The sequence below is a fragment of the Gastrolobium bilobum genome, unplaced genomic scaffold (assembly GCF_033153095.1).
Source record: "Gastrolobium bilobum isolate Gb01-03AN ecotype WA unplaced genomic scaffold, APGP_CSIRO_Gbil_v1 utg35675, whole genome shotgun sequence".
NCBI lineage: Eukaryota > Viridiplantae > Streptophyta > Magnoliopsida > Fabales > Fabaceae > Gastrolobium > Gastrolobium bilobum.
In genome coordinates, this window is record NW_026895600.1 from 1 (window position 1) to 118,563 (window position 118,563).

The window sequence follows — 118,563 nt, forward strand, 5'->3', positions numbered from 1 at the left end:
TTAGTTTGTTGATGAATGTTGGCCTTCCTGATGGCGGGATTGAATGCTGGTCTCCCTGTTGGGCGGGATGAGAGCTTGGTCTCTATGTTGGGAGAGCTGAAATGCTGACCTCCTTGTTGGGCGTGATGGAAAGCTGGACTCCTGTTGGGCGTGATGAAAATACTGGTCTCCCTGTTGGCGAGATGAGAGCTTGGTCTCCATGTTGGGAGAACTGACCATGTGAGTGCATTGAACACTTGGCATGCAAGTGTTGGTTGGATAGCTCCATGGTTTGTTGACTGAGTATTGGCCTTCCTGTTGAGAGGGCAGAAGGAGCTAGGTCCATCCAATAGCATTTTCACCTAGTAATGTCGCTCGGCATCTTCTTGCACTTGTATTTAATATACATGCACCACGAATTTAAAACTTGGAATTCACGTGCTCCCAGTAAGTAAAGTACCTTTAGGCGATGCCTTTAATGGCTTGATATCACAGTATATAAAAGGGATTGTCTTTTCTCATGTTGCATAGGAGAAGAGCTATTTCCTACACACACATAGAGAGGAGAGAGAAGAGAGAATAAGGAAGAGAAAAAAAATTTAAAATGGGTCCCACGTTTACTTTGTGTCTTATGCATAAGATAACAATTAACATAAGATTATTATTTCCTTATATAAAATATTGGTTTAATTGTTAGCATTTGTGCTTTAATGCTTGGAGCATTACACGTAACATTTATATAATATGCTTGGTTGTTTTACGTATATATATATTTTGTATGGGAAAACATCATCTTCTGTTGCAGAAAAATATGTTACACTTCTTGCACACAGATCGAAACTTGTGACATTTAATTTTGTTTTTTGTTTTTTGAAAAAAAATGATGGAGCCCATATATTATGTATCTACATGAATGATTGGTTATCATCTGTGACGGAGGAAAACTAATGCCCATTTTGTATATATATATATATTTTGAAGTTTATTAGCTTGTATGCACGGTTTACAACACGCACATCTTGAAGCTTTTTAACAGGATTTCAAAACTTGGAATTAGCTTCTAGGCCAAAAGGTGGCGGACCCCACAACATTTAATGGAGAAAGAGAAAGCCTTATATTGATAAGGAAGGCTAAATGTTCTGCACAAGGCATTGAGAAAGCCTCGCCTTTCTGTCAACGGATTTAAAAGGTGGACCCCATGAGGAAGTGGTTGCAGCATTGAAATGTCTATCTAGTCTTGCCAGCTTTGAAATATATATATAAAGAAAAGTATCAATTAAATATATGAACTTATCTGTTGGGACCGGCTACGATTATTCCTCCTTTTGAAATGACGCTCGCCAAAGTTCAAAGGTGAGCTTGCACTGACCGAGCCCATCGACGGTGGGGCTTTTCCTTGGGCGGTGGGATATTGGGTGCTGATTGGTAATGGCGGTGAACAGGCGACCTGAGAGGTGGGCGCATACATGAGTATCCGACAGGTAGGGACCGAGTTATTTTTCTCGTAGTGGATCTTCTCTTGACGGTGACTGCTTCTGCTCGGTTTGAAGGCGTCGATTCTGATTTGCTTAGTTTAATGTTCATCTTCCACTTTGGTAGGGACGAAGGCTACTTACGGTGGGCGGTTGGTCTCTCTGACTGATGACCGGTTTAGATGTGGGACCGGAATAGTCCGCTGAATGGATTTACTCAGGCTCGGGCCGTTCGGGTTTGGGATCGGAAGATCGGGCGATTTCGCTATCTGATGATGCTAGCTCGGTGCTGCATGTGGTTCATTTAGTTTTGAACTTCTTGTCTGGCGTTCGGAGTTTCCAGACCTGGGCGATGGGTTTTTTCCTTCTTCAGGGCGGTCTATTTGGGTTTGTTTGTGACATGGGTGAGGCCAAGGGCGGCCGTATTCTGGGCGACCAGGTTCTAGGCGATAGATTTCTCATTCTGGTTGGTCATGGTTCTGATCCCGATCAGTTTGGTTGGGCGAGCTGCTTACTGGTCGGTGGGTCGATGAGGATAAGCAGGTTGATCGTCAGTCATGGCTATTTCTTTGATAAGGTTGCTGATAGGAAACCCACTGACTTGTGAAGGGTTTATGGATGAAGCTTGTCAGGATCGGTGACGGGTAAGGGATGACTAGTAAAGTATGACCGATTTGTGGATGCTTTCTTTTCCACCTTCATACTGTTGACAAAATCGGTGTCAAGCACGTGTACGAGATGAGTAAATGAATGAGATGTTCTTAATATTTCTAAGACCAGGATCTGGGTTTTTCATTTGGAAGTTTGAATAAACTGGGAGAAAAGAGGGTTTCGTGCTTTCTCAGAGCTTCCGGTAGAAGAATGGGAATCAAAATTTATGGTTTCCCAGCGCCAATGTACTCGTAGTGGTACATAGACGTCTCCCGTGATATAGGGGTGGTCCATAGTGGCAATGATAGAGACCAAGCACTAGTGGAGCTTCCCATGGTGCATAAAGGGGGGGGTGTGTGTGTGTGTGGAAGTGGCTAAGGTGGCTCTCCATAGTCACAGCTATAGTGGCTGGGGGGGGGGGGGTGTGTGTGTGGAAGTGGCTAAGGTGGCTCTCTATAGTCACAGCTATAGTGGCTGAGTGGAGAAGAAGAAGTCCTTCCCTCAATGTGAGAGGGGGTATATAGAGCACGAGCCCTAGTCAACCTAGCCAGCCTAGCCTTTTCAGGCTAGGCATGCTGAACCCCTGCCCTTGTGCAGGGGCTGGTGTGCATGGGGAAGAGGGGGAACCCTAAGTTGCCTTCTAGAAGAGGGCTTTTTAGACTGGGCCTAACGGTAGGGTCCATGTGAGTGGGCTATCCAGAACACGTAGGTTGCTAGGGCCAGGGGAAATGGATTCTTTGGTTGCTATCAATTTCGAATAGTTCCTTTTCTTTTTTCTTAATTATCATTACCAAGCCTGTCATAAACAAATCAACCTTTATTCTTTGCTCATTCTCGCTACTAACCCTCTCAACTTGGTTAAGGGCATCTCTTCTAATCTTGCCTCTTATTCGCGTGCCTTGCTAATTCTGTGAAAATACCGGATCAGATTTATGAGAATTGGATCCTCTTCCTCTCTCATTCTTTCTTTGAAGGGCCTTATGACCTTTTGGCTAACCCTGGTCATCATTAGTTCAACTTAAATGAGATACAAGAGAATTCATTCTCTTCGCTTTTTCTAACTAGATTTGGCACGATGCGGTTGGTGCTAGTTTAGCTCGTGTATTTCGTAAGTTTGTTTTGTTTTCTTGGGGATTTTGCTCCGTTTAGTATTAAAAAAATGTCAACTAGCTAGCAGCCAAGAAACAAATTAGCATTGCAAATTTTGCTGACAGAAAAATGTGAAGACACTAGCTCAAACTTAATGGAAAAGGTCAACAAAGTTTCTTAAGATACTAAAATACTATTTACAACACTCGTGACTTGAAACAGACGGGGAAAACAAAGATTTCGACACACGACAACCCGGTCCCAGCTTATGCAGTTGAAGCATTCCTGAAGAAATTATGGGACAGTTCATGATCTTTTTTTTTTTATTCGAAACTATGTAGTCTAGATTGTAAACACCTCAAATTAATATTTTTATTATATGGTTAAATTCCTATTATGACCTCCCACAATAGGATCGGTATTAATGGAGGCCTGGAGCGTGAGAGATTTGACACTCAAATCTTGAACTTGACAAAATAAAAGCCCTTCTTCCATAAAATTATGGTAGCCTTGAGTTTTATACCTACTTCATTAAAATATGCTTGGTCAAATCCAGTTACAATTTTTTTTTTTTCATCCATGATATTCTATGGTGTCCATGTGTCACATAACAACATCAAGCTCGAAGAATGATTTTGATTACATCAACTTATGCCTCGCGTGGTAAAACATCATCAAGATTCAAGTGCACTAAACAAATTGAACGGGAAAAAAAAGGTTGCTGGAATAACCAGTTACGGCAGTTACGGCAGAGTCTAACTTGTAGTATTGCCGAGTGTGATCCCATAGAAGATGCTCCCATCCTCGTAATTCACAGGCAGGTATTTATAGCCAGCAATGAATTGTAAACATCGAACTGTAACTTCCACGGTAACATCCTTTGACTCAATCAATTCAGGGATAACAAATTTTGACTATACTATACAGATTATATTATAAGGGTTTAATGTTTGTAAATTTAAGCTACATAAGTTATTTACATTCGATCTTACGTTGTTTTGAATTGAAAAATTTAAAAATTATAATAAAAAAGAGTATTATAATCTTAAAATAAATTATAATTAAAAAAATATCTTGATTTTCGTCTTAAAATGATGTCATTTTAAGCTCAATATAAATAAGTTATCTACATTGAACATACAAAAAGCTAACCCATATTATAATAATCCTTAATGTTTGTTACTTAATTTTGACACCTATTTCTAAACAGATAAGAAAAAGGGTCACAGATTATATCAATCTCGGCGATTAAAAATGTTTCTCTTTCTTGAAACAATCATCAACCGATGACAAGGGCAAGAGGTGCACTTTAAACTTGTTCTATGTATTCTTCCTTCACCAGGGAAGTGTCAAGATCACAACTATGGCTTCTTTTACTCAGCTTCTTTTTCTTCCTCTTCTTCTCCCTTTTCTGGCAACTTCATTTGTTAGAGTTTTTTCCTTTAAAGTTTCAGTTAAAACAACTAATTTGGCTCCTTTAAATTGCTCTGCAAAGATCAGAACATGTAATGCCTTACTCTACCACATAAACCAAAATAATCTCAATATTGAAGAAATAGCCTCTTATTATTCTGTTATTTCTTCTCATATCAAACCTATAATGTATGGTACCAAACAAGATTACCTTATAACAACAGTACCTTGTTCTTGCAAAAACACCAATGACCTTAGTGGATATTTTTATGATACAACCTATAAAGTGAGACCAAATGACACTTTTTTTAACATTTCAAACCTGATTTACAGTGGACAAGCCTGGCCAGTTAATAGTGTATTGTTTCCAAATGACAATTTAACTATACATATTCCATGTGGGTGTTCAGAAAGTGGTTCTCAAATAGTTGTCACTTATACAGTTCAGCAGAATGATACACCAACATCTATTGCTAATTTGCTAAATGCTACACTGGATGGCATCCTGAGCTTGAACAAAGTTCTAATTAAGAACGCTGCATACATAGATGTCGGTTGGGTGTTATTTGTTCCCATGGAATTGAAAGGGCTTGCACCTTCCAACAAAGAAGGTGAGTTCTCTTTCTTAACCTCTCCATGATTCCATTATGCATCACTTTTACTTATTTTCTTCAGTAAATTGTATGCAAATTTAGTGTCAGAAATGATCACTTAGCTATATGCTGCTGTTTGTAAGAAAATAGAAATTACTTCATGATGATTCATAACTCAAAAATGGCAATATGATTGCATTGATTCAGCAATTTTGAACTTTGATCAACAGCAGTTAAGGTATATTTATGTTAGCAACCTCTACAATCATTTAGAGGTTTAATACCATTAATCATTACATTAGGGAAACACCACTTTAGATCGGCTCTTCTATTTTAATACCACCAGCACTCCAAAGCTACCATAATTTTGCATTTTTTGTGCCCCTCAACCCCTCTTCTTTGTTGAACCTTCAAAATGGTTGCTGAATGTAAATAACTATTTCCACTTCATCTGATAATGCTTCTATTAAGATATATAAAACCATTAATATAGCCTCACCCAACAGCCTAAGCTTTTGGATTGAATTGGTTCTTTTCAGCTTCTCATGGTTTAAACTCGATCCTAGAAAGTGGTTTAAGTGGGTAAATGGACTTTTATGTTTCACCAAATGATGTTAGCTACTGACCAGGTGAAGTTTGGCAAGATAGTTTGCATTGAAATAAATTAAACTAGGGTTTTATAAGAGTTATATTGTAGGAAAAGTGATTGTGTTATGTTATAGAGATTCGTTTTGCGTGCCGAAGTTTTTTTTTTGCTGCGGGCCCCACAAAATGTTGTGTGTATAGGAAATTTTTTGTGATCATGTTAAATAATAGATGATAAACCCATTAAACTAATGCATTTGTGTTTAAAGTCACTTTTTGATGTCAATTTCTCTTTCTTTGGTTTTTCCCTTGTTGACAGAAAAGAAACATAAATGGACGACAACAATCATTGCCATCTTAGCGGGCGTGATATTACTCTCAATTATATTTATTACAGTGATCGTTCTCAATCTCAGGAGAAATAAAGCCTATCAATTCAGCAAAGAAGATCCACTTGTTGTCTCTAGAAGATCTATTGCCAGTAAACTTATTTCCTCAAAGAACCTTAACCTTCATAAGGAATATATGTTAGGTAATTTAAGATGCAATTTTGGTAACATAAGCAACTTATGATTTAAACAAAATTTTTAATGATAGTATCTATTAGAAGACTAAAGAGGTCGAGCCTAGAGCAGTGATAAAACTGCTCCTTTGTGACTGAAAGGTTACAGATTCAAATATGTGAAACGGCCTCTTTGCAAATATGCAAGGGTAAGACTGCATACAAAGAGAAAGATCATTGCTTATTCATGGTAAATATTTGTGCAGATGTTATGCCACTAGAATCAGAAGGACCTGTAATATATAACCTTGAGGAGATCGAAGAGGCTACAAATTACTTTGACGAAACTCAAAGAATTGGAAGTGGTGGATTTGGGAGTGTGTATTTTGGAATGTTAGGGAAGAAGGTATGAAAACCCCACCTAGATTCTTTAATGGTTCTCAATAATGCAAGAACACCCTTTTAATGTGCTAAGTAAAAACTTGGAGAATATTTAACACTACAGGAGGTTGCTGTGAAGAAGATGAGATCTAATAAATCTAAAGAGTTCTATGCAGAACTCAAGGTCTTGTGTAAGATCCATCATGTCAACATTGTAAGTAATAACTGACCAAGTGTTCTTTGACATAGTTTTAAAGATCTGATGCTTGAATATATCAGAGATATAATTCAATGTCACAGGTGGAGCTGTTGGGATATGCCAGCGGAGAAGATCACCTCTATTTGGTGTATGAGTATGTTCCAAATGGATCTCTCACTGATCATCTTCATAATCCATTACTGAAAGGTATAGTGGATCTAAGATCTCTTTGCCTGGCAAAAGTAAACGTAAGGGACTTGTTTGGAAGAAGTCATAGATTAGAAGAATTGATAAGGTGAATAAATAGTAACACCACAAAGGTCACAGATAATAGGGATGATTTTGAGATCTTTTCCCTTTATTATGGTGATTTCAGCATCATATAAAGATGATCTTTTACTCTTAATATATAAAAAATGAAAACTAGCACAAAAATTAGGAAGGATATTTATATTAAACAGAACTACCATCAAATCAATGTTCATACGATTCAAAAATGCTCAGTTAACTTATCACAGATATAAAACCAATCACGAAGCATCAACTAACAGCTTATTTTAGGAGACTCTTTATGATTAAATGGTCATTAAGAGAGTTGGTTCTCCACAAGTTCACTATATTCTTGTTTGTTCAGAGAAAAGTTTGATATATATCTAAAAATCTAAAGCATGGTACTGGAGCAGGCCACCAGCCTCTTTCTTGGAGTACTAGGGTTCAGATTGCACTGGATGCTGCAAAAGGTCTTGAATATATACATGATTATACAAAAGCACAATATGTGCACCGTGATATAAAGACTAGCAATATTCTTCTTGATGAGAAGCTCAGAGCAAAGGTACTTATGACTTCAGACCCTTTACACCTTTTGTTTATTCCAATTGATTCATCGGAAACTAACTAGTCTGGTTTGAGCACCGTCGAATCTATATACAGGTGGCTCTTCAGCAACCACAGAGCAGAATTCGAAACCTCTTCCTTTCTAGTTGTACCAATAGTTTTTGATTGAGATCTTTTACTCAGTACTAACTAAATGCCTCTGTTTTAATTCTTTCTCTAAGGAAAAATTGTGGAGAAGTAACCAATATTTTAACATTTGGGGCATTAACCGGAATCATCTGTGTTAGAGAAGTATATAAACTATTGATAAGCCTTCACTTAACAGCGTAACCTTTTAGGTAGAATTGGTTCTTTACGATCTGTTCACTTTTGTTGACATAAGATAATATTAACATGCAGGTACAATTTAACAAAGAAAGATGCTCTTCAATCATTATGCTCTTATTTTTATATATACTATTATCTCTTCTCATAAAAAATAGAGACAACCAAAGATTTCAGGATTAACTTGTTGAAAATGGTGTTATTGCATTTATTTGTTGAATTAAGCTTTCATAGTAGAATTACATCAATTCTGTGTACCTCATATTTCTCGGTACTCACCATTAACATGACAATTAATACTAAGGTGGGAGATTTTGGACTTGCAAAGCTGGTAGACCGAACCAATGATGAAAATTCTATAGCAACAAGGCTTGTTGGAACTCCAGGCTACCTTCCACCAGAGTAGGTTTTAAGCTTTTCAATCATAACTAGACTCTTGATCCATTCAATGGAGAAACATGTTTCTTGCAATCAATATTCTCCATAAACTCAAGGAAAGTAAATTTCCTTCCCATTTGATATTTCTTTTGATACATATAAATATTTTTTCCTTTAAGATCTGTGAAAGAGCTTCAGGTTACCCCAAAAACCGATGTTTTTGCATTTGGAGTGGTTCTGTCAGAGCTATTAACAGGGAAACGTGCACTATTTCGGGACAGCAAAGAAGCCACCAAAATGAAATCACTTATTACTGTCGTAAGTGTTGAGAAAATGTAAATAAATAAAGGGAAATACTACTCTCATTTTACATTAGATAGTTATCTCAATTTCTCTCACTTCGAAAATCGCACCCTCTCTTTTTTTCTTTTTCTTTTTTGCTTTTTAATGATGAGCCTCACTTGAATTCTCTCTATAACATGAGAGAACTACTCCCATTTAACACGAGACTAATATTCCCCATTTATTGCGGGGTGCTAATGGGACAATTTTGGATTCAAGTTTGAAAACATTTAATTGATGAGTTTAAAGTTTGTAAAGTTACTTTAAATAACTTTAGGGTTATATTGCTCTCATGTTGTATGAGATAATATAACTTCTTACACACCCATCAATTTCTGTGCTTCTCTCTTTTCTTTTTTTCTTTTTTAATAAATAATGGAACCCGCTACATGATTGTATCTACAATATGAGTTAATATATCTCCTATTACATGAGAGTAATATAACCCATAATTTTATCATCTAATGTTCACCAAAATACATAAAAAAAAAGTGTGTGGGGTTTATGTGAACTCAATTGAAGAGAAGAGAGAAAAAAGAAAATATAGACCCCACACATTTTTTTATGAGTATTTTGATAAACATTAAATAAAATTATCTAAATTAACTTTAGAAACTTTCAACCCTTAATATCCAAATTTCTTAGCTGAAAGCGTAGATTGAACTCTTATATACATGTGTTTCACTATTTTATAAGAGAGAAGAATGAGCTTTCTTTTCATCACATTCAGGTTAATAAAATATTCCAAAATGATGACCCGGAGACAGCTTTAGAAGATGCCATAGATAAGAATCTTGAAGCGAGCTATCCCATGGAAGATGTCTACAAGGTTATATTCCACCTAGATACATCTATGATAATATCTTAATGATTCATATATGCTCCCCTTTAATTTAATTTCTTTGTACAGAATTGTTATGTCCTAGAAGACTGTATTGCTATACCGAATGGTATGCGCTCAGAGATACCTTAGAGATAGGTACCGTAGTTGGTTTATAGCCAGTATCCTAATCACTGCGCACAAACAATAAGCTTATAGCCAAAACGTGTGTGTGTGCACAGTGTTGGCAGTAATAGTAGATAGGTCAACAAGTATGTACCTGAGGTCTTTACCCTCTTATTTATAAGAATTACCTCTAGGGTTGGTGTAGATCTCACAGTTGTAGTAGGATTCAGCTTCCTTTCTGTTGAGATAGGGATCCTATCTTAAGTAACTTTGTTATTTGATATTGTTAGGATAATTGAGTATTTATCCTTTAGTGGATTCTTAGGTAGGTAGTTAGGATATGATATATATCCATAACAGTTGCCCCCCAGCCCGGTGTTCCGAAGCTCGGAATGCCGGGGTGTTGCGCTGAACTCGGTCTTGTCGAGGTCTTCAGTTTCTGGGTCATGCTTCATAATGTTAGGTGGAATGTAAATCCGAGGTTCGAAACGTCGGTTGAGTCACAAGTCCGACGTGAAAAGTTTTCTCCTTTAGTTCTTTTCGTCGAGGTTTAGGTCGGTCACGTTTGGCCGTGGTGTCAATCTTTGTCATAACACCATGGATAAGATCAAATCAGATTTCAATCACACCAATGTGACCTTCTGCATTTCGCCTGCAGGGACAGTTATGACGTTCCACGTGTCCTATGCTCGTTTGAGATTCGTGCATCAGTGGTCGTGCGCCGTTATGAGCCTGTGCGGGTCATGATTATCGTGGGTGGTGTTTTTACCCTTTGTCCTTGGCCACTCAAACGTTTGAGGCCCTTTAATATTCGCGCCCAAGGCTGAAATTGCCTCTAAATTTTCCTTCTCGTGTCTATTTGCAACTCTTTATTTTCGTTCTTTTCATTTTCATTTGTAGGTTTTCCTTTCAAGTGAGCTTTCCAGTTCCTTCGGAACCATTCTTCGCGAAGGCCCTCCAAGGGTTGAGTCTAGCTTTCCTCATCCTCTTTCTCAATATTCAGGTATTTTCTCATCCTTTCATTTCTTTTCACACTTTGATTCTGTCATCGTTCGCATTTCTTTCATTTTGGGAGATTGGGATTTGCGGTTGTTTCTCACTAAGGTGAGGGAATAACTCGTACTCCTTCTGAGTTTTTATTTGAGTGCTTCGAGAGAGGGTTTCTCTCTTCTGTGATTTTGGGTCCAGATATGAGTATCTCTGGTTCACCTTCGGGCTCAGCTGCTGGCCGAGGTGATGGACATGGTGTTGATGAAGAGGAGGTGAAACAGTTGCCTCGGTCAGTCCAATTTTGGTTTTACGGTAAAGAGTATACTGAGGAAGAGAAACTCCAACAACTTCTCCGAGGTCCACGAGGAGGTCGCCGGAGCTCCCGAGGTGGACGCAGTAGGAGAGGGCAAGGTAGGAGAGGGAGAGGGGAGCGTCAGCGCCGGTTTAACTTTGGTAATGCCGCTGGCAGGGGTGGACCCTCTTTGATCTCAAACCCTGTTGCTTCTCTTGAGCCGAGTTCCCCTGATAACCCAGTTCCTTTGTCTTATATTTTGCCCTTTTCTCAAGTTCCTCCTGGTTCGAGATCCGTTTTAGATCGGATCCCTCCCCTTGGTCTCAGCGATAGCGCTTCTATCTCTTCTTCGTTTGAGTTGGGTTTTTCGAGGTCCCAGACCCCTTTTACCCCATTTTATGATTCGACTTCAAGTCAAGCGGCCTTTATCGACCTTGACGGAATTTTCGGTAGTTTCATCCCTTTTTCCTGGAGTCCAAATTCGTCGTTATACGACCTTGATGATCCGGGGTTGGATTTAGCTGATTTTTATACTGACCCTCATCCTTCGTGTTCCAGGTCCATGGTCATGGAAGAGTCCGACGTCCAAAACTGGGTTCTCCTCGAGATTCTCAATATGAGGTCCATCATGTCGCCTGCCGAGGTATCCCAACTTTCTATTGGGGACCCTTCAGAGGTTGATATTATTCCAGCCGGTGATAGCCCGGTGTGCGCAGATCCTAGTGTTGACGAGCTTCATTACTTCTTCTTTTACCGAGATATAATCACCAAGATTGGACTTCGATTTCCCCTCTCTGATTTTTCAGGTCTATGTTCTTCATAGGCTTCGAGTTGCACCGTCACAACTTCATCACAATTCTTGGCGTTTATCCGAGGTTTTGAGCAAGTGTGTGCATATCTCTACCTTCCCTGTACAGTTGATCTGCTTTTTTACTTGTTCACTGTATATACGGCTCGGTCTGGGGCCGAGGTTAAGGAGCAGAAAGGCTGGGATACCCTTCGAGGTGCTCCTAATCGGGGTATTTTTATTCCTTACTCCCCGTCTTTCAAAGGCTTTAAGGATGCCTATTTCAAAGTGGTAGCTCGTTCTGATTCCCTCCCCTGGTTTACCTCGGCATGGCTGGACGGGGGGATTTGGCGTGTCGGTTCGAGCTTTACTGGACGCAAAATCATTATCAAAGGCGTAGCTCTTTCTGACTCGGAAAGATTTGCAGCTTCCGTCCTGGTTGGATATGCCAAAGAATTCGGCATTATCGACCTTAGTCGAATTGTAGATAAATTCAGAGATGGTCTCCTTTGCAAGCTCGGTATGTAGTTTCCCTTACATTCTCTTCGTCTTTTTTATAATTTGCATTCTGATTTTTGACTCTATTTGCAGTTAGCATGACGAGCTCAACATACAAGAAGTTATTGTCGAAACCCAAGAAGTCTTCTTCGAAGGGAAAGGCTGTTGATGATGTCGTCACCGAAGCCGAGGTGTCGAAGAAAAGATGGCTTGACATCGTGTCTGGGGGTAGCTCTTTTGTCATGGACGATACTACGCCCGCCTCTGAGGTTTTCGCTTCTCATCTCACCCCTCCTGTGTCACCGTCCCTTCCACCTGCTTCTCAAGGGGACGTCGTTGCTTTGGAACCTGGTGAGTTATGGAGAGTCGGAGTTTCGGATCGACTCAGAGCTGCTTTGAAGCCCCTTCATCAACTCATGGGTGGTTGTCGATGCTAGCTCGGCTGGAGGAAGATGCTTTGAAAACAGCTTTCCTGATCCAGTCCTTTCAAGATCTCCATCGACGTCTCGACGTGTCTACTGCCTCCAATTCCTCTCTTACAAATAAGGTGGAGGAACTTTTGGGGAAGCATGAAAAGCTCCATAAATTAAATTCTGAGCTGGAGACGAAGGTTCACGATTTGACCTCCGAGATGGAGGAGATGAAGAGATCTTTGGAGTCAGCTAATGCTAAGGTGGATGACTTAAATGTTCAAAAAGAGGCCTACTCAAAGTCCCTGGCTGATCAGAATGCTCAATTCCAAAAACTGCAAGCCGACTATGAGGAAGCCCGGACCATCATCATAACTGCCGAGGTCGAGTCCTTTGATAACGCCATTGCTCAAGCTCGGGTGTTGAACCCTGGCATTATCACGGATTGGATGGACGTGGCATATGGCGTGAAGGATGACACCTTCGTTCCTGGAACTCCTGATCCCGAGACTCCTGAAGAGGGAGAGGCCGAGATTGATGGAGTCGTTCCTGCTACTAATAAAGAGTGAAGAGGGGGACTCATTATGATGTATTTTTGTTTTGGGGACTTTGATCCCCTTTTTAACTTTGTATGAACATCTTTGCTGCCATATGTCGGCTTTTTGACTTGCAATTTTATTTGTCATTTATATTTCTGAGATAATTGCTTTGATTTACTTCCCATTTGTCGTATCGCGGGGTTCAATTTCGATCTCGTTTTATCGTACTTCGACTTGTAATTGCCGAGTTACAAGATTGTTTTGATCAATTCAGAATAAGTTTTGTTCGTCAACAAAAAGTATTCCTTTTGAAATCGTTAAGCTCGAAGGCTTGTATTATTTGAATAGAAGTCGATATGCATTAAACATTGAGGTCAGAGCTCATATTATTTGCATTTATTTGAAATCTATTTACATGACTGAGCTTAGAAGCTGGTCTTATTTGCTTAGAAATAAATCTACCTACTGACTGAGCTTAGAAGCTCGTCTTATTTGCGAAGAAATAAAGTCTAACTACTAAGCTTAGAAGCTTGTCTTATTTGTGTAGGACTATTCATCATCTTTTATATTTTGAAATTTCCATGAAAACTAACATTGAGGGGTGGAAACTTACCGTAGAACTACCTATAACAAAAGAATGAATGATTCCTAAGCTCATATGGCTTGAAAAGCTCTTAAATCCCACAAAATCACTTGAATCCTGAAATCTTTGAGCTTGAATATCTCCCTCCATAGTGGTTCCCAACCGAAAATCACAAGAGGGTTTTATAGAGGATGAGGTTTTAAGTGTTTTTGGCTTTGGAATGGATGAATTTCGATGAGAAATGACTGAGTTAGGTTCTTGCAAATTTTCTCAAGCTTCCTTCCTTTCTCCAATGAGGGCTCGGTTGATGAGGGAGAGAGAGCTGATGAGTGGTGTGCCTAGGGAGAAAAATGTGACTTGAGTAAAATAATTAAGTGACTAACTCACTCCTTTACTTTGGTCCAGTTATTTTTCATGGTAACTCACTCTTTTACTTCACTTTCTCACTTAACTTATACTAGCCATGACTTAATAGAAAATGTGTAACTTAACTTAAAATTTAGAATTTAATAATCAATCATGAATTTGACATTAGCTAAACTCATGAGATAGTCTCTCGCTAACTCATTTATAAATTTTCGGTAATATTTAAGATACTGTATTTTATCTGAACAACAAGTTATTTTACATAATTAGATTTATTATCTAATTAATCTCATTTAATTATGCAAAGATTCCATAGTTGCTTATTACACAAGTTCAGGTTATTATAGAATATATGCTTAAAATTTTGGTATAACTACATCATATGACATTCTAACCTGAGAGAATCTACTTGCATATAGTAATTGAGAATATCATTGGAGAAAATCACCTTATAATTTTCCACATATTTGTTTCCGAGCATCAAGCGAGTCTCGAGCAATTGTAAAGTTATTCCTTTGTGACTTAAAGGTCACTGGTTTAAATTCGGGAAATATCCTATTTGTAAATATATAAGAATAAGGTTGCATACAAGGATTGCGCTCACTCTACCCTCTCTAGTCGGGGTTTAATGGGGAGTGGTTTTGTTTCTGAGCATCCATTACATGCATACAACAAGCCAAGTAGCAAACATAATTTTAATTTCCTTAAATTAATATTTATATCCATGAATATATTCTTGCCTTTATTTCTTCATTATTATTATGTGTATATATACGTTATGCTTCCCTCATTAATATTGCAGATGGCAGAAATAGCTGAGTGGTGCATGCAAGAAGATCCAACGGAAAGGCCTGAAATGAGGGATATTGTTAGGGAATTGTCACATATTGTTAGGTCCTCAGTAGAGTGGGAAGCATCACTAGGTGGAAACAGCCAGGTTTTTATTGGGTTGTATAATGGAAGATGAAAACTCTTATCTGTAATTGATACTTGAAATCGTTAAGTAAACCACTCCATGTACATTTATTAATCTCGTAACCATTTGATGAGTCCTAAGTTTTTCACTCAATGAATTTTGTTATGGACCTGAATAAAGGCCCACATTCTAGAAGGCCCAAGAAGGGCTAATAGTTCAGATGGAAATTAATGAAATATTCTTTAAATATATCAATCATAGTGCTATAGCAATGAATTAAGAACTGGGCCTCCAATATCCCTAAGAGGCCCAGAAGTCTACTATTTCTAGATAACCCATCTATAAATTAATGGTTAAGTCAACCATGTACATACATTCTAAACCCTCTCATCATATGATGTCACTGAGAAGAATGTTGGGGAAGGACTATTCTACATTATTATCTATAGTGAGATGCATTATAACGAGTATTTTAATATTTTCTTCTTCCCCTTGGAATGCATGTGGGAGTCCAATATATTAGTCTTAAACTAGAGGATTCTTCCCGCCTATTATACATTGTAGCTGTGAAGCAGGATATGTGTGGCCAGAGCAATTTTTAGGGAGTATGATAAATTGTGTACCTTCATACCAATAGTGCCGCCTTGTCCGATGGCGGATACGACTGAACCACGGAGCTGAGGGCCAGTAACAACGCTGCTAGTGTAAACCAAATGCCACCCATTGTCGTCGTGAAATAAGAGGAACATCAGAACATGGAGCGACATGGAGCGAGAATAAGTTTGGGGCACTTGCATGTGTCGATAAAAGCAAATGACAGATAAAGAGATTGAGAGTTGAAGGGATGCACATGGTGCCAAAAGGAACAAAACTTTCTAAATTATGAGTCTAGCGAGGTGACACACGAATCATCCCTCAATGGAACAGTTATCGTCATCAAGATAAATAGCGCAACGATCTTTATTGGGATAACTAGATGTTGGAATAGGCTTGTGGGACCCAGTAGGCATCAAAGAGTACCCATCGAACACACCATATTGAAGGCGCTGAAAACCCTAGATTTTTATGTGGGGTTGGATCGGGTTTGTCCATTATAAATAATATAGGCTAAATCGGATTGGCTCGAGATTTTTCGCATGTTTCAATTTTTAACCCGTATTTGGGCATTCTCGGTCAGATCATTTCGAGTTGAATTTAGAACGCCACATCAAGAAAGCTGCAACAACTAGACCTTTTTGGATTTCTTAAATTTTGATGGTTGTGGGGTATATAAGCTTAGCCATGGCCTTTCCCAGTTCCATTTACATTGATCGCCGACAAAGATTGATTTCAACTTACCAATTGATGCATCTATGTTTCACCTCAACCCAACCCTATTTCCTACAAAGGGCTATCAAATGGCAAATAAATCACAAACAGAGGAAATAAATATAGAGCTACTCTTTATTGTTTGACTATAAAAGGCATCGACGAAGGTTTACATAAGATGCTAATCAGATTTCATCAACTGAAATAGTCTCGAAGCGTGGAATATGTTCAACAAAATGCACACAAGCAACTGGCAAATAATCGACCGGCATGCTCTTGGGTCACATAAAGGAGCATGAAATCAGCTTAATGAATCTTTGTGAATCAACCACATTCGAAACTTTTGGCTAGCACCAAGGGTACACAAGATAGGCCTCAGGTAAAACGTCTTTTTATTTCAATTTACACCTAACGACATGTCTTCTGTTATTCTTTTTTAACAGGTCTAATGCAACACATGTATTGCATCACGCCTACTACAAACATGCTCGCAAGCACTATTCCACGACCAGATTAGTCATCAAGGTCCAAAGAGGCAAGAGGGATACTTGCAGTCATAATTTTGAAAAAGGTAGCACAACCCTTGAGAGAAATCACACAGTGGCTCAAAGCAATTTGACAGGAACATCCTCAACCTAAGGAAAACAACCCTGATATGCTCGAGCGCCAGAAAGGAAAGAGGGAAAATGTCTTTACCTACTGTTAGTTAAACAACCTAGCCACTGCATAAAGCGCCCAAAGCAACAAAAGAGCCATCACCCTCGCCAATGAAGCAAAATTTGCCTTAAAGCCGAGCTCCAAAGCAACCCGGTCAAAGCCTCAGGCTCCAAATCTAGAAACTCGGACATCGATCTGAGCCCTAAATTAGCCCAACCTCAGCTTCGGGTCCCAATTAAAGATGAAGACGGGTTTAGAGAGATTGTGATCCTAACGAAAGGATTACACCCCAATTCGAGATGATGATGAAGATGGATTTGGAGAGATCTTGATCCTAATGAAAAGATTGCACCCCAATCCAAGATGAAGATGAAGATGAAGGAGGATTTGGAGAGATCGTGATCCTGATAAAAGGATTGCGCCCCAATATGAGATAAAGACGAAGAAGTGTTTGAAGAGACTGCAATCCTAATAAAAGGATTTCACCCCAAACCGATTTGAATATGGATTTGGAGAGATTGCAATCCTAACAAAAAGTTTCACCCCAATCCAAGAGAAGCCAAGTCGGAACAAAAGTCACTGCAAAAAAAGTGGGGCTCAAATTAAAAAGTCACAGTAAACGAAGTCGGGCTTAGATAAAAAGTCATCGCTAAAGAAGTGGGACTCAAATTAAAAAGCCACAACGAATGAAGCTAGGCTCATATAGAAAAGCCACTGCGAAAGAAGCGGGGTTCAAATTAAAAAGCCACTACGAAAGATGCAGGATTCATATTAAAAAAGTCATTGCGAAAGAAGTGAGGCTTAACTAAGCTGGAAATAAAAAAAATAAGCTACTCGAAAGAAGCAAGGATCAAATAAAAAAGCCATTGCGAAAGAAACGAGGCTTAGATAAAAATACTCGTGGCAAACGCCATCGGGCTCAAAGCCAAGAGGCGAATACCATCTTTGCAAGCTTAAGATTATAACAAAACAAGTCAAGTCAAATATAAGAGCGACTACAAACAAAGAAAATCTCTTCCGTTAAGAAGCCAAGTCAAGATAAAAATTCACGACAAGAGACACTGGGCTTGGAATTAAAGAAGCAAATACCGCCTTGCCGAACTCAGGACTTAAAGCAAAGGAAGCCATCTCCAAATCAAAGTCATGGCAATAGAAGCTGACTTAATTCTAGAGAGTAAGAATTTGACTCCTCAAGCTTAAACAAAACATGCATTCACAAAAGGGAATTCAAACTTCCACAATAAAAAGAAAGGACCGGAAACAAATCTAACAATATCTACTACAAATTTAAAAGGGGCCCAAAGGCCCCAAAATTAGGAAAATTAATGTACGAAATAAGTTGGCATTCTGACACATAATTACTCGTCCATAATCCTAAACACAGAACAAATTTAGAACACGGATTAAGGGAAAAGGTTAGAAGGCTAGTACCTCAGTCAGCCCAAACAGAGCTACGCAAAAGCACAAACAAGGCGGTCTATAGAAGGACCAGCTACTCCAGATCGCCAAGAAGCATGAGACTAAATCCCAACCACGAACTCAGATATCGCCACACCAATAAGAAGTCATCCACCAAGTAAGAGCACACTGGCCCACCCAAGAACCCCGGCCAAGTGTCGGCACGACAAGAATGAGTCTTCAAAGAAAAAGGATTTGGGCACAACCGGAGCACAAAAACACTACAACCCGATAGCCCAGACTTTCAGACTGCTAGACTAGGGCAGAAGTGTAGGAACGCAACCATCAAAATAGAACGAGGAAAATCGACAACCTTCATAAGTTGAGATCTCGGCAAGGTGGTCAAAAAGCATCATCAGCCAGTCTAAGCTAGTATCTCAGGCTGAAAGGTTAAGGGAGGAGATGTCAGAATATAACCTGGCGAACCGACAAAGACAATTGACAACTGATACAAGCTCGAATCATGCAATACAAGGAAATGGTCATTTCGCTCAAGGAAAAAATCGAATCACAAGGTATGAACTCAAATATGGCCGAAGTACTAGACAAATGGATCGCCCCAACCACCTGGGCTAGATGGATCTTCACAAATTGTCCAATCAAGATAGCAGTCCACTTGAGGAAGCATGATCCCAGCATCACAGACACGGAACACACTACAACTAAAGTCATAAAAAGGACAAAATGTTTTAGCCCAACACGACCTCGACAACCTAATTCTAGGAAGTTGGCTAAGTCATAATTGTTAGAAAGCACAAAGGACAAAGAACAAAAGAAACAGTTAAATGTAAAAGAATATGTTGTGTATTGATCTGTTTCAGAGAGTTACAATATATAGAGACCCTAATGGGCTTAAGTGAAAGGCCCAAACCTAATCCAAACCTAATCCTAATAGAATCAGAATATTTATGGATAAGACGGAATCCAATCATATCTAATCATATCATATCTAATCATATCATATCTAATATTCTAACACTCCCCCTCAAGCTGGTGCGTATATATTATGAGCACCAAGCTTGTTACAAATGTATTCAACCCGAGGACCTCTAAGAGCTTTAGTGAAAACATCTGCTAGTTGATTAGACGAGTTGACAAAAGCTGTCTTGATTTCTCCTGACTGAATCTTTTCCCGAATGAAGTGACAATCAATCTCTATATGTTTGGTCCTCTCATGAAAAACGGGATTAAAGGATATATGTAGCGCAGCTTGATTATCACAGATGAGTGTCATGGGTTATTTCTGTTCACAAAGATGAAGCTCCTGAATCAACTGCTTTAACCAGATCAACTCACAGTCACAGGTAGTATTTGTCATTGCACGATACTCAGCTTCTGCACTAGATCGGGAAACAACAGGTTATTTCTTGCTTTTCCATGAGATTAAGTTTCCTCCGAAGAAGACACAATAACCAGAAGTAGAGCGTCTGTCCGAGGGTGATCCTGCCCAATCGGCATCTGAGTAACCACAAATTTCTGTATTTCCCTGATCCGAATACAACAAACCTTTTCCTGGTGCTCCTTTGATGTATCGGAGGAGCCTCACAGCAGCATCCCAATGTGAATCACAAGGGGAATCAAGGAACTGACTAGCCGTACTGACAGCGAAAGAAATATCTGGCCTAGTCACAGTAAGATAATTGAGCTTCCCAATCAGCCTTCGATAACGTCCAGGATCAGATAACGGCTCCCCTTGTCTAGGCAATAACTTAACATTAGGATCCATGGGTGTATCAACTGGTTTACACCCCAACATACCAGTCTCTTCTAGGATATCCAAGGCATACTTCCTTTGACAGATAGAAATGCTCTGCCTAGATTGCGCCACCTCAATTCCCAAGAAGTAACGCAGCTTCCCAAGGTCCTTTGTTTGAAAAGAACTGAATAAATGTTGTTTTAACTGACGGATTTCGTCTTGATCACTTCCGGTGATGATGATGTCATCAACATAGACTAACAAATAGATGCACTTGTTAGGAGATGTAATCCTATAGAATACAGAATGGTCAACTTTACTACGAATTAGGCCAAACGCCTGTACAGCAGAACTGAAGCGACTGAACCATGCTCGAGGAGACTGCTTGAGACCATATAAGGATTTTCGAAGATGACATACCTTCCCACACTCCCTCTGAGCAACAAAACCAGGTGGTTGCTCCATGTAAACTTCTTCTTGTAAATCACCATGAAGAAAGGCATTTTTGATGTCAAGTTGAAGGAGTGGCCAGTGACGAACAGCAGCAAGAGCAATAAATAGGTGGACGGACGCCATCTTAGCGACTGGAGAAAATGTATCGCTATAATCAAGACCAAAGATTTGAGTAAAACTCTTGGCAACTAGGCGTGCCTTGAGACGATCAACATGGCCATCAGGTCCAACTTTCACAGTAAACACCCAGCGACAACCAACTATAGACTTATTTGGAGGAGCAGAAACAAGTTCCCAAGTGCCATTGGTATGAAGTGCGGTCATCTCATCAAGTATCGCTTGGCGCCATCCTGGATGGCAAAGTGCTTCACCTGTGGTCTTAGGAATAGAAACAGAAGAAAGACTAGAAACAAAGGTGAAATGAGGAGGAGAAAGACAATCATAGCTCAAGAAGGTATAAAGAGGATAAGGGTTACGAGTAGTAAGTGTACCTTTTCTTTGAGCAATGGGAAGAGCCTCTGGTGAAGGATCCGGAGAGGAAGAATCAACTGCAGGGGGCAATGAGTCAGTAGGGGTCGAGTCGACTGGAGGTACTGTGTTACGACACTGATAAGTGAGAAGTGGACGGTTCTCAGGTACTGGAGCAATAGGTGATTGCTTATCTGGAGTAGAAGCACCTGCATCTGGCAAAGACAAGTCAAGAAAAGGAACAGGAAGAACATGATCAACCTGTGACAATGGAGATGAGATAGAATTAAAGGGTTGTTGATCAAGAAATGTGACATCAGCAGAAACTAAGTAACGCTTGAGATCAGGAGAGTAACAACGATAACCCTTTTGAAGACGAGAATAACCAAGAAAAATGCATTTAAAGGCTTTGGATGTTAACTTATCCTTACCAAGAGTGAGATCATGAACAAAACAGGTACAACCAAAAACATGTGGGGATAGAGGAAAGATAGGAACATCTGGAAATAATAAGTTATGAGGAATATCATTATTAAGCACAGATGAAGGCATGCGGTTGATGAGAAAGCAAGAAGCAAGGACTGCATCAGCCCAGAAGTGAAGAGGAACATGCATATGAATAAGAAGAGTCCTGGCAATCTCAATGAGATGTCTATTCTTACGTTCAGCTACTCTATTTTGTTGTGGAGTGTGAGGACAAGTGGTTTGGTGTAAAGTACCCTGTATGGCTAAGAAATGAGAAAAGTCAACAGAAACATATTCCTTAGCATTATCACTACGTAAAATACGAATAGAAGCACCAAATTGAGTATGAATTTCAGCAGAAAACTTTTGATAAATAGAAAACAACTCAGAACGATTTTTCATTAAATAAATCCAAGTACAACAGGAGAAATCATCAATAAAGGTAACAAAATACCGAAAACCTAAAACAGACACACTTCGACTAGGACCCCACACATCTGAATGAATAATTGAAAAAGGAGCATCAGCTCGCTTATTGACTCGATTAGCAAAGGAGGAGCGGATGTGCTTTCCTTGCTGACATGACTGACAATCTAAAGTTTGAAGACCGGATAAAAGAGGAACCATCTTCTGCAATTTCGCAAGACTAGGATGCCCGAGACGACTGTGGATGAGTTGTGGAGATTCTGTGAGAGAACAAGCAACTGAAGGACTCGACACATCAAGGTAGAACAGACCCCGTGACTCACGGCCCACTCCAATCATTTTCCCCGTACCCGGGTCCTGCACAGAAACATAATGGTTTGAGAATGTGACAATACAATTAAGAGAATTGATCAATTTACTAACTGATATTAAATTATAAGGGATGTGAGGAATGTAATAGACAGATGTCAAGGTCAATGAGGAGGTTGGACAGATTTGTCCAATCCCATGAACGGGGGGCTTAGTTCCATCAGCAAGAGTAAAAGAGGGTAAATTTCCAGAATATATAAGGGAAGAAAAGAGTTCCTTATTACCACAGAGGTGATCAGTAGCACCTGAGTCAAATATCCAAGGACCAAGTGATGCAGAATGAGAAACACAAGCAACAGGATTACCAGTTTCTGAAGCAGAGGCCTGAGATTGAGGAGAGGACTTCCTGAGAAGGGCTTGGAATGCTACATATTCTTCAGAGGAGAAAGAGACTGTACTATTTGAAGCAGTATTCGATTGAGCTATATTAGCAGCAAAAGAAGGTCGCATGTGAGGATACTTTGTGTAGCAGCGTTCCTCATAATGACCAAGTTGCTGACAGTAATGACAACGAGGTCGCTGACCACGTCCGACTGGACCTCCTGGGCCACGTCCTCCTAGGCCGCAGCCTTCTGGACCTCTACCACGACCACGTCCACCTCCAATATTCCCGCGAAAATCAGTACGGGAAACTAGAGCAGTAGAATCAACAGCAGAAGACGATGCAGGAGCAGATTTCTTATTCAAATTCAGAAGACGCTGATATGCCATGGACAGATCAGGCTCCCCACTAGTCAAGATAGTATCACGGACATTATCATATTCTTCGGGAAGGCCAGAAAGTGTGGCAACCATAAAGATACGTTCCACATGTTTTCGATATGCAGTAGCATCAGTAGGGTAAGGCAGCATATCCAAATATGCCTGCATCAAAGAGCGACTCTTGCCAATATATGTCTCCATCTGAATGTCGGATGATTTGCTCAATTCCATAAACTGAGAGATGATGAAATAGAGTTGCTGAACATCATTAGTGTAGAGGTTTTCTTGCTTCCTCCCATACTTCAGTGCAAGTTTGAAATGAATAAAAGATATCCAAGACGATCGGATCAATGGATTGCCAGAGGATACTCAGAAGCTGGTTGTCAATCTTTTCCCAATCAGACTTGTCCTCCTTAGGGACATCAGTAGACTTAGTCGTGAGATAGTTCCCATATCCTTGTCCAAAGAACTAAACTCGAACAGAGGTGGCCCAGTTCTTGTAATTAATAGATCCCTTCAATTTTGAAGAGGTAATGGACCCGATATTGGTAGAGATGATATTGGGAGAATTTCTCACAGGAGGAGATGGAGAATTGACCTCCGAATGAATTGGAGAGTTTGCAGCCATAGTATTAAATCACAAAGATATAAACCGAATAAAGAGAAACGAACCTGATCACCAATCAAGAAGAGGTGCGCACAAAAAGTCAGACCCACAAGGAACCAACCACAGATCCAGAAAGAGTAGGAGAAGACGAGCTTCTCTGTCCAAGACCGGCCGGAAAAAGCCGCCGGAATAGTGCTCACGTGCCGGCAGAAGGTGGCGCGTGAAGCCCACGTGCAGAGAAGACAGGAGGCGCGTGAGAGCGCGTGACAACTCCGATGGTGGCCGGACTTCTACAGAGCAGATCGCCGGGAGGAGAGGGTGCTATTCGCGTTCGTTCCAGACTGAAATCTCGCCGGAAAAGTACTGCGGTAGCCTGAACAGTGGCTGACAGAGGCTGACGGTGGCTTATTGTGACTCCGGTGACTGTTTGGGGATGTGGACACGTGCAAAAGATGCCTGGAGAGGACTTATGTAACAGCCCCAAACCCTGTAGCAGGATATTGTCCGCTCTGCCCCGCGCACAAGCACCGTCGAGCTCACGGTTTTACATTTCGCGTTACCCCCAAAAGGCCTCCTACAAGGAAAGGTATCCACACCCTTATATAAGGCATGCTTCGTTCTCCTCTCCAACCGATGTGGGACATTACATCCTCCCCCACTGGGAATACAGTGTCCCTGCTGTACACACCGGTCCAGGGCCAGGCTCTAATACCAAATGTAACAGCCCCAAACCCTATAGCAGGATATTGTCCGCTCTGCCCCGCGCACAAGCATCGTCGAGCTCACGGTTTTACGTTACGGGTTACCCCCAAAAGGCCTCCTACAAGGAAAGGTATCCACACCCTTATATAAGGCATGCTTCGTTCTCCTCTCCAACCGATGTGGGACATTACAACTTACAGTCCTTGATGGCTTGCTGGAAGGACGCACGACAAAGAAAAGATGACTCCTAAGCAGTGGGCTTAGGTTTTAAAGCGAAGAACAAGATTTCTAAGCGGAAGCGAGGGTTCCCAGAACGAAATAGCTCTGGTACCAAGTTAAATGTAAAAGAATATGTTGTGTATTGATCTGAGACAGAGAGTTACAATATATAGAGACCCTAATGGGCTTAAGTGAAAGGCCCAAACCTAATCCAAACCTAATCCTAATACAATCAGAATATTTACGGATAAGACGGAATCCAATCATATCTAATCATATCATATCTAATCATATCTAATCATATCATATCTAATATTCTAACAGAAACAAAACCCAAAAAAGTAAGAATTAGATCCCAGGCAAGGCAATCTAAAGAAAGATCAGCCGGTCCAAAGCTGGACCTCGGGCAAAAAGGTTAAGGGAGGAATACCAGAGCAATATATTTAGTACCCAGCTCATGAAACCCAACACCACAATTCAAAGGCTGAGGTAAAATTTGGATCATGAAGCATAAAAAGAAAGTCCCTTTGTGTGAACCAAGGAGTAGCCGAAGTACATAATTCGGAGCGCATTTCAACAAGATTACATGGACTCTAGCTAAAACATCGTAACTTGGAAATGACGGGATAAGACCCTAGCAAGGAGGTCAAGCCCCTCCACTTCTAATAGGGACCTCGATCAGAAAAGTTCAAAGGGGGGATAGCCGACATGAGAAGCCAGCAAAACAGAATTTATAAATCATAATAGGTACCTTTAATGTGGAAGTAGCATGGTTTCTTGATATTGCCTGTGCAAATTACATGATTCATATATTTGAATATAGGAAAAACTGCACACAGCCACCCTAAACTTTATGCCTTTTGTAAATAGGTACCTCTAACCTCATCCCAATTAGTCTATAAACTTTAACTATTGTTACAATAGGCCTTTTTGTTAGCTTAGAGTTAATTTACGGTTTACAAATCCTAATAGTTCATCCTTTTTAAATCCAAACTATTGATTCCTATTTTCATTTAGAAATCATATTATCTTAAATATAAAAAAGAGACTATCAGCAACTTCAAAAATTGTATAAAAAAAGAGAACAAACGAATAGCTGAACCAATCTGGACTGTGGTCATGAACAAATGGGAGAACAACTTCGCTGGTCATGAACAAATGGGAGAACAAACTGGAATGCAACTTGCGAGCAACTGCCGGTTGGCTAGGTCTGGTCTAGATCTGGATCTGGACGGATTGTGACTCAACTGGACCGACAATGGAGGAAGAAGCAAAGGTTCCAACTTCCAATAATAGGTATGGAATAGAGCTATCTGCTGTTAGGTTTGGATAATGGAGGTGGAGGATAAAAAAGTTCACGGGAAAATAAAATAGAAGGAGGAAAATTAAATTGGGGAAACTTGAATTTTAAGATGAGGGCATCTTTGTATTTTCACATCAGATTTCAAGGGTAGGCACGTGCCCCCTTCTCATACATGTGCATCCGCCTCCGCCTACAAAGCTTGTTTTGCTTGACTTCTCATCACATTTTGTGCTTCCATAAGATTGGTTTTAGATAAATAACTCATTATGATGGCATAAGAGAGTATCCAAGCCTCCTATCTGGACTAAGCCTCTCGTGTGGGAGTTAGATGGGATAGGTGACCATAAAGGGCTTGGGATGAAGACATTCATATAGAAAAGTGTAATACAATATTATAGTGCAACTCTGCCTGAGGGAGAAAAGAGGACCATTTTGAATGTTGGTCAAGGAAAGATGCACACATATATTGCTTTAAATATCTGTTAGTTGCCTCATATTTGTTAGAAATATTCAAGTGTGAATAATGGTAAAGTCCCACATCGATTAGAAATAAACAAAGCGAGGATAATATAAATGCAAAATATCCATAGACCTACGACCTTAAGATTTGGTGTCAGCCCACTTATTGTGGTTCGTCATTTGCCCTATTGATGGAATAATCCCTTGCAAAGGGTTTTGGGCTTCCCTATACAATATCAACTCTGGTATCAGAGCCAATGGTTTGGCAGAGGTCGAGTATATGGAGATACTCTTGAAGAGGCCTCCGTAGAAGGCTAAAATGATCCTAATATTTGAAGAGAAAAGACTTCCGCAGAAGTTGCACTTAGGGGGGAGCATGATGTTGGGCCTCACACTTAAGGGAAGAATGTTAGGAATATTCAAGTGTGAATAGTGGTAAAGTCTCACATAGGTTAGAAATAAACAAAGAGAGGACTATATAAGTGCAAAAGACTCATAGACCTACAACCATAAGATTTTGGGTTGAAATGTGGTGTTAGCCTACTTATTGTGATTTGTTATTTGGCTTATTGGTGGAATAATCCCTTGCAAAGAGTTTTGAACTCCCCCAACCATTATCAATTGAATTGTCTACTAGTTTGAGGATGGTAAAAGGAACTCATGCTCAGCTTGGCGTCACTCAACTAAAAAAGATTCATCTGAAATATTTGGTTGAGGAAGATGCTATCTCGATTTGAAATCAAATAGCCAATGGTGAAATTATCAAAAATCACATTTAATAATTTATTAGAATCACATTAATGTTTTGGAAGCTAAACTAAAGCTTATTTGGGGAAATATTATCGTTGCACCTCTAACAGGAACAAGTGCAAAGGCTAAAGTTATCATACTTTCATATCAAATATATATCTAACACAATTATTAAAAATTTCAAAATGTAAAACCATAGTTTAACTTAAAAATATTTCTGATACAATTATTAAATTTCCAAAAAGAAATAAATATAAAAATTATAATATCTAGGTCTAGCTTGAAATGATCGAGATATTATTCTCACTACTCATTGTTAGCCCCAGCTTTGGAACTTGCTTCACTAAGAGGCTCTACTCTCCCGAAAGATCATTACAACACATAAAAACAAACACTCAGCAAAAGCTGGTAGTCCCAATCCAAAAATGAACAAGGACAACCATAATTCTTGTAATCCATCATAATCAACTTAATCATTAAATAATATATTTCATTGCCATTATTAATTTTATTAAGTGGGAAGAAAACCATGATAGACACAAAAGTCCCTATTGTCAGTCTACCGACATGACTCGAGAGTCTTTGTTGCCAACGACATATAAACAAATTTGATTGACCATAATCAAAATATCAATCATTAGTGTGTACACCTCTTCACCAAAATTACTACTAGTACCCTAGGAAACCATTTTGCTAGGTATCACTTTGAGAAGAACGGATGAACTTCATTTACACATCATATAACATCGTAGGCATATATAGTCATAAGGTTGCGTTCGTCACTTTCAGGAGGTATCATCCCAAAAGTTGTCTTCCACTGTTATCTTATCATAAACAAATTAGGAAAATCCAATCTTGTCACAAGTCACATAATTGGAAAATTTCTCAAAGAATTTCATAATTTTTGCATAAATTATGTAGCATTTATCAAATTTTAGATTCATAATTAATCCACCAACCTAATGTCATCTAGAGATTAGGGTTATACCCAACAAAATTCACACATAACCAACCTACGATTCTCTAGGGATTAGGATTATACCCAACAAAAATTTTATAACTAACCTACGATTCTCTAGGAATTAGGATTACATCTAACAAAATTCGTATAAAACTAACCTATGATTTTCTAGGGATTAGGACTACCCACAACAAATCCATATATAACTCCTACAATTATCTAGAGATTAAGACTACATACAACAAATTCTTGTTATCTAAAGATTAGGATTATACCACACACATATATAATACACAACAAATTCACATATAACTACCTAGGATAATTACCTAAAGATTAAGAGACTAGAACTTTGAGTCTGAAGGTTCCCACGTTAGAATGATTCACGAGGGAAAACGTAGTTAGCAGTTGAAGGGGAAAATTGTAACATCCCGGGCGCTGACAAGGGCAGGGAGTGATAGCCGGTGCACAATGGGCATGGTGCGCAATGGCACAGACAAGGAGCGGCTCGCCGATGCGCAAGGGCACGGTGCACAAGGGCACAAACAAGGAGCGGATCCTGGAAGGCTTTCAGCGGCGGGGGTACATAAATGAATTGAATCAACACCCGAAAGAGAGGGATTCCAGAGACTGTGCTGGTATAGGACAATACAGTTGAGGATGGCTTATAAGAATTAATTGGTACTACCTATACTAACAAGATGCATCTACTTTTCGGTAGCCCATAACAGAAGAACTCCATAGTTAAGCGTACTTGACTTGCAGTAATCCTGGGATGGGTGACCTCCTGGGAAGTTTTTCCGAGAAGTGTGCGGTGAAGACAAAGCACGCTGAAAAGTCTCGTGTTAGTGTGTGAGGATAGTTATTGATGCTTGGAGCGGCCAGGTGTTAAAAGTGGTATCAAAGCAGACCTGTCTTCAAATACGGTGTGGTTTGAGGACGAACCAGGCGGAAGCTGGCGGGCATGTAACATCTTGGGCGCTGACGAGAGCATGGAGTGATCGTCGGTGTGCAAGGGTATGGTGCGCAACGACATAGACAAGGAGCGGTTCCCCAGTGCGCAAGGGCACAGACAAGGAGCAGATCCTGGTAAGCTTCCAGCTGCGGAGGTACATGAATGAATTGAATCAACACCCGAAAGAGAGAGATTCCAGAGACTGTGCTGGTATAGAACAATATAGTTGAGGATAACTTATAAGAATTAATTGGTACTACCTATACTAACAAGATGCATCTAATTTTCGGTAGCCCATGACAAAAGAACTCCATAGATAAGCGTACTTTACTTGCAGTAATTCTGGGATGGGTGACCTCCTGGGAAGTTTTACCGGAAAGAGAGCGAGTAAAGACAAAACACGCTGAAAAGTCTCGTGTTAGTGTGTGGGATAGTCATTGATGCTTGGAGCGGTTACACAAATTCCTTAAATGAAGTTGACAATCGTAATTGCGTGTGTTCCCACCATGACCACCAAATGGCGTGGAGGGTGCTTCATGTAATTAAAGAGCGAATCAAGGATGAAGTAAAAGTTAACTAGATTCTCTTATTATGGAAGAACATTCCATCTCTGTCTTTATGTTAGGATTCCGAGTAGCACCTACTTGCATCTGCTATGATGTAATTTCAAAAGCTCAGGGCTAGAAGCATTCTCCTCTTCATGCTGTCGTGAAACAATAACCAAAAAACCTAAACACATATTTATTCTAATCCAAAGTTTGAGACAACAATTCTCTAATGCTTGGGGTATCTGTTCGAACAATAAAGTGGGCACCAAATAAATAGTGACGCCATCTCTTCTAATTAAGCTTTGGTTATAAAATAAGTTTACGATCAAGTATATGTTGAAGAAGACTTCATTGGAGGTTCTAACTTCTTACTAAAGTAAGATATGGGTCTGCAATGTTGTAGAAGTACCAACATATTCCATAATTTGAGGCGTTGTTAGGTGTTGCTTGGATGGTTGCTTGTGACATGACTTCTTGAAGGGTTGATAAGGTTGTGTGAGCAGCATCATTCAATTGGAACTTGTTTACTTTCAGTAAATCTATCAAAGGAGCAACTATTGCAGTACGTATATTGGAGCAAAACCTCACTCAATATGTTAAAAGAAATGATAATGATCTTAAATAATTTTTCTGCATTTAAATATTACCTTAAACAAACCAAATAAAATTGAGTTGTATAAGTATTAAATTCTAAATATATGTTTCCATATAGTATTTAATAACATTTTTAATAATGAATTATATATTAGCTCAATTGTAAAATTAATGACATCTGATTGTGTTTAAAACTCTAAGAAAAAATATAACAAATTTAATTAAGACTGAATTATAAAATTATTTTATAAAAGAAATAATTATTATAACAAATTTTGTTGTACCTCTTAAATGTTCCTTGGACTATCCATTTCAATGACGACACGTCACTGGTCCAGGTTTATCTCAGTACCCTGGCTGGAACCTAAGGAATTTTCCTGCTGGATGCATTTTGCCTTTTTAAACTCATCAAAAATTTCAATTATCGATGTAAATTTTTTGCATTTTGCCTATCTGTTTTTCAAACACTTTGTTCATTATTTGTTATTAGGTAGCTCTGGCATTTTTAAGCCGAAACTACATCGACATTTTATCGCAACAGTTGGCTTTTTTATTACAAACGTTGTCTTTTCTTCATCTTCTTCAAACATAGGAATTTTGTTATGTCTAGAATACGTATCTATGAATGAAATGAGTTTGAAGCCGGAGTAATTATCAACTTGTTGGTCAATGCTGGAAAAGAGGGATGTAAAGAACCAATTTAACCCCAAAGTTTAAATTATTGGTGAGAGCTTTTATAATGGTTTATAATATTCTTTAACATGCCCTTCACACAAGAGCCTATTGGATTTGAAGGGTGGATGATGCATCAGACTCGGTCTATCTCTGTTAAGATAGTCCACAAGACAAAGTGGGGGTAATCAGAATCGAACTCAGGACATGAGACTCTGATATCATGTAAAGAATTAATTTAATCCAAAAACTTAAGCTATTAGGTGATAGACTCTTTAATGGTTTATATTATACTCTAACACGACTTCTCAAACAAGAGTTTATTGGACTTAAAGAGTGGATGATGCACAGACCCACCTATCTGTACTAAGAAATTCCAAAAGAGAAAGTGGAGGCTGAGGAGCGAATTTGTAACACCGAGGCTCTCATACTATGTAAAGAACCAATTCAACCCAAAAGCTTAAGCTTATTGGATGAGCCATTAAGAAACCCTCACCTACCAGCTTAAACTTTTAGATTGAATTGATTCTTTACATGATATCAGACTCTTAAGTGAATATAAAATCATGAGTTCGATTATCACCGCCCCTACTTGTGGAATTAAATAACCATAAGAAAAAAGAATTAGATCTATACAATATTCACGTTTGAAGTCCAAAGAATTTTTACATAAAAGATGTGTTAGAAAATAATATAAATTATTAAAAAAATCTTTTACCCAACGTCTTAAAATTTTAGGTTGAAGTATTTCTTTATATCTGCTGAACCGGTTGGCAAGTTGTTATACCAATGCAAAGCATTCTTCCTAAGGAACAATGAGAAGGTTCAACATAGCAACAAGTCGTCAGCCTCTACAAATGACATGACATGAAAATATTTATCCGGATTCTCTTGAGAAAACGTAAGGGAATAATGGCTAATGTTGGTGGGCACCTTAAAAGTTATCCAGGATAGTGGGGGAGCGTAAGCCGGTCAATGAGTGGCACGTTTTGGGTTCTAGCTAGGGTCCGCCAGATATCCGAGTTGATCCATGTAGTGGTGCGATGGTCTACATCTATTGACACAACAGTGGAAGTCGTGCTCGTGACGCTGGCAATTTCCATGACCATAGTGGTTTGTTGCACATAATGATTTCTCAAAGTTGTGAGTTGAGTATTGAAGGACTGTACAGGGTTGAGCTGACGCGGAAAGTGCCGGTTGTGGTTAGGTAGGTTGAGGAGGAGCCTGATACTTATTCTGTTTAGGAGGGTCTAATATTGGACCGGGTACGAAGCAGGTTGAGGCTAAAATAGGGGAAGTTGCAAGTGAACCATGTTGCCGGTGGGGTTAGGAAGGAGTTTGATATTGAGCAAGTTATGGAACCTGATATATATGGAGATGGGACCGTTTGGTAGTGTTGCATGCCAACTTGGTAGTTCGACTGTAACGGAAGTTACGGAACCTTTTGGTAGATCCGGAAAAGAAGAGAACAATAGCAAGAGAAGAAGGAGATAAGAGAAGGAAGAGAAAATTAGAGAGGTTTCCATCCAGTCGATCTGAGTGGTGGGAGAATTGAGTTGTGCAACAACAACAATGTTGGAGTGACATGGGGCTGCGCTGCGCGCCTGGTAGTCTTCCTGGTGTTTGCCATGATTAAGAATGGGAATGGGAATTTATATATTCCCATAGACGACGCCAATTAGTCTAGAGTGTGATCATTGAGGTGTGCAACCCCATGAGAGAATTAACTATTAATGTGTGTGTCAATCAAAGGGATCGCATGCCCTTGTTCAATGAAAAGGTAGAAAGCATAGCATATGCAAATCAAGGATTTGAATTTCTAAATTGCATAGAATAAGGTGTAAATGATCCTTGTTAATGAAAAAAAAGTAAGAGAATAAATATTAAAAGAATAACTATAACTATTTTATGTAATAACCCATCGATTTTTTAATTAATATTACTAACTTCAAATTTTATTTTCTAGGAATAAAAGATTATACTTACTTTTTTTTGAATACATACTCTACCTACTCATCTTTAATATCATTAAATCAAAATTTAAACTAACCTTCACTCATTCTCTCTCCTCTTAAAATTCTGATTTAAAGATATTTGAATGAAATAGATGAAATACTCATAAAAAAAAGTAGACATAACATTTTATTCCTATTTTCTAAATTATACTAGGTATTTTAAAAGAATCTTTAAATTCAATGAGTAAAGATGTTATTTGCGCTCCATTACACTATTTTTACGTTGATTAATGATGTCCGGATTTCTAGCTGAAAAAATATAGGGAAAAGTGTCTATACTTTTAAATTACACAACTTACATCCTTTCACTCTCACAAAGAGGTGGGACCCACAACTTTATTTTTTTTGTCAACTCTCTCTCCTCCTTTATCTATCTCTTTCTCTCTCTTAAAATGACACAACTTTACATCCTTCAAAATTATACACACTTTTCCCAAAAATATATTGTTTGGTTAACAGACTAAGAATCAAGCTATTAATCAAAAAGTAATTTATTTTCTCTCACCATTCGGCTGGTATCAGTTAAGGGAACAGAGCTCCACTTTCCCCCAAACTGGCCATTCAAGAATTCAGAATGTAAGGCTCCTGTAGAATGGAATCACTCCACGAATAGTATGTAAGTATTGTCTTTGTTTAGCTTAATATCCAAATAAAATCATCCAAATTCTTTGAAGCTTACCCTAATGTTATACTGCAACCTTATACACCCGGAAGAGAAAACACAACTATGCTTTTCTGCAATTGACCTGTAATGCTGTATGAATATATAGTTAAAAATACATCTATTGTTTATCGTTCAGACACGGGTTGTGGCACAGCACAATCATTTCCCTCTCTATAATTTGTCTCTCGAAGTCATTAACTTAGTAATACAAAAGCCAAGAATTCTTTTTAAAATGTAAATCAAATTACACTCTGAAGACAGTGGAAAAAGATGGAGAGATTGTGATTACAAAGAGGGGCCTAAAAAGTAAAAAAGAGAATCAATCATTTTCTTAATCAAAACAGATTGGACCGTAGGGACTTACTAGAGTATTGGCTTACACTTCCCAATTCATGATTTTCAGTTGACACCAAATTTCAAGACAATGAGCAACTTATAATCTGCTGTGGTTGGCCAAATAAATTCTAATAATTCCGTGCAAAACTCCCTCCGCCATCCACCAGCTTTGATCACTGAATGATACAATTATTTGGTGGATTTCAAATACCAAACGAGGGTACATATCTCAAATAAGCCTCAGCTCATACTCTCCAGCCATTGTTATGTATCTCACCCATGGAAGAGCCTGATACCCACTTTTCTCAATGATCTTCAAATATCTTACCTACAAAACAAAACATTTACATGTCAATTAGCATCTTGATTGAAGCAATCAAAGCCTCATTTAACTGAACATCGCTATATATGGTAAACTTAACAATGATTACAACATTATATCATGTGTATGCTGATGTTTCATTCAGATGACCTAGTCTTGTGCATTTCATATTGCTACTACACAAAAACATTAATCATTGAAAAATCATAAAATTATGTATATATTAATTTCAGATCCATTTACGATGTTAAATTTTTTTTTCCCATTAGTAATTCTTTTCTAATTTAATATCACAATCTATAACACTATGTTCGAACTGAATATCAGCTCAACTTGAAAACAAATTGGAACTATAAAAGATTCATCTAGTTCACTGGAATGATTACTGCAGCTCTCAAGAAATAATCAAAATGATAGGTGAGACACCAACAGAGAGTAAAGAAAGGGAAGGAGTGAATGAAAGATATACAATACAGGAAATATTCATCTTTTAATCAGACAGAGACACAGACCGGCTTAAAAATTTTCAAAATATTAAGAAATTTTTCTGCACATATAGCCATACCTGTATCCCAGATACAGTAAAATATGGTATCTCAAATTTTACACGTATAGGAGCTTTTCTCTCGGGAGTTGCTTCCTCGTCTGTTATACTGGGAAGATGAAACTCTGCTCTTAACATGTACTCCTGTGATCAAACAAGAGAACCAAATCCATTAATTCATAATCAAAGTTAAGGTATCAATTATGGGTGTTATTAGCCACTTCCAAGTGAACTAATACCTTGCCTCCAGGAAAGGATCTTATTTTCCAGAGTAATGCATCTTTTTCAGGAGCATATGATGCAGTTCCCATTGAGGTCCGAACATTTGGATTGGTAGCATCAACAGGCACAGGCAACTCAATCTCTACGTTTGTGGCAGTGCTGTAAAATTAATTTCTATGAGTAGTTGGGGAAGTAAAGACAGATAGGGTGATATAAAATCTAGAGCAAACAACTTGGAATTAGTACATAAATTGAAGATAAGCAGTTCTCCAGTCTTCCATCGAGGAAAAGCGGTGAAAAAAGGACCAGATATAAGAGAAAAAAGCAATATCAGTTTACCTACGTTCCTTAAACTGACTCCTAGCTTTTACCATAATCTCAATCCGACTTTTCGAATGCTTTTCAACTTGTGCTTCCACCCATAATAAAGGCTTAACCTGGAAACAAAGATAGTAGAATCAACAGACTTTGGAATTTTTTTTAAGAATGTGTATGTATTTATGCATGTATATATATGTATGTCACACTCAACCAGAAATATATTTCATATCCAGAGAGGAAGATGAACCTGAGTGCTGAGCCTATATGTCATCAAATCAAATGATCCATCTGGCGGGATAAAGGAAATCGTTCGATCGTTCTCAAATCGGGCCAAACGCACACACCTTTGTCAAGTGTCAGCACATAATTTGAAAACTAGAGTCAAGAATAGATATAAACATGCTTAAATTTGCACCCAAAATTACCAATCAGTTAATATAGGAAAAAGAGTCAAGCTTACATACTGATGAAATTTGATGTCCTCCAAGTCAATTGCTTTTCCCTTGGTTGCTCTACCTTGTGCCTCTAATAATACTCTATCATTTAAGCCAAGTTTACATTCAGGCATACCACTGCATTATACATGCCATAAATGGTATATTAGAGTTTTCAGATAAACACTCAATCACAAAAGTTGATTAAATTAATAGATACTTCAAACCAAATGTACAGTCTTCCAGACCACTATCAACTGTAAAAGTAGGGTGCAATGGGTAAAGTGGTTGGATCTATCTACAATATATCTAATGGTGAAATGTTTAGCACCAACTCCTAATGAAAGCTTCTAAAGTACTAAATGAATGAAGCAATCTGAGCATAGTACTAGTCCATAAACCAACACGTTGGATGGAGCAATCAATTTTAAAGAAACTAGCTGTAATGTTACTTGAAACTGAACTCTATTCTTCAGAAATGGGCTAAGTCCCACTGAAATCGCTGAACAGCTGAAGAAATCATTCCTATAGTTGAAATGAACTAGCAGGGCTGAGCTGAGGTATCCATCAAATAGTGATAGAAGAGTAAGGGAGAAGATAGTATGGCTTATATTGGCGATACCAAGAATTCTAAATCTATTAAGACAAGCAACCCAAACTTAAGACTCAGGTAATCCTAATTTAGAATAGGAAATAGAGCCAAACTAAACCTAAATTCAAAAATTACCGATAATTTATCCCTAAAATCCCCACTACAAACCCCAATTCCCAATTTACAGTTACATAGTAATTTCATAAATTGATATAAAAAATAACAAATATCATCCCCAAACACTGCATTTGTGATATCCCTAAAAATTGACAAAAATCCATTATGATTGAAGAAGCCTTTATTGAAAGCTTGACTTTCACACAAGCAAAAAATGTTAGTTTGGCATGCTCTATGAACAAGAGCACCATTTACCATATCCTCGCTAGAAAAATGCTTTTTAATTAGTCTTTGCATTTATTACTGTAAAGAACTTTGAGATACACCACCCCAAAAGCTAGCTCAAAGGGTGGGAGTGCCCAAAGCCTTATAAACTCCACATTAGTTGCTCATACAACCAATGTGGGACTATAAATCTCAACACGCCCCCTCACACGAGAGCCCATTGGGCTTGAAGAGTGGAAGATGCAACAGGCCCAGCCAACCTGTGCTAAGAAAGTCCACAAGAGAAAGTGGGCGGCGGCGAGGCTCTGATACCATATTAAGAAGTTTTTGTATATTGATATTGAATAAATTACATGAGTGAGTATTTATACAAGAAAGAATCGCTAAGAATGACTAAGCGATGACTAATCAATCCTATCACAATCCTAATCACAATCAATTCTAATCAATCATAATCAATCCTAATCAATCATAATCAATCCTAATTAATAGGAAATAAAAACGGAAACATGTTTGAATTCTAATTTTCTACACTCCCCCTCAAGTTGGGAGGTAAATATTGATCATTCCCAACTTGCCAATCAAGTCTTCGAATGCTGGACGGTGTAGGCCCTTGGTAAGGACATCTGCCGTTTGCTCTTTGGTTGGAACATATATCAAATGCACACTTCCATCATCTAATTTTTCTTTGATGAAGTGACGATCAACTTCCACGTGCTTTGTTCGATCATGATGCACAGGATTTTGAGCAATGCTAACAGCTGCCTTGTTGTCACAATATAGTTTTATTGGTAGGGAATATGAAATCTTCAACTCTTGAAGAAGTCTTCTTAACCAGATTCCTTCACAAACTCCATGAGCTAAAGCTCGAAATTCTGCTTCAGCACTACTTCTTGCAACCACTGTTTGCTTTTTGCTTCTCCAAGTAACAAGATTTCCCCACACATAGGTGCAATAGCCTGAGGTAGATCTTCTGTCTACTGATGAGCCTGCCCAATCTGCATCAGTGTAGATTTCAATTGTCCTTTTATACCCCTTTTTAAAGAATAATCCTCTTCCTGGAGTATTCTTGAGGTATCTAAGCACCCTATAGACTGCACTAAGATGCTTCTCCTTGGGTGAGTGCATGAATTGACTAATCATACTCACCGCAAAGGCAATGTCAGGACGCGTATGAGATAAGTAGATTAGTTTACCAACCAATCGCTGATATTGTTCTTTATCCACCTCATTCCCATCTTCAATACCTAACTTGGTATTAGGTTCCACAGGTGTCTTAGCAGGTTTACACCCTAACATTCCTGTTTCCAACAAAAGATCTAGAACATATTTCTTTTGTGTTAGAGTGATGCCTGTTTTGCTCCTAGCAACTTCCATACCAAGGAAATATTTGAGAGTGCCAAGGTCTTTGAGTTCAAATTGAGCTGCTAGAAATTTCTTCAAGGTGTTCAATTCCTCAATATCATCACCTGTAAGAATTATATCATCTACATATACAATAAGAATAGCAATTTTACCATCCTTAGAGTGTTTGTGGAAGAGAGTATGATCAGTCTGTGCTTGAATGAAGCCTCTTCTTTTGACTGCTTGTGTGAATTTGTCGAACCATTCTCTGGGAGACTGTTTCAATCCATATAGAGACTTTTTTAGTTTACACACTGATTCATTTCCCCTTTCAAAACCAGGTGGAGGATCCATATAGACTTCTTCATGTAAGTCACCATTTAGGAATGCATTCTTCACATCTAACTGTTGCAGAGGCCAATCTAGATTGGCAGCAAGAGATAAGAGAACTCGGATGGTATTGACTTTAGCAACCGGAGCAAAAGTCTCATGATAATCTATCCCATGAGTCTGAGTGAAACCCTTTGCAACCAATCTTGCCTTGTATCTGTTGATGCTATTATCTGCATTGAATTTTATTGTAAACACCCATTTGCATCCTACTGCCTTTTTTCCTTTGGGTAGGGTCACTATCTCCCAAGTTCCATTTCTTTCTAAAGCATTCATTTCTTCAAAGACAGCATCCCTCCATTTTTTATCATTGAGAGCCTCATGTATATTTCTCGGTATCTTTGTACTATCCAACATAGTATTGAAAGCACGAAACCCTGGGGACAACTTTCCATATGAAATATGATTAGAAATAGGATGAGTAGTACAAGATCGAGTACCTTTTCTGAGAGCAATGGGCAAGTGTAGATCATTTTCACCATGACACTCAAGTATTGGGGTGCTGGAACTAGAACATGGTTCAGAATCCTGGCAGTGTAGAGGCTCTGGGTTATTCACACTTTGAGGAGGCTTTCGCCTGCTATAAACTTGTCCCCATGTTGAGGAGGCTCCTGATGGTGAGGATTCTGTAGCTCCCCCTGTTTCCAAAAGTAGAGGTAATACTGTGGCATTAATAGGTTCCCATGACTGATCTTCATCTACTCCTATAGACTCCCCCTGAAGAGAAGTCGAGGGGAAGAAAGGGTCATTCTCAGAAAAAGTGACATCCATAGAGACAAAGACCTTACGAAGAGAGGGTGAATAACACTTATAGCCACGTTGAGTAGGAGAATAACCAATAAAGACACACTGGAGAGACTTAGGATCAAGCTTAGACCGTTGATGGGAGGGAATATGGACAAATACAACACAACCAAATAACTTGAGAGGTAAGGAGGAGACACCTCGGAAGGAAGGGAAGATACGAACAAGACTAGAAAGAGGAGACTGAAATTTCAGAATGCGAGATGGCATTCGATTTATCAGATACGAGGCAGTGAGAACTGCCTCTCCCCAAAGATATTTAGGAACACTCGTGGTAAACATAAGAGCCCGAGCAACTTCAAGGAGATGTCGGTTTTTTCTTTCCGCAACTCCGTTTTGTTGGGGTGTGTCAGGACACGAGCTTTGGTGAAGGATGCCATGTTGGGAAAGATATTCTCCAAGAATAGAGTTAAAATACTCTTTGCCATTATCTGTACGAAGAATTTGTATAGCAACTTGGAATTGGGTTTGAACCATGGCATGAAATTTTTTAAACACGGATGCAGCATCGGACTTATCCTTTAGAAGATACACCCAACAAACTCGAGAATGGTCATCAATGAAGGTAATGAACCATCGAGTACCTGAAATATTTTTAACACGGGCTGGACCCCATATGTCGCTATGAATTAAGGAAAATGGAGAAGAGTCATGGTGAACTTTAGAAGGATAATGAGCACAAGTATGCTTGGCAAGTTGACAAATATCACAAGAAAACAAACTTGGACTTTTATTAATAAATAAGTTTGGCAACAACTTCTGAAGATAAATAAAATTTGGATGGCCTAGCCTACGATGCCACAGCATAACATCATTACATGAATCAAAAGGAAACATAGAGTTTTTTTCTACGAAAACAGCTTCATGAGTCACATCCTCCTCAAAGTAGTAAAGTCCACCATCCTCTCTAGCACTGCCAATCATCCTCTCCGAGTCCTGTTCCTGAAAAACACAACCATGTGGAAAGAATTTAGCAAAGCAATGCAACTCAGAGGTGAGCTTGCTAATGGAAATGAGATTACAAGTCAGAGAAGGAACATAAAGAACTGATGTCAAAGTAATCAGCTCAGAAAGTTTAATGGTTCCGTGTCCCGCAATCTGGGAAAAACTGCCATCGGCGATCTTGACCCGAGAAGGTTCAGAATATGGAGTGTATGAACAAAACAAGCCAAGATTACCTGTCATATGATCAGAGGCTCCAGAATCAAGGATCCAATGATTTTGACTATCAACATGGAAAGTTGTACCTTGCTGGACCACATGACTAGTGGCCTTAGGAGGTTGCTCGTGGTAATAAAAAGAGTGTTTTGAGGAAGCCATGAATAAAAAGAGGGTTGACCGTTGATGAAAAATCAAGTTTTGTAAACTTTTGATCTGACCTCTGGAACAGGAAGGGGAGAAGCCGGCGAGAAGGTGTGTGCAAGTCGCGACGGAAAAAAAACGTCTGGAAGGCGGCGCGTGGTGGCGCGTGCAGCGGCTGACGGCGATGGGTCCAGCGGCGGTCGACTCGTCGGATCCTTCTGAGTCGAATGGTCACCTCACTTTTTTGATCGGAGGTAAGTAAACTAGGTTTCTGTGTTGGACAGATTCAAGGCGGTGTTTAGGAGGTGTTTGACGGTGATGGAAGTGTTTGGATGGTTATTTCAGATTTGAATTAGGGTAGGAACGAACCCGCTCTGATACCATGTAAAGAACTTTGAGATACACCACCCCAAAAGCTAGCTCAAAGGGTGGGAGTGCCCAAAGCCTTATAAACTCCACATTAGTTGCTCATACAACCAATGTGGGACTATAAATCTCAACAATTACAAGCATACCATGCTTCCTATCTATTGTGTACAAAATAATGAAAAAAAAAAAAAGCAAAGTGCATCCATGCTTCTTCTAGGAAGATTCTAGGTGTCATGACTTGATTTAAAAGTTGGTGTTTCACTTAATAGCCAAGTGACAACTTCAACAAACAGTGAAGATTTTGCACAATGTAAGAATAGGAAACATTGCCATTGCAAAGAATGATGAATGGTTATCAAAGTTAAGAAACTTAACTTCACAATTTATTACTAAGCACATTAACAAATGGTGGAGATTTATTTGTTCTTCATGTAAAGCCTGAGAATCTTCCTATAAGAAAGTGATTTTAATAATATATGGTTTCAAAGAAAAGGAGTTCTTATAACCATGAGATTCCTTGAAGAAGGATTTCCTGAAAGAAATTGTTTCCAATAATTGGGAGTTTGTTCATTAACATTTTATTGAATACTGAGCAAAAGCATCGAAATACATTTGTGATTTAAATCCTTATTATCTATATACACTACGATTCATATTATTTTTTGTTAGTGGTGCTTGACTATCCTTATAAGTTATAACTTCGCCTATGTTGTGCTTTTTGCAAATCTTTACATGACCGGTCCTAAGCCTGGATAAAAGATGAGGGTTAGGCAATCGACAACCCACTTAAAACTTTATTGGATCTGTTGGGAACTCAAAACCCCTCATCATGAGAGTTTACTCTAGGAGGAACCATAGGGGAGCCAAACCCTCTCAGCTGCTTGTATAAACCGTCCATAATGAGTGGAGTAGGATGCAATTACTGTATGGTAGTAGGAAAACGGGATAAGGCAGTGGGCTATAACTATAGGGGATTAGGAGGTTATAAAAGAAGATTGTGGGAGATCTAGGAGGATAGGAGTTAAGTAGAAGAAGTAGAGAAGTGTACGAAGAGAATGCCTCTTGAATGCATGCCCATTATTTGTTGTAAACTTCCACTGGTGTAATTTGTTTCGGCATGTACTTTTCCAAAAAGTACAATTTTCCTCACATTGCAAAGGCTTCATAAGCAAAAAAATAATCTTAGAAAGATGCTCACATCAGATCATTGGCTGAAATCAAATACATCAAAAGACCCTAAGGGAAAAAGTGCGACTGACACTGTACTTATGCCATCATTTTGGAATGATGTTATTCATTCTTTAAAGGTTATGAGGCCTCTTGTGCGGATGCTTAGACTTGTTGATAATGAAAGAAGGCCCGCAATGGGATATATATTGAAGCATTGGATATGGCCAAGGAAGCAATTCAAAAATCTTTCAATGGAAATGAAGATAAATACAAGGATGTTTTTGCTATAATTGATAGAAGATGGGACTGCCAATTTCATCATCCATTACATGCTTTGCAGGCCATTATCTGAACCCTGAATACTTTTATGCCAATCCAAAAATTGATGATGATGCTGAATTGATAGTTGGACTATATAAATGCATTGACAAGCTAAGTGCAAATATGGATCAGGTGGACAAGATACATGGACAAATGGAAAAATATAGGAGTGCAAAAGGCCTTATTGGTATGAATACAGCAATAAGACAAAGGAATAAAATCACTTCTGGTAAGTAAAAGCACACGTATTTGATCACTTTAAGCTTTTATTTAACAAGTTGTAATGTTAACAAGTTGCAATTTGCATTACAGCTCAATGGTGGAAGTCGTATGGAGCACATGTTCCGAATTTGCGAAACCTTGTTGTTAGAGTGTTGGGCTTAACTTGTAGCTCATCAGGATGTGAGCGTAATTGGAGTACTTTTGAGCATGTAAGTATTTGTTAAATGATTTTTGTTTGTAGGGTTTATACCATGATTGTGAAACTAATATTCTTTATTGGAAATTGTAAACTAGATTCATTCTAAGAAGAGAAGCAGGCTTGAGCATCAAAGGTTGCAAGACTTAGTCTTTATTAAGTATAATCAAGCTCTTAAAGAACGTTTTGAGAGTCGTGATTTGGTTGATCCCATTGTCCTAAAAGACATTGATGAAAGTAATGAATGTTGGTGGGAGAAGTGGGTAAGATGCAGAAAGTGAGTTCGTTTTTTATGATGATACATTGAATTGGGGAGATATTGCTAATGTAACTGGGGCTAATGAGCCTATAACTTACACTAGGCAGCATACTAGATTCAGGAAGGAAGCTGCCTCTATGCCATCAAGCTCTAAGGGAATAAGGGTTGAACAGATTGAAGAAGGTGATAACGAAGAAATAGAAGATGAGAATGAACAGATCTAAAAAATTTAATACTAGTGAAGAAAGTGAGGGTGGAGAAGAACAAGACTTTGAAGAAATGTTTGATGATGATTCTGATTAGTTCTTTTCCTTCTTGACTTTGATAGAGCCATTGAAAATTTGTATTTGACTCTACTTGGATCCTTTATGTTCCTAGAATGTTATTTAGTTTCCTTCAATGAACTAATATGTTGCTTCCTTTATGTTCCTTTAATCTTTGTTTTGAATGTGTAGTATCATACTTTTCATTCCTCATTTCCTCCAATTTTGGGTGATTTCTTATCTTATAGCATTTATATATCTGGTATAATTTATTATAAGTATTTATATAGACTTCACAGTAGCGGCTTTACCGCTACCCGTTATACCGCTATAGCTTTTTTGGGGTCGGCCGCTACCCGCTATTTAAAACTATCGCTTTGTTACAAAGGTTCCATTTATAGAGCTAGATTGGGGGCAAACAATTTGAGATGTTGTTCTTCCTCTTCACCATGCTGATGATGAAGTGACAGAAGCAACATTACTGAATGGTTTGCGAGGAGAAATTCGCAAAGACGTGAGGATGTGTTTTGTTGATGATTAGGTCAGATGATAACTTTGACCAGAAGAGCATAAGAAAAGGAGGTTGTTTGGGGTCAAGTAGGATCAGTGGGTGGACAAATTGAAGGTGGGAACAGGTCGTGGTGGTGGGATTGACACTAGAGCAGCCTTGACTCGTAATTAGGCAATTGGTGGATGGGAAAACACGGCCCATTCGGCCAATGGTGACTCTTAAGGCATTCCATTTATCTCTAGCCATTTATATGACTTATGAATTGAAGCTATCGATGTGGTCAAGATGCTTCAAACAATGACACTCGGGTGGAAGTCCTCTCACATCACCTATCCTCGTTCTTCACCTTGAGGATAATGTGAGTTTTGGAGGGGGTATTGATCGGCCTGAAAGTGATGAGTGAGTTAGTTAGCTAGGGAATTTTTCTAAAGGGAATGAGTGGAGTGGGGTATGCATGTATGAGTAAATATTAGGGAAATAGGATCTCTTGGAGCCTAGGCTTGTTGGTTCTAAGGGTGAGCTAGGGGTCTTTAGTGTCAATTGGTGTTAGTAAAAAGAGGCTATGCCTCCATTGAAGCAATAAAATCAGTGTGTTCATTTTGGGTTCCATCACATACCAACACCTTTTTTTTGGATAGAGTGCATATCAACAACATTAGCATTGTTGATTTTCTCAATTGTAGAATCAACAATTTCAATATTGATAAAACTACATTTTCTCCACCAAAACCAAATATCAGGGAAGAAGAATACGAGTCCAACACATTCTAGACTGAAAATTAAATATTACAAGTTTGTAGTAACTTACAAGCAAATTCCACTATAAAACCTCGGAAAATTTTTGCACAATTAATACATCCCATCCGATTTCTTTTTGGAAGCTCAAAGCTCCCTCTGAAGTTAAGGTTTTTATTAGTAAAAAGTGTAGTAAATAAGATTAATATTAACGATCTGTTATAGGTGGATTAGCATAAGACTTTGTCTCCATATGTTTATGTGTTACCAAAGTTTAGAAGTTACCAATGATCTATTAGCATTAGGGTTTTGGGACGAGAAAGTAGGATAAGGTGTCGTGAAGATTATGATCTATTCATAGGCATGCAGTGCATTGGAAATGCTAGAATTCTCAACCAGTGATTCTTTGAAAAAGAATAGTTTTCCCTGCTTTATATGTTAGTTTATACATATGGTTTTCTAAGGGAGTTTCTATGTCAGATATTTAGAGAGATGTAAGAGCTCTTTTGAGATGCTATTTGTTTGGTTTTCTTCATTTTTTTTTCCTGTTAAGGAAATTCCTGATCCTCCTATTCTGCATTCTTCTTCAATTTTCACTCTTAATAAAATCTTATCTATCCCCCTGCCCCCTCAAGAAAAAACCTACGTCAACCATATTGCTAAATGCTAACCCAGTAAACTAGTAGCCTATCTCAATAGCTTGAAATTCAATAGTTCTCAAAGAAAGTAAAGTAGAAGACAAACCTCAAATACGTTCTCATCTTCAATGCCCCAACAACATCAGACCTAATTATTTGTCCATTGCTATTGACAAGTATGTTAACACTCTCCACCACATCCAAGAAAACCTGTAAAAATAAAGGAAAAGAAGAGTATTAAATGGTTGCTTAGACCATCAGATTCAAGACAAAGTGATACATCTTCGCCCTTCTAATGGTCACCTCATTTTTCTTGTAGTTTATCCCTTCACTGCGCCAGGATACAGCATTTGTTACAGCCATGGGAGGTCTCTGTGTAACTTCCATTCTATAAGCATCTGTCTTGATAAATTCACTAAGAATCTTTGCCTCGGTGTATTGGGGATATCCAAAGTCCATAATTTCATCAAGTAGTTCGTACTGCCAAGGACACAAGAAATCAGAATTTTGCCTAAATGAATGATAGACCTTAATGAATTAATGCAACTGATAACAAAGATACAATGGCATTTTACCACAACAACAAAGTTATCCCTAAGAGATTCCTCTTCCAATTCTTCAAAATAATGCTTAAACACCTGCCACAAAGACAACGATCATTCCAATCAATCATTATACGCAAAATCTATACAAGTTTTCAATTCAAAATATTCATAACCATAATTACCAACAACGCTTACATCAACTATACGATGCAGGAAGAAAAGGAGACTAGCGGCATTGCAGTTTTGTCTGGTTGCTATCATGAGGTAAACATTGATATGCTGTATAAACATGTAGGTCACGCCATTATCATATACAACTGGATCTTGAGACTGCGGATCACCCTGGCACAATTTCGAAACAAACTTCACAATTCATCTTCCCAAACTAAAACGCTAAAGGACTCGCAAACAATAATCGAAATTTTCCATTCCGATTCCCCCACTATTAGCACGAAATTCAGCAAGCTTTGGTGCACAGATTAATAATTGCATGAAAAAATAAGCAGAAATTGAAGAAAAAGAAATATTAATATTGATCAAAACGGCATCGGAAACAAAGTTCAGAAAATTGAGGCGTTACTCATGCTAATTTGAATTCAGAAATGAACCTCTTTCTCGATGAGCTTGGTGAAGAAGCGTTCGGCTTCGACGGCGGTTACATCGCCACGGTAGTCGCGCCAAATGAGAACACGGCCTTTGATGTCGAGTAGGAACAGAGCAGAGGCTGCCCCTGCCATTGGAGCGTGGTTCCGAGCCTAGATCGGATCGGATCCGAAACAGAAATGGATCAAGATCTGATCAGTGTTGCGAAGAAGAAGAAGATGTGGGAAAACACTAGGTTCATCGAGCCATGTTTGAAGCTAAACCATTCTGTTTCTGCAGTAACGGATTGTAGCTTCGTGTTTTGTTTGTAGTAATTATACCTTTTCTATAGTTGCAATTTATCAAGACGTTCGATTCAGGGTGCGGGGTGTTGAAGCTCCAAAGAACAAGTGCAAAGTGTGACCCAACGACGCCGTCCCAATACCAATAAACAATTAATCGACTTGAGGAACATTAAGGAAACTAAACGACATGTCGTCTGTTTTGTCATTTACCTTCGTTTTAACATTTTCTCTTGAAAGTTTGAAGTGACAAATCGGAAGCGCAGACAATTGTAAGTTTGTAAGTACGTAAATTTATACCAATTTACATATATACATTATGCCACACAATTGTTAGGTAATAGAATATCATAGAGTTAAAATAGAGTTGGGAGAAATAGGAATTCTAAGATACTATTAACTAGGGGTGGCAATTTCTGACACGACCCGCTAACCCGACCCAGACCCGACACGAAATTTTCGTGTTTGGGTCAACCTGTTTACTGTTCGGGTCGTGTTCTGGTTGAAGAAAAATAACACAAAAAAATTCGTGTCAGGTTCGGGTCAACCTGCTCTGACCCGCAAATAGTTTTTGTATAAGGTTATTATAGTCATTTTAGTGAGTGGTATAAAAAAAATATTCAAACAACCCTTTTCACTCAGCAGTGACTTTATTGGATGTATATGCTTTTATTGGATGTAAAATCAGTGCCTAAATACAAGTTTTGGATGTGAGTATTCTAAAACTCGTGTCAGATCGGGTCGGGTCGAGTCGTGTTAACATGTGTAATAATGGGTCATGATTACATTATAAGGTTATTCGTGTCGTGTCGTGTCAACCCGTAAAATAAGCGGGTCGTGTTCGGGTTGAGAATTTTGACACGAATAATTAATCGGGTCGTGTTCGGGTTGAGGTTTTGTGAAATTCGGGTCGGGTCGGGTTGACACGAATTGCCACCCCTACTATTAACCACACCAATCGGTCACGTAATTAGAAATTCACGTAATTGCCACCCCTACTATTAACCACACCAATCGATGCTCAAAGAGTTTTAACATGTTCTAGTGTTTCATTATGCATTTCTTGAAACATTTCAGACAACTCATCATATGAAGGCGAAATAGTAGAGCAAGATGAGTTTACCTCGCTTTCAGATTCATTTTTGTCCTCATTTTCCATAAGACATATATGTTGAGTTCCTTTGCTTGATTTCTCCGGTGGTCTCTCATCTTGCATGAAACATAGGTTTGTTTCTTCCTTGGAGCCATCATCAGAAGAACTAGATTTGTCATCCCAAGCAAGATAAACCTTCTTGAAATTCTTTCTATCCTTGCCTTGCTTCTTTTCATATTTGTCTTTCTTTTGAATGTTTGGACAATCCGATTTGTAGTGACCGGTTTTTTCACATTCATAGCAAGTGATGGTGAGTTATGAGGATCCTTCATCTAAAGATCTTCTTCTAGGAGGAAATGCGGGTCTCCTTGAAAAAAATTTCTTAAATTTTTTTCCATAATTCTTCACGAAGAGACTCATCTCATCTTCATCAAGATCACTTTCGGAATCTCTATTTTCTTTTTCCTCATTCTTCTCTTTGCTTGGTGTTGAGGTTTTTAAGGCAATTCCCTTACTTTTCTTGATGGCTTGTACCTTCAAGGTTATCCTACTTAGCTCCATTTCATACTCTTGAAGTTTTCCGAACAAGGTTGCAAGATCCATGGTTTTCAAATCTTTTGATTTCGTTATAGCCGTCAACTTGGGTTGCCATTCCCTATTGTGCACACTTCTCATCACCTTAGCAATTAACTCAACGTTAGTAAAAGATTTATCTAAAGCATTTAGATGAGTGACAAGGTGTGTGAATCTCTTTTTCATACTTTGAATACTTTCATTTTCATTAATCTCAAACATTTCAAATTCTCTAGTGAGTGTATTTAATTTTGTAAATTTAACATCACTAGTTCCTTCATGGGTTATTTGAAGAATATCCCACATTTCCTTAGCATTCTTACAATTTGAAACACGAAAGTATTCATCATGACCTAAGGCATTTATGATCAAGTTTTGAGCTTTAGCATTCCAATTTGCTTTCTTAATTTCATCTTCGGTGTAATTATCTATATCTTCGGTGTAATTATTTATAGTAGGTGGTGTATACCCTTTTTCAACTACATTCCATACTCTTAAATCATTAGATTGAAGAAATATTTTCATCCGACTCTTCCAATAAGAATAATCGACGCCATTGAGAAATGGAGGTCTAGTACTAGAAGATCCCTCGAGGGGTATATCATGGTTCAAAGAAGCCATCCTCAAGGGGTATATCATGGTTCAAAGAAGCCATCCCTTCTCTTGAAGCGGTTAAGCTCTTTACACAAGAGTTCAAGTTCTGATACCACTTGTTGGACAAGTGGCTTCAATACTCAAGAGGGGGTGAATTGAGTTTTACAAAATATTTTCGCAAAGTGCCTCCTTTGATATTTTAAAGACTATTTCTTCAATAAAGTGATTTAATAAGGAAAAATCTAAGTGTGAGAGTGAGTGTAGTGACCAACAAAGTAAGCAAGCGAATATATAAAGACAATCTAAAATGCAATTTCAATACTTAAATAAAGAGGTTAAGATTAGAGAAATTGCAAACTAGATGTATCTTGGTTCGGTCACCACCACCGTGACCTACGTCCAGACTGAAGCCGCTCGATCAATTCTTTTCACTAACTATCAAGCTTGATGGTGCTTGATAAACCACTACAACCTTTCAAGACTTCGGGCTCTTGATGCCTTACAATTTTTCACTTCAATTTTTTTTAGGAATTTGGTTACCTCTCAAGTGTATAGGGTTTACTCCCCTAACTATTCAAGAAATCAAATGAAGGTGTTTAACAATGGCTAAGTACTCTCAAAGTACAAATAATACAAGTTGAAGAACAATGGTTGTTGACACTCTCACAAGAATAAAGCTCAAATATGATTTATGATCAAGATGATTGAAAGTAAGTAAATGATGTGAAATAAAGCAAGAATTATGATCAAGAAATGTGTCCCATCAAGGGGAACAATGGTCACTATTTATAGAAGGCCCTCATGACCCTTTGCACACTCATTTTTGCAAAACTAGCCGTTTATAGCCATTATTTTCGTCCTCTGGTGCAGTAGGAATCGATTCCCAATGAGTGAGAATCGATTCCCAATCTTTCAGATGAGTGGGAAGGAATCGATTCCCAACCTTTTAGAAAGGTTGCGAATACGTTTAAAAATATTCTAAAACCTTTTCAAACATGTTTTTATAAATGCGTAATGCTATAAATCCTTTGTGTAATCAAATGATAATTTAATGCATGCATTTTAACAAATATACGTTTGAGCTTATTCATGCAAGAAGTCAGTTACCCTCACAGTTAATTCTAAGTCCTAAAGTATATTACTTGATAATCCTTGGACTTAGATTCTTCTCTTAAAGCTTGAATATTGAAGGACTTCTTGATTGTTGGATGTTTGTTTCTTTTTTATTGTTGCAACTTGAAGCTTTCCTTTCATGCTTTGTTTGTTATCATCAAAATTCTAGACTTTATGTTCTGCATTGGTTCCACAGTTCTCATTGATTTACTCTTTAACAATCTTATGCCGACATTTCTCCTTTTTTTGGGTTGTGGATGACCCTCTCTAATACATGTTAGCTTTACGTAGTTGTCCTTGGATGTTTGTCCCGGGATTCCAAAACCTCTTATCATACCAAATACTGTATATAATTCTACTACATCCTTTTGTTCAGGTAATTCCATTCCAATCTCAATGGAACAATTAGTACTCTTTATTGGTGACAATGGATTGACATTCGACATATCATTAGGCAAATCATTCGATTTGCCATCTTCCATTTCATCAGGCATGTCATTTCCCACTCCATCATATTCCATTTCATTTGACATGTAGTCATCACTGAAGTTAATACAATCGAATGGATAATCTTCCATGTTGACCTTCATTGAAATAACATGTAAATATTAAAGAATAAAAATTATGGTATTATACAGACAAAAACACAGGAATGGAAGAATAGCGAATCAGCGTACATATAATAATGAATTGTTTATATATAATGAATTGTTTTTATATATGTTTAATGAATGAATTTCTATAAAGTAATGAATTATTAATAATGTACATGTGGATGAAAGCGTGCATATATAGTGAATTATTTCAAAAGAATCACGATTTCCCAAACCTATTTGCAACAATGGAAAGAATTGACTCACGTGTCCGATTATTTGCCTTAGTAGATATTTTTGTTGGAACTGAAGATCAAAGCGTTGTAATGATGAAGAGAGGTGATTCCTAAACCTAGAGATAGAGTGGCAATGGAAGCCTAGAGAGAGAGCCAGAGAGGGATGCGAGAGAGTAAAAATTAGGATTATAAGGGGTGATTATGAATCGTTAGATTTAATTCTAATCTAACGGTGGTAAGATTGGTTGTAAGGATGGTAAACTTACGTGGTGATAAGTATAATTGTCCCTATATTCTATAGAATTATATATAAAAAATATTTTTGTATTAATATATTATGTTTATAATTTTTTATATTTATAAATATTTAAATTTATGTATTTTTTATTCTTTTAAATAATAGAAAATTTGAGAAGGAAAAAGTTTGGGCCGCGGATAAGGCCCAACCCAGCCCGCTAAATAATAGGAATTTAGGGGTTAGGGCCAAATATAGGGATTTACGGACTAGACTGCGGGCTACAACTAATTTTGATATCTCTGATTAACCACACTTATTGGCCAGGTAAGTGTAAATAGGGGTGTTAATGGGTCGAGCCGAATTGAGCCGAGTTTTGGTTTTAAAAGGCTAAGTCTGTGTTTAAATGTGTCAGCCTGACCAAGCCTGTTACCTGTTATGAATATAATTATCGGCTTGTGGCCTGACTTATTTACAAAAAATAAAAGCCTAATTTAGCCTGTTTTAAAAAATAAGACATCACAAATTTATCCAAATAGAATATACAATCTACAGCACTAGTAATTCCATAAATATTCATAAATTCAATGTATATTCAAACATCATAATATAAAACAAAATCATTCAAAAAGTCTATTTAATCAATAAAATGAGGTGAAATGGATTGAGGAGAGAGAAAGAGCTATTACAAGTAGGATAAAAAATATAAAATAAAAAGTAATATACTAGGCCAGCCTAAGAGGCTCTAAGACTGAGTTTTTGAATTGGAGCCTGAGGTCTTTTTATTAAACGAGCTCTTATACAAGTCCAAAGCTGTTTCCAACAACCAATTTTAGGCATATAAACTCAGGCCTTCACGAGTAGAGCCAAAGGTCCCTAAAAGGCCTCTGATTCGTTTATCACCCATAAGTAGGGGTGAAACTGGGCCGGGCCGGCCCACAGGGGCCTACGACTCGGCCTACGTTAGGCCAGACCTGACCTAGTATATTTCGTAAAATATGCCGAATTTGGGCCTTGAAAAAGCTTGTTTAATAAAAAGGCCGTAGGCCTACTTTCACATGGCCTGGCCTATAAGCCTACAGGCCGACCTATATTAAATTATTTATTTAAAAGAAAATAGAATACTATTGTTAACCAAGGAAAAAATTCGTGATAAAAATAAGATATACTTGGGACAAGTATGCCTTGAAGAAAAAACAAAATATATAAATTTAATCAATTGTAATTATTTATAACTTAATTATATTCGATTATATTTTAATAGAAATCTAACTTTATTTCTTATATTGGAGAAACCAACATCTCAGCACGTTAAATTGTGTATATGAATATATTAAAAGATTTTTGGTAAAAGTTATACTTACTATATGCATCATGATGTGTTTGTTGGATTCATGTAATTATTTTAATTTACATAGTATGGATTTGTTTGTTGGATCTGATGAAATATATGTTATTTAGTTTGAGCATTTTGCTTTTAAAAATGACTTAAATGCAAATTGTATGAGTTTTGTTGTGATTCGTGATTCTGTTTGGACGTTGAAATTATGATTTTTGGTTTAACAACAGAATTTGAGTATTTTGTAAAGTTGATTCATTATTCTGTTTGGAAGTTAAAAATTAATAGGCTAATGGGCTAGGCCAGACCATTTGTTTTTTTATAAATGGGCCAAGTCAGGCTAATAGTTAGACTCGTAATCGGCTTGAGCCATGTCAAATTAAAAATTTGTGTCGTAGGCTTGGGCTTTTCGAGGCAAAGCTTGGCCCAGCTCAGCCAATTTTCACCCCTACCCATAAGTGTAAACCTAGTGAGAGTCTCTTCATGCTATAAATATGCTAATTGAATTGACATACAAGATTTACACGAAAAACCCAATTGGAAAAAACACGGAAAAAAATATAAAATATTTTCATTAAATGAAATAAATTATAACATCTCTCTAATTAAAAGGACAGAAGAATGTCACTCTTTCTTGAATTAGAAGAATACACCACACTCTTAGAAAATACTCAAAAGACACTATATATTTTTCTTTGAGTTTAGGATGGTTAGAACTAAAGAAAATGATATATATTTATAGGTGAATTCCTTCCATATTCAATCCGTGTACGTGCAACTCCAAATGCACTTTTCTTAAGGTGAAGCGTGACTTGCCATTTTTCCTTACTTTAGCCGGATAAAGTGACTTTACATTTCATCATGGCTTGCGTCAACAATCAAAATAAAAAGATTTAAAAGTCTAAATTAAGCTATTAAATTACATATAAACTTAAAATATATTATACAAACATTTGATTTTAACTATTAAAAAATAAAATTGTTAGCAATTTTTTTTTTTTATAGATTAATACTATTAATTTAATTCAAAATTCCAATATTTTACTCCCTCTTTCAAATTCAATCCACACTGGCACAACATCCACATTCATTATATGAATTAATAAGGGACAAAACTCTCAGACAAGAAAAACATAACGTAATTATAATTAAATTGGGCAATCAGCATGATTGGGATCTATGAAGTACCGACACTTCAAAAACTCCAACGTGTCGTATTCGATACTCCGACATTTTCTGACACTCCAACGCACGTTGTAGGAACTAAACATTTTTTTTCCAGAGGTTGCGTTGCATTTTTAGTTCTAACTATTAGATTCGTTGGAATACTATTACTATTTTATTGAATTTAATATAAATATTTGTGATATTTTATGTTTCTTTGCAAAATTAATGAGTATTATAAGTTTAACTTTGCTTTTTTGTTAAATTATTGAATATTTAATACAATATACGCAATATAAATTAAAAATATTATTTAATATCAAAATATCTCAAAATTTAATATTTTTTAAAATTAACACATCAGAATATCATCTTCCATACCTCATGGGTGCTACATAAATTGGGACAAAACTTATCGGACCAGAATAGCATTCATTGTAAATTGTAACGTTGGCGCGTTTAAAACATAGTTTCCAAGTCGGGCCTTCATGCCCCACCCATTTTGGGCCTTGTGGGCTGCTCTCCCAGAGCCCGATCCTTTCTTCTTCTTCTTCTTCTTCAGTTAGGGTTTTGGGTTTGGTTTCTCGGACTGTGAGTACGAAGAAAGAACCGGTAACTGAAATCTCGCGAAAATGTCAGTGATGCAACGATACGGACGCAGCAAGAGCGTGGTGAAGCGATCAAAGAAATACTTGGAGGAAGCACTTTACCTTAAGCTTTTCAAAGATGGTAGCTCCCAGCTCAGCGTTCGTCAGCAGCTCAACCAATTCATCACGAGCGGAAAGCGCGTTTACAAATGGGAGGTTGGCGATACCCTCAAGAAGCTTCGCAACCGCAAGCTCTATCACCCTGCTCTCAAGGTTATGTTTAATTCTTAATGTTTTGAAACAGAGCATGTTAATGATCAAAATGGATCTATTCCTTGTTTTAACTTTTGATTCTTCTTTGTTAGTAACTTTGGGTTTGGATCTGGTATGCAGTTATTCTTATTATTTTATTATTATTATGGGATGTTGCTAGCATTTTGATATACCATTTCCGTGTTTTAGTTCTTGGGAGTGAGATTGGGTAAAAGTGTTGTGATTTATGAATGTGGATGCATGAAAGGCGTGGAACCTGGTTGTGAACTAATGATAGGAATTGCAAGCAACTTATTCACACACACGCACAATAGACTGGTAAAATTTTCATCTTAATTTTAAAGAAAATGAGAGTATCAAAATTACTTAAAAAAAAAAGAAGAAGAAGAAGAAGAAGATGTTTCTCTTTGTAATAATTATTTCAAATTCAAGTAACGAATTGACTTGGCTGATTGTAATTCTATTATGTGTTGTCGATTATGCACTTTTATTCATAGTTAGCACTAGCAGACTATATTTTTCCTTAACTTTTATTCATGGAAATATGCACTTTTTCTCGTGTTACAGCTATCGGAAACCATGGCTAAGAGGAACATGAACAAAACCGTTAGTGACCATGCTATACATCTTGATCTGCTTGCAAAAGCTCGAGGTATTGCTGCTGCTGAAAATTATTTTGTTAATCTCCCTGAATCTGCAAAAAATCATCTATGTTATGGTGCCCTTCTCAACTGTTACTGCAAGGAATTGATGACTGAAAAAGCAGAAGGTCTCATGGAAAAGATGAAGGAGCTTAGCCTTCCTTTAAGTTCCATGTCTTACAACAGCCTTATGACTCTATACACAAAAGTAGGGCAACCGGATAAGATTCCGTCCATCATACAGGAAATGAAGTCTAGCAATATTATGCTAGATTCTTACACATATAATGTCTGGATGAGAGCTCTTGCTGCTGTTAATGATATTTCTGGTGTTGAAAGGGTTATTGACGAGATGAAGAGGGATGGTCGAGTTGCTGGGGATTGGACAACATATAGCAACTTAGCATCTATTTTTGTTGATGCTGGCATGTTTCAGAAGGCAGAAGTGGCACTTAAGGAATTGGAGAAGAGAAATGCTTGCAAAGATCTTTCAGCTTACCAGTTTCTATTAACATTGTATGGGCGAACAGGTAACATATATGAGGTTTATAGAGTCTGGCGTTCTCTTAGGCTGGCATTTCCTAAAACTGCAAACATAAGCTATCTGAATATGATTCAGGTGTTGGTTAACTTGAAAGATCTCCCAGGAGCAGAAAAATGTTTCCGGGAATGGGAATCTCGATGCCCCACTTATGATATTCGAGTTGTAAATGCTCTGATAGGGGCATATGTGAAATTAGATATGCTTGAGAAGGCTGAAGAGCTCAAGGAGCGCGCTCGGAGGAGGGGAACTAAGCCTAATGTTAAAACCTGGGAAATCTTTCTGGATTACCATTTGCAAAAAGGAGACTTTAAGTTGGCAGTAGACTATCTAGGCAAAGCAATATCAATCGGTAGAGGGAATGGTGAGAAGTGGGTTCCATCATCAGAGACAATTGGTGTTATGATGAGGCATTTTGAGCAAGAGAAGGATGTTGATGGTGCAGAAGAATTTCTAGAGATCTTGAAGAAATCTGTGGATTCTCTAGGGACGGAGGTGTTTGAATCCTTGATTAGAACCTACGCAGGTGCTGGTAGGACCAGTTCTTCTATGCAACGGCGATTGAAGATGGAGAATGTGGATGTGAGTCAAGAAACCCAGAAGTTGCTTGAGGCTATCTCTGTGGAGTGATTCATGATACTTCCATCCTTGAAGTCTCGATTGCTGTAAATTGAGATGCTGTGATTTTCTTCACATTTTGCCTTGGCAATAAAATTTGGCATTTCAATTTAAACCTTTTGGAAGTGCGCATGCTAAATAGACCTTTGAGGGCCTCATATTTGGTTATTAAATTTTGAAATGCTGCGGCGGCTGCATAAATTTGCCTCACTCTGAATCCTCTCTTTGTACTAGTCAAAGGAAAGTGCATCACAAATAGGGATTTAACACAAGCATAAATTTTTTCAGCCAATGAAAGGTGTGTTCAGAACATAGACACTTGATGCCTGAGTAAATGGATAAATAGGAAAATAGTAATAAAGTCATTAAATATATAAGGGTTTAATATTTTTGTTTTTGCTGCCATATATGAGGGACATTGACCGTATTATCCCGTTTGTGAGAATAATATATCTGAATGTCACACCTTTGAAAAAATATATTACACTGCCACGACACCATAGTTGCTGAGATACTCAGCTACTATGGACCAGACACGTGGCACTTCCCCGGAGGCTGGAAAAGCCTAGGAGGCCTGGTTGCCCAAAGTAGCTATCTTATGTAGCGACTTTGGGTTGGTTAAGACACTTGTCACTCATTTGATCAAAGTAGCCGTGATACGCAGTGACTACGGTATACTTTTTCTGATGATTCAAAGTCGTTGGATAAGGAAGCTAATTTGGCCTACTAAATAGCCCTGCCCGTTGCAGGACCAAAGTAGCTAACATAGGTAGCTACTTTGGTCTTATATTTTGGTTCAGTCATATCTGTGTTATTTTTTTATTTTTTCATTTTTTTTACATTAATTTAAAATAAAAAATGTAATATTAAGTATCTTATCGTTTATCGTAACTAATACGCTGCTGGGTAAGAAAAATAATTCATATCAAATAACTTATGGTTTAATCTTATGCTAAGAGAAAAAATAAAATATAAAAAATTTAAATATCATTTATCTTAATATTTCGAGTACCCAAAATTAATTACAATTAAATTAAATATATACAACACAAATATTGAATAAAATATTAAAATCCATTATAAAACTAATTCATTTAAGAAAAATAATTCATATTGAATAATTCTAAAATATTGAACAATTAAATATATATACCCAAATATAGTTACATCATAGCTTACATCATAATTACTTCCGACAAAACACACTTCAATCCAAAATTTAAAAAAGTAGCTTTTTGACCAAACGCACTACAATCCAAAATGATAAAGCAACTTTTGACTGTAGTACACAACAACCCAAATTATTAAAATAACTTTTGACTAAAGTAGCTTTTCTGCAAGAATAATTGGCTGGGTGTTAGATTGAGCTCTTTCCTTTCTTTGGAATTAAGACTACCATAGAAAATATGATACTAAGGCTAATCAGTTTTGATCTTTTCTTGCATAATCTTATTCATAACCTTTGCATTAGGATCTTGAGAATTTTCAAAGTAAGGATTGAACTCTCCAGGACTAATTGGTTCATCAACAATATTGTGAAAAAGAATTTCTTTTAGGCCTTGTGAGGAACTTGGGTCGATTGGGTCAGGATATATAACAATATATCCATTTATCTCCTTCAGATGCTCATATAATTTGATCTTATAGCTTAGATCTATAAGATAGTCTTCAAATGTGTTCCATAGAAGTTATCTTAGTAAAGATAATGGACAACGTCAATAATGGTTACCTTAGTAATCTGTTAATATATCTTACCATTAATTTCTCGAGAATGGATGATATTGTCCAGTTCTCTTCTCCACTAAGATAATGGAGAAAATCATTCCAAGACTGTCCACAAATAGTATTCTTGTTTGTCTGGATCAGTGAGTGAGAATACTGTATATATCTAGTACCTTCAGAGCAATTGAGACGAATATTGAATTGTGATGCACCACATACCCCCAAGAGTGTCTTCACAACTTTAAGGTTAAAAACTCCAGGTGTGACATGTTTCTCACTTATGATTTTATGGAAGTAATAAAAATAATAATCTCTCGCAAATTTTTGAACCTTTTCAACTGAAGCTGATTATCCTAATTCAGGAGGAAAAGTTTTGTAAAATCTGACTATTTTGGGCAAAAGATTATTCATGAATATCAGAGGAAAACTATTTATCTTGGAAATAGCTTGAACAATATTGGGAGGTTTAAAGAGGTAATCTGGGACTGTTTTAAGGTTTCCTCTAACATATTTGACAGTGAAATAATAACTGGAAAACCAATCTTTTAGTCTAAGAATCTGATGATCTGGTGGCATTTTGTTTTTGAATTCCAGTATCTTTGGGAAGGATGAATTATCCCTATGGTCTTCAAAATTGTGACCTCGAAGATGGAAATCAAATTTCTTGATTCCATTTTTTACTGGCAATGCTTCTTTAAAAGTTGTGTGGTAATGCTTCTAAGAGTCTTTGAATAGTCCACAATAGTTTTTTTATGATCAACTTCTTTAATGAGAACAACACCCAAAAAATGATCACTAGCATTAGTTTGGAGAATTCTTTTGTTTGTTCCTGGAATTTTCAAAGTAGGAGGATTTTGAGCTATCTTCTTGAGCTCTTTAATTGCTTTGGTCTGGTTAGGACTCCAAGGAGAAAGATTCTTTTTCAACAGTTTGGAAAGTTAGCTGGTGTGTTTGACTGCATAAGGAATGAAATCTCGGATGTAGTTGAGAATTCCACAAAATTGTTGAACTTCTTTGACTGTAAGATTATCATCAGGGAACTTGAGAAGTTCTTCAGCAATGTGTGGCTGAGGTTGATACATTCTTTGAGAGAAATGCATGCCCAGAAAATTAATTTTAGATTGGGCTAAGTAAATCTTCTTCTCAGCTAGCATGATTCCATACTTTTGAACTATTTCAACAAATTTATTAAGCAACCTTTTGTGAGTCTCTATATCTTTTGAGAATAGTAGAATGTCATCAATGTAAATAAGTATACTCTCTAAGATAAGATCAAATATCCTGGTCATCGCCTTTTGGAACAGTGAAGGGGAAACTTTGAGATCGAAAGAGAATACCTTCCTTTGGTATTATGCCTTTGGAATACAAAACGCAATTTTGTATCAAACAACAAGATCAATACCAAGTTGCTAGAATCCAGATTTGATATCAAACTTGGAACAAACATGAGCATCTTTGATCAGTACTGGAGCTGCTAAGGGTTTTGGGATAACAAATTTATCATCTTGCAGGAAATGGTTGAGTGGCTTGTACTGAATCACTAACCTCTTTTTACCTCGAAGTTTTTCTGATTTTTTTTCTACATAAAAATCTTGACATGCCTATTGAGATTTAGTTGATTCAATCAGACCTTGTCTTAGGAGTTCTTAGCATTCTTTTCTAGCAAATTGGAGATTTGAAGGAGTTATTCTTGGATGTGTCGCCTTCGTAGGATAAATATCTTCATTCAACTTAAAGGGAAGTTGGATGAAAATCTTATCATTTTTTCATAAAGGATTAGGATGAAAAAAATCCTTCATGATTGTCAGTACAAAGACGCTTGAGTCTTTCTTTGATATGGTTGAGATCAAGTGGTGCTTTATAGAGTGCATACAATCTCATTGTCTCTGAATAAGATTTGAACTTCATGTAATAAGAGAATCTGGAGTCTATGAGCAGCAAAATAGGCATCCATGCCAATAAGAATATCTTTGTTTGGCAGTTTAATTCCAATGATTTTGGTCTAAACAATGCATTCTTGGAAACTTTTTATCCCAATAGGATGTTTGGTGACCAATTCAGTTTTGAAAATCTTTCCACTAGCTGCAACAAAATAAACAGGTTCTTTTTACAATAGAGGTAGGATCTTTGGATCCATCATAGATTTCTGAATGCCAGTATCCATAAAAACAATTGCCTTTTTTGGATGCTCAAATATGGATAGAAGAATTTGAACTTCTGCAGAGGCTTATGGTATAACATGGTTGATATGATGAAACTCCAGGTACTAAAAAGATTGGGATATCATCTTCTGATAGACTAAATTCACAGGGAAAATCCTGTAGAGCAAAGATTGTTTTTTCATTCCTAGAACTTGTTTAGAATACAATGATTATGCATCATCATCATTAAGATGTAATGCATTAATCATCTACACTGCTTTATTAGATTTGTTGGGGTAAATTTTTGCAATTGGCCTTTCTTCTTGGAAATAAAGCATCTTTGTCTTTGCTTTTTTCCCTTAATTTTTTTCTTCTTGAAGAACATGAAGTTCTTTTTTTTTTTTTTCCTTTTTCTCAAATCTCTTGAGTTTGTTTTTCTTCTTCAAAGAACAATTGCAGCTGCTACCATATTTACACTTTATCTCCAAGTATGACTTTTTGCAAGATTTGGACTATTTTGGTTACTGCTTTATCACACCAGTGATGTATTTGTGTTGCTTGCAAAGCTTGTCAACTGCCTCCAGAGTCATTTGATGAATTTGTCCCATTATAATAGTTGTAAAATCTTTGTTTTGTGCTACAGTCATGCGGTTAAGTTCGGGTTGAATATGTTTTGGCAAAGAAGCCACAATTTTTTAGGCTGGAATCATTATATCCGTTTAACAAATAAAATCTTTGCATCATCCTTTTGAAATGCATTTCTGTATCTTTAATCTTGAGAGAATAACATCTTATCTTAAAATACTTTTATCTGAACTTTTTATTAAGAATATCTCTATCACCAATAAATTCTTGATGGAGTATGCCTAACACAGCTGCGACTATAGTGAGATTGTGAAGTTGGTCTTACTTCACACTTCCAAGATTATAGTACCATTCTTTTAAAGGTCCAGTCATTTTGTAACAAAATTCCTTAATGACTTTGTATGGATCAACATCAGCTGCTAGTAGTTTGGTATCAATTCAGGATCCAAATTCTAAGAGCCTTTTTCTCTATTGGTTGGAGGAATATCATCAAGTGTAAACCATGTTCCTCCTGTAGACCTTTTCCCTTGGTATTATTTAGAAACACCTTCTGTTTCAGAATCAAGAGAATCATACCATGACTCAACTCTTGATTCTGCAGTTCTAGGCATGAATATGCCTGTAAGATCAGCAAAATGAGTTCTTGAAGATCCTAATATAGAATCATAAGTTTAAGAGTGATCTTCTTCATTGATTGGATTTTCTGTTTCTGGGTCAAAGAAACTGGCTATTGAATTTCTTTGTTTAGAGGAACTGGTTTTAGATGATTCATCTATTTTGATTTTAGAAGATATGTCATCTTTTAAGGTTACAGGATCCTGAGTTTCATTTTCAGATGAGTCAGAAATACTTTTATGGAAGATTGGACATATCCTTTTATATTCGGTTTCCTAGTGGAGATCAACCTAGAAATACTCTTAATTACAGATCTTTGTCGTATAAAGATGTTATAGGGATTTTGAAACAGTGGCACTGTTTCCAGTATCTTGGCATCTTCAGGGAGTTAGGAATATTCTATAAGATTCCCTATTTTGGAAGAGGATTTGTATGGAATGTGTTTAGGAAGTGAATGGGAAGACTGAAGCATGATCAGTTGGCTATTATCAATGTCTGGGTTTTCCATGATTGGAGTTTTGTTTCTTTCCTACTCACATTTATATAATATTATCACCATTCTCACCCTTTCTCTGGAAAAACTGTGAGGTTTCTCCATATCGCCTTCGTCAGAGGCTCTGATACCATTCTCATTGAGTTGCATTGCAACTCACCCAACCTTAATTATATATTTTTGTAGGTATAGTCATAGAGTCAACTTTTGATTTTACTCCTCCGGTTTAATCGTGGGAGTTTGTTTGGGTACCTGTGGTACTTCATTCATAACCAAGTTTTTCCTTACAATGATTTATGTTGCTGCTGACAAGATAAATTAAGCTGATTCACCAAATACTTGATAAGATTATATACGATAATCTATCCTATTTTGTCATTTTTATTAGACAACCAGTCTAGCCCAAGTGTATTATTATTGGTTGTTTGTAAGGAATGAAATTCGATCTAAAGAGTTGGATTTTTCATACTACTCTTAGATTCAGGTCCCATTATTAATATATATATATATGGACTATTCATCCACTACTTATTAGAGCAGTCAAAACGGGCTAGCCTAGCCCATTTAACCCTAGCCTGTGTGGGTTAGGGCCAAAAAGCCCACAATCATATAGGCTTGCATGGGCCAAAAGAGGGTTAGGGCCAGCCCGTGGGACTTTCAAAAATTTAATATGCATTTATCTTTGTTAAAAAAAGGCCATACGTGATTAAACTATCCTTGGTCATGATAACAAAATATCAAAAGAGGAAATGAAAGGCAACATATCATAGATAGTATATAAAATAAAGCAATGTCTAGCAATCTAACAACATTACAATTCTAAGGCAGACCAATTAAACAAGTTAAAAGACCATATAAAAATACAACTATCTACATACTTAACATCTCAGTTCCAAATAGATTGATGAAGAAATCATGCTACCTTATTGTGATAAAGTCATAAAACTAAACATAACTTAGTTTTCAGTTAACAGCCATATGAAATCAATCAAAAACAAATAGTTTAATATTTGGCAGTTTTGTTGATAGGGGACTTGTGAATGTGGGGGATGACACCACCACCAGCAATGATCCCTTTAATAAGGTTATCAAGCTCATCATCTCCCCTGATAGCATGCTGTAAATGCCTTGGTGTTATCCTCTTCACCTTGAGATCTTTGTCTACATTCCCCTGATAACAAGTTTGCTTTTTGATAGAGAATTAACTTGTAATCATACGATAGCTCTCAATAGTTAGAAAATCCATTCTCATGCACCAAACAACTGAGATAGTGATAAAAATGAAACAGAACTTTTCAGAAAGCAAAACTCTTATAGAATTTCACAACTACTCAAACTCAACAACAATAGTTGCAATAGGAGTAGGAACCTTTGCTACTGATAATACACACACACACACACACACACACACATAATTAAAAATAATATAAACTATAAAGGTCTATTAAGGCTCAAAGGGGAGTTATTAAATCAAAGAGTACATAAAAACAAGAATAGGTAGGAGAAAAATCAAACATTTTGCTTTTAGTACTGGTTTTTCAATTTCTTTGAATAATCGAAGCACGTTGATTCAATGATGAGCAGAGGCTGGTAAATACAGTGTAGAGAAGGCGAGAGAAATGAAGGACGCTGCAACTTAGAAGGCTAGTTACAAGGCAAATGCAACCAAGGAAACTATAACTTCTAACTATGAAGCTGCCAAGCAAAAATCACAAGTGAAAGATAGATTACAAGGTGGACAACACTGTGATGCTGAGCTTTGAGCTTGTCATCACCATATGTATTACTCTTCAATCTCTCACTAGTTTCTTGTTCTAATTTCTCCATCTCTAGCAAGTCTTTTGTCTGCACATGTAAACATTTTGCAATTCCTTTACCTGCTATTTTAAGGAAATGAGCCTTTATTCTAGTATACGAACTTTTAAAATCCTTTTCACAAAAATTGCATTTCCAAGATAAATTCCCTCCTGCTTCCGTTGTGGTGCCTACTTCGGTAACATTTCCATAATGGGTTCCTTAGAAATTCATCATCTCCACTACTTGCAATACTTGAATCCATTCTAAATAAAATAAAATTAAACACCATGAACAAAATAATTAATTATGCAAATATAGAACAATTAAATTAAAACAATTAAATATAGAACAATCAAATTATTACAATTACAATTTCTACTATTAGCATAAGCATTGTTTCCATTGTGGTGATTTTTAATTTAATTTAATTTCTAATTAGTACAATTTCAATTTCATCTTAGCACAACACAAACCAATTATTACAATTTCAATTTCAATTTCATCCATGATTTTTAATTTTATTTTATTTTTAATTACAATTTCAATTACTTGAACACGGATAACCCAGCGCAAAAACGATTTCATATTATACAAAAAGAAAAGAGAAAACACAAAATCCTCAGCATCAACAACAAAAGTTTTTCCTTGCAAGCTAAAGTGAAGCTTCATGAAACTCCAAATCACAACAAAAGGAAGAGCAATACGATAATAAAAAGAAAAAGGTAAAAAAAACCAAAAGATACCAAAAAAAAAGAAACGGGAAAGAGTAAAGCAGAGCGAGGAAGCAACAGAAGACCATAAAATGCATGGGAGAAATAAGGCAATAATTATTAGTTTATTAAAAAATAGTAAAAAAGAGCGAGAGAGCCGAGACCACCACAACTATTTTAACAGTAGACCGAACAAATTTATAAGTTATAACAAAAAAAAACTTCAAACTAGTGAATGAAAGAGACCACCACAGTGACTCAGATCAGTGAGAGAAAAGATTGAAAGAGAGCACAACGAGAGGCGGATGACAGAGACGGAGAGCCCAGACCAGTGAGACGCCGCCCCAGACCACAACAAGAGAGACGATAATGAAGGAAAGGAGAGAAAGAGATGGAGACGCGACGGTAGAGAGAGATCAAAGAAAGATAATGAAGGTTCGGTTTACGTTTTTTACTTTTTCTGGTTAGTGTACGTTTTTATTAAATCTTATTTTATTTTAATAATATTTAATTTTATTCATATATTTAATTTTTCTAAAATATTATTTTTTTTAAAATATTTTTTTTTTACGAAAATGGCATTTGACCGTGTCGGACACGGTCAAATTCGCGTGTCGAAATGGTCAACGTGTCGGAAAAGTTGACCACGTGTCGGACACCGTGTCAGAGCGTGTCGGTGTGTCAGACCCGACTCTTCCTATTTTCCCAAGTGTCCGTGCTTCCTTGCCTCTAATAGTGTAATGCAACACAATAAAAGAATTTGTTTCCATCTTTTTTCTTTTTTCTTTTTGTTAAAGAATTTTGCTTCCAATTTTATTAGTATCAGGTGATTAAAAATGGAATTGGGACTTTCCATGAGATAGAAAAAAACATATTTTATTAGGAAGGAACATACATTAATTCTACAGGGGACAACCAATTTTACACAGATAACACGAGATTATCCAATTCTTAAGAAACTCAGACAACCCAAATCAATTAAAAACAGTTGATCAATCCATGTGATTTTGATTTTAATTAACCAAACCCACAACTTAACTTTCAAGATTGTGTCAAAAAACAAAATCAACAAATATATGTTGTCAAATTCAAATTTAATTAGAAATGGCTCACTAAACAATAGTAAATGAAGAAAGACAAGAAACCACTCAATTCCTTGGATGCTTGACGAAATCAGAGATTACCAAGAAAGTAAAAAAAAAAATACTAAGATTAACTTTTACAACAGTCAAATTCGTACAAGGAATTTTCATATCATATAAAGCATTATTAAAGTAAGAATCACTCAAAGTATTGCTAAGACTTATGATATACCGTATTTTGAAAAACAAAATGAAAATGTTAAACTAAACCAAACAAATTACTAAATTGATCACATTTTTTCAACAAACCAATAAAAGAAAATAATTCAAAATATGGTTACTTAGAAAATGCTTACTTCTTCAATTTTGATCCTAATAGGAGTAGTCTAGCTTGCCAATCAGAGACAAACATAGTAAGAGATTGAAACTTTAGTTTCTAACTCACTGATTCTTTACCAAAGCACAAAGCACACCCACTAAAGAAAAACATGGAGAAGAGTCATCTTACCTTGAATAAGTAATGGTCGAGGTGCTGCTGCAACTCAGTGAATGCTTCTCAGACCCATTTCTGCTAGGATGCAAAGTCCAGTTTCTGAGAAGCGATGGTGTTCAACTCATCGCTGACACCTTCAATGCCTGGTTTTTTCTTGGCTGTACCATTAGTGAAAAGGGTTTGTTGAATTTGGGTGAAATGGGTCAAACTAGGGTTTTGAGTTACGATTTTGATTGATCTTCAAAATAGAATTGAAATGGTAAAGCTCAGTTTGGGCCCAAATTCTTAAACATTAATGAGCCAAAGTGAAGAGTATAAGTAACTAGTTGGCGACTACTACAAAGGGGAACGAGGATTTTTCCGAGAAAATTATGTATTACGAAGAGAAAGAAAGAGAGAGAGAGAGATGTAAATTGAGTTGGATATTTTTGATTTACAGACTAGCCCTAATATAACCCAATAAATGAAAGGGTCTTTGGGGTTACAGCTAAAATGACTCCACCATACATAGAGATAAAAAATTAAGATGACTCCACCATACATAAAGATAAAAAATTAATAGGACTTTGACATAGCTAAATAGGCTGATCCTAGGACTGTGACCCTTTTTGACAGGTCTACTACTGATTACTCCAACTGCATATTCATCTTACAAATATGTCCAAGTCCAAGAATAGAATTTTGAATCTGGGCAGGTATACACAATTATTGTGGTCTACTACTCTATATGATGATGGTACCGGCCCATGCAACAGGTTCGGTCTTAATGGAGGTATCCACAAGTCAACAAGCAGCGTATCCACGTGTTCATCATTTCTGAAAAAAAAATTCTTAGTTGCTCTTGTTAGTACCAAATTACTGATTAATGGACTAAGTAATAGTTTAATATAATGAGCAGGCTCAAAACCATATCTTAATGTAAAATTTTAAAATATTTTTCTTGTGTGTCCTTTCATTTATATTATGTTTACTTAATCATTTTCTAATGAATTAATGTGCTAAATTAAAAGGCCGCAAAAGGGAGCTACAATTTGATCCGGCATGGTGATGGATTTGACTCAACAAAACAATTGAAACAAAACTTTTTTCTGAAGCTAAGTCGATCATCATATGCATGCAACACTACATTGGGCAGCATTGGTTGAATTTTAACTGCTAAATCCACCTCCTACGGATTCGCCTGTGGTCCAAGTCATTAACATAGCACTCACTGAATCGTAAAGCTAGAGTACGCAGAGCCATATACGCAAGTCAATGACTTACTGTATATGATCTGGGCCAGTGCCACTAACTTATAATGGCCTTCCAAGTCAATTCTTTCTTTATTTGTTCGTGCTACATTAATAATTAGTCGGTTTTTTTTTTTTTGGGTTTCATTCATTATCATAGTTAATAAATGTAAACTAAATATATTTGTATGTTATACTATGTATAGTTGACAATCACGCAATGCTAGAATTAATTATAAGAATTAACGGGACAGCCTTATTTTCGTTTTGTTTATATTTTATGCAGAAACAATATGATTGCTTGTGTATAAGAATCATAAGAAACATTGCGTGAATAGTTAAATCATAGCTGCTGCTCTACTAACGTAAGCTTTAAGGAAAAGATAGCCAGTAATTAATGCGACATAACATGAATATGAATTTGGACATATTCACGTGGGAACATTATAATTCTACTTGGAAATATGAATGCGCCCATAATTAATAAAATAACCGAAGTATCGCTCTACTAATTATGGTTTTGGTCTGTGACAGTCTGTGCAATAATGTTATCAATTTGTGTTGGTTTGCTATGCTCTTTTTTTTTTTATGTTAATCTGACTTTAGATTACATGTGTTAAGAACAAAAATTAAGTTCATCTGAAGCACGTACATCCTTTTCAGCTGTTCCAATAAAAGTGTTGAACTTTGAAATCTTTTGCTGGTAGATATGTAAATTTGAAAACTTTTAAGGGTAGTGGATGTTCAATCATTGTAAGGAATTGCTACTCATATTATATATGTTATCACTTATCATTATTTCAATACGCACTTAATGAAATTCATTTACTAATAGTAAAATGCAATCGCTAGATAGTTAGATATATACTTTTAAGATCTAAGATATGCAGAGTTATGCTAATATTTCAGAAGTTCGATTGTGAAAGACCAATGAGGATCGAACATCCTTCATTTACTTTCTTCCACTTTGGAAACATATACCACGTGTATATTTTCTTTTATAAACCACATCTACACGTATTTTTCATGGGAGATAATTTTGTTCGAATCGGAAACATTCATACCATGATTGGACTAGTTCTACCAAAGAAATTCACAAAGACTTGAACTCAAGATATTGTTTAAACGAAATCAAGTATATACCACTTGAACCAACCACACATATATAACATGACAACTTATGGTTGAGGTTCTCAAAATTTAACAATATTATTATATGGGAAAAGTGTGTGTCATTTTAAATGATGTAAAGTTGTATCATTTCAAGAGAGAGAAAAAGATAGATAAATGAGGAGAGAGAGTTGACAAAAAACAAAAAACAAAGGTGTGGGTCCCACCTCTTTGTGAGAGTGAAAGGATATAAGTTGTGTTATTTAAAAGGATAAACATTTTTTCCTTATTATATATGATCATTGTATTTATTTTTAACAAATTAATTAGGCCCCTTTATTTCTTTTCTACCATTAACAAGTTGGTTATAATTTAATTACTTTTAACCCATTTTTTTTTATCTCTATTTGTTTTTTGAAAAAAAAATAAATCCGTTGTCATCTACCTGTCTGTCTCTTCATTTCTTGATTCTCACATTTTCACTGTAAGTTAATAACTTTCAAATTTTGTATTATATATATATATATATATATATATATATATATATATATATATATATATATATATATATATATATATATATATATAAGGGTAGGTTATATTTACAGTTTTTTGTTTACAAACTCTTACAAACTACACTAAGTATGACCAGTTTGTAAGAGTTTATGCAAGAGAAAAAATTGAGAAGGAGACAAGGAAGAGAGGAAGAGGGGAAGAGAAGAAAATTTTGAACCTTTATGTATGTATTGATCAATTGAGGGATCACAGTCCGTGTAGGACTTGTGAGATGACTGATTATATAAAAGGTGTCTATTAGATTTATGATATTGAGTGAGATCCTTATCTTCCAGAACAAAAAGTTTGTAAACATATCTTATCCCATATATATATATATATATATATATATATATATATATATATTTCAAATTTGACACCGGTGTCAAAAGATTCTACTTCATATATATATATAACCTCACCTGAGAGCCGTTAGATCAAAAAAGATCAACCACTCTGATTTGTGAGCATGTGACATCGTTGATCTTTTTTGATCTAACAGCTCTCAGATGATGTGTCAAATTTCAAATTTGATACCAGTGTCAAAGGATCCTACCTTATATATATATATATATATATATATATATATATATATATATATATAGGGTGAGGATCATTTTATACCAGTGTAAGTTACACTCATAATCTTGACCATTGATCCCAATTATATATAATGGCTCTAATTTTTTAGTAATATGAGCCATTGGATACAAGTGGATCAATGATCAAGATTGAATGAAAGACTTCTAACTCTTACACTAGTGTAAGAATATACTGCCCCATATATATATGTATATATATATATGGGTCAGGATCATTTTACACCAGTGTAAGTTACATTCTCAATCTTTTCCGTTGATCCCACTTATATCTAAGGGCTCAAATTTTTTAGTAATGTGAGCCATTGGATACAAGTGGATCAATGGTCGAGATTGAGTGTAAGACTTCTAACTCTTACATCAGTGTAAGAATATCCTACTCCGATATATATATATATATATATATATATATATATATATATATGTAAATGTCAAATTTGAAATTTGACACCTCATCTGAGAGTCGTTAGATCAAAAAAGATCAACGACTCTGATTTGTAAGTATGTTACACCATTGATCTTTTTGATCTAACGACTCTCAGATGAGATGTCAAACTTCAAATTTGACATCGGTGTCAAAAGATCTTATTTCATATATACATACATATATATATATATATAGTATCACACACACACATTCAGCTCCTATTTGTAATGTCCCACATCGGTTGGAGAGGGGAACGAAGCATGCCTTATAAGGGTGTGGATACCTCTTCTAGTGTGAGGCCTTTTGTGGGTTGTCCCAAGAAACAAAATCGTGAGCCCGAGGGCAAAGCGGACAATATCATGCTACAGGGTTTTGGGGCTGTTACATTTGGTATCAGAGCCTGGCCCTGGACCGGTGTGTACAGCGGGGACGCTGTATTCCCAGTGGGGGAGAATGTAATGTCCCACATCGGTTGGAGAGGGGAACGAAGCATGCCTTATAAGGGTGTGGATACCTCTTCTAGTGTGAGGGCTTTTGTGGGGTCTCCCAAGAAACAAAACCGTGAGCCCGAGGACAAAGCGGACAATATCATGCTACAAGGTTTGGGGCTGTTACACTATTGTTCTATCCTTCTATCACCTTAATTTATATTTTATACTTTATACTTTATAGATATATGTTAAATTTTTTATTATTCCTAAAAGTTTAAACATTTTAACTAAAATGTAATTGTAATTGTTCAATACCCAAAAGAAGGAGAAGAATTTAAACTTTAATACAATCTGGAAAAGAAGTTTTTGATCAATCTTATATCAGATCAATGACGTTTCAAGAAAGAATAAATAAATTCGCCATATTTTCATTTGAAAAAATATTTAAAAAATTATAAAAATTTAATTAATAACTTTGCAAATCAGAAAAACAAACTAAACCCAATGAGTGCAGCTCAGTTGGTAATTTGGCGCTGAGTTAGTGAGGTTAGATATGTGTTCGATTCCCGCTGAATGCATTCTTGGGGAGGGGGCTGAACCTTTAGCCATCACTGTTCTCCCGCACTCCGGATTAGTCCCATAGCCGGCTCAAAGAGTCGAAGCTCGTGGGGATACCGGAGGGAGCCAACTCGTCTCAAAGAGATAATTAGGGTTGGGTAACTCCAAAAAAAAAAAAACAAACTAAAAAAAAGTTGGATAATTTTTTTTTGTAATAACTTTATTAAACAAGTTAAATACCTCGTATTAAAATTTGGGTTTAAGCCACAAACTTTGTTGAGCTACATCCTTTCAAAAAGTTTGATATAGGACTTTTGTTTCCTTTTCTTTTATATGCGAAATATAATAGGAAATTGTTTTGTTTGATAGTATATGAAGGCTTCGCGTGAAATTAAAATTTGTGAATTCATTTTGTAAGATATATAACATTTTTATCAGAGAGGCATTAGAAAAAAAAGAAAGAAAAAGAAGAAGAAAGATGATATGACCAATTGACCATACTGGTGATTCCAGCATTTTCTTAAGTACACATGACATTGTTGTAGCTTTCATTACTGAAAACAAATTAAATATGGGTTTTAATTTGGGCCAGATACTGGTATAAAATTATATGGACTCCTTCGTAAGTATCATTGTAAATAATTGAAGTATAACATAAAAATGAAATGGAGGAGAATATTGTTGGGATTTGGGAAGAGGAAGGGATACCAAGAAAGGTAGTATATTAACTATTTCTCTTTCAAGATTTACAAAGTGTCCAAGTTGTAATGGTACGACCAATGGATGATCTGTTAGTATAAAAATAAAAAGGAAAAAGAAATATCAACAAATAAGAACTTTAATTTAAATATAAGAATAAATGACCTAAGTTCGCTGAGAGCTAGAGAGAAAAACCCATATCACCCAAACCCAGAAATGGCAAAAAGAAAAAAGAAAAAAGAAAGGTTCACCTCTATCGACTATAAGTCTATATCATTCATTCCCTTAGGGACACTTCACATTCTTGCCAGGTCCACCATAGTAAAAGTAATTTCCCCATGCATTATTAACCCCTCCTTGTATGTCATAACAATTTGGGTGGTCTGCTAGGACCCTGAGATTCGACAAGGGAATCAAGTTGTTATCCCAATCCACAACTTGCAAATTCCTAAAGTATGAAGCTTTTGCAAAACCCTCCCCTGCAAAATGTCCACTACCCATTTGGGTTGAAGTGTGAGAACCTGATGACATTGAATTCACTATTTCTCCACCAAATTGAACCATACTTGCATGATCCCCTAAGTGAGTGAACAAGAAGGATGGCCAGTACCCAACTAGGACCCCGGATCCAAATTCAAGCCACCAATTCCCATGCTTTGGATCCTACACATAAAAAGAAGCAAACGTAACCTTCAATGACACCCTTATGTTTTGTGACAAAGCAAACTACTCAAACATAGACATAATCATTAAGAGTAACATGTTAGCTAGCATAAAGAGTGAAATGGGTCAAAAAGAGGAGCAAGAAAGGTGGTGAATGAAATATTCAAATTATTGGGATTTTGTTAAAATAATAGAAATATGAAGAGGGAAAAAAGAGAGAGGTGAGAAGCTCAGAAATAGAAGCCCTTTAGTTGGAAAAAGGAAGAGAATCTAGAAAGAAGTAAAGCATAAGGCAGTGTTACAGTATCTTATTCGAATGCGCCCAGTGCACGCGTGTGATATTCCAAAGTAGTAAAATAAGTAAAGTGGGGCACATCATTTTTTTTTATGGGTTATATTACTTTCATGAAGACGGAGATATTACATTGTGAATCCTACTATTTATTTAAAAAGCAAAAGAAGAAGAAGAGAAACACAAGAATCGGTAATATAACCCTTTTTTTGTTGTTGAAATACTATGATTTAATATCGGTATTAAATTAAAAAGTTTGACATCAAATCTTAATAGTTAATTTTTATCAATATGATTATTATAATTTATTGAAAACTACTAATTAATTAATAAGTGTGACTCAATAAATTATAACTATTAAATTTATAAAAAATAATGATTGAGATTTGATGTTAAACTTTTTAATTTCACCGAGTGATTTGCATATTAACCATGACGAAAAACTACAAAAATAAAAATAAAAATTTGTGCACCATAACTTTGTTTTCGTTTTTTCGTCTATCTTTTGTTAACATTTTCAAAGTAAATCGTTATAATGTGAACATTTTACAAAAACCTACATAACAAAATTCGAAGGCAATACGAGACTTCCAAAATAGTGGAGAGTCCCACCATTGACCGTCTTTTCACTTTCAGTTTAGATTTTCTTACTTTTATTTTTTATTTTTTGGCTCCTTTAAGGCTTTGACTACGATTATTGCAATTTTTGCTGAACATAAAAAAATTATTAGTAAATATCTTTTTGGGTCGTTGACAAAAAATATGGTCCCTACTTTAGTTCCTTACAAAAAAAAAATAGTCTTGAGGTCCCTAAGAAATTCAAAGTGGACCCATTTAGTTGAAATCGTCGTCCCTCACAAATTCAAAAAAAGACTCATATTAGTCCCTCAAAAGGACTAAAATGAGTTCACTTTAAATTTTTTAAAGACCTCGAGACTAAATTTTTTATAAGAGACTAAAATAGAGACCGTATTTTTTGTTGAGAACCCAAAATAGTATTTAGTAAAAAATTATTCAAATCAAATTGTAGGCTCAGTCTCCTATCATCAAAATCAAATGTTTTATCCTCTATAGATGGGACCCAGAAGCTGATATTGTGTAAAGTACTAAAGTATTCATTCTCTTACCGAAATTCATGTAAGTGAACCCTTAAAATCATTTTGTATGACTTGTATGACAAAGCTTAATTGTCCATAAAAAGTAACCTAACTGACCATAATTTTCTAAGGTAAATTTGGTAATTATCTGAACAGAAAAATTACCTTCCAAATGAGTAAGCTAATATCAAATTGTCCACCATTATACGAAGAAGTTGGAGAGATTGCAGCTCCAATTGCAATTTTGCTGTTAGTTTGAACAAACCCTGAGCAAAGTAAATTGTAGCACCCAGTTGCTTGATATGCATCAGTCTGCAAATAAAGAACAATTATTATTTTTATTATTATTATTACATCTATTCAATGAAATATTTATTACTAGATATCTTACACTTGAAGCAAAGAAAATAATAGGTAGTATACTTTTCCAACTCCTTTCCTTCAATAAATTCACTTACTGTCCAATAAGTAAAGAATCTAGGGTAGCTGTCCCCATAGAGCTCCGGGCTGACCTGAACAAAAATTGCTTGAAATTAGCATGATCGGCTAAAATACAAAATTAAATATATAGATGAAAATGAGAGGTAGGTAGTTGAATATGCTAACTGCCCTTTTGAATGCATAAACAAATAGAATGCATTTAAGAAAAACTTTGATAGGCAAAGAAAAAAAAAATAGAATGAAGTAAGTGAAGAATTAATGAATTGTAATGAAAGTAACATGCCTGCCAACCAGCTTCAATGGTGTTGAGATCATCCCCAAATGAACCAGAAATGACCCACATTTGTGACAAACTGAATTCATATTGATTTTCCACAAGGGGTGCCCACACGTTTATGCTAGCCTTTGCTCCATAGTATTGATCCCCTGTCACATACCCAACTGCATGCTATTTGCAGTTTGAGGCAACAATAGTTAATTTTCAAGGTAGTGTAAGGTTCATTGAAAACAAATTTTAAGTTTAAAGTTGGGTTATGTTTGTTTAAAGTTTCTATACAAGATAAAGATAGTTGGAGCACAGAAATGAATGAAAAAGTGACCATCTTGCTTTGGAGCCAGTGAAACATTACTTAATTTCCTACTTTACTTCGTTTGAAGAAAAAGGAAAAGAAAAGAGAGAGAGAGAATATGAGTTAGTATTGCTTTCTGTGATTGTTCTGAAGTGCATCATACCTCATGTCCATCGCCGCTTGTGTCCCTTCTAACACGTCTTATTATTTTTCTTCCAAAACTGCTAATAGAGCTAGCTCTTAACATGTCTTGTTTTGTTGTTCTTCTAATTGGAATTGTTCCTTCGGGGCATGATTCACCAGATAAGCTCCACAACTGAAAGTTCTCACTGAAATCACCCATTTCCTTGTGGCCTCTGGGTCTTTCTGGAGGATCCTGTATACAAAAATACAAATATGCATGAAAATTTCCATTTTTATTTTCAGTTGAAATATACTAATAACAATTCTGAGATTTCCTTAGTCCAATGAAGTTAAATAAAAAATACCATCGGTTTCTGTCCTTTCAATAGAGGATGATCAAAAGCTGGTTGCTTATGAGACACAACACAGTCTAGTATATCACCATCAGGACTCTGCATAAAGGAACACAACACAACACAAGCACATCAATTACTGTCCAAAACAGAGGAAGTAACAAGATGAAGACAAAAAAAAGTTCAAGATCTTCACATACCTGAATTGTCTTAAGAGCGGGTTTGTTGATCTGTTGAAGGCGAATTCTTATGGTCTTCAACTTGTGAAACTCTTCCTCTGGTCGAAAAGTCTGATTGGAAATTTGGTGGGTACCCATTTGTGAAGAATAAACAGGACAAACAGAAGAAGCAACGAGAAGAAAATGTACAAGGAGGGAAATGATTGGGGTGCTCAAACACCATCTAAAATCCATGTTTGAGAAACTTTGTTGTTTCCTTGTTTGTGTTTGTTCACATTTGTGTTGTCTTCTTCCATCAACAAAACAAAATTTTCTATTCCTAGATTTTGATTTTGTCCTAGGAAACACATCTACTGCCATATCCATTCCACATATGACAAGTTTTCTGAGAAACTTTAATTACTCATTCACCATTTTCAAAGCCTTAGAAGCCCAGAACAACGTCCTTTTCCTCTCTCTCTCTCTCTCTCTAGAGTGTAGTGCAAACAAATTACTAAAACTTGGGTTATGTTATTGCCAACTTGATATATATATATATATATATATATATATATATATATATATATATATATATATATATCCTTTGACACAAGTGTCAAATTTGAAGTTTGACAACTCATCTGCGAGTTATTAGATCGAAAAAGATCAATGGTGTCACATACTTTTGCAAATCAGAGTCGTTGATATTTTTTGATCTAACAGCTCTTAGATGATGTGTCAAACTTCAAATTTGACACTGGTATCAAAGGATCCTACCCCATATATATATATATATATGCTAAATAGAATTAATTGTGATGAAATCATGCTAAATTTTAAAATCTATCTATGAAGGGTGAGAATCTATTAAGGAAATACTCGAAAGAGGTGATGTTGTGTGGCACTTTAAGATGTAAATATATGTATCTTAATATAATTAATGTAATTAGAATTCTTAATATAGAAACAAATAAACTCGATTAATATGATGTCGGGGAAATATTTATAATGAAAGCAAAAAATTGGTGAAATATCTAGAAAGATTAGAATTATTTATATAGAAAGAATTTAATTTTTGCTGTTTTCTGTTTTCTTTTGTTTTGGACTTAGCTCTCCCTTGTTACCAAAAAAGAAAGAAAGAATTTAATTTTTGATACCCTGTGCAAAAAAGTTTCATGTTTGCGTCGAATGGTGTATTACCATGTTATTTAAGGAATTAATATCTCATCTATTCATTAATATAACAAAACTGGTGATAATACAAGATAAAATTTTGTTAAAAATATAGAAGCAATACTCTCTTTTCAGCGCTTTCTATATTACTGAGTAAAATTTTATATATGCTCGTCTCGTTAAATCACTTGAGTTCATTCTTTATTAGTGGGGGAAAAATATGGAATTTCATTTAATAATAAAGAGTATTGAAAGAGAGGGTATAAATAATGTGTTGTTAATATTTTTTTTTCTAAAATACATAATGCAATCTTGACTAATTAATATTCCTAATAAGAAAAGAAAAAGCATATGCAATCAATTCGCATTAGGAGTGCATTTGGATAATGAAAATAATAATAAGTGCACTTCATGATAATTATAAATGAGGGAGAAAATATGCAAAATTTAAAAAGAAATAAATCCACATACAATTTAAATTAATAAGGAAATATTGAAATGAGATAATACTATATGGTATACTCTTTATTTGGTAAAAATATAAAATAAAAAGTTTGTGATGAACAGAGATCCTTATTCCAGGTACAAGAGATTTTTAAATATTTCCAAAGATAAAAGATTCTATATATATATATATATGTGTGTATATAATGTAATTGAATATAATTATTATTCATTAACTGAATTTTTATCTAAAAATTATTCTATAAAAACTTTTATTTTGATATAAAGATCCAACAGTACAATCAATATTAATTAATTACAATGCTTATAACTTAAAAGTTAATTAGTTCATTATTACGTCTCTACAATTCCCAAAAGTCATGCACCAAATTTTGTTCAATATAAAAAAAAAAAATTCCATTCAGAAAATCATGCGTTGGACAAGTGTCATTATAATTGATAAGAATAGTGTACAAGGGGTGAATAACTCGTAACTCATTTTCATATTCAGCATAAAGCATAACTTTTAAACTTGATTAAGTGTTCATTTTTTATAGTAATTTTATACTCGTCAAATATTTTTAAATAATTATTATATTTTACTATAGTGCAAGAGTCATTTTGTTTTTAATTAAGAACTTTTTATAAAGACAAGTAAGAATTTGTGCTGGTAGGATAATTAAAGTAGACTTTGCTAACCAAGATATAGTTTATTTAAAAGGGTAAGTTTGTAGAAAAATAATGATTTTATTTTCACCTTATTAATGCGAGATAGCAAGTCCAACCAAAAAAAGGCCTAATGAGTCCAAAATGCCATTACTTAGAGAAGAGAAACATGCATCCATCTTGTGTAATGTGACGATATCGCAACCTCCTGACATATGCAACTAGTAACTCAGGAAAAAGAACCGTGCGACATTAGCTGCTTAGGACAACTTGACCCCCACTTGAACTAATGACTGACGGATAGCACCTGTGTATTGCGACATCTACAAAGGCTTAGCTTAATCATAGACATCTCACCCACAACATAGCACGTGAAAGCTATCACTTTCCACCAATAGGAATGAATACCACCATATTAAGACAACATAAACAAAGCACCCCTCCACTACAAAAATAGAGGCATTAAGCCCATATGATCATTTATCCATCAATACTTGAATACCTTGAACTCATACTGACTTGAGTATCGGAGTACCTTGAAGGTAAACCCCTAGTCTCCCAAGACTACTCAAACACATCCACACCAATTCAATTATCTCGCTGAGTATCTCGCCAACAACCTCAAGCATCTCGCAAAGAGCACCTTAGCCTAGACCTTCTCAATCATTAGCAGGCTCAATCGTGTGTGATCTACCCCTATAGTTTTTCGACTGACTGTGGGGAACAATAAATTTTGACTCCCACTCCAAACAAATAAAAGCATGGTTGACACCACGAGTAAGATGACGAAATCTAAAAATAGATCCAAGAACCAAAATCACCAAATTTCTCAAAGGATGATGATAGCCTCATCTATTTCTCCAACTTCTCATCCACATGATAACCCACCATCATACAAACAAATTGTTGCTACCAATCCATAAATTCTTAAGATCCTTAGGCAACAAAACCAAAGGCTCGAGGATCAACAAAAAGAGCTACTAGAACTCAGAAAGCTGCAACAACAAGTAGACCATGAAAGACATTCAAATCTCATAGAAAAAGTCTTACGAAAATGTCTAGCAAAATGAAGAACCTGCCTAATCAAAAAGAAAAGAACAACAAAAACAACCAGATAACCACCATCCATATAATAGCCATGTCACAAACCATCATGCAGACCAAAATTCTCATCCAAATCCCAAAACTACCTCCAAAGTTGCTCACCCTTTTACCTATCAAATCATGAACCTACCTATCCCTAAGGATATTAAAATTTAAATTACCATTGAACATACAATGGCAATGGTGACCCCCAGGAACACTTGGAGAAATTCCAAACCAACATGATGGCACAGTACATTCATGACACTGTAAGTTGTCGCTTGTTTCCTACCACCTTGAAGGAGGTAGCTTTAAGATGGTATTCTGCCTTACCACCTAATTCCATCTATAATTGGGAGGATCTCTCCAAGCAGTTCTTAGTTCAATTTGCCACCAGCAACGCATAATATAAATACACTCATACCTTAAAGGCAGTAAAGCAAGGATCTCGCTAATCCTTATGAGATTACTTGAACAAATTTTTTGATGAAGCTTTCTCAGTAAGGGACTTAGATCCACAAGACTCTCTATACCTCATTGCATATGGTTTACATGATGGACCATTCTCTATGTATTTGGCAAAACAAAGGCCAAAGACTATTGAAGAGTTACAGATGAGATCAAAAAAGTTCATCAACCTTGAAGATTACAAACAATCTCGCAACGATCAAACTCAAAGGCGAAAAACAAATGACAATAGGAAAGACTTCAGAAGAAAGTTTAGAGATGCTATAAAGTTTGATGAATACACTCCCTTGAACACTTGTAGATCTCGCATCCTGAAAGAAGTTTTCCAAGCAGGATTTTTGAATATTGCCAAACCAGCACCCATCCCCAAAAAAGACAACTTGGACAAATCCATATTCAATGATTTTCATGAAAACTTTAGGCACTAACTCGTAGAGTGTTTTGATCTTAAAAACACCATTGAAACCTTGATTCTTGAAGGACAACTCAAGCAAGTCATTTCAAACTGCAAGAAGGAAATCGAGTTCAGAAAGTGAGATAGAAACCTTGACCAAGACAGAAATCCTCCTACGAGGTACTATAAGGAAAGGAGAAACTATAGGTGTGCAGATAATTGATGAGATGACCGATATCGCGAGAGATCCTCTTTCACGAGAGAGGATGCAATATGAGTAACCAGTTGAACAGTAAGAACCCACTTAACCATAACTTCCCAATAATGTCGTATGAGTTCTAAGAATGATCATAGTATGTGAAATTGGCGGAGGAAAATCCTACTCCCAAAGAAATAAACACTTAAAATCTATCATGACAGTGTCAAGCCACCAAAAATTCCAACCACACCTGAAAAGAACCACCGCAATATCTTTTGATGGAGATGATTTCGGTTACATAATCCAAGGTCATGATGACCCCTTGGTTATATCAGCATACATGACCAACCTCCAAGTAAAAGGAGTATTTATTGACAACGGAAGCTCTGCTAACATCATTTTTAGGAAGCATTTAAAGGAATGAATATTATTAAAGAAGAAATAACTCTATGCCAGACACGATTGCTCGAATTTTCTGGTGTGTACAAGCCAAAAGTACGATAGAATTACAAGTCACCTTTGGGGTCCTCCCCAGATCAAAAACTATCAAGGTGCATTTCTATGTTATCAAATGTCCATTTGCCTATAATGTTATCATAAACATACCGCATATAGTCAACCTTGGGGCAATTATCTCTACACCTCACTTACTCATCAAATTCAAAGATCCCCAAGGTGGAATAATAGTTGTTAGAGAAGATATATAACAACATGTTATACACCGGTATGTTATCATTAATTATGATATTAAGAGCAATTACAATCATAGTGGTTAAATTAAAATACGACTTAACTTTTTTATTTTTAAAACATAACATATATTGCTTAAAATAAAGTACTAAGAGTTGCGAAGATTGCAAACCCAATTTATCCTAGTTCTGTCACCACTACTTGTGACCTACATTTAGATTGCAAGCTGCATAAATGATTTTTCCACTGTAGGCCAAGCTTCATGGGTACTTGAGCTTTTAGGTGCATGGAAACCTTATAGCCTCTAAGCTTCACGAGTGCTTAGAAACCTTTCAATCATCTAACTTCTCAGTGCTTGACAACCTCACAACTTTTTCCAAATTTTCCTAAATAATTGGTTGCCTCTCAATCTCTTAGGGTTTCGCTATCCATTAACTCAACAAATACAACAAAGAATGAGTTTGGAATTGAATAAACACTCTTAAAGTGTGGATACAAATTGGAGCTCAATGAATATATGATTTAGAACAAGATGAGCTCAAATGATCAAATATGAATTATGCAAGTTTAAGAACAATAAAAGCTTTCAATAAAGGCTAAAAAAAAATGATTCTATATTCTCTAAAAGTGGTTGAAGGCATAATGAATGAGTATATATAAGTTTCCAATAAAAAATAGTTCTTACTAGTTGTTTGAATCAATGTTATTAAAACCGAACTTGGCAACTGAAGGTAGATAAGAAAATGCTAACCACTAAACTACATCACTTTAGTTATCATTTTACTTCTATTTATATATTTATTATATATTTTTACATAAATTCAATTCATCTGGTTGAATCCAAGATTGGTTCAACAAGTGACACACTGGTTGAATTAGTGACCCATAACTTGATACCCCGATCAAGTCGATGACCAATTCTGGTTTAATAACATTGTCGATGAGAAAATCCGTTTCGTGAGATACTCGAATCCCCTTTGGCTCTAGGGAAAGATTCAAACACCTTTTGTACTCAAAAGAAATAGCAACATGGATGAAAAAAATTATTTTCAACAGTATTCTAGTTCTAAATGAAAAAACAAAACAACTCTCGAATTACTTATTTATATTTAAATTCAAAAAAGACATAAATTGATTCAAAGTGAAAAAGATTCTACCATCAGTAAGAATAATCCACTTATGTACGAATCACCCATGTCAATTCAATTCATTAATTGGACAAATTGTTTATTGACAAACACAAAAAAAAGATGTAAATGCTAAAAAAAGACAATCATAAAGAAAATATAAAAAAACAACAAAAGAAAAGAAAGGGGAATTTATAATTTAAGAGGTCTATATAAATTTGTAAAAAATAAATTTTTGTATGAAGAGATTAGAATTGCAAAAAAATATTTTGCACATATTGCAAATCGTTTTTAAATTTTTTTATAGAAAGGGTATACATAGATATCTTTGTACATGTATTTAGTATTCCTAGGATCAATGTTTGGAATAAAAAATAAAAATAAATCCATTTACAATAATAAATCAAATGCAAAAAGAACTGATAAAACAAGTTGAAATATAATTCACTTTCTTTTGATAATACACAGATCTTATAATACTAGGAATACGAATTCACAAATTTTTTGTAACATATCCTCTTTGTCGTAGGTACCTGAATCCTTGCCAAATAGTATCTCAATACTTTCTTAATAACAACCAAAATTATGCAAGCATTTCAGTCCAAATTGATTCCAAAAGGGCTCCAACCACTCTATAAGTATGTTTTTGACTTGGGAATGATATTTTGGAGTTCTTAAAATATTTTTCATGATTTTTTAAGACATTTTAAAGAATAAAAACATCATCAAATATGCATTTTAAAAACTAAGTTTAGTTTTTGCTCATACAATGTAATTTAACATATACCTTTATATACAAGTCTAAGTCCTAAAAGTATAATCTAATAAGGTCTTGGGCTTAGCTTCTTGAATGATGGCTTGAACCTTGATAATTCTCTTAAATCTTTAACTTGGCTTGTTAGCTTCCTTTACTTTCTATATGTTTGAAGCTTGTGGATTTTGCTTTTGTTATTCCTCTTTCTTATTATTGATTCTGGACTTGCGCTTGATGCTCAATTCTTTATGCTTATTGATCTTGGTTGTAACATCTAGAGCGTTAATGAGGGCGGGGAATGATCGCCGATGTAAAAGTAATGAGATACAAACAAGGAGTGGCTCCTGGTAGGCTTCTATTTGGAGGGATACACGAATAAATCGAATCAACACCTGAACAAAAGGGATCCAGAGGCTGTGCAGGTATGGAATTGTACAGTTGAGGAAGGGTTAAAGGATACATCTACTTTTTGGTAGCCCATAACTTGAGAACTTCATAGTTAAGTGTGCTTGACTTAGAGCAATTCTGGGATGAGTGACCTCCTGAAATGTTTCTCAAGAAGTGTGTAAGGAGGGCAAAACAAGCTGAAAAGTCTTGTGTTTGTTTGTGGGGACAGTCATTGATCTTGCAAGTGGTCAGGTGTTACATTGGTCTTGTTTTCTTATTACTCTTTTCAAAATCATCCTTGTTTAAGTAACTTTACTATATCATTAATCTCATGACTCCACATGCATCTTCAATCTTAGCACACGCTTTATGTTTTTTCATGTTGATCAATATTCTTCTATTTTTGTTGTATCCTCTTTGTTATCATCAAAATTATCTTGTATCTACAATATATCTAACATAAAATTTAACACTTGTATTGTTAGTTTTATACAGCAAAATGCCACATATAATTGTTGTTATTTCTTTACTTCTACAATCTGAGGGATATTGGAATTACAATATAGTTTAGGTGTACAAAATTCTTCTATCTCAGGTCTCTCCTTTTCAATTTACAAGAAATTCAATTGTGAGTCAACCACTTCTTTTTATTTCATGTATAGATATATCATTCTATTACTCTAATCTTAAATAATAAATAATGAATAAAGCTAACCCACTTTAATTTCTTAATGTTGATTTTCTAAACATAAAATTTTGGAATTCAGATAAATTATCCACTTGCAAAAGATAAATAAATATAATATTTATGTATGGTCATGCCTATACTAGAGCAATTTGAAGACCACAAACAATAAAAATTATATGAAGACTTGAAGCAATGTCATAACATTTTTTTATGAGAAAGTACTCAAGGATAAACAGATTTAATGCCTATCCAAGAAGCCCTTGATGATCTTCGATAGGGACATGTTGTCCTCGAAGAAATGGATGCCTTGGTAAAGAACGAAACTTAGGAGATTATGGAGTTGCCTTGCAGGAAATAGCATGTGGGTTGCAAGTGAGTGTTCACTATAAGGTTCAATGCACATGCTAGCATCAATAGATATAAGGCAAGACTAATTGCAAATGGATTCACCCAAACATGTGGGATATGCTATCAAGAAACATTTGCACTAGTCGCCTAGATCAACATTGTTTGGGTTCTCTTGTCCTTGGCTACTGGTCTTGATTGGCCACTATAACAATTGAATGTTAAAAATGCCTTCTTGAATGATGACTTGCAAGAAGAAGTCTACATGAATTCTCCACCTGGTTTCAAAAAATGAACTGACTTGGTGTGTAATTTGAAGAAGTATCTAGATGGGCTAAAATAGTCCCCTTTCACTCGAGCATTAAATAGGAAGGGCTTCTTCATGCTCAAGTCGATCATACACTCTTCCACAAACATTCTTAAGATGATAAAGTAGCTAACCTTATTATTTATGTGGATGACATAATTATCACATGTGATGACCACAAAAAGTTAGATTCCTTGAAGGAATATCTTGCAGAGCAATTTGAACTGAAGAACCTTTGAGCCTTAAGGTACTTCCTTGACATGAAAGTATCTCTTAGCAGGGTCTTAGGTTTCATATCGTAGAAAAATCAAAGTGATTAGTAAATGTTTGATTCTGCTTAAGCAAGGTCTTAGGTTTAAATCCTTGTGAATGTAAAAAAAAATCATTTCGAGGAGCTAGCCCCACCATGATGTAGATGTTCCCGCTCGAACATGAATATTTCCTATAAAAATAGTTGTGGTTTATAAAAAAGAAAAATAAAAGAGACTAAGACTAAGGGATCACGTCAGTTAAAAATATCATTACAAAAAATGCGGCCTTTGGCTGCCTAACACTTGCCACATTCAGAACAATAATCACTGAAATAATGTTCATTTCCCGTTTTTTCACTCCTATTTTTAGTGTCCCCTTTATTATGATGGGGTTGTAATCACGTTGGCAATTTCTCTAATTTTCACATTTGTTTGCAATTCTCCAAAATCACTCACGACAATAAATACTTCCTCTCTCGAACAGGCCAACCAAGTAACTCTCTTCTTGCAGCACATTGCGATTCTCAAACCCTAACCACTCTATCTCTCTAATTCCAATTTTTTGTTCTTGTCTATTTGATTTTCTTGCACATGCACTTGATCCCGATTCTCAAATCCAATTTTTCACTAGTTCCATTCTTTAAATCTCTCTTTTCGTTTTCTTCTTTTTGTCTTTTGGTCTTTTAGTTTTTTTATTTGTTTTCTTTGGGTGAAATTTTCTTTCCTTAATGAAAATACTCTCTTGCTCTCTCTTTTCCCTCTCCTTCTTCCATCCAAATTTCTATTGAGCTATTTTACTCCATTTGTTATGAACCATAATGGAGTAGGTACTCAACATTTATCTTGCATCAAGTCTATCTTTGCATATAGCTTGTAGGTCCCTTAATCAATTGCTTTGAATATGAAACTATCATTTAATGGACATCATCCTTAAACCTTTGGTTTTAGTAGTTATAGATGTACCAGAAAAATTTTCATTGTTGTATTCCAATTAAAGGAATGGTGGACTTTTTCATGTTTCAATTGCTGCAACAATCCACATGCACCATGTTGTTTGTGATAGAATATCTTATATGGTAATGATTTTGATTCTGTACTTTATGTGGCACCCAAGGATTATCAATCTGAATCTGATATCTGATTTTGTTATATTTTTTATTGATATTGTATTGAACCTGTAAGAACCCGCACCGTTAATTAAGGTATTTAATTAATTAATTATGCAAAAATAAGAAATGATTCCATAATGGACCTAAATAATTATTTATGAGGCTTAATAATCATAATGAGTGATTAAGAATGCTAAAAGTCACTTCTCGGAAGAAAAGTGCAGATACCAGTTCTGCTAGTCGGTATAAATGTGTACCGAAAAAGTATCCTGGAAAATTAAAGTAAGTGCATGATAATTACTAGAATAACATTTAGGACTTGTAAAACGAGTTTCAAGTCCAAATAATGAGAACTGGTGCTAGAAACCGGTACTGGCTTTGAAAAGCGCGTACCGAAAAGGTGCTCAGAAAAATATAAGAAAAATATGATAATTCTTAGAAAATTATGTAGTTTCAGAATCCAAAGTTTGGGATTAAAATACTAAGCGTAGCAATTAAAGTTAATACTGTATGTTTAAGTGTGTTTGTGCTATAAATACTCATTTAAGGGCTCACAACCCTAGATAACAGAAAACCAGCGTGAGTTTCTCTTTGGTGGCTGACCTCCTATGCTGTTTCATTGCCATTTACTCCATTTTGAGACTTTGTGATTATTTTATGCTTGTTTCTCCTTAAAACCTTCTTCCTAAACACTTGTTCTTGTTTGAGTGAGCCTTGGGAGGTTGGAAGACACCATTTTTCTGAGTGATCAGCCACTGTTCTTGGTTGTTTGGGGGAAGACCTTGGTGGTTGGGTTGAAAGAAGTATTGTCTTGGGTTTTTGGTGGTCCAAGTGTTGATCTTTGGTGCTAAAGGGTCAACCTTTCTTACCATTTTCGTGCACCATATTTTCAGTAGCTGTTGAAGTTGTTTTGGGAGCTTCTTGAGCAGTTGAACCTCTGTTTTGGCCTTTGGTATGTATACCAACCTTTGATCTTGAGTTTTAAGGCTTAAATATGGTAGCTTGATGCATGTTAAGGTTAAAAGATGATAACTTGTTGTTGAGTGAGGCTTAACACATCTAGAAATGCATGATTAGGTGTTTAAAATCGGTAAAAGGGAACCTTTTAGGGATATCTTCACGAAAATGCAGAAACTGCATTCTGTCGTGAGATATCCGGATATCTGTCGAACTGATATCCGGATATTGGATATCCGGATACGTGGTTTTGGGATATCCGGATATTGGATATCCGGATATGTGAATCTGTATATCCGGATATTGCATATCCGGATATGGACAATGAGATATCCGGATATTCTGGGATTTCGCAGAACAGCAGTTGTGCTGTGTGTACAGTAGGCTATTGGGGGTTTGTGGACCCTAGTTTGATGAAGTTGAACTTCTGTATTTAATGGATTAAGCCAGAATCATGGGATTAAGGGCTTGTGGCTTTGTTAGAAGCTTTAAGACTTGAAAACGTAATGAAAAGGCGTTGTCTTTAATTTGTTTGCATGTGGTACATGTTATTGATTTATGTTTGGTTCATATCAGATTGTGATCTGCTGTGATTGGACTTTGAGCTTGTGGCATTGGATAGCTAGCTTTGAGGTAAGCTTTCGTGTCCTCGGTTTAGCCATGTTGTGGTTCCACCATGTCCCATGGGGGTATGGTTATATGCATGCTGTGTTACATGCTTTTGATGTTTTGGAAATGCTGTTGAGCTATTGTATGTTAGTGCCTTGTTGATATGCATGGAGGTGTTCCACCTATACGGTAAGCCTGAGTATGTAGAACATACAAGAGGGTGAGACTGTGGGTGAGGTGCAAGCGGTGTTTGGAACTGATAATGATATAAATGCTTTTGAACTTATATTGCACATGTAAGTGAGCTTGGGGTGGAAGATCCTTGAGGACCCCTTGTCTTACTGAGATTTCTAGTTTAGAGATCTCACCCCACGTTTGGGGAATGCTTATTTCAGGGTCAGGTAATGTTGAGACCTCAGGCGGCAGGAGGCCGGAGCTGAGTTAGATTGCTGATATATTATGCTGCCTTGATTGGATGCTGGATTTGCATGCTGCTTATGCTTATAGCTTCAGTTTATGTTTATGGAGTTTTATGTTGAGACTTGTTGTTTACTATGTTTATTGGTGAGCATGGGGATTGTCCATGACACATAGTATTATTATGTCTTGTTATGTCTTGAGTCTTTTGGAGTTGTAATAATGTATCAGGATGTTGTCCGGATTACTTGATGTAATGCCATGATTTAGATACACACTTTATCTATATATTGAGGTATTTCAGTAGATGTCTTAGTGTAATTTACATACAGGCGTTATTTTATGAAATTGATTAAGTAATCAAGTTGGTAATTGATAATGACGTCATAATTGAAAAGAAAAAGAATATTCCGTTTTTTTAATTAAGCACCGCTTAATACGATGTAATATTAATATTCCGGGTATACACGGGGTGTTACATTTTATGGTATCAGAGCAACGGTTCAAGGGAAAAGCCTGTATGTATTGCAATGATTAGGATGTGTGGTTGTGTCTGTTTTGTGTGTTTGCTCCGTCGAGTATTATTATGATAATGCATATGTGACCACATTGCGTGGGCCTGATCAACTCATAATTTGTGTAACTTGTGCAGAATCATGGTAAGACCCGGGAGAAACCGCGAGACTTCGGAGGATCGGCCCGATCCTGTCCTGGTTGCATTAGCTGAGATGCAGGCGGCCCGACTAGCCGACCAGGAGGCCATGAGAATGGCAAACCAGGCCATGCTGGACGCCGTCAGAGAGGCGAACAGGAAGGCCACGGAGGACGTGTTGGAGGCCAACCGTCTGGTGAACATGACGATGTTTAGAGTCATGTTGGAGGAGATGAGGAATGGCCCTGATGTTGGTCATGCTCCACCGCCACCACCACCACCGCCGCCACCACCACCACCTCCACCCAGTCTGCAGGATGACTCTCAGAGTCAGATGGGAGATGGCAGTCATCTTACGGGGGCCATGCAGACCGTCCTTGTTTTTGTTGAGGATCGTGATGAGATCGATCGCCGGCTGAATGCTTTCCGTAAGCATAAGCCACCTGCCTTTGATGGATCCTTTGATCCTGTTGCTGCTGCACGTTGGCTTCAGGCGTTGGACAAGATTTTTCGGGTCATGCAGTGCACAGATCCACAGAAGTTGATGTTCACTACTTACATGCTGGAGGGCGATGCCCATGAGTGGTGGACAAACCTTTCACATATCTACGAGATGCAGGGTCATGTGATGACTTGGCCTATGTTCGAGGATTTCTTCTTGGGTCAGTACTTTCCATATGACGCTCAGGAGAGGCAGCAGGGAGAGTTTGACAGATTGGTTCAGGGCTCGTTGTCTGTGGACGAGTACCTGGCCAAGTTCAACCAGTTGGTGAAGTTTGCACACTTCAAGATAGCGAGGCCTACTCCTACATTTCTGGCTGCTAAGTTCCGCAGGGGACTTAGTGAGGATATTGCTGGTTACCTAGCTGGTTCTGCTTCTAGAGATTTTGGGACACTGGTTCAGCAATGTCGTGATATTGAAGATTACTACAGCTCGAGTAAGGCCAAGAGGGCCAAGGTTGCTGAGGCGACAAAGGTTGCAGCTGGTAGTTCCACTTCTTGGCGAGACAGGAAGTTTGGGAACAAGGGCAAGGGTAAACCGTTGGCAGCTCGGCAGGCGCCGAGTCAGTTCAAGAGGACTTCTGCTCAGGGGAGTGCAGCGAGACCTCCTGTTCCCAGGTGTTCGGGATGCGGGAAGACTCATTTTGGGCCGTGTTCTACCGGCCAGTTGATTTGTTTCAGTGTGGCAAGGAGGGCCACTTCTCCAGAGATTGTCCGTCGGCGACGACGAGGGCTACTGCAGTGCAGGCAGTGCCACTTCAGATGGTTCCCCTTCCACCTGCTTCGGCACCGGCAGTGCCACCATCTTCTGGGAGAGTGTATACTTTGGATCGTCAGCAGTCGGATCGAGCTCCGAACCTTGTCAGAGGTACTGTTACGATTGGTTCATCAGCTGTTGATGTGTTGTTTGACTCTGGGGCTACGCATTCTTTTGTTGCTACCCTGATTGCTGTGGGGCTTGAGTTGCCCAGTGATGTGCTTTCTCCACCGATGCGGGTGACTACCGCCACCAGAGAAAGATGTGATGCTACCACTGTTCATCGCGATGTGGCGTTTCAGTGGGATGGCCGTGAGTTCTCGGTAGATCTGATAGGGTTGCCGATGGCCAACTTGGAGGTTATTCTGGGCATGGATTGGCTGTCCAGAAATTGTGTGATGATTGATTGTTGTGCCAAGCGTGAAGTGTTGTCTCCGTGTGATTCCACAGCCAGTTCCTCGCCGTACATTTCGTTGATGCAGGCTAGGAGAGCCTTGAGAGCAGGGGCATTTGGTTATGTCATGTTGGGAGGTTTGGTGAGTGGTACACAGGAGGACATCACCGGCATTCCTGTGGTGAGGGAGTTCCTTGAGGTGTTTCCTGAGGAGATTCCTGAGTTTCCGCCACAGAGGGAGATAGAGTTCTTCATGGATCTGTTGCCTGGTGTGGGGCCGATCTCTTTAGCTCCATACCGGATGTCGCCACCGAAGTTGGCAGAGCTGAAGAAGCATATTGAGGATCTTTCAGCGAAAGATCATTAGACCGAGTGTGTCTCCTTGGGGAGCACCGGTTATCTTTGTGAAGAAGAAGGACGGGACAATGCGATTGTGCACCGACTACAGGCAGCTGAACAAGGTGACAATCAAGAACAAGTATCCTCTTCCTCGGATTGATGATCTGTTGGATCAGCTCAGGGGTGCTTGTGTGTATTCCAAGATTGATCTCCGGTCCGGATACCATCAGATTCGGGTGAAGCCGGAGGATGTCCCGAAGACCGCATTTCGCTCGAGATATGGTCATTTTGAGTACTTGGTGATTCCGTTCGGTCTCACCAATGCACTTGCTGTGTTCATGGATTACATGAATCGGATTTTCGAGCCGTACCTGGATCAGTTTGTGATCATCTTCATTGACGATATTTTGATTTACTCTAAGACGGAGGAGAAGCATGTGGGGCATTTGAGAACTGTTCTGCAAGTGCTGAAGGAGAAGAAGCTGTATGCAAAGCCTTCCAAATGTGAGTTTTGCTCAAGTCTGTGAAGTTTCTTGGGCATGTTATTTCTGCTGAGGGAGTTGCAGTGGATCCGAACAAGATTGAGGCCGTGCTGGATTGAGAGAGACCCAAGACAGTTACGGAAGTGAGGAGCTTTCTGGGTTTGGCAGGTTACTATCGGAGGTTCATCAAGGGATTCTCCACCATGGTTTTGCCATTGACTCGCCTTACTCGGAAGGAGACTCCATTTGTGTGGACTCACGAGTGTGAGGTATGTTTTCAGGAGTTGAAGGAGAGATTGACTACTGCTCCTGTGTTGGTCCTTCCTGATCCTGCGCTTGAGATTGAGCTTTACATCGATGCCTCCGGGAAGGGGCTAGGTTGTGTGTTGATGCAGTTGGGCAAAGTGATTGCCTATGCTTCGAGGCAGTTGAAACCTCATGAGGAGAACTACCCTACTCATGACTTGGAGTTGGCTGCTATTGTGTTTGCTTTCAAGATTTGGAGGCATGATCTTTTTGGCTTGAGGTTTGTGGTTTTCAGTGACCATAAGAGTATGAAGTACCTGTTCGACCAGAAGGAGTTGAACATGAGGCAGAGGAGATGGATGGAGTTCATAAAGGACTACGACTTCGAGCTAAGGTATCATCCTGGCAAGGCCAATGTGGTAGCTGATGCTTTGAGTCGGAAATCCAAGAGTTCATCCAGTTTGTTACTTGGTAACTTCGATGTGGTTGAGAAGTTCCGTAACTTGGCAGTGACCGCTCCGTGTGAGAGTGTACTTCTCGGATTGGAAGCATCTGATGTTGTGAACGAGCTGCTTGAAAAGATTAAAGAGGCACAAGTTCAGAGAGAGTGTCTGGATTATGTGAAGAACCAAGATGGTGTGTCTTGGAATGAGGATGGAGTGCTTTTGTTTCAGCAGAGGATTGTAGTTCCTCGAGGCCCGTTGACAGAGGAGATTATGGAAGAAGGCCATAAGGGTCAGTTTTCTATCCACCTTGGTGCTACTAAGATGTATCAAGACTTGAAGAAGAACTTCTGGTGGCCGGGCATGAAGAAAGAGGTTGCTATCTTTGTGTCTAAGTGTTTGGTTTGCCAGAAGGTGAAGATTGAGCATCAGAGACCGTCTGGTGAACTTCAACCTCTTGAAGTACCACAGTGGAAGTGGGAAGGTATTTCCATGGACTTCGTGGTGGGATTGCCGAAGACTCAGGTGGGTTGTGACTCTATTTGGGTCATTGTGGACAGACTGACGAAGTCTTCCCATTTTCTTCCAGTGAAGGTGAGCTTCACTACAGAGCAGTTGGCCAAGCTTTATGTCCGCGAGATTGTGAGGCTTCACGGGGTGCCCGAGACTATCATTAGTGATAGGGACCCGAAGTTCACTTCTCGGTTCTGGGAGGCGCTGCAGGAGGCTTTTGGTACGCAGTTGAGATTGAGTACCGCCTATCACCCTCAGACTGATGGACAGACTGAGAGGACCATCCAGACCTTGGAGGACATGTTGCGAGCTTGCACGTTGGAGCAAGGCTCGGCATGGGATAGGTACCTTCCGTTGGTTGAGTTTTCTTACAACAACAGCTTTCATGCTAGCCTGGGCATGGCGCCCTACGAAGCACTGTATGGTAGGAGGTGTCGGACTCCTACTTGTTGGTCTGAGGTTGGGGATAAGGAGCTTTTTCGCTTGGACTTTGTCCAGGATACCACCTTGCAGATCCAGATGATCCGTGAAAAGTTGAAGCAGGCGCAGAATCGCCAGAAGAGCTACTATGATGTTAAGCATCGTCCGCTGGAGTTTAGTGAGGGTGAGCACGTGTTTGTGAGACTTTAACCTGTCACCGGTGTAGGTCGGGCACTCGGAGTGAGGAAGCTGAGCCCGTGATATATTGGGCCATACCAGATTCTTGGTAGAGTATGACCTGTTGCCTACCGGCTTGCCTTGCCTCCGAACCTCGCTAACATCCACGACGTGTTTCACGTGTCTCAGCTTCGGAAGTACATAGCAGATCCGTCGCACGTGGTGCAACCGGATGATGTGGAGGTTCGGGAGAACCTAAAGACTCCCGTCGGACCACTCAGAATTCTCGATCGTGGCGAGAAGCAGCTGAGGAGCAAGATCATTCCGATGGTCAAGGTGCAGTGGACCGGAAGGACTCCTGAGGAGTGTACTTGGGAGCGTGAGGACGAGCTTCTCCGGAAGTATCCCGAGTTTCGACCAGGTATGTTTCTGATTTTGAGGTCAAAATCCTAAAAAGGTGGGGTGAATGTAAGAACTCGCACCGTTAATTAAGGTATTTAATTAATTAATTATGCAAAAATAAGAAATGATTCCATAATTGATCCTAATAATTATTTATAAGGCTTAATAATCATAATAAGTGATTAAGAATGCTGAAAGTCGCTTTTCGGAAGAAAAGTGCAGATATCGGTTCTGCTAGTCGGTATAAATGAGTGCCGAAAAAGTATCCCAGAAAATTAAAGTAAGTGCATGATAATTACTAGAATAACATGTAGGACTTGTAAAACGAGTTTCAAGTCCAAATAATGAGAACTGGTGCTAGAAACCGGTACTGGCTTTGAAAAGCGCGTACCGGAAAGGTGCTCAGAAAAATATAAGAAAAATATGATAAATCTTAGAAAATTATGTAGTTTCAGAATCCAAAGTTTGGGATTAAAATGCTAAGCGTAGCAATTAAAGTTAATACTGTGCGTTTAAGTGGCTTGAGACTATTTATACTCATTTAAGGGCTCACAACCCTAGATAACAGAAAACCAGCGTGAGTTTCTCTTTGGTGGCTGACCTCCTATACTGTTCCATTTCCATCTACTCCATTTTGAGACTTTGTGATCATTTTATGCTTGTTTCTTCTTAAAACCTTCTTCCTAAACACTTGTTCTTGTTTGAGTGAGACTTGGGAGGTTGGAAGACACCATTTTTCTGAGTGATCAGCCACTGTTCTTGTTTGTTTGGGGGCTAACCTTGGTGGTTGGGTTGAAAGAAGTCTTGTCTTGGGTTTTTGGTGGTCCAAGTGTTGATCTTTGGTGCTAAAGGGTCAACCTTTCTTACCATTTTCGTACACCATATTCCCAGTAGCTGTTGAAGCTGTTTTGGGAGCTTCTTGAGCAGTTGAACCTCTGTTTTGGCCTTTGGTATGTATACCAACCTTTCATCTTGAGTTTTAAGGCTTAAAAATGGTAGCTTGATGCATGTTAAGGTTAAAAGATGATAACTTGTTGTTGGGTGAGGCTAAACACATCTAGAAATGTATGATTAGGTGTTTAAAATCGGTAAAAAGGGAACCTTTAAGGGATATCTTCACGAAAATGCAGAAACTGCATTCTGTCGTGAAATATCCGGATATTTGTCGAACTGATATCCGGATACGTGGTTTTGGGATATCCGGATATGTGAATCTGTATATCCGGATATTGCATATCCGGATATGGACAATGAGATATCTGGATATTCTGGGATTTCGCAGAACAGCAGTTGTGCTGTGTGTACAGTAGGCTATTGGGGGTTTGTGGACCCTAGTTTGATGAAGTTGAACTTCTGTATTTAATGGATTAAGCCAGAATCATGGGATTAAGGGCTTGTGGCTTTGTTAGAAGCTTTAAGACTTGAAAACGTAATGAAAAGGCGTTGTCTTTAATTTGTATGCATGTGGTACCTGTTATTGATTTATGTTTGGTCCATGTCAGATTGTGATCTGCTGTGATTGGACTTTGAGCTTGTGGCATTGGATAGCTAGCTTAGAGGTAAGCTTTCGTGTCCTCGATTTAGCCATGTTGTGGTTCCACCATGTCCCATGGGGGTATGGTTATATGCATGCTGTGTTACATGCTTTTGATGTTTTGAAAATGCTGTTGAGCTATTATATGTTAGTGCCTTGTTGATATGCATGGAGGTGTTCCACCTATACAGTAAGCCTGAGTATGTAGAACATACAAGAGGGTGAGGCTGCGGGTGAGGTGCAAGCGGTGTTCCTTGTACTACATGTAGGGAATAGACGTATTCCTACATTTCTCTGGCCAATAGATAGTAATTACACACGTGCCATAGATATCTGTTGCACTACATAGTTTTTGGAACTGATAATGATATAAATGCTTTTGAACTTATATTGCACATGTAAGTGAGCTTGGGGTGGAAGATCCTTGAGGACCCCTTGTATTACTGAGATTTCTAGTTTAGAGATCTCACCCCACGTTTGGGGAATGCTTATTTCAGGATCAGGTTATGTTGAGACTCAGGCGGCAGGAAGTCGGAGCTGAGTTAGAGTGCTGTTATTTTATGCTGCCATGATTGGATGCTGGATTTGCATGTTGTTTATATGCTTATAGCTTCAGTTATGATTTTGGAGTTTTATGTTGAGATTGTTGTTTACTATGTCTATTTGGTGAGCATGGGGATTGTCCATGACACATAGTATTATTATGTCTTGAGTCTTTTGGAGTTGTAATAATGTATCAGGATATTGTCCGGATTACTTGATGTAATGCCGTGAATTAGATACACACTTTATCTATATATTGAGGTATTTCAGTAGGTGTCTTATTGCAATTTACATACAGGCGTTATTTTATGAAATTGACTGAGTAATCAAGTTGGTAATTGATAATGACTTCATAATTGAAAAGAAAAAGAATATTCCGCATTTTTAATTAAGCACCGCTTAATACGATGTAATGTTAATATTCTGGGTATACACGGGGTGTTACAGAGGCCGGAGCTTAGCTGATTATATGTTGTTTATGTTGGATGCTGGATATTGACTGTTGCCTTTTTATGCTTTTAGCTTCATGATGTTATTGTTGAGACTGCTGTGGGGCTTGTTGCTTTATTTGGTGAGCATGGGAATTGTCCATGCAACATCGACTTGACTTTATGTTTAGTTGCTTCCGATTGTAATTAATAATGTATCAGGATATTGTCCGGACTACGTGTTGTAGATCCGTGACTTAGATACTCACATTTATGCTATGAGGTATTTCAGTTAGCTGTCTTTTGCAATTTACATACAGGCATAACCCTTGGATGCTCGTGGGGTGACGATTCAGCCATAGGTTACCTGAAACAAAAATGAACAACAACGAAAAGCAAAGAAATGCGTGTGAATAGTGACCAGCAAGGGAAAAGACACCGTAGGAAGCCGAAACGAAGTCGAAACAACAAAGTGAGGACATAATGAAGAATGAAGCAAAGAATTCAATGTATTAAAGTGTTTTGACCAAGTCTAAAACTAAAGGGAACAAATAGGAACTAAGATAGATTAAAGTGATTTAAAATGATTTAAAGTTACACCATTCTTTTTAGTGTTGTGCGATTATGATGGATAAAGGAGTAGGAAAAATATAATACTTCCAAAAAGCCTTGACTTAGTCTAAGTGTTAAAGGAACCAATAGGAATAAAGTAAGGTAAAGTAAATTATAAGCTTATGAATGAATCATTCCACTTTGTAGTTGTTCACGTAGGAAACAAAAGATAGATAGATTAAAGTAGTCAAAAGTTTTAATAAAGGCAAACCACTTTATAAGAACCAATAGGAAAAATGACAAGTTATATTAGTTAAAGGTAAAAAAAGTGGAAGAAGCTAGGTTTGTAGCTTTTATATATACACAGTGCTCTTCCTTTCTTTTTATAAATCACGATGCACTTCTTTCTTTATCCATGAATTGGGCACAAGTTTTATGAGAGAAAAGAATGAGATTGCATCTTGTTTTAGCCATTTTATACATAAATCCTATTTCACGAAACTTATAGTATATGATCCTGTGATTGTAGCCTTGGTCTTAGAACATCTATAGGAGTTCATATGAGTGAGATATGTCCACATAAAGCCACGAGCTCCTTGCTGCCTCCTTGAAAAAGGATAGTTTTTTTGAAGTTCAATTGGTTCTAAGTTGATTTCTGGGTCCCGTTAACCTATCTAAGGTATAAACTCTCAATTTTTACGGTTAGAATTCTTAAATTAAGCTTCTGTCTATCAAGTTATGGGTTTATTATGAAAATGATTTTTAAGGATTCATATGGTTTGGTATTTAGTTTAGAACCAAGAGAAGTGGGTTAAGCGGATCAGTGTCAAGTAATTAAGAATAAGGAAAGCTGCTTACAGGTAAGCTTTCGGTTTAGGGGTTTTCTTCCTCATTATTGTTACTCCATGTATAATTGACAGTAGGATATTGATATATGTGCATACATGTGCATTCATGTAGACAAGTATGTAAATGATGTGAATGGGTAGATATTATAATATTATATCATTGGGGAAGTACAAATGCTTCCGTAATAACTCAATTTGTATTACATGTTGTATTATGTGCTTTATATCTGACCTTTTATGCAGAAAGTGAACTATTGGGTGGAGATTTTTCCGTAAACCCAAAGTCTTATTGGGATTAATTTCTCACTCGTCGTGGGTTGTGATTTAAATCACAGGTACATCAGTAGCAGGAGAGTCCTCAAAGGGCAAAGGACCGATGCAGTGAGGATAGATGACTCATCAGGAGTGGACATTTATCTATTTTACATGTTGATGTAGACATATTTTAATAGTACATAATGTAGATGATCGTGCATATTTATAGTTGATAATCATTTTGAAAGGCATATGTAGCCTAGAAACAAGTTTATCTATTGAATATTATTTTCAGTATGTATTTTTGTATATGTATGATACTAGAGTGCAATATATATGATGTATGTCCAGATTTATAATTTGTAATTGGTTACATAAAATACTATGACTAATGATTACTATTAATGGAAAAATAATTAGCAACACTATACAGGTATGAGACTGTACCGCTAAGAATAAAGTGTAAATATAAATTAAGAATGGTAATTACATAAAAGGAAAAGTTAAGTCTTCCGCTTCAGGATTTAATTATCCGTGCTAAAAGTACCATATGTAAGTTAACAATCCGATTATTAAATTGGGGCGTTACACAAATCATACCAATTATACATGACTGAGTTAATTCATCATCACTTAGGGCATGTTTGATATACATAATAGGATAAAACGTGTTAGTATAAGATTTAATAATATAAGATCTGATTAAATTTTAATATTTAATATTTGATATAATAATGTATAAGATAATGTATTGTATAATATAATATTATTTAGTGTTTTATAATGAATTATATAATACAAGATAAGGTAAAAATAAATATTTTTAACAAAAATACCATTCAAATAAAGGATTTTTATAATTTTTTCAAATATATCATATAATATAAATTTTTATAAAAATGTATCGATTAGTGTGTTAAAAAATCAGAAAAACCAGAGACAAACCAAAGAAAAAGAGAAGAGAGAGAAATTAAATAGTTCATATCTTTGATTAATGTATTGAAAGCTATACACGTATTCTCTTTATAGAGCTTTACACAGATGACCAGTTGTAACAATATGTAACTAATGGGACTAGGCTAATTACAGAAATACCCTATACACAGTGGATACTAATAATATGTAAATTTACATTTAATCTATATTAATAAAAAATATATTAATTTTTGTAAAAATACAAATCTCCAATATTTTAATGACTTCCATGAACTCTAACGACTTCCTCAAACGCAACGGCAGCATCCCTGGGAACACCATACTAGATCTTGGGAGTGCCACTTATTAAAAGTTATTGTACCGCTTGAAAATAAATCATGCCTAGCGGAAAGCAATAATACGAATTTGAAATATCTATCATAGACCATTTTTTCTTCGGGAGAAGTGTTTGTCATTTTATAGTTAGACACAAAATATTATTTTTTTACTTAAAATTTAAATTAAAAAAAATCACTCACTTTCTTTTCATAATTCTCTTTTATTGTATTTATCTATCTCTAAAATGACATACTTGTGTCATTTAAAATGACAAACATCAAATCTATTTTCCTCCTACAGGCATTTAATCAAGCTAAGTAATAGGCATCAAAACTTTTTTCTTTGGATTACAGAGGAAACTAATGGGCATCAAAACTTGCAACTAAATTCCAAGAACAACATAGAAATTACCATATATGTTCTCTCGATAAACATGCGAGGCCATATGGCAGTTCAAAACGCAGTGAGAAGATAAGGTTGCAACCACAAAACACTGAAGCTGTGACCTTGGGAGAAGGAGACTAAAAAATTCAACTTAGGGTTGAGGATTTTTTTGAGATTTGATTTTTAAAATTTTCAGGATTTGGGGCTTTTTTTTTAAACATAAATTAGTGAAATGACAAACCTGTTGAATATATAAACTTGATTTAGTTTTTTGGTCCATTGGGCTTAGTATAGCCCAACATCTAGAATTATACTTTAAGAGTTAGTTTAGTTCAAGATCTAGAAATTTCTATTCTAGTCAATTTCATGAAAGTTCTAGAGGGTAGTTGTACCTACCATTATTAATAAGGGTAGTTGCACCTACCACAATTAATATTTGTACTAGGCTAGTATAGAAAACTCTAGAATTATTTAGAGCCATTGTTTTGTGGAGGTGCCACTAGTATAAATAGGGGTCATTTCCATCATTTTGTATTAAGCCAAAAAAAAAAATAATTGTGTAGCAATAAAAGTGTTCTCTTCCTCCATATCTTTCTATAACCTTTACTTTTCTCAAAAATTCTCCTCCCAACAAAGTGGTATCAAGAGCCTTAAGATCCTTTCTAGAGAAATGGCAAGTAGCAACATGGTTCCTTTCCAAGTCCATATGCTCACCAAGAGCAACTATGATAATTTGAGTATCAAGATGAAGGCCCTCCTTGGATCACAAGATGTGTGGGAAGTGGTAGAGAAAGGCTACAATGAGCCACAAGAAGGAGTTCCTCTATCCCAAGCTCAAAGGGATAGCTTGAATGATTTAAGAAAGAAAGACAAGAAAGCTCTCTATCAAGGATTAGATGAAGATGCTTTTGAGAAGATTTCGGAGGCAACCACCGCAAAGGAAGCATGGGAGAAGCTACAAACCTCTTGCAAGGGTGCTGAGCCAGTCAAGAAGGTACATCTCCAAACTCTAAGAAGTGAGTTTGAAACTGTACACATGAAAGATGCCGAAAGTATCTCCGATTATTTTTCTCGAGTCTTGACGGTGACTAATCAATTAAAAAGAAATGGTGAAAAGATAAATGATGTAAAAATTATGGAGAAAATTTTGCGATCTTTAGATTCGAAATTCGATCATATTGTTATGTCATAGAAGAAACAAAAGATTTGGAAGTTACGACAATGGAGCAACTCTTGGGCTCTTTACAAGCATATGAGGAGAAGCAAAAGAAGAAGCAGGGGTTGGTGAACAATTACTTAAGACACAACTCAACTTCAAAGAAAAGGAAGAAGACTTTGGCAACACAAGAGGACGAGGAGGATATCGTGGTCGAGGAAAAGGTCGTGGACGTGGAAGAGTAGGCTTCAACAACAACTATGCCAATGAAGATCGAAGAGAGAGCTCAACAAGAGGTCGTGGAAGAGGTGTCTCGCAACCAAGACATGACAAGTCTCAAATCAAATGCTACAGCTGTCAAAGGTTCGACCATTATGCTTATGAATGTAGAACTCCTACAAGAAAAATTGAGAAGAAGGTGAACTATATGAAGGAAATGAGTCAAGAAGATGGCACTCTATTGATGGTACGTGTTGCGACTTCGGCAAGTGCACCGATCGTAAAAGTAATAAAGTGTACTGAGTACGAGATCGTTCCCACGAGGATTGGTTTTCAAGCACTAGTTCGCTAACAATAATTTAGTTGGACAATCAAGAATTGGATTTGAGAGAATTGAAATTAAAAACAAACAATAACATGCAATTTAAAAATTCAGAATTAAAAAGACAATTGAAAAAGATGATGATTGATTAAGAATTAAAAACAAGCGTAGTTAAGGTTTCGACTTCCCCGAATCTCCTCTTTATGCTATGAATTAAACTGCCAAGAATCTGTTCTTAATATAATGCCAATCAATTCTGTCTAAGTTAATTAGGGCTCAATTCCCTGTTACCCTAAATCTATGTGATCTTGAAAGAACTCTAGTTCCCTGATTATTCTCCAAGAAAACATGCATTAAGATCAAGAATTTAAAGATTGCACAATTACCCTATGTCTATCCCTAGATCACAAGGATTGTGATAAATTTATCAAGTCAGGGTTCATGCACCAACATCCCTATTGTCATACAATTTCCCTAAATCAATCTATAAGGAGCAAACTCATAGAAAGCATTAAAGACAGATAAATTTATTCAATTATAAAAAGAAAAGAATTCAAAGACAATTTAATTCAAGACATAACGCTTCAATTGGATTCCATCTACCCTTAACTACATAAAAATCTAGCTTAGCATACTGAATTCAAAAGCAATAATAGAGATAAGAGAACCCCAAGCCTCCATTGGTGTGATGTTGACTTGGTTCCTCAGTGTTCCAGCGCTCCGCAACATGATTCCTCCTTCAAGTCCCTGTGTAATTCTCTGGATTGGTTCCAATGTAAAAGTCTATGAATGAGTGACCCTCAGCTCCCTATTTATAATCATCAAGACCACATCCTTTATTACATCTCCCACCAAATCCTTATCAGATTTGCAATCGATACTATAATTTCTTTCTTTTCTTATTTAAGATCTTGTAGATTGGGTGACAGATGTAAACTTTGAATCCTATTATAATCCTGCTCAAATCTTTCATGGATCTCTATAAATCAAGGTCGATATGTTTCCGCTTTAATTCCGGGTATCACAATCCGGTTTCTATTGGAAAATCTCATCAAATCTTATTAAATCTTTGTTGTCTGATGCGTTGTTGGGCGCTCAAGCTCGCTGTTGGCCGCTTGAGCGTGTTGTTGTGCTTTAATTTGATGTTTCTGCCTGCTTTCACGCGCTCGAGCGTCCATATGGGCGCTCGAGCGTCCATATGGGCGCTCGAGCGTGCTCCTCGATGGTGAACTCTTGTAGTCTTGGGCGCTTGAGCGTGCTGGATTGCTCAATTTAGCTGATTTTCCTGCGTGGACACGCTCAAGCGTCCATTCTGTGCGCTTGAGCTTGCTCTTCTGGCCCTTGACTTGTATTATTTTGGCTTCCTTTGGTACATATTGAGCTGCAACTCTTTGTAATGATTTCTTCATCACTTCTTAGCACCAATAAGTGTGGTTTTACCTTCAAAACGCAAAGAAAAATCAAAACGTTAGCTTAAATTCCTATCTTATGATTTTTATGTTGTAAATCCTTAAATTCCATGCAATGTACTACATTTTTCTCATATAATTTAGCCTAAAAACATGGTAAACCAAAGGTCTATCAGTACGCAATGACAATGTAGGGGAACGAGAGACTACATGGTATCTAGACTCGGGGGCAAGGAATCACATGTGTGGAAAAAGAAACATGTTCGTGGAACTTGACGAATCAGTGAATGGAAATGTCTCCTTTGGAGATGAATCAAAGACACCGGTGAAAAGCAAAGGTAAGATTCTTATCCGATTAAAAGACGGAAGGCATGAATTCATTTCTAATGTGTATTATGTACCCAACATGAAGAATAATATTTTGAGTCTGGAGAAACTCTTAGAGAAAAGGTATGATGTTCACTTAAAAAATAATACTCTTTCTTTAAGAAATAATCAAAATAACTTGATTGCTAAGGTGCCTATGTCAAGAAATAGAATGTTTCTGTTGAACATTCAACATGACATTGCAAAGTGTCTCAAAGCCTGCTACAAGGATGCATCTTGGCTTTGCCATCTACGTTTCAGACACCTCAACTTTGGTGGTCTTGAGTTGCTATACAAGAAGAAGATGGTGAGAGGATTGCCTTCCATCACTCAACCTGACCAGCTATGTGAAGGATGTTTACTTGGGAAGCAATGTCGAAAGAGCTTTCCAAAGGAGTCTTTGTCAAGAGCCAACAAGCCGCTCGAGCTCATACATACAGATGTTTATGGACCATTGAAGCCAAGCTCATTCGGTAAGAGTAATTACTTTCTTCTCTTCATAGATGATTTCCCAAAGCAAAAATCAGAAGTGTTTGGAGTCTTCAAGAAGTTCAAGGCTAGTGTGGAGAAAGAAAGTGGATGTGAAATCAAAGCCATGAGATCCGATAGAGTAGGAGAGTTCACCTCCAAAGAATTCCAAGAATTTTGTGATCATAATGGAATCCGACGACCTTTAACCGTTCCTAGAAGCCCACAACAAAATGGAGTAGCTGAAAGGAATGATATAACCATTCTCAACATGACAAGGAGTATGCCCAAGAGCAAGAAGATGCCAAAAGAGTTTTGGGCTGAAGCCGTGGCAACTTCCGTCTACCTTTTAAACTGTTCGCCAATAAGAAGTGTGTGGGGAAAGACGCCATAAGAAGCTTGGAGTAGAAGAAAGCCTGGAATCTCCCACCCGAGGGTGTTTGGAAGCATAGCCAATGCACATATTCATGACGAGAAGAGGTCTAAGCTTGATGAAAAAAGTGAGAAGCTCATCTTCATCAGGTATGATTCTAACACTGAAGGCTATAAACTTTACAATTCGAACAATGTAAACACCATCATTAGTCGAGATGTGGAGTTCAACGAAGAAGAAGAATGGAATTGGGGTCTATGTGATAAAGACTACAACTTCCTTCCCTACTTTATGGAGGAAGAAGAGAATGTGCAACCAAGGATGGAATCAGAGAAAACTACTCCACCTACTTCACCAGCTGCAAGTCCTCAAGAACAACCATCGTCATCTGAAAGTTCAAGGGAACGAGTACCACGCTTCAAGAGCCTACAAGAAATTTACGAGGTAACGCAGAATCAAGATAATCTCACTCTATTTTGCCTCTTTGTAGATTGTGAGCTAGTGAGTTTTCAAGAAGCTGTTCAAAGCAAGAAATGGAGAAATGCTATGGATGAAGAAATCAATGCAATTGAGAAGAACAAAACATGGGAGCTAGCCTCACTTCCAAAAGGGCATAAGGTGATTAGTGTGAAGTGGGTCTACAAAGCTAAAAGTTGAAAGATACAAGGCGCGATTGGTGGCAAAAGGCTATAGTCAACGACCAGGAATCGATTATGATGAGGTATTTGCTCCTGTTGTTCGCTTAGAAACTATTAGACTAATTATTTCTTTGGCAGCTCAAAACAAGTGGAACATACACCAAATGGATGTAAAGTCAGCATTTTTGAATGGAGTACTTGAAGAAGAAGTGTACATCGAGCAACCAGCAGAATACGAAGTCAAAGGACATGAAGATAAGGTATTGAAGCTGAAGAAGGAACTTTATGGGCTAAAACAAGCACCAAGAGCTTGGAATAGTTGAATAGACAAGTACTTCCAAGAGAATGGTTTCATCAAATGCCCTCACGAGCATGCACTTTATGCCAAGCTCAAAGATGGAGATATTTTGATCGTGTGCTTGTACGTGGATGATCTAGTCTTCATCGGAAACAATCCAAGGATGTTTGAAGAGTTTAAGAAAGTAATGAAGAAGGAGTTTGAGATGAATGACATTGGACAAATGACATACTATCTCGGCATTGAAATCAAGCAAAAAGAAGAAGATTTTTTCATCACTCAAGAAGGTTATGCAAGGGAGATATTGAAGAAATTCAAGATGGACGATTGCAAGCCTATCAACACCCCAATGGAATGTGAAGTTAAGTTGTCCAAGTATGGCGAAGGAGAAGATGTTGATCCTATTTCTTCAAAAACTTAGTTGGAAGTTTACGCTACTTGACATGCACCAGACCTGACATCTTCTTTGCTGTTGGATTCATTAGTAGCTACATGGAGACTCCAACTACCACGCACTTGAAGGCTACAAAGAGAATCCTCCGCTACATTAAAGGTACTATCGACTTTGGCTTGTTTTACTCATCCTCTAATGAATATAAACTTGTTGGATATAGTGATAGCGATTGGGCTGGAGACATAGATGATAGAAAAAGCACCATTGGATTTGTGTTCTTCATGGGAGATACTATTTTCACATGAATGTCAAAGAAATAACCTATTGTCACCCTGTCTACTTGTGAAGCCGAATATGTCGCAGCTACATCGTGTGTTTGCCATGCTATTTGGCTAAGGAACTTGCTAAAGGAGTTGAATATGCAACAAGAGGAGCCAACCAATATTTATGTTGACAACAAATCTGCCATTGCATTAGCAAAGAATCCAGTCTTCCATGATAGAAGTAAGCACATTGACACACGCTATCATTTTATAAGGGAATGCATTACAAAAAATGAGGTGCATATAAAATATGTCAAGTCTCAAGAACAAGCAGCAGATATCTTCACCAAGCCACTCAAGAATGAAGACTTTGTCAAGATGAGAAAATTTCTTGGAGTTATAAAATCAAGTTTAAGGGGGGGGTGTTGAATAAATAAACTTGATTTAGTTTTTTGGTCCATTGGGCTTAGTATAACCCAACATCTAGAATTATAGTTTAGGAGTTAGTTTAGCCCAAGATCTAAAAATTTCTATTCTAGTCAATTCCATGAAAGCTCTAGAGGGTAGTTGCAGCTACCATTATTAATAAGGGTAGTTGCACCTACCACAATTAATATTTGTACTAGGCTAGTATAAAAAACTCTAGAATTATTTGGAGCCATTATTTTGTGGAGGTGCCACTAGTATAAATAGGGGGTCATCTCCATCATTTTGTATTAAGCCAAAAAAGAAAAAAGAGTTGTGTAGCAATAAAAGTGTTCTCTTCTTCCATATCTTTCTATAACCTTTACTTTTTTCAAAACTCCTCCTCCCAACAAAACCAACCCTAACTCTAACTGGAGGATGTGATGGCACGAACATTTCTATGAGGTCGACGAGCTGGACCGTCTCCTCTCCATTCTCAAGGTACACACGCGACATGGCTGTGATTTCAATTTGTGCATATTTGCAATGAGTTTTGGTTTGCGGAAGTGATACATATCCTAGGTCGGTAACAGGTGGCAGTAAAAGGGGAAGAAGAAGAAAGACGAGTTGTGATGGGTAGGGGTGTTAACAGGCCGAGACAGAATGAGTTTTGGTCTTGAAAAGTTAAATTTGTGTTTAGATATGTCAGACTGCTTAACCTATAACATATTATGAATAGATTATAATTATCGGCTTGTGGCTGAGTTTTGATTTGCAGAAGTGATATATATCCTAGGTCGGTAATAGGTGGTAGTAAAAGGGGAAGAAGAAGAGGAAAGAGGGGTTATGGTGGGGAAGAAGAAGAAAAGGATATAAGGGTTACAATGGAGAGAAGAAAGATGGAAAGTGATTAACCTAATATATCAACATCTAATCTCACCCCTTAAGTTCGATTAAATTATATATTATTTTAGGGGAGAATTATATTTATAAATTTTATATTTATAAATTATACTATGTATTTCCAAAATTACACTCAGTTGATTACACTGTATGCTTTCGGAAAGTACATAGTATAATTTACAAAAATTTATAAAACAGAATTTATAAATGAATCTTTTCCTATATATTATTTTAATGTTAAAAGTTTGCTGGCCACACCAAACATGCCCTTATCTATACAAGGGAGACGCCACTGTTCCTTTCCATTAGTATCCAATTGTTACACACTAAGACAAAAATAAGAATAATTTCTCTGCTTTTCACGTGTTGTTTTCTAAAGATCGACTATAAATGGCTGCGTTATATTCGAATCTTTTCCAGGCATAACATATTATGAATCTTTGTATGAATTTTGTATATCTACATTCTATATTTAGGGTTAAATCCAATTAGGATTGCTAATTTTAGGCTTTTTTTAGATTAAATTTTCGAAAACAAATGTACAAATTCACTTTATAATAAAAGTTAACTTTTTTTTATTCAAAATAATAGATACAGCAAAGATGGAATTCTATCCTATTTTATTTTTTGGTAATTGAATTATATAATATTTTGTCATAGGTATTATAATATTATCATAAATAAATTATTTCAAAAATTAGTGCTACTAGATAAAAACACGTAAATAATCTTATATATTTATCAGATATACCCTCCATATAGTGACTTTTGCACTTTATTTTTATAATATAAACAAAATTATTTTATTACATGAACTATATGAAAGTAAATATACATGGTTGTACTCGTTGTTGTGAAAACCGGACCGGATCGGCTGGGTCGACTCGAAATCTAGTGATCTGGTCATCTGACCGGTCTGATTATCATATTGGATCGGCGGCCAAGTACCAAACTCAGTGCGACGTTGTCCAACTCGGCCGATTTGGTGAAAACCGATGACCCGGTCGGTTAACCGGTGACCCGGCCTGGTATATTTGAAAAAACAAATTCCAAAAACAAAATTCTGATTTTTTTTTTTCATAATTGACATATTTGAATAATTTGTTGCTTATTGACTTACATAAGTTATATACCTACAATATTAATATTTTTCAGTTATGCACTATGCAGGAAATTTTGATTTGATTTATAGTTAAAAATATCGTTTACTGAACCTGAAACACTAGTATCACAAGCATTATATGTTTGTTTGATTCTTTATTCGACAATAATGTATAATTTATTATTTTTATATTAAAATATATAAAATTTATATTATTATTTTCAGCTATTTGAGTATGTTTATAATTTTTTTTATATAAATTATAGATTTACATATAATTATCGGATCATGCGGTTCAACCAGTGACCCGGTATCTCGACCGGATCAATGACCGGACCGATTTTAATAACATTGGTTGGACTGTACCAGTGACTTTAACATGAGAGTAAAAATGAAAGTAAAGAATTCATAAATTAGTTTTTATATTTTAATACAATTTTATGAATAAAATTAATTTATGAATTTTTATTTGTTTCATTCTCCTGAATAACATTGCTTTTAATGTTTCTACAGTAAATGTAGATAAGTTATCTACATTTATTCTTAAAATGACATCATTTTGAGTTGAAATATTAAAAAAATTATAATGAGAAAGACTATTATAACCCTGAAATATAAATAATTTATCTACATTAACTGTAGAAAAATCGAACCCTTTAATACAATTTTATGAATAAAATTAATTTATGATTTTCTATTTGTTTCATTCTCCTGAATAACACTGGTCTATATATTAATATAGTTCTGGACAATTACGCATTCTATACAATATTCCCTGTATCCTGGAAAAACCACCATGACTATGAACTATATTATCGTTTTTATATATTTTAGTAAATATTATATTATGAAGAACTTTTTGCTGTGGTCAAATTTTTCTTTATGTCCCAATGTTCTTTGTTTTTGTTTTTAAGAGATGTTATCTTTTCTATCTTGGGTTGGGAGAATATCTTTGGTATATATATATTTTTTTTAAATTTGGAAAAGATTTCACCATTTTTGAATTTTTTGTTTCCTGTCATATTATAAATTTTTCCAAATTTAAAAAAAGATATACCGAATTTGATACATCTGATATACAAAAGATATTCTCCTTGGGTCAGATTATCCTTTCATATTATAATCTTGATTTTGTATTCATATTTTGTTTTCCATTTTGATTTTGTAGCTAAAGCTAAGGTCACAACTTATGTCAACGGATGGTGTTCGTATCAAGTTGAGGTATGATATGAAGACCAATATTCTTGACACAAATGTGAGGAATAAAGACTCGTGCCAAAACCTTTAATACAAACATGACTCGCTCATTTTGCGAGTTGACACGATACAAACAAATAACTCTTCAAACTCAATGTGTCATATTTATTAGGAAAGGTCACATGACAAAACACAAATTACTTGTCAACCTCAAAGTATCATGTTTATTATGCGAGTTGACATGACACGAAATGACACGAATAACCTATGTATTGCAAGTTGCTTTAACTAATATCTGTTGGAATAATAATTCCTCTTAACCTTATGGTGATAACCATCAATAACAAACCAAGATCATACCAAATCATAAAGGAATATTAACAGAAAGATGGAGGCATACCTGTCTCCATAGCAGCGGAATAACTTTGTCTTCACCTTTAGGGTATGCGATTTTTCTCAGTCAAATAACCTTAATCCTTATTCTTTAGTGTGTTGTCTCTCTCTTGATGGGGAAGATAAACTAGGGTTGTTATTATTTGACATATTGGAGACCATAACCCTTTATAGTTTTTTTTTTATTGGGCCAGTAAGCTCCCATTATACCTAGTTGGTCCAACACTAGTAACCACCCATTTATCCCACTCTTACTTAGGAATCTATTTGGGCATCTTTATTTGATCACTTTAATTTATCCAATATAGATTAAATATCATAATATAATTATTTATACAATATGTAGCCCACAAACACATTAGGAAATATAATTTCCTATCAATCTCCCACTTGGGTTACACATTGACCTGAGATAATTATATCATATATCCTTAGTGCGCAACTATATGCTATTTATCCTTAGATTCCTCCTTAGATACAATCTGGTTCTTCTCCTATATTAACATGAGATTATGACGGCTTTTGTCACTGTCAAGCGTAACTAAACCTTCCATGGTCATTACATCAATACATTCAATGACATAGATCAAGTATGGATGAGTGGCTGGAAATTACATGCAATGTGATCTCCACCATGCCTATTTCCTACTGGTCCTACTTTAGTCCTTACGAGATCAATCCTTAATTTTCTACATACACAAAGTAGGAACAGAAGCACAAAATATACACACTCATAGGGAAAATAACATCAAAATCTTTATTCTGCAAAACAAACATACAAAAGTTTTTACATAGAACACTAACATAAAGAACTCTCACTAAACCATAGTGTCATAAAAAAACAACACTTATATGAGCAGTATGCTCATGAAAGACCTTAGGCACTAAGCCTTTAGTAAGCGGATCCGCAAGCATGAAGTTCATCCCTATGTGTTCTATGGAAATCTGACCACTCTGAACTCTTTCTTTAACAACCAGAAACTTTATATCGATGTGCTTTGATTTTGAAGAGCTTCTGTTATTTTTGGAGTACAACACTACTGACTTATTATCATAATAAATCTTTAGTGGCTTTTCAATACCGCTTACTATACGCAGCCCTGTGACAAAATTTCATAGCCATACCCCATAGTTGGACGCCTCAAAACAAGCTACAAATTCAGCGACCATAGTAGAGGAAGCTACAAGTGTCTGCTTTAGAACTCTTCTAAGAAATAGCTCCTCCAACTAACATATAAACATAACCTGACATGGATCTTTTACTATCTTGGCATCCTGCAAAATCGAAGTCAGAATACCCAATGATCTCTAATTCATCTGACCTCCGATATGTGAGCATGTAATCTTTTGTTCTCTTTAAATATCGCATAACCCTCTTGGCTGCTTTCCAATGATCCACTCTTGGATTGCTCAAGTATCTACCTGATAATTCCAATATAATTGCTATATCGGGGCGAATACAAACCTGGGCATACATAAGGCTTCCTACTACCGAAGCATAAGGTACCTTTGCCATTTCCATCATCTCAAGCTTACCTTTGGGGCATTGACCGAGACAAAACTTGTCTCCCTTAGACATAGGGCGTGTCTCCTGATGTACAATCCTTCATGCCAAATCTATCCAGAATCTTTTCAATATAGGTCTTTTGTGATAACTATAGGATACCTTGAGAGAAATCTCTAAATATCTGTATTCCTAAGATAAAAGATGAATCGCCAAGATCTTTCATCTCAAAAATTTTAGTGAGAAATTTATTGGTTTCATGCAATAAGCTTATATCGCTACTGGCAAGTAATATATCATCAACATATAGTATCAGGAATATGAATTTGGCCTATAAGGCCTTTCTTCAGCTGGACAACCCCAAATGTGTAAATGCCTTATGCTAGGTTTCTTTCCAGTCCATAGCTCATAAGGGGTTTTTGTCACTGTTTTGCTTGGAATCCTGTTAAGGATATAAACTGCAGTCTTTAGTGCTTCTCCTCAAAGTGACTCTGATAATGAAGAATGACTAAGCATACTCTTCACCATGTCATTAAGAGTTCAGTTTCTCCTTTTCTCAACACCATTCATGCAAGGTTTGCCTGACATTGTGTATATTGAGACAATTCCACACTCATTTAAGAAGACCGCAAAGGGCCCTGGATTTTGTTCACCTGATCCATCAGATCGACCAAAGTATTCACCACCACAATCAAATCTTATGGCCTTAATTTTCTTGCCTAGTTAAAGTTCAACTTCAGGCTTAAATTCTTTGAACATGTCCAATGATTGTGATTTCTCACTAATAAAATACAGGTAACAAATCTTGAATAGTCGTCTATAAATGTGATAAAGTATTGTTGACCATTCCAAGAAGCTGTAGGGAATGGTCCATAAATATCCGTATGAATTAGTTTTAAGTTGTCTAATGCCCTGTTGGAACCTATTATCCTTATGTTCCTCTATGTCCCCTTTATGCATTCAATGTACACGTCAAAATCATCCAGATTAAGGGGTTCAAGAATTCCATCATTCATAAGCCTCTAAATTCTCTTTTAGAGATATTACCTAAACGCTTATGCCACAGAATGTCAGAATTCTCATTTAATTTTTGCTTTGTACCTTGTGCACTTAAGTGCATTATTTCATTATCAGTAGCTACCGTATCAAGCATGTAAAGATTATCAATCAAAGAACCAGCACCAATAATATTTGAATTAAGAGAAAGACAAACTTTAGTATTTCCAAATGAACAAGAATAACTAGATTTGTCCAAACTTAAAATAGAAATTAAGTTCCTTGTAAATGATCGTACAACAAATGTCTCAATCAAATCCAGATAAACACCAGTCTTTAACAATAATATAATATTCCCTATAGCTTGAACTGCAACCTTCTGCCATCGTCCACAAAGATGTTTCTCTCAACATCACTTGACGGTCAGCTCCACAGGAAACTCTGCGTAGTCATACTTATGTGAGTAGTATCACCAGAATCTACGCACCAAGTATCAACAGGCACAAAAGCTAAATTAATTTCAGAATAAACAAAAGAGAGAGAGTCATACCCTTCTTTACGCGCCATGCCAGATATTTGAAGCACTCTTTCTTCATGTGTCCAGATTTCCTACCAAAGAAGCAAGTGAATTCCTAATCCTGCTTCTTTTATTTCTTTTGCATGGGAAAAGCTTCTGCATTATTCTTAACTCTCTTATTTTTCTTGCCTTGAGAAGATGATGCCAAGTGAGCACTATCAGTCTTTTCTCGTTGTAACCTATCTTCCTCTTGGACACAGTGAGCAATGAGCTCATTAAGAGTTCATTTTCCCTTTGGCTCACTATAAATTGACCGTATTGTGCAGGAAGAGAGATTATAACTAATTACATGAGCAACTCAGATGGCAGCTCTAACTTTAATGCCTTTAGTTTTCTAGCAAGGTTATACATTTCCATAATGTACTCCCTTATGCTTCCCTTTCCATTATACCTCATAGTAATGAGTTTGGACAAGGTTTGACCAATTTCAACCTTTTCATTTAGAGCAAAGTATTGCTCGAGTTCCTTCAGAAACATCTTGGCATCAATAGTCTCAACTATCGAGCCCTTAAACGCCTCTGGAACAGAGCGTTTCATGATCATCAGACACATGCAATTTGAGCGTCCCAGTTCTCAACCTTATCTGTATTCGGTTTTCTGGAGTAGAAGTGGATTTCTCAGTCCTTAGCGCATTGTCTAAATTCATGCAGTTGAGAACAATTTCCACATTCTCTTTCCACATCTTGAAATTTTCCCATTTAGCAAGGGCATCATATTCACTTGAGCAACAAAGTTAGCAGAAGTAGCATAAACTGTATAAAGAACAAAACAAGATAACATACTTATAACAGTCATATCATGTATATATTTAAACACCATCATAATCATATTACATACATAATATTGACAAATAATTTGAAGTCAAATGAGTTTATTTACAAGATACCTAGCACAACATTGACATTCAGTCTTTGGACAAAAATATCAACTTGTAAGAGGAACTCTCAAAGCAATAATCAAACATTGACAATAAGTCCTGTCAAACCATAGCCTTCCTTTGGGCTGACTATGACTCACATGATGAAGTCTTAATAATTGTCACATATTTATTACCACATATATGTCCATTATTTGGTCAAATAATAACCTTTCTTTGGGCCGATTATTATTTGCATAAGCAACAAACACACACATGATCACACAACATATATTATTTGGCCAAACAACTACCTTCCTTTGGGCCAATAATTATTCGCATAAATAATATACATATATATGATCAACATATTTGAAATCAAGTTAACCTTTATAAATTTGGCCACTTTGGCAGTTATCAAATCTATCATATTCAATTTCAAATAGAAACCTTTAGGGATAATAAACCCATTTAAAAATAAAATACAAAAATAAAGAAAATTATTCTTTATCAATCCTCAATGTACATATATACATATTATACCATTATACCAATAACAATAAATACCTTTTCATTATACGGCTTAAAAATGATGCACAATCGACACACAGGTATGCTTTTTCAAATGAAAGCTTCAAAATGATGCACAATACCAAAAAAAAATTATATTTAGCTTTTAACAAAGAATATCAAATATAAGGAAAACCCCAAAGTCCAAAATTTTCTACGAGAATTCATTGTTCATTCAAATTCTCAATTCAAACAACAAATGCTTATAAATTATAAAGCCAAAAAATTTCAAATATTACATTTTTATGCAGATTCAAAAGTTTAAATAATAAACCCTTATTAAATTGTGAATCCTAGATTTTCAAAAGATTGTAACTTTTGTTCCAAAACCAAAAATTACCGTCAGGGAACAAAAATAACACTACATAGCTAATACAAAATACATGAGATGAAACCCAGTTTCAAAAACTTTATTGCCAAAAGACAATAAAGCAAAATTTTTCATGATTCAACATATATAAAAATCACAAACTTAGTGTGTTGTCTCTCTCTTGATGGGGAAGAGAAACTAGGATTGTTATTATTTGACATATTAGGGACCATAACCCTTTATAGTATTTTCTTTACTGTTGGGCCAGTAAGCTCTCATTATACCTAGTTGGTCCAACACTGGTATCCACTCATTTGTCCCACACTTACTTAGGAATCTATTTGTGCATCTTTATTTGATCGCTTTAATTTACCCAATATATATTAAATAGCATAATATAATTATTTATACAATATGTAGCTCACAAACACATTAGGAAATATAATTTCCTAACAATATCAAATTCCATGACGCGAATAACCTGAAAGAATCCACAAATATGACATGAATTTTTTCGTGTTATTTTTTTTCAAATACAAACACGAAACAAATTGAAAAATTGGTCAACCCAAACACGAATTTCCTGTATGTTTGTTGATGAATGCAAGCACAAACATATTTTAAAAGTCACACGTGCTCTATGCTTTCAATCCCAAATTCCCTTATCATATTGGAAATGTGTTCTTACAATTGTCTATCTCATTAACCACATTTTTCCATCTCTCAGACTATGTTTGTTCCACTTCTAACAGCCATCCAATTTCGGCTCACCTCTCTTATTCTAAACTCTCCTCCTCACATCATGCCTTTATTAATGCCATCTCTTCTCATTATGTTCCTCCAACCTATGCTAAATGTAATATCCCAAAGGACAGGCAAGGGCAAGGAGTGATCGCCAGTGCAAAAAAGGTACGGACAATGAGCAACTCATGCTAAATTTTGTAGCTGGAGAGTACATGAATGAATCAAATCAACACTCGAAAGAGAGGGATTTTAGAGACTATGTTGGTATGAGACGGTACAGTTGGGGATAACTTATAAGAATTAATTTGACAGCCCAAAACAGAAGAACTCCATAGTTAAGCGTGCTTGACTTGGAGTAATTCTGTGATGGGTGATCTCCTGGAAAATTTTCACAGGAAGTGTGTGAGTGAGAACAAAATACGCTGAAAAGCCACGTGTTAGTTTGTTGGGATAATCATTATTCCTTGCAAGTTGTCGGGCGTTACACTGAGGCCTCTCAACTTCTGGAAAAGTGTATTGCCATGTGTACTAAACTCTCTACTCTCAAACAAAATAATACTTGGAATATTGTTTTTCTCCCACCTAGCAAAAATCCTTTTGGTTGTAAGTGGGCATATCATGTCAAATACAACTCAGATGGACATCTTGAAAAGTACAAAGCCCAACTAGTTGCTAAAGGCTTCACTCAACAAGAAGGCCTTGATTTCATGGGAAGAACTTTTCTAGTGGCTAAAATTACTATTATTCATATGATACCTCCTCTTTTCGCCATCAATCATTAGCATCTCATTCATTTGGATGTCAATAATGTGTTTTTGCATGGTGAACTATCTAAAAAAGTCTACATGGTTTTGCCTTCTGATTATCTTAAACAGGGGGAGTTATTGCCACGAAATGTTTTTTGCAAGCTCCACTAACCTCTTTATGGTCTGAAATATGCCTTTTAAACAGTGGTTTGCCACGTTTTCTTCGACCTTTGTTTATGAATTGCTCTAATGACTATTTTATGGTTATAATGGTGTATGTTGATGATATTATTATATTCTATAATGATATTACTCGGATAGAGCATCTCACTACCTTTTCGGACAAAAAATTCAGGTTGAAGAACCTTGGTTCATTGAATTACTTCTTAGGCCTTGAAGTTGCTCATTCATCTGAAGGTATTTCTATCTGCCAAAGGCAATACACCCTGTAAATTCTATATGATGTTGGTTATCTTGGTTGCAAACCCAAGACTACATCAATGGAGTCGAATCCCAAACTCTCTATGAATGAAGGTGAACTTATTCAAGATCCCAGCTAATATAGAAGACTAGTTTATTGGTTGCTTTATTTAACTATCATAAGGCATGGAATTTGTTATAATGTTAATCACCTTAGTCAATTCTTGTCTGCTCCTAGAGTTCCCCATTTGCAGGTTGCTTTATAGAATTCTTTGATACTTAAAGTATAATGCTGGTCCAGGTTTACTTTTCTTGTTGAGTTCTTCCTCTCAACTCAATGTTTTTTTTTTTTTAGATTAGGCCTCATGTCTTGATAGTCGTAGATCTACTTTTGGTTTTTGTGTTTTCTTGGCCAATTATTTGATTAGCTAGAAATCCAAAAAGCAATCCACACTACAAAAAAATGCTATTTAGCCACATTTAAAAATGTGGCAAACAATAATAAAAAATTTGGCTAACAAATTTTACCACACTTTTATTGAATGTGTCTAAAAGTGGTGTTGCAATAATTTAACCACATTATTTTATTCATTTAGCCACATTTTGACCGAGTGTGGTAGCCTTTTTTTAGCCACAATTATTGTTCATTTAGCCACTTTACAAATATGGTTAAATTATATAATTTGCCACAATAAAAGCATGTGGCTAATTATGTCTGAAATTTTTTATTAGCCACATTATAAATGTGGCTAAATATATAAAAAAAATTCATTAAAATTATTTCAAATTTAATAAATCTTACAATAATAAAAAAAAATATTGAAAGTAGCTCAAGGCAAAGTAGTGAACACGGTAAAATATAAACCAAACTCCAAACCTTATGTCATTGAAGAATTTATAGACATCAAGTTTTCAATTCATATAAACTAATCAATTTTTCTACGAATATTGCACAAGGAAAATAATTGCCAAATAAAACTATTCAGAAATTTGGCATGGAATGTCTGTATAAAAAATCATCTTCTTTTATGTAACCAATTTTTTTTCGTAGTTCCATTAAAAAAATATGACAATACAATTTTTTTCATATTATCCTTCCTAAACTTGTTCTTGTATGCGTTGTAATCCTTTGAAGCATTATCTATCTCATCAAACCTGCACAGAAAATACTAAACTTTAGCTTGATGATAAGACAAAAATCAAACATTGAGCTAGTTCACACCTGCAAACCCAATTTTATGCAGTACAATACAATCATTTAAAACTTAGAAATATTCCACTAGCGATTAAAACTCCAGCTTTCTTATTGCAATTATTAACAACTAAACCAAGCTTTCAATTCCTTAAAGCAACACTCTAGTGTTCAGTAACTAACTGTGAATTTTCAAAATTTATTTTGAAATATAAAAAAGCAGAGTAACTATTAATAATGAAACGACAAGCACTACAAGGAACAAACAAGCATGTGTGGTCATCCAGAGACTGACAACAACAAAGTCGTAAAGTTCTGAATTCCCAAGAAAATATTTCTTTGGACAGGGGGTTTCTCCCAATCTTCTGGCCTGCTTACCTGAAGACAAAAAAAAAAACAAAATCAGTATTCCTAATACTAATAACTGAAAATTCAACTACCTTAAGTCGATGACCATATAGCAATGCCGAAATATACATGGGATGATAGATCAAATTTACCAAAAATCTTGACAATTTTGCAAACTTAGCAAAGTATGTACAAGCAGTTAAGGCAAAGCACACCGGACATTAATAATTTTAAATCCCTCATATGTTCACAAATCAAGAAGAGATTATATTTTCTCACCAACAAAAATATTTTGAAAAACAAAACCAGTAATTTGCAAAAAGAAAATAAAAAAACCCTAAAAATAGAGAAACTTGATTAAATTAAAATGAATTGGTAAATTAATTTGAATAAAATAAAACCTGAACAAGAATGTGGTGGTGGAAGAAAGATCTTGTGATAAAGGGAAGAGCAAAGCCTGCGGGCACTAGAAGCGATGATCGACGATCTTCGAGAGTCAACCATTTTTCTTGTTAGGGTTTCTCAATGTTGTTTAGGTTCTCCAAAATAGTCATTTGCGGAACTTGTTGAACCCTCCTTCGCCTTTGCAAAGCTTATCCTCACTCGCTATCGCCATGAGAGAGAAAGGTAGAGAGTGAAAAAATCGAAGGAGTTTCAAATTCAAGAAAGGGTACAAAATAATGATTTTAATTGTAGAGAGAGAAAGAGAAGAAATAAAATAAAATGGAGAAACTAAAATAAGAAAAGAAAATTTTGAGTGAATAGATCGAGCTAGATGCGCTATCTTGCGACATTCACTTTTGTGTGGCATATTTGGGATTCTTTATAATATTAGCAACAATTTTTATACATGTAGTTAATTAAATGTCGACGAATGCCATATTTTTTGTAGTGCCATAGTAACTGTTGGATATTTGTTATATCCCAATTGTTTAATTGATTTAAAATTTGTTTTGAGGATTACAATCAATTTAATGTTAATTTAATTGATAATATTTTATTGTCTTAAAATTACTAATGAACTGATTGTTTGAGATTTCAGAATAATATGATTTGAAATAGTATTCAAGATAATTAAAGATTGCATGAAGATTGGAGAAGATATGGAAGATATCATGAAGAGAGAGAAAAACATGGAATCAAGTAAAATTTAGGATAAATTTTATCTTATTAGATTTCATGTAAGAGAAATAAAATATCATTTGCCAAAGATTTGATTAGGATTGCATTGCATAATAGAATAAGATATTAAAGCTTGAAATATTTTTTATTTGAAAAATCTTAAATCTTATTTTGAAAATTGCATTTAAAATTTCATTTAAGGGTAAAAGATTTCTGGTTAGTTTTTGGAAAAGATTTCAAATTTTAATATTATATCTTTTGGAATTTTAGGAGAAAGAAAATGTTATTATTATAAATAGGGCTCATTGCATATTATTCAAGAAGAGAAAACACAATATTCATAAGTGGAGAAAACACAATATTCATGAGAGAAGAATATATAAGAGAGAAAAGAGAGAATTAGATTTTCAAGATTAGGATTCATTCTTGTGCATCAATTGAAAAGCTTTCTCAAGAACATTCATTCATATATTCATCCTTTGACAAAGTGTATTTCTCTATAGGAATTCAGATTACCTATCTGCTTGAGGAAAAGAACCATTGAGGTAAATCATTTAATTGTAAATTTCTTCTTGACCTTTTTGAAGGTCTGTACTGAGAAACTTGGATACCAGTTCTTAGTACTAGGAAATTGGGATACCAGCATGTCTCTTTTTCTTGGAAATTGAGAGTAACTTGAGAACCCTTGTGTGATAGGGTTTCAAAATCCTAAAGGGTTAGAATTTCGTATTGGAAAACTAGGATACCAGTTGAAAATTTGTGTAAGGGGTAGACTAGGAAACTAAAATACTAGAGAACTCTTTGTACGCAAGTTTCATAGTGGAGTTGCCTGTCGAATTTCAGTATTCGATTTTAGGGTCCGTGGTTTTTCTTCCCTTTTGGGTTTTCCACGTAAAAACTATTATGTTAATATCTCTATATTCTTATCTTGATTTATTGCTTTGAGTTA

General features: G+C 36.4%; 4 protein-coding genes and 1 long non-coding RNA gene across 6 annotated transcripts; 2 read left to right on the forward strand and 3 right to left on the reverse strand.

Moving 5' to 3' along the window:
* Positions 1-4,554: 4,554 nt before the first annotated feature.
* Positions 4,555-15,123, forward strand: LOC133318673 (lysM domain receptor-like kinase 3). Its single transcript, XM_061520728.1, has 10 exons — positions 4,555-5,215; positions 6,102-6,314; positions 6,518-6,690; positions 6,790-6,879; positions 6,966-7,071; positions 7,548-7,699; positions 8,330-8,427; positions 8,583-8,721; positions 9,476-9,574; positions 14,959-15,123. The coding sequence occupies exons 1-10, from the start codon at positions 4,555-4,557 to the stop codon at positions 15,121-15,123; spliced, it is 1,896 nt and encodes a 631-aa protein (XP_061376712.1).
* Positions 15,124-33,600: 18,477 nt separating this feature from the next.
* On the reverse strand, positions 33,601-46,692 carry LOC133318637 (AP-1 complex subunit mu-2). Its single transcript, XM_061520665.1, has 11 exons — positions 46,314-46,692; positions 45,901-46,047; positions 45,736-45,798; positions 45,464-45,640; positions 45,267-45,370; positions 35,733-35,840; positions 35,516-35,612; positions 35,287-35,384; positions 34,965-35,106; positions 34,747-34,869; positions 33,601-34,187 (listed from the first exon to the last, which is right to left on the reverse strand). Exons 1-11 carry the CDS (start codon positions 46,440-46,442, stop codon positions 34,089-34,091), a joined length of 1,287 nt encoding a protein of 428 aa, XP_061376649.1. The 5' UTR covers positions 46,443-46,692; the 3' UTR covers positions 33,601-34,088.
* A 7,372-nt stretch (positions 46,693-54,064) lies between these two features.
* LOC133318666 (large ribosomal subunit protein mL101 (rPPR4)) lies at positions 54,065-56,404 on the forward strand. Its single transcript, XM_061520715.1, has 2 exons — positions 54,065-54,389; positions 54,957-56,404. Exons 1-2 carry the CDS (start codon positions 54,162-54,164, stop codon positions 56,199-56,201), a joined length of 1,473 nt encoding a protein of 490 aa, XP_061376699.1. The 5' UTR covers positions 54,065-54,161; the 3' UTR covers positions 56,202-56,404.
* A 15,087-nt stretch (positions 56,405-71,491) lies between these two features.
* On the reverse strand, positions 71,492-75,637 carry LOC133318643 (protein neprosin-like). Of its 2 annotated transcripts, XM_061520686.1 has the most exons (8): positions 75,174-75,637; positions 74,986-75,072; positions 74,661-74,873; positions 74,212-74,376; positions 73,946-73,999; positions 73,653-73,799; positions 71,687-72,098; positions 71,492-71,524 (listed from the first exon to the last, which is right to left on the reverse strand). In XM_061520686.1, the coding sequence occupies exons 1-7, from the start codon at positions 75,516-75,518 to the stop codon at positions 71,721-71,723; spliced, it is 1,389 nt and encodes a 462-aa protein (XP_061376670.1). In that variant the 5' UTR covers positions 75,519-75,637; the 3' UTR covers positions 71,492-71,524; positions 71,687-71,720. The 2 variants fall into 2 exon arrangements, with proteins under 2 accessions (XP_061376670.1, XP_061376662.1); XM_061520678.1 differs by having other exon boundaries at positions 71,496-72,098.
* Positions 75,638-116,004: 40,367 nt separating this feature from the next.
* On the reverse strand, positions 116,005-117,105 carry LOC133318631 (uncharacterized). Its single transcript, XR_009752494.1, has 3 exons — positions 116,894-117,105; positions 116,440-116,522; positions 116,005-116,107 (listed from the first exon to the last, which is right to left on the reverse strand). It is a non-coding gene; the product is annotated as an uncharacterized LOC133318631 (long non-coding RNA).
* Between the last annotated feature and the right edge of the window lie 1,458 nt (positions 117,106-118,563).

Excerpts from the sequence above, each read along its gene's own strand:
- LOC133318643 (XM_061520686.1), bottom strand. The coding sequence starts at position 75,518 with ATGGATATGGCAGTAGATGTGTTTCCTAGGACAAAATCAAAATCTAGG. Across the intron at positions 75,073-75,173 it reads CCGCTCTTAAGACAATTCAG|AGTCCTGATGGTGATATACT; the intron begins GTATGTGAAGAT and ends TCCTTTATGCAG. Across the intron at positions 74,874-74,985 it reads TGAAAGGACAGAAACCGATG|GATCCTCCAGAAAGACCCAG; the intron begins GTATTTTTTATT and ends TTTTGTATACAG.
- LOC133318666 (XM_061520715.1), top strand. The coding sequence starts at position 54,162 with ATGTCAGTGATGCAACGATACGGACGCAGCAAGAGCGTGGTGAAGCGA. Across the intron at positions 54,390-54,956 it reads TCTATCACCCTGCTCTCAAG|CTATCGGAAACCATGGCTAA; the intron begins GTTATGTTTAAT and ends CTCGTGTTACAG.
- LOC133318673 (XM_061520728.1), top strand. The coding sequence starts at position 4,555 with ATGGCTTCTTTTACTCAGCTTCTTTTTCTTCCTCTTCTTCTCCCTTTT. Across the intron at positions 6,880-6,965 it reads AGATCCATCATGTCAACATT|GTGGAGCTGTTGGGATATGC; the intron begins GTAAGTAATAAC and ends TCAATGTCACAG. Across the intron at positions 9,575-14,958 it reads CCATGGAAGATGTCTACAAG|ATGGCAGAAATAGCTGAGTG; the intron begins GTTATATTCCAC and ends TTAATATTGCAG.
- LOC133318637 (XM_061520665.1), bottom strand. The coding sequence starts at position 46,442 with ATGGCAGGGGCAGCCTCTGCTCTGTTCCTACTCGACATCAAAGGCCGT. Across the intron at positions 45,799-45,900 it reads TCCTGCATCGTATAGTTGAT|GTGTTTAAGCATTATTTTGA; the intron begins GTAAGCGTTGTT and ends TCTTTGTGGCAG. Across the intron at positions 35,107-35,286 it reads AGTCAGTTTAAGGAACGTAG|CACTGCCACAAACGTAGAGA; the intron begins GTAAACTGATAT and ends TTAATTTTACAG.